Genomic DNA, 101322 nt, shown 5'->3' with positions numbered 1-101322 from the left:
ACCTCATTCTTTACGGAGACAGTGGAGGACTCAGGAGATCTTTATTCCCATGGGCATTTGTCCAAATAACAGAAATTGGTTAGAGAGACAAATATCTTTGACTTCCACCATAGCTAAACCACAGAATGCATACAGAAGATACCTTGGAAAATTACCCTACTCTTATTGAAGTTGTGTCCTGGCAATTTTTAGCCTTATTCAATAATTTTGTAAGTTAACCTGGACTGCTAGCTCAGGTAGCTGTAGCTCAGGCAGTAGAGCAGGTCCCCTACTAATCGGAAGACTGGTAGTAAACTGTAGTTCAATTCCTAGCTGATTAAATCTGCATGACAAATATCCTTGGGCGAGACACTAACCCCACATTGTTCTCTGATGTTGTATAAAGAGGTGCTCAGACAGAATACAAAAGCTCTGTCCATTTACATCCTGTAAAACAGGCAATAAAGAAGGGACTTAGTCAATACTCTATGGGTGTACATTGTTAATTGATTGAGTTGAGTGTTGCAAAAATATTTAAGGTTGGTTTGTTCTGTAAACTGATGGGTGATGTCGTTGAGGCTACATCCATATTTCATGGCATTTACAGCATAAAGTTAAAGCAATTAACAATGAGATGATCTTAGATGATCTGTTAATCTAGTTTGGATACAGCTTGGAGAGTCATGTGATAATCCATATAGGCCCCTCCCCCTAAATGTAGCCCTGTAGAAACAGAGTACCATATTTTATGTGTTTTGTTTTCATTAATGTGTGTATTACACATTTGGATATAAATTATAAGTTATTTGGTAAATTTATTTATTCTTTAAGTTCAATTTTAAAAGTTTTCAATTTCTTGGTTTACACGGCCTACCGGGGTCTGATTGGAGGGAAGGAAACTTGACCCGCCCTCTCCTAGCATGAGGACACACGGCATGGAACACCAGAGAACTAAGAAGCAAGTTCACAAAGTGAAAACAAAGCTGTTGTATCTCTGAAAGTGTTTAAAAATAAAAGCAGAAGTGGCCGAGGCGACAGCCAACACGCTTGATAAAGTTGAACTTTTTGGTAAGTGATTATCGAGTTAGAGTTTAGCTAAGCTAATGTAGCTAACTATAGTGTTGGCATGACAGCCGATGTTACAGTTAAATACATTTTTTTTCCGGTGTGTATGACAAGTTATGTGTACTTACAGCCATATAAGAAATTTGTGAAGGAAATTTAGAGGCAAACAAAAATGTGGCTCTCATTGAAATATGGTCACAGATTGTAATGCCATGACTGTATACAATAAGGGTGTTATTGTTATGCAGGCTGGATTTTTGTCTTTGGATACCTTTTGAATCTCCCTGGAGTTGGGCCCCGGATTTCCTCCTTTGCCTAGGAGGTGGTGAACCCGACCTTCCATCTACCTGAGAAGGAATCCACCTATTCCTTCTGTTCTGTTGGAGAAGTTATCCGTTGTGGTAGGACTAACATAGATCACAAACTGTTGTTGACTAATACCATTGGGTGCAGCCACAAAGAAACAACTGCTCTAAGGTTTGACTAAATACTTTACGCTATCACATTATTATTTTTTTGCATAAATCCTACTGATACCCACTTTGTAGTAGCAGTTTTTGTTTTTATTTGTTGTTTGGAATCACCATTCATTTCTACTGCGGTTTAAGGTTTACACCATATGCCACTGATGGCAATGTTTTATTTCAGCATGCAGTTAATGCCATGTTTTAAGTTATTTATTGTGCTCCGGTATTGCAAAATATAGTGAGTGTTACAATCACTGTCAAAGCCTCCAGCTATTTCCTGGTAATCACACACATTTTGGCACCTACCTCTCAAATCTAAATACTGGTCCACTATTTTGTAGCTTATCTAGACCAACTAGTGGGTCTGATTATGTTACATAAACATAAATCAAATCAAGCTGGCCATTACAGTCCGTGACAGTACAACTCATCCAACTTGCTGAATAGATCTATCCCAACTGGTGGTGGGACTATTTAAAGATATGTACTGAATGGAAATAATGAGTACAAATGCAATTAACATTCGTTCAGTAACAATACTCACCACATTCTACTGTATGTTGCGGTTATGATGAACTATATTGTAAAAGTTTTGTATAGTAAGTTATAATTTACATCCCTGGGAGTCAGAATTGTTGTGCTCTGGATAAACTTGTGTTTGCTTATTTTTAAGGCAGCAATTTATTAATACAAAATAGACCTACAAATATCTTTCTAATGAAAGCTCTCAGTGTATGTTAACTCTACCTTGACAGAACATGACTCCAAATGTTACATTCTAATCTGCTTGAGTGGAGACTCAAACATCTGTATTTCATCAGAAAAGAAGTAATCAAAGTTGACATCAAGCTGGTCCTTAAAGTTTGTTTGCAAGTGCCAGCAATCTGGCTCAACATTGGTATGAGAGTAATGAAACATTTTTATTAAGAAATTATGATATGTAGTTATCTAGAGCAGTGGAACATAGTATGCAGCTGTTGCTGGCAGACCCCACTTAAAAGTGTTATGCACGGACTGTTGCTACCATCTGGCTATTACCCGTGAATATGAGGTTATATAAAATGCAAACATTAAGGTTCAGTCATACCTCAGCAAACTACAAAACCATATTAGACACATTAAAGGCATATTCTGATTTTTGGGACACACATTGGTAGAATGGGGTCAACAAGTTTTCCAGATAATCACAGAGATAAAGCGTATGTGCAGATAAAGTCTTCTTTGCCTCGTGCTTCAAGAGAAACTTGCTGATTGACATTGGCAAAAGACAACAACAGCACCGGGCAATTCGGATGAAAGCGAGAGACACCACCTACTGTCATGTCGTACAGCAGCTCAATAGTCCACCGAGCACTGACAGTCACCACAGCTGTACATTTTACGCTACCTGAAGCCCAATAATTAGCATTGCTTTTTGAGGAAAAAAAAGCCCAAAACAAACAGAACATACACTCCAAGATTTATATAAACAACTATGCACGCACACACACACATTCAACCGCATGTGCACGTCAGGTACGCACGCTCAACACATTCAGTGGAACTCCTGCTTAACTTAATTGTTCTTTTCTGTAAATTGGAGCTATTTGTGTAGTTCGTTTTTGTATTAATTTGTGTCAGTGTTACACTTGTCAGCTTGAAGTTGACAAGAGAGCCATATTCTTGTTGTACAGTAGGAATCCAAACATGCTGGTTCTGCCTCATGCTGCTGGTGGATGACACTCAGGGAGAGATCATCTTGCTCAGTAGGCAGTTTCCTCTCAGTTGAACTAGACAGCTGTTTGTTTCTCAAAACTTGGCTATTTGACATATGTTGTATCCATGTTGTCAAAAATCACTCCACACACAAATTAGTTCCCCCAAATTGCATCTACTCTTGTAATAAGCTGTTTTTTTGGACTTTAATGACTATTTTTAACCACTAAAAGGGTATTTCTATTACTTAGATGTGTTTTATTTCAGTTAGAATTCCTTTGTACATTAAATATATTATAATATTTTAAGCTTTTAACCGGTTTAGAGTATTATATGATCTAGGGGTATTGCTGGAGGAAAAGGTTTTGTGGATTTTGTCCTAGAGGCAGACATAGCAGGACAAATCAGCAGGTCTCAGGACAAACCATCCTGTCACAAGAGATGGAGAGCCTGGCCAACTGTGTTGACTGATTGTTAGCATTAGTGGCTTTGAGTGTGATTAATATGCCTTCCTCTCACATAGCACTCTGGAAAAAGAGAGGTGTAGCTTAAAACTAAAAGTGGAGGCCACATTGCACATTTTTAAAGAAGATAATGCATAACCTGAGTGTGGCCAGCTGTATGTAGCTGGATGGATGGCTCTCAGAGTCCAGGTGCTCTTGCATTAATTCCTCCACCTTGAATCAGAGGGAGGATGTGCTGGCCTAATGAGCTTGTTGTGTGGGATGCTGTGCGTGCTGCTGAGATGCTGTTAGAACACACTGTGCTCCAGCTTAGTGAATTTGAGGCGAGCGTAATTGCTGTGTTGTGAAGGGGATCTTCTTCTTCTGCATCTGAAGCAGCCCCTTAGCACCTGCCTGTTTGCCTGGGCCTCCTGTCTGCCGCGGTCATGGCACTCCCTTCACTTCCGCACACTGGGACTTTGGCACTCACCAGTCAATTTGGCTGTAATTTGAGAAGATTAGGTCCCCGTACAGTTAAGTCAAACATTGCATCACTGCCTCTCTGTTGTGGAGCACAAAAGTTCTTGCTGTGCTCTGCCACTGTTGACAAAAGTACGCGAACACCTGGGCATGTGCACATACAGTTTCCTCAGTGGAAAGGTATGTACTATATAAGCTGGTGTACCACTTGGCTTATGTTGCATATAGATTAATATTTTTTATTTTATTGAAAAGTAGTTTATACAGTACTGATAAAAATTATTATTACAATATAAAAAATTAAACTTCAAACTTTCACAACCACAGGCTCTGACAGAGGAGCTGTAAATTAACCTGAATGGCTCTTACAAAGCCGATTCTTCTACTCGTCGTTTCCATTACCAATAAGGGTATCTAGGGGGAAGTAAAGACATGTTCTGAAAGAGAAGAAAACTTTTACATAAAACTGCAAATCCACATAACAGACAGAAAAAAACAATCTCCTCAATTACACTGTAGCACTGTGTAGCAATGGTGCACAAATAGGGTTTGCCTTAAAGAGTTATTAGAAGAAAAAATTACCTTCAACCTCATTTTCAGCCAGACTCAAGTCAGCAATATTTGGAAAAATGTGGTTTTGGAAACATGGGCTGTGGACAGATTGAACATTTCAATTGAACCCTTGGGCTAGACTCACAAAGTATTCAAAGTATTCAGTTGCTCAGTAAAAAGTAAGGAAATATCAAATCACAATAAAACTTAAGTTGATGTTGATAAAATATAGAATAAAACCAATTTATACGTGTATATGAAGAATAACTTATTGTTTATGCATTTTTGCAGATTTTTCCCACGAATAACTAAACCTTTGAATACTGAGGCTAAAATTGCCAGTGAAGCCATGTTTACAACAAGCTTTATCAGATGCCCACATTCATGTCTGCCTGTTTCTAAGTTGTTGTTTTTTCTTTTGCAGTAAGTATGACACTGCTTAGAATACTAAAGCAAAAATATACGTCAAGTCCAGTCAGTCGCTCATTGAGTTGTAGACATGACATGATAAAATGCCACCTTCAGTTTTCCATTTTTGTACATGTGTGAAGGCCATAAGAAGGCTAAGCTATTAACCACGCTGCTCATTCAACATCTGCACGAGGTTCATCTGTGCAGCAGAGAGCCGTGGCTCAGGCACTCCCTCTGTGCCCCTATGGAAAAAGAGGCCTGCCAGAATGAGGAATGATGGCTAAGGCCCTGATTATTAGGATTAATTGTCTCTTAGTCATGCAGTGGAGCAGGAATGCCAGGGTAAAAGCAAGGTGGAAATAAAGAGGGCCAGCCAGCAGTCGTCATGTTTTCTTTACAAGCACCTTTCACATAACAGTTCCTCTCAGGTACTTCACTCTATCAACACCATTTAGACTGGTGATAAGCATGAAGTCATAATAAAATACGAAATGCTTTTGAATGGAAGTTATTCTACTTATCCTCTGTGCTGAAAAACTTGTTTTAAATAAAGCATTGCCCTGGTAATAATACTGGTGCTGTGTAGCCTATGAAAACACACCTGCCAGGTTAAAGGTTTCTTACACAATCTGCTTCGTATTCATTTTGGCCCTAGAAATCTCAAGTATTGATCTTTGACATACTCACTCTCTGTTAGCTTGTTTATAGATTTTACCAGGAAAAAAAAAATAAACACATTTCATTATTTTTTTATTTTCATTTTTTGCCAAAAAAAAGTTACACAGACAGTCTGTGCCAAGCTCAAACTTCTTTCAGCATTTAAATAGTGTAGATAAAGATATTTTTAAGAAAGACTTTGGTAAAACTTTTGCGAGAACGGTCACATTATTTTCACAATACCAGACCTGACAGAGTCATAAAAGACGGATCCCTTTGTTTAGCATTCTTTTCATATTTGGCTCTTTAGCCTTACATTAAACGCCCAAATTTTTACCTGTTTTCATTTAAAACAGACAGAGCTCTGAAGTTGCTTCTCGTCCTCAAAGTGAACCAGAAAAGATTTTCGGGAAAGTTACAAATAGATGCCTTTCCACCAACAAAACATCCAAACAGCTGTCACTTCCCGGCGTATTCATTCATCATTATTAGATAATAAGTGGGGAATAGCCCCTGAAAACCCCTATTACCTTTATGTACTCTACAGAAGTGTGCCACAGATAACAGATGAGGCTGGACTTGATGTAAAATTAAATTACTTGTTTCGTATTGGGTGCAATTAATGGGCTTTAGATGCAGCGAGGCTCAGTGCGTTTAGAGATGTGTCCTATCAACTCGTCCTGGGGATTAACCTATCTACTTTGCATTGGCCCCTGACTGCATGCAAGCAATGCTAATCTGTGCACAGCTCCCTTCAATAACTTTCAAAAACTTCTGCATTAATGATGGAATATCTGTCAGCTGGATGTCATTAATTTTGTACATGATTAAGCGTGTATTTAGGACACTTGTCAAGCGGTTGTTTTGAGCTGTGGCAGGTTTGAGCGCACATATTTTTTTTCCTACAGTCTCTTAGAGCCAGAGTTCTGTTTTCATCATTTCAGATAGCAAAACAGAGACTGGTTAGTGTAATTATGAAGTCAAAAATATTAAAATATCTCTGAGTGAATCTGCATTAAATTTTCAGTGGCAATTCTCTTATTCCTTAAGATTTGCTATAATTAAGTATCACAGTTTTAACTATTACCCACTCTCTTCACAGTTTATGTTTCACCTCACAGAAATACGTCGGCTCTGCATTTTCCCACTAAGTCTGTAATTTTTTACATTTTCTTTCTTTCTTTTTTTTTGCTTTTGTATAACTACATTTGTTCTGTATGTCTTATAAAGCATTGCAGGGTGACCACTTGCTCTCCTGTGGCCTTGACTGTGGCAGCACAGCACCTGAATAAAAACCATCAGAGAAATGCCTTTGATTGTAGAATACCCTTCCAAATTTTGTATAGCCTTCGGTAAAAACACGGAACAACAATTCAGATGTACAGTACAGCACAATGGAGGCACTCAACATGAACTAATCAGTGTTTAGGGAATATATAAGTCTCTTTGACTTTCATGCAGTTGAGGGAAGAAAAAAAAAGAGTTTCCAAGTTGTTTGTCATCTAAATAAATCTTCCCTGCAGCATTTCTTCAGACTTCCAATAATAGTGACTAGTTCAAATGCCAAATTATGCTTTGCTCTGACATATTGCCCACACCATGTGGTATATGTGATTGTGTATATGTTTCTGTGTGTATGTGTGTCACACGGATTGTGTCTGTAAGAGTCTGTGTGTATGTGTGCCCGCTGTTTGTATGCATTACTGTATGTGTTAGTGGAGGTGGCTGGTGGCGGTGTACCAACTAGTCACGGACCTGGAGGATTAGATTTACCATTTCAAAGATGCCTGTGTTTCTAAAGTTTACACACATACATGTACACACACACACACACACACACACACTCATACAATCACCCACCCACACACTGCTTCCCCAGCTTGTCAACGTGCAACGTGGGCTGTGGAGGCTTGTGCGAACAGATGGGAGGAACCAGCATAAAATAAAGTTAAACTAGAACAGAATGACTATGCAAGTGGCGTGGCCGCCCTTTGTTTGCTAGGAAGGTGATCCTCAGCAGCTGGGGATGATGGAACGCATGATTAAAATTACCAGAGGGAATGATTAATATCTCCTTAAAGCACACACTTCCAGCATATCAATCATCTCATTACACTGGAAATGTTAATTGTGTGAGGGGAGGGTTGGGGCCCCTGAACCATGAAAAAGTAGCCCACCCCTCGACATGTTTACTTACACAACAGAACGGACCTAACAACTCCATGCGTTCTGTACCGTGTTTTGAGAGTTTCCACTGTTACCACTAAAGCAGGTCCCACTCAGCAGGGGACACTGTACTCAACAGTAACTGGACTCTTCACTTCCTGACAAAAAACTTTGTTTAGGAGCAATCAGGAGGTGTATGCTGGCACAGGAGTTGTTTTAGAACTCACGTGTGATGCTAAACAATACTAAATGTGCTTTTTTCCCCCTTTTTTTAGGGGAGGGAGGTTGAAATTTGCATTAAAGTTGTACACCCCTGCGCACACTCCTAATAACATTCATGGAAATAGTTGAGTGTCATGTGTTAGTGGGATACTTTGTTATATATGTCATGAAGTGTTGGGCTTTTTAACTGAACTGAGATTAATTTCCTAATATCCCAGATTTCCTGTAAGATTTTTATATTTAAACGACACAGGCTTCAGTTTTTGGGGGGCAACATGGAAACGATGAACGAGCAAGAACAGAAAGTTTTTTGTTTTGCTTTATGTTAAGCGATAAAACATCGTGAAAAAAGAAGACTAAAGCCGTGTACATTTTGAAATAAGGAGAGGAAGAGGTCCCAGTGCCTATGGTGGCCTAGATTGCCCTTGCCTTGCCTTCCTTTCCCCTGGTTGCCAGTGTGTCCTACTCTTTGCCCTCTCTGCTCCGCTGCGTTCGCTCCCGTCCCCCCTCCCACCTTTCCCTGCGTGCCTACGCTGCCTGAGCCAGCTGCTCCCACTTCATCTTCAGCAGCGTCACCAGGCGGGGTATTAATCATGTTTTTCGAGGGGGACACTCTGCTATTTATCTCTCTGACACTTCCAGCATTCAGAGGCCCATTGCTGGGCACAGCCCATTGAGTAGTAAGATTACACATTACATCGCTCCATTGCTTCTCCCTGCCCTCTCCATTGACTAGCTGTTCAACGGTGGCATCAAGCTTGCACGATCGGACATAATTTATGCCCTACATGTATAAAAACACTATCCTGTGTCTACATTTTTACCTTCTACACTTCACTTTTACATGTACATGTGGAATGGCAATCTTCCATTGATTTCCACATATAGGAAATACAGGAGTAATATTGTAAAGGAGAGCAGTACAGTAAACTAAAATTAATGTGAAACTTATTCACAGTGAGGTTACAAATCGGAGTAAATGATTGTGATTAAGCCTGTTTTCTGTCAATTGTGCAGCATTTTACTAATATTCAAATAAGAATTCTGTGTAGGATACAACAGGGTACTTACTTTCAGTCACTGATCTGGTTTTCAAAGAGAGAGCCAGAGGAATAGTTTTATCTGTGAAATGCAATTACAAATCCTGACCCTTGGCTTTTTCACTTACACTGCGTATTGAGGCACTTCGGCAAGAACTCCAGTGTAGTTCGTGCCATAGATTCAAATCGCAATCCAATCTCCGTGCTTTTGAGTAGGCAATGAGATGCGGGAATGAATGCACCACTCTTCTGGTATTTTGTTCACTTTCAGTTTGTAAAATGTACGAATCCTCGGGCTAAAGTAATCTATTACGTCTTCCTGTTGGAACTTTCAAAAACAACTGAATTAAAGTAGGGATGAAAAAAGGTGTCTTAGAGAAACAGGAAGCAGTTATGTTGGCTGATGGCCAGTCTAATGGGCTGATGGGAATGCTGAATGAATGAGTGATTCTCCAGGGATCCCCTCGGCTTTTGGTGGAGTTCTGAATTGAGAGTGTCAGCTAACTCCTCCTCTGTTGAAAATGGAGGGTAAAAGTGCATTGAAATCATGCCAAATAGTAAATCAAATATGTGTTCAAAAAGGAAGTGAACATTTTTAGAACAGTAGAGTTAAGTACACCCTCAACCCCCACTTCTGTCCTCCCTCTCTTCCTCTTTATCTCTCTGTCTTTCACTCACCATTTTCATGCACATATTGAAAGAATTTGTGTTGAAGTCTAGATAATAATAATAACTGTTGTTGCCGAGCGCAGCCCAATGCAAAGAGGAGGCAAAAGAGCTGAGGTTTGTGCTACTACAGCCTTTGATTTATGCATTCCTACACATAAGTTCAGAGGTCAGGCACAAGGTTTGAAATGGCTTGTTTGCCATTTCTTTAACCTGACTCAAATTCTTCCTTGGGGGGGGTAAAATATGATCCTAATCCTTCTGTCAGCTGAATGATATAAACTTAATTATTTCAGAGGCAGTAGAGATGTGGCCCACATTTCATAACACTAATATACTTTTAATTTAGTACATCTGACTCAAAGGCCCCGGCGTCTTCACGATCCAAAAAACTGTCAGACGATATCTATAAGCTGAAGTTATGATAACTTAGAGATAGTGGTGTGAATTTAAGGCTGCAGTCTGGTCACAACACTTTATGAAAGCTATTAATGAGATGGAAATACACTTTATGCAAAACTGAAGTGAAATCAAGTTCAGTTTTGACTTCTGCATGACTGAATAGTTTCACAGTTTTCTGACATGAAACTATTGCATTAAATATTCAATCCTATTTGAGCCTCTGTCTAGGAATCTCCATCATAAAAGAAATGTTGTGTGGTTTTGAGTTGCTGATGCAGAATACCTCTTTTGACTGAACTCATCTGGATTTAAGGTTAGCAACAAATTACCAACCACTGAGTTTAACTGAACAGATTATTGTTCTACATACATACAGATTATTTTTCTTTCACATTCTCTATAAAATCACAAAGATTTAATTTACTGGAATTTACTTGAATCCAGTATATTTGGCATATTTAAATGTAATGAAGGATAAATTGCTTTTTAATTAAAAAAAGAATTATGTTGTTCTACGTGTCCTATAAATTCAGAAGTAATCACAGGAAAATATGTTGGATAATTTAATATATGTTATGCAGTTGGATATACACTCATTGACTACTTTACACTGTTTACATGAATGCACTGAGTTGCTTCAATGCGAAAGTGATGAAGTGGCTGGTGAGTTTATATAAAAATATTTTATTACTTCAGTTATTTAAGAGATATTTGGAGTATTTGTTATTTCTTAATTGTCTTTTTATTAAAAAACAAAAACTATGTAGCGCGTAATGTTGGCCAGTATGTTAGTCCTTCTATACTTTATATAAATGAAGGAAACTGAAAAGTCATCCTAACTACAAGAAAAATCATACTCGCTTCCACACCCCAGATGTTTTATCACCAAGTCTTTTGGTGCTCAAAGTCCAAGCTTCTGCTGATAGGAGACAGGAAATGGCAGCAACCAAGCTTAATGGCTAATGTCTACCTACTCTGTCTGTAAGTGGTTCTCCACACAGCTACAAGGAGTGGGTGTTAACGTAGGGAAAAGAGGGGTGCTATTAGTTGAGGTGCGCTGTAGGGGGCAGAAACACTTAATAAAGCGTTGATAAATGACATCTAAAAGCTAAATATATCTAAAGATCAAGGGCAGGGGGAGTCCGATTTGCATTAGTCTTCTTGTTTCTGTGAGAGTGAGCATGTACATTCTTATGTCTTTGTCTGCTTCCGAGTGCCTGTGTGTGGTAAAGGCTCACCTGGTATTTCAGTTGTATCTGTCATGTATTAATATAAGGCGAGGGTTTTGAAATGTTAACCATCAGTCAGTGTGTCACTGGTTCTAAGACTGTTGGCTTCTGTATAGAGGATGACTCTCAGATGAAAGCCCTGGACTCTCCTCAGAAACCTTGGAAATGGAGCACAGTATATAGCTAGCACTGATAACAAGAATTTGGCTTCAAACAGAGGGAACATCAAATAACTCTGTATGTGTGTGTGTACGTGTGTGTGTGTGTGTGTGTGCGTGCGTGTGTTTGTGTGGCGTCTGCCAGACATGTGTTCTTGTCCGTGCAGGTGTGTGAGAAGGCTTGTAACTCTATATGTGCTGTACATTTCTGTGTTTTTATCCACAATTATGGTACACTTGAGTCTGTGTGTACACGTGTGTGCACATGTGAGTATCTGTGTGTGTGTGTGTGAGTGAGTGTGTGTGTCTGGTAGCAAAACCCTCCCATTTTAGCTCTAATGACACAGTATGTTGTGGCTAAGGCCACAAGATTTGGACATATGTTCACCTTTCTTTTGATGAACAGAAATTGAGACTAGAAGAAAGGGGACAACATTTGGACCAGAGATCCACCAAAGGGAGTAAGATGAAAAGGGAAAGACTAGATGGCTAGTGAAACCCTGTCAAGACCAGCAGAGTGGCCCATTCATCTGCTCTAATTCAGGGCATTAGTGCCTCACAGGATCAACATTGTCAAAGCTACAAACAAGAATTGTTACAGACTTCACTGCTGTAGTTTCTTTTATGTGTCTCACAGCATTCTTTTATGCAGCAAATTTCATAACAGTGTGTGATAGTAGGGTCATTGTGGTGGCATCAAAGCAAAGAACAACACAGGAAAAAAGGATCCAGCAATAGTTTAGTACACACACTTTACACTGATATTCTAATATGTGTTTTGCGACATGCTGAGAAATTGTCATGCGCACATGCTGCGGCCTTAAGAGGAACATGAGTAATAATAAAGGGTTAGCATGATTTATGACCCTATCTGCCACTGATTCCTGGAGGATTGCTGATATTCTATCTCCAAATTTTGTATTGATTCTGATCAGACTGTGTAAAGTTGTGGCATGACCTTTCTTTACAATTCCCTTGCTTGGGTCTCTCTCAGCATCTGTGTCTCCCAGCACTAAAAAGGCTCATTAAGGGTTTCGCAGGTGCCTTTATTGCTATGTCCCATCTTTGGACCTATGATTGATTGTTGGTATACAGTGAAATTGGAAATGTTCTGTGCTGTGATTGTTTTGTTAAACACCCGCACAGCACTTATTATAAGGGTCACATCACCTTGGTTTCCTCATCCAAGAATATATGAGACCAATCTACCACAGAAACAGTTTTATTTAGACATACAGGCAAGCAACAAATTAAAGGAAAACATGAGCCTTTGACCCCCTACAGGGGGGATCTGGTAGCTCTGTTATTTTATGGGGGCATTTTGCTGCCATGGTTTGGATGCACTTTTCCCCTTAAATGTAAGGATCACTGCCAAATAAATAAAACAAAAAAAGATCATATGAAATAAAATGAAAAACATGAAAGTATATAAAAGTAAAATACATAGTTGTTCCAAGAGATCTATGTTAATTTGTCACCACCTACTATCATATGTTTTATTGACCATGTCAAAAATTTCAGCACTCAGCTTTAAAAATGTATCTTTTTGTTTCAGTGAAGGCTGGTATTCAGATGTCTGTCTCTATCATAGCTTAATGTCACATAGGGCTGGGCGATATGACCCAAAATTCAAATCTCGATATTTTTTAGCTGGATGGCGATATAAGATATATATCTCGATTTTTTTTTTAAGCCATAAAGTAAGAACAAAAAGAGAGTTCTTAGTCAAAGCTGTGTCCCAGATGTCACACAGGCACTTTTATTAACATACAGCACAGATGTACATGAAAAATTACTCAAAATTAAATTATGAGCATTCATTAAATAATAATGCTCCATAAATAAAAGAAAACAAGGTTGTTTTTGTGCTAAACAAAGAGCTCACAATTGTGCAGTCAAAATGTAAACTAAAAGACGCTGAGCGTAATAACAAAGACAGACAGATTTCACAGCTGCTCTGTTCCCAAGTTTTACTGTGTGACTGATAGCCTGGAGTTTGAAATCCGCTTCATAACCACGTCTCTTACAGGTGCCATTTATGGTCCTTATCCACACACAATACGGTAATATTACGTTGATGCACAGTACGTATCACTCCGCGAAGCTCCTCGGTAGCCGTAATGCGCCGACAATCTATCAAGTGGTGCAGCTCCGTAGCTTACCAAAGTCGTACTCAAACATTTTTGACAGATTGCTGAGCGCCGTGTACCACATAAAATCAGTTCGCGGCCATCAAGCACAACCAGAATTCATACATAAGGCGCGCTATCAACTTTTGAGAGAATGAAAGGATTTTAGGGTTAGCGCTGTTAGCTCGTTAGCATGTTTAGCTCGTTAGCACGTTGACGCCGTCCAGCCCCACGCATGGGGCGATGCGCAGTAACTCGTTAACGGAGATTTGCCGTGTCCGTCTTGTCGCTGCCTGCATGTGAAGCGATGGGGGAGGAGGGGGAGTTGTCTTCAGTGAAGGCGAGGCGGAGTAACGTTGCGTAGAGACAAAAGTGGACGAAAGAGAGGCAAACTTGCGGCTCCACAACTATAATTATAATGTAACATAGACTATATCGATATAAAGGATATTGTCACATCTTATATCTCGTATAAAAATATATCGATATGTTTTAAAAACTCGATATATCGCCCAGCTCTAATGTCACATCACTTTGTAATTCAGTACACTAATTCTAATTAATCTAATCTAATCTAATCTAATTAATCTGTCATATTTTGTATTTTGCATATCCTTTTCAACAATGCCATTATCTGATTATTTGTCTTTTATAGTCAAATTTGTATCGCTGTGGTTAGACTCAGCAGCAGATCATCAGCAATATAAAATGTGTGTCAAAGCTTATAAGCATTAAGCCGGACTTCAAAACACATGAAGCTCTGTGAGCAATTTATGTTCTCTTTTCTACGGTCAGACTTTCAGACTGTTGTTTTTGATCAGATATCTATCTAAATCACAGCATTTGTTTGGCAGTAGTTAACAAGAACAAGATTTAAAAATGTAAAAATGAAACAGTCGTGTTCAAATGCAGGAAAAAAAGGTAAGCCAGTGGCTTTGGGTTTGAGCACAATGATGGAATATAAGTCTAAACCACTCCTTTACAGGATTTTGAAGTTTATAATTAATGAAATTATTAAAAATAAGTACATCTGCTGTAGTAATCAGCGTAATTGAATTGTTGTATGCTTAATGAGTTGCTTATTAGAGTTTGTGAAATAAAGTCTTTAGAATTTTGTATTTTCATATTTAGTTAGCTTACATTTACCTTAATAACACCGAAATGAGATTTAAAATATGCATTGTTATCTACTGATAGGTTCAAACTATTCCCTCTCATAAAAATGTATTGACCAAATTAAAGTGTGATGCCCCACTTGTCTCTCATTTCCTAGCAGCAAACAATTTAGTTTTATGTCACACATATTTTCAGCCTCTGCTTAACTAACATCGGCTCCTTTTTTTTTCCTTTTGAAATGTGTTGAAGAAGCATTCATTGTACGTTGCGCAGGCTGTTCATTTGAACTTCACAGTTGAAACAGAACGTATGCAAAAAGAGGAAAATCATCGATCCTTTAATGCCATCCCAAAGGGTCCACTGGGTGGGGCAAAATAAAGAAGCCCTTAAACTCTGCAATTGCCAATAATGAGCTATCATTACTCAAATTACAGCAAGCACTGATTGGATTTAAAGTAATGAAGAAAACAACACGATCAATCATCATCAAGGCCCAGTGTCGTCATGTCAGAGCTTGGGCCTTGCCGCGGTGCAGCGTACTCTACAGAGGCCAGGACGGGGCCATGTCCTTGGGGCAACCATTCATCCTCCAACATCAACATCTCAGAAGCAGCAGCACCAGAAGTATTAACTTTGATTTTCAAATACTGCCGTGACCATCGCTGAATAATAAAATCAGAGCTACATCAACCAGATGATAAGACAGATGTTTTTATCAGGAGTTAATTGCTGGTACAGTATACGATTATATTGGTGTACGCTCGTTATCCATGGAGACTGCTGGCCAGATGCTGACTTTTGTCTGTCTTTTGGCGGTCATTTCCACCAGATATGAAATTTGTGGAGAACTGAATATAATAGTTACTTTTCATAATCGCTCTGATAGCTGGCTTGTCAAGCACCCACACGCTCCATTATCATTTTAATACCCTGCATGGACTTATTCTGCCAAGGTGCTGACAGAATGGTTTCTGAGAGTAAGTCATCTTATGGAAAGGAAAATAGTTTTCCCCTGGTTCACCACAGATAGCTCAATTAAGATAAGAAGGAACAAATCTAAGTCGGAGGAATATGTAAATGGTGAAGAAAAACTGCAGGCAGCACAGGCATTATTTGTCTAATAACCATATTGCTATTATTGTTTGCAACAGTGCGAATAGTCAGCCCATTCAATACATCAAAGCACTGTAGTAAGCCTTCAGTACTGTATGCAGTTTATTGTCATTCTCTGTGTGCACTCTGTCAACTCATCTTCTCCCACTTATTTGCCATTCAACAGTTCAACCAGCCCGCCTGCCCTCAATCTCAAGCAGGAGATGCAGAAGGCACAGAGCAAAGTTTTATTGCTGATCCAATCCCTGTTTAGATTCAGCGTGCATGAAAGCTCCTAAAGTTGCCTACCATCAATAATGAGGTCTCATTTACACAAATTACTCTGAACGCTGATTAGGTATTATCTAACAGCAAGGGCCACCTCGATCAATCATCATCAGCCTGTGTAGCGTCAATGGACATCGAAAGGTTAACCCAGATCTTGGAGGCCCTGCCAGTGTCAGCAGAATCAGAGTGGGAGGCCTCTATGCTGTCGATAGAGCAGCCAGACAATTAGGTAATGATTAAAATAACGGCACCTGGGACTCAATAAGAAAATGAGCCATCCCGGCATAATTTGAGAATGATTTGTTTACCAATCCATATAGCTGTAGAAGAAAGTCACTGAAGTGCAGTGTGTTAGATGTACTAAGTTCTTTCTCTGCCACTACAAACTTTCTTAAGCAGTGGATGGACTGTTGTGACACTGTTAATAAAGGTAAAATCAGCTAAAAAAAAAAAGATGCCCGAATATTGTCTTACATGTATATGCATGTATATGCAGTTATTTGTTGCATTCCACTTTCAGAGCCTATTAGTAAAAGCCTATGGGAGACAATCATAGCCTCAGACTTGCTGGTGCTACTCTTCATCCTGACTAAGCTACCCTGAAGATGCAATGTTTTTGCAAAAAAAAGTTCTATGATGTCAAAAGGGAAAGAATGCTGCATAAGAGGAAGTGCAGAACTTTTTTGCAGAAGACATTTGAGCACATTACAATAGGACGAAGAGCCCAGGTGTCCATGATAATTAGGCTATATGGTGACCTAATTTCATCTAACTGCTTCAGTTTCAGGGTCCTGGTTATGTGCACAATAGTTCACTATCACATACCCCTGTGATGCAAGCCTATAAATGTGTTCACATTCATCCTTTTTAGTGTCACTATTAGTTAAGATGACAAATGAAATACACTAAAGCCTGAGGCAACAAATGTTTTCTATGGATGTACAGTGCATTTATGTATTATTAGAGCTTCAGTGAAAACCGTTAAAACCATTAATACTAGATGTAGCATGCTGTAGCGCATTAGATGGACAGGATTGCCTCATTTACTCTTCAATTCTTTACTCTTCAGTGCAGATGTCAGACAAGAATCCCAAAAGTTTAAATAAAGTTTGATGGGATTTAAAGGGCCCACTCACTGCTGTGAGGCTTACTCTCAAACGATCCATGAAGTGAGTATGTTAGTTGACAGTGACTCTTTTAAAGTTGTGGCTTTCAGAGAAAAATAGCGTATGTTATGATTATGATAATTACAAATTCCGCCTTGACAGAATGCATTTGTGAGATGGTAGCTAACAGTTTTAAGAAAAGCTCTCTTCCTCTCGGGCTGTGAATGCTGGAACAGAAAAATTTAAAACAGTAGTGTCACGATGAATATGCGGTTGACAGTAAGGATGGATCAACTGCTTGTGATCTAGGAATACGCATTAAAAATGTCAGTTAGACTTTCAACACTGCGAAATTTGCATTCCAAGCACCCGAGATTATTCACGCACAAAATGGCCCATATACAGACCACAGGCATAATTTCTGCTCATACGTGGGCTTCAAAGCATTACCGTATACTCACAGGCTGTGTAGACCTCGCCCGTGCACTCCTGCTGAGTAGGAAATGCAGCTACATTCAAAACTTTTGTGGCATTCTTTATCAGCTCTGTGTTGATAGCTGGTGCTCCCCTTAAGACACAAGTGAAAACAGAGTACTGTAGATACTGTAGATGCACCTGAGGGCTAATTGACTTCCGTGGCACTGGCGTTACATCTGTGGCTGATGCTTTTGATTATTGAATAGTGCACTCCTGCCATTTGCTCAAGAAACTCCGTCTTCTCACTACAAATAGAGCTGGGCAACACACGATGGACTGTCTGAATGAGCATTCACTTTTAAAGAGCGACGGCTATGTATTTATACTACACATGCATGTGTCCCTGGTATTCTTAATAGTGATCACTCCTTGTGACACAAGATGGGAAAGAACAGCTTTGTCAACTGTACCGCAGCTTTCTGATTTGAATAATGAAATTAAATCTCACATCTCTGCCTTTGTTCCATATTATTTGAATAGAATTAGTATAGGACAGAAAGCAGTGGTAATAATTTGAATGATTTAACCTCTAATTTTAGGAGTATTTGTACTGCATTTCAAAGGAACAGATGGCAAATGAGAGTAAATTTTCCAGGGAGTTGTACCTTGAATGACAAAATATTATATGGCATAGTTTGTATAGTATAGTATAGTAATATTTCCCAGACATTTTGAAATGGTTTATAAATGTCTGGAAATGAAATGTTGTGGGCATTGCTAGAAATATTGCTGTGTTTAACATTATCTGCACAAGTACTGTAGGATCTGTGATGACACAAAGCCAAAATCTAATACCGGATAACTCATCACATACTTCTTATTCAGCATCACTTGGAAGCTACCTCAAGCCAAATATTTGCTCTTTGAAAAACCTTGTTACCCAAATCAGCTGGTGGCCCTCAGTATACATCCATCCCATAAGGAGTGAGTGCCAGAGCATGCTGTGTGCATCCACTAATACAAATGAACTTTCTCAGATAGGTCCAACACTTACGGCAGTGAACAAACACTGCAGCCTCTTTATGTAATGGGTAGCAGTGGGGCACAGCAAAGAAATGATGAGACATGAAGGGCCATTGCCTCTGAATAGAGGTGAGTGCTGTCGGGCTGTTCGGATTAACACATGTCCCCCACAGCCAAGTCACATGCATTCGCTGCTCTCCACCAAACAAGCAGGGTTACAAGTGTTATTACTCTCACCTTTCAGAGGGGGTTTTGGATAGAGAGATCATTAAATTAACCGCAGGGCACTGCATTTGTGACCAGAAGTACATAAGCCACTCAAGGGTGGTGGCCTACACTCTGTGCTTTTTGAGATGCATGTATAGCTGTCCTCAGAGAGCAGGTATGACACTGAGGTGAGTGTGGGTCGGTAATGTGTTAGCCTTTTGATCATTATGGGCTTAACACAGTAGATCTTCATTATTGAGCCTATTTTTCGCTGAATTCACTTAGCTGAACATTATTTTTCCGTGACCCAGTTCAATATCTGCTGCTTCACACTGACTTGACTGGGGAGCTCTTTCCTCTTAGAGGATGGTGAAAGGTAATGAACGAGTGCCTCAAAGAATTTTTCAGCCATCAGTCTATAGCCTTTCAAAGCGGAGGTGATTGACAACATCCTATCAGTGTAAGTGTGTGGTGTATTATCATAGTTGTCCATCCTGTCTAACAGGAGAGGATGTCCCTGTCTTCAGACGATGCTTTTTATGAAGTGGTTCTGCCCGATCATTGTCAATAAATAAATCTGATAATTGTCAGTGCAGACAGCTGTTTGTGACAGCTTTGTTGTCTTGACTCACTGCATCCTGTCATTCTCACAGAGAGAAAAGTGAGTTTTATATACTCTGACTGCCATCGGGGGAGCAGAGACATTTGCACATGAATCAATTGTCAGCATCACTGTACGCTGACAACTCGGTGACAGCTCAAATATACTGAATGTTGTTGTGCACATTTTTCTAGGTGGCATCCAAAGTTTGTGCAGATATTTTTCTCAGTCATGTGATTCAAGGAATCTGGAATATCAAGGTTATATCTATCATTATGAAAACAGAAGTGCAGAAATCTTCAGAATTATGGACTCGAGCAGAACAGGAAAGTAGATGAAACATCTTCTCTTTTTTTTTCTTTTTTTTTTTAAATATCTTCTCTTTCAACAGCTACTTGAAAGTGAGCCTCTCCGATTATGATTGTGGCTCTTGTTGCTCAAGATAACTGCTTGACATTTGCTAAATCAGTCAGTGTCAGTCTTGCATACTCAATTTCCCTCCACTTGAAAGCTCTCTCCAACTTTGGCATTTTGCAATGCACTGTCACTCAAACAGAATTTGCTATGTGTATTGATAAACAAAAAGTCTGACAGCACAGCAAACAAAAACCGGCTTTTTTATTACAGAAATAACTCACAGTGGCTTCCATTAGACCTATAAACTGATAAGTGTGGTAAAGTGTAGTAAAAGTAACACTCTATATGCTTTAACATATAGCATTTTAGATCCATCTTGCAATATTGTGCCTCTGGCTGGGGTGAAATAGGCTTTAAAAGGGATCTTACTGTGAGGATGACAGTTGTGGAAATCCTTCCTGATTCAATATTTTTATCTCCTGCCTCGCAATAAGTTAGGCGATAGGAGTTCAACATCTTAGCAACACCACACAGGAAGGTGGTGGGGAATTGTACATTTTATGTGCTGTAGGGACTGAACTACTATAGTCTCTGCAAAAGGACTGATTACTTTAAAATTTAGAGCTCAGCCCATAGTAGGCATCACAACTCATGGGTTAATATGTTTAGGAAAATGAGGATGACCTCATGTCAACAGCAAGGCACTTACCCTAGTAGACCATGGCACATTGATCCAAGCTGGTGAGAGGAACACTCTCCAGCTGCACTTCATCCTGAACATTTCTTAAATGTTTTGCCAGTGTCAGTGCACTCTGAGTGCTCCCAGTGAAAAGATAATCACCGCGATCAGTGTTTTTTAAGGCTTGACCAGCCACAATAATCAGTTCACATCAACGATTGTGCACTCACTTGTGCCTAATGGCTCTTAAGTTCCCCTGCCCTGCAGCTCTTCTGCACCCTCTGAGTCACAGCTCGCAAGCTACAGGGCTGATCAATTGAAACAACTTGAACATTTAAAGGCCCGTCAATAAACAGTCCCATGTGACACAACACTACCTGTGGAAGATGTGGATTTGGCTCATGTGCCATAAACAGAACTAATTATTAGGTGCCATAGCAAACACTTTGTAATCCCATTTTGCAGTGTTTATGATGTAAAAACATCATGTTATTATAGTTTGTAGAGTTGTGAAAGAATTATAAATGAGTGATTAAATCATGTCATCTTTGCAGAAATTATGTAAGTGTTTTTTTTTAAGCTTTTTTTGTTGTTGTTGTTGTTGTTGTTGTTGTTTTTTTGGTAGAATGTGTAGTTTTACCAGTGATAAATACAACAAATAAAGTAAAAAGTGAAAATGTTTTTTTTTAATTAACCTCAGGACCCAAGACTTCCCAGCAGAGCACTGTAATGTATCTAATTGATCTGTAGCCACCTATATTATTCACCTTACCTGTCTTCTTTGTACATTCACTGTAAAGCTTCAACCATGTCCAACCATGTAAAAGTTACACATCACACGAACACTTTCCAAAAAGTAATATCATGCTATTTTTCTATACTGATGTAACCTCTTTTATAAAGGACAAAGAATCGAATGTATATGTATTATTATAATGATACCATGGTGATTTAGAGCATATTTCCATGTATATATTCTATGGTTAGAAACCCAAGAAAACAAACACTAAACAAATAGCTGAAAATCTGAAAAGTCTATAAATAACACTGCATTAGAGTTGAGGGGAAAAAAAGAAATGTTGTATTTGCATGAGGCGCGCAAGCTGTAGTCACCTCTCTGTTGTTGCAGATGAGATTGAAGTTGATGCTATAAATGGGCCGGGTAACTCCCTTAAGGGAGCCTCGGTTGACATGTGTTACTAAATCTTATGCAGTTGCCATCTGCTGCTGTGTTAACTGTTGGGAATGTTGACCTCCGCAGACACTGAAGTCATCCAAAACTCATCACATCTGGAAAAGCGGCCAGACCTTAAACTTAAAAATAAGAAATCTTGTTTTTCTTGTCTGTTAATATAAAAAAAGCCAGAAAAACACGCACACACACAGCGCCGCTCATTTGAATATTTGTAATGAAAAGCCAAAGTTATTTGGAAGAAATATTTGAAGAACTGTTGACTTAGTTCCTCAGATTGCGTAGCTAGCTATGTTTACTTTGCTGAGTGGCCCAAAGTAGAAGTGTTGGAGTGAACAAGTCCAGACAGTATAACAGACACTATGGAGTTGGATGTGGGTGGATACACTTGCCTGGAGCATAGGGTCATGACATAAACGTACCAGGCTCCCTCTCTTAAGCAGTGAGTGACAGGAAGAGGCAGCGTGTTGTTGCCTTTCACGTGGGAATCACAGCTTGCAGCAATATTGAAACAAAAAACGTCTGCAAGACTTTGTGGGAAAATTCAATTGTGAGCTTTTTGGTCCCTTAATGTTTCTCTTAAAGTAAACTGCTGCCCAAAGTTTATTAGTTCAGATAACATTTTTGTCCAAAGAAAGGAGCAGCTGTGTTTTCAGTCCTGCCCACAAGGTCACTCAATAGACATGGACTAAAAATAATTCCTTCTAAAATTTCTTGATGCAGTAATTGTTGTAGTTTCAAATGCCTCGAATGTTCTCATTCCATATGTACTTATTTATTATCAATAATACCAGTCTTTGTTTTCACCAAGATGAATGTTTAACTGCTGAAGCTGGTTTGCGGAGTTCTGAGTGCTGAGTTCTTGATTTATTCTGACTAGTGGATAGGACAGAAACGGCATTTTAGTAGTGGCATTTGCCCAAAAGGAATGCTTCAAAGTACACTCTTCTTTGCAATGTCTGACAGTGAAGGCATCAGTAGTGTCAGAGTATCTGCTTTGCTGTCTTGAACCGATGTGCAGCGCTAATCAGTTTGTGAGCATTTGGAACTTCTCCTGACTACTGAGCCATACAATCTGCACACCTCAAAGACACCTTTCCTATGGAACAGCAGGGGGCTGCTCGCTTTACAGTTTGTAAGTTCTTCACTGAGTCTTGTGTAGAAGTTTGCAGGCTTATTACTCAAGGGGGGGTCTTCACTGTTTTCCTTGCATGTCCCATGGGTGTCTTTTTCAGCTGTAATGAGGCCTCCTGGACCAGAAAGCTCTCTTTAAAACAGGGAGTAATGAGTCCTTGTTGGCAGAGAGAATGGGGATTTGCTCTACTCGGTGGAAAGGGAAGGTCACTGAGAGGAGTTTTATTTTGGGAAACTGTCTTGTTTCTGAACCAAACAAAGCTTAAAGGGAAACACTACAAAGTCTTAGTCCAGAAATTGACTATCGTGGTCTAAAAGCAATTCAACACCTGCAAAGTTCTAAGGTAGAACTGACAGCTTATGTCCCATATCCTTGCCCCCAATGGCAAGTATTATTATAGCTGGCAATATCATTTAGATATACCATTTTCATACAAAGCGTTGCATATACATACATTATAATGGATGCATTTTTACTGGCTATATTCTTAACGGAATGACTAATTAGGGAAAAATGTTGCATATTGTTAGCACTCCCATCAAACATGACATTAAAAGAAAACAAAAAATTAAGTCACGCCATATACATATCACTATTTAGTGTTATGTGTACTCGTCCATAAGGAATGTTTCTATGCTGGTGTCTCTCCAATCACTAAAAAAATCATTCACTTATTTCATAATTTTATTCTAAAGGGTAAGCCTTTAGGCTCGTACCTCCTAAAAATCAGAAAATCTGGATCTATCTATTAGACTCATTTTATGTTTGGGTAAATTACTATTAAAACATTATAAATACTCCTTGTCTCTCTGTTTAGCTCAGTATACACAAACACAATCACAGTGAAGGCTGCTGCCATGACAGTTGTCCACATGACTTTCATTGACACCTCCACAACGAGGGTGAGCCTCAGAACATCAGTGCTAAAAAGGCTGGTTTGTTGCAAAGTGCTCTGTTGAAACATATGAAGTATGGTAGGAAGAGGTGGGCAAGATACAGGGAAGACTGAAGTTTTGAGACACTTGCCAAGGAAAGTCAATTCAAGAACTTGAGAGAATTTCACAATCAGTGGACTGATGCCGGTGTCAGGGCAGTAGAAGCCACCACACATTGACATCTTCAGGAAATGGGCTAAAACTGGCACATTCCTAATGCCAAGTCCCTCCTGAATCTGAGATAAAGTCAGGAGTCTCTTACCTGGGCAAATGAGGAAAGGAACTGGACTGTTGCTCAGTGGTCCAAAGTCCAAGGTGTTTGAAGTCCAGTGTGAAGTTTCTTGAGTCTGTGAAGCCTGTCAGACTGTCATCTGTTGGCATTCATGGTGGTTAGCCTACTAAGTCCAGAGTCAACACAGCTGTCTACCACTAGATTTTAGAATTCACCTACCAGCGGTGCAAGAACTACTACCAAATGATTTACTGACAACATTACTGTGGTTCACTGGCTGGCTAACTCACCTGGCCTGAGGGATATTGTGGAGAGGCAGATGAGTTTCCTGACACCTAACCCAAAAATACAGATGAGCTGAAGGAAACAGTCAAAGCTACATTCTACATAATAACACCTCAGCAGTGCCACAATCCTACCACTTTTCAGATTTTGAACATTTCAGTGTTATAAAGACTTTTTGTGATTAATCCTAGAAAATATTATAATATTCTGAGATACCTCATTTCTGTTTTTCTTGAGCTGTAAGCCATATGCATAAAAATTAAAACAAGAAATATTTGAAACTTACATATGAATTTATTATGAAAATAATTTTTTGGGTTGCACTCAACTGGAATATGGACATTATTATTAAATAGTTCAAATAAATAAATATTCAGATTTTTCTATCGTTTTGCAGTCTTTCATTGATTTTACAGGCATGACCATGAACAGCAAATAGATCAAATATCAATTATTATATTTCTCAATAATTCACTACCGTTGCAAGAACATCCCATGTTAACGTTAACCTGAAAATGGGTTCTCGGCCTACACCGACCTACGGTAGGGAAAATTGAATGCAGCACCTGCAGACCTGGGGTGGGGTAGAGAGGCCAGCCAGCTTGCAACTGCCTCACGTCATCCTTCTGCACCAGTAATAGCAGTGGAACAGCCTGCCACCATGACACATTCACGCATAATTGGCCCTGACAAGAGGGCAAATCATCAACACAGACCTGATAAGCATTACAGCCAGATGACAGCGTACAGAAGTGTATTAGCAACAGTGTGACATATCATATTACCACCATGAATACAATAAAGGAGATACTAAAGACTATGGCAGCTTCAGTGACCATCTCTTTCTTAATTTTTCTGCTCCGCCAATATGCCTTATTTTGTGTTTCTACATTTTTTGCAGACTGCACACTGGTAGATGTGCACTTTAAACCATTTGTATTGTCACAGCAACCTTGATGTCTTAGTCTAGGACAGATTTAATAAGTAATTAAATATGAAGCTTTTCACAACTTATTATAGATGTGAGTTTGTACCGTTAAGTGTTGAGGGACACAAACAGATGGCGCATGTGGCAAATCTATATGAAAACACGAGTTCTTCGCTACCATCGCCAAGGTACAGCGAGAAAGGCTTGTGCTCAAAAAGAAATAAGTTTTTATGAGTTGTTGTGTCACTCACTCTAAATGTACTTACTTTGATTGGAGCTTTTATGACAGACTTGGGAGGCTGATTTCTGACATGCAGACAGTGGAAAATCCATTTCCCTTAATTGTTTTACCACTCGTATAAAAGGCAGTGCCATGTGTAACAGGAGCCTTCAGATACTGGGACAGGTCTTGAACCTGATAACTTGTACATGTTTTATAGCTGTTACATTATAAATTATTTCCACAGACCTGGGCCTTGAGGGATCATATTCTCTCAGCTTCAGTTACTGGTAACATCTTTTAATGATATTAACAAATTTGCAGCTCTAGTGTTTCAGTTTTATCTAGGAAATCTTAAACGGCTCCATGGTAAATACTTGGTTATGATATTATCAGGCACAGCCCATTGTGTGCTGGGTGGATCATATGGCTATTAAAAGTGGGCCAGCAGTGGTAATAACGAAGCTCATAAAGGCCTGCGTTGCTGCCTAACGGCGTGTCTGCATTTCCTGTTACAACAGTGAGATATTGGCTGGAAAAGTAGAAAAAGCGCATTCATTTTAGTGGTCACCAAAGCAGCTGCACTTAATTTTCCATGGGTTCTCATGAACCTTGTTTTTAAACTTTTATTCCATATTTGATAAAGGAATGCATTTCTGCTCAGCCACCACAGTGCCATAATTGGAGGAAATAAATGTCCACATACAATTTTACGAAATCCCTTTAGCAAATTGAATGTAGTTGCTGCTGGTTTTGTATTTTTTTTTGTATATCTTTGTAGAACAATTGCTAATAAATGGTGGTGTTATAAGTTATTTAAGTCACTAGTTTGTCTATATCAAAAAAATACCTTGCATGCCCAAAAAATGTTGACGTGATTGGACAATGGGAAATGAAAGATTGTTTTAGTCACAGAAACTATATTTAAATTTATTTGACATTACAATGTGGAAAAAAATACAAATTTAGATCATTCTTATCTGTTTTACATCTGATATAGAAGAGAATGTGCATGAAATAATAACCTGCCAGATATCATCCTAAGCCATGAAGCCTTACTCTACCTCTGTGGCCACACAAGACATGACAACTTTTAATCTCAGCATGGAACTATGCCAAAGCCCATTTTATCCCTAAGACAGGGAGAGGGATTTGCTTCCACTAATGGAGTTCAAAGATTGCAGCATGTCAGATAAGGAGTCATGGGAAGTGAGTGACAGCGCTGGATATGAAGTGAGGAAAGGTTTGAGCATAGCTATGCGAGTACCAGTGTGTTGTTTAAAAGGGTTTTTGCTCCATCACTCGTCAGCCACTGTCACTCTGCCTTTTTTTTTTCTTCTTTAGCAACAATTCTGACTTCTAACTGACAAACTGAGGAGAATGAGGAAATGTTACACCAAAGCAGCTCTGAATCAGAGTTAGAGGGGCACAGGCAGCATCAGACCAGACAGCTATTTATAGGAGATGACAGTTTGCAAATATCTCAATCTGGGGAAAGGCACTCGGGGTGACAATGAGGAGTGCCATGAAATTGGAGGAGTCAGCAGCCAGCATTTATTTCATCAGGCTTTTTCCAATGAGGTGCAATTGCCTGACAGCATGAGGTTACTGGTGGGTGTGTCATAAGGCCCTGCAAACCCATTCTGTATAGATATGTTTTTATAAGAAACATATAATCCAAAAATACAACAACAAAAAAAAGCATAAAAGCGACAGGAGCGCTAATAGGAAACTTTCACTTCAGGTTAAAATAAGTTGTTGTGGTGATGCTTTGCAGTAATGCTACTGTAAGGAGTTGCAACCAAAAAGTTGTCAATTATAATAATGCTGTACTATTTTTTTTTTTTAAACAGTTCTAGGATAACTTGTGCTTGATTGCTCTTTTAGATGCAGTTTGATGAGGGTTCATATTAATTTGGTCTTGTTATGCCCCAGTATATGCTACATGTTAACTTGGTTCAGGGACAGGAGGTTGTTGGCTTTGTGCTAAATGAATATTGTGCTCACAGTTATATTTGACATATCTGACATGGATGTTTAAGCTAGAGCAGCGGTCCCCAACCCCCGGGCCTCGGACCGGTACCGGTCCGTGAGTCGTTTGGTACCAGGCCATGAGAGTTGAGGCTCAGGTGTGAAATGTATAGTTTTCAGGGTTTTTAACAGTTTTCAGCGTTATTTTTGTTATCGTTTTTATCGTTTACTCGGTTTTCCTTGGTCTTTTCAGGTGTGTTATGAATAAATCTTCTTTTTTTCGGTACCGGTACTAGTTTTATTTTGTTGTATTTATCCGCGACACCTTAAAGGCCGGTCCATGAAAATATTGTCGGGCATAAACCGGTCCGTGGCGCAAAAAAGGTTGGGGACCACTGAGCTAGAGTCTGGCTACATGTTAAATCATATAAATATTGAGGATGATAAGTTTTGCATCTTCTGTGACTCAACAAATGTAAAGTACCTACTGTACATAATATATAAGTAATATGATAACTTTTTCAGTTTAATAGGCATTTACCTGTTGAGCAACTGACCACATTTCTGTTGAATTTGGCTATGAAGCTGCATTATGCTAATCATAAAACATCGCCTTATATGACTGCTTAGCTTCACTCACATGCAAACCTTTGAATTGCACTAATTGCACTTTACTTGGCTACTGTATACTCGACACACAACCGCCCTCAAATCCCTCTCAGCCCCCTCTGAGTGATGCAGGAATTAGTCTAGTTTTTGGATCAAAGTTGTGTCACAGCCAGTGACTTCCATGAGGCACTGGATTAGAGGAGATGCTAAACCAGTTTGCCATCAGATATGTGCAGCTGAGTATTACAGCTGTACAAACAATATTAAACAAACAGGGAAAGTATTTTCTAAAGGAAGCCAGTAATTCACCCAAAAATCAAGGGTAAGGTGGGGATGAAGCCACAAAGACTAAACTGCTTGCAACTAAAGCCCCATCCTGTGACCCAAATGATTTCCAGCATGCTTTTGTAATTTTAAACACAGCCATTTGGTGCTTTGGACTGTACTCGAGTGACTCTCCCAAAAGTAAATATGAACTAAAAGCCACGTTCGAAATGCAATCATGTTAAGTGCAGGCATATGTTGAATCGCCAGCCTATGCTATGTAAATTGTCATTTCAGTCAACTCTGACCTTTAAATGAGGCCTGGAACCAACTGATTTCATCAGCAACAGCTGCATTTTCTTCATGACTTCTAAAACGTTTGCATTCCTGGGAAGCTCAAATTTCTGTCCCCTTGCACAAACCGATGCCTTTCTTTCTACTTTTAGTCTCAACCAGTGTTATGTTAACCTGGATTTTATTGAGCATGGCAGTGTGACGCGATGCACACGCACGTTAAGACATCAGATGTCATGGTGCTGTGCGGCATTTGGGTTTCAGCTGTGATTACAAAAACTATGGGTAACCCCACAAAAGACAACTTGAGGATCTGAATGTAAGCAATAAATATGACCCATCTGCATTTATAGACTTTATTCTCTCAGGTCCGTATTCCCCAGTCCTCTTTTTTAACCCACTTATTTAAATTGGAAACAAAAAGCAAATATAATTACAGTGTAATTAGGTGCATACCATAACAACTTACCTCTACATTTGAGCAAAAAACGGAATAATTAAAAAAGAAAAATACAGGTGTCTAAGTTGGAACAATTGTATCTCCCTTTAATAATTCTGGCCTTAAGTTCTAAAATATGCTTCATTCTATAACAGAAAAGCACAATGACATCATGACAGCTGAAAATGATGAGAGAAGGCATAAATAATGGATGCGTACTAATCAAAACATGGCTTCAAGCTTTATGTGTTTTCTTTCCTGAAATCAAAAGTAAGCGTTTTAATCTATTCGTGCCAGAGATGCGGTTTAAAGCGAGGTCAAACATGTAGTCCTGTACATGTTTTCCAGACAGTGAGAGAAAAGCTAATGTAAAACATACCATTAAGGAGGGGCTGTTTGTGAGGTGATACTTTTTAATTGCTTCAGACAAATTTGTTTTGAGCCAAGCGTCAAATTCAGAACATTAAAGCAGATTTCAGCGAATGAGCACGTAAAAGGCGTGTCCTTGGGGAGCACTGCGATGTACTGGTAATGAGTGGAGGTAATGAAAGACTTCACATAGACAGATGTATCCATTTAAAATAGTAATAACTACAGTTAAGATGGCAAAGTGCAAATTGCACATAACTTTCACTAAAGCACATGTTTATTCAGACTCTGCGGGGACCTGCCATTTTTACTGTGTCCCTGGGAAGGTAAGGGAGCTCCTGATGACGCTCATTGCCCCTCAAACAAGGTCAAAACTGTGATAGAGCCAGTATGACTGAAGTGCTACTGGGTACTGTACCTCTGAGATCAGAAGAGGCTCACGGCACCACGTACAAGAAATCAACTGTTGTATAGCAAATGCTTTACTTGGTGATGAAATGCTTTTATGCATAGTAATTTAATAAAACTTCATTAATTTCCTCCGAAAAAGGATGTACGTTTCAGGTCTTATACTGATAACTTAAATGCTTCATATATTTAATTGCAGTAAAACATCATTTCTATGCAAAAAAGATTTCCATCTTGAAAAGTAAACTCTTGTCCCAAACCATAGATGGAGCATGTGTGACCTAGAAAAGATGTTTACCCATCCATATGGATGGTGTATCTTTTGAGTGACATGGCAAATGACACTTTATAGAGCGATGTCACTCATCAGGCTGCATGTACATGCTGGTTTGGAGGTTATGCTTAAACCCCTCACCTCTAGTCTGTTGTTTCAGGTACAGCCTGTTAGAGGTCAATAGACTGAAATGACAGAGCTGAACACTTATTCTTTCTGCACTGATGGAGAGCAAAGAGCAAGTTAAAGACAATACTGTTGTTCGACAGCAACCCGGTCCTTACCCGAGTAATCATTTGTGCCATTTAATTCCCCTGGCACTGTGTCACAGAGGTGCTTCCATGACAGCTATGTGGTTTTTAAGCCTTTGTTGTGGAGTCACGTGAAGTGATGGATGGTGCACTATTGAGTGAAGATCAACCTCTTCTCGTGCAGGGGAAGGTGTCTGCACTATGTGTGTTTGTGCACTCAGCAGTGCCGCCCCTGCCTTGTCTTCTCCTTGGAGGACCCGGCCATTTATCCTGATTTAGTCTGGAGTGGTAACATCAGTACTTTCCCTTTGTGTTGGACAGAGACTGATACTCAGCCTCCTAAAGCTTTAGCTTCTGCTCCAAATCTGTGGTGCAAAACTCTGAAGAATGGTGTTTGTTTAAAACTCTAAAGAGTGGAGTGGCATGTGTGTGTGTGTGGTGGGGGTGTGTGCACATGAGCGTCTTTGTGAAAACTGTTCACAGTCAGTATGCACAGAGCTCGCCTGTGCCAAAGCAGTGCTTCCCACGCAGCTAATGGCGGGGATGTGGAAATGACTGGCTGGCCATGGCGGTGGAGGCTGGGGATGTGTTAATTGAAAGTTAGGATCACTTTGTGGCCATTACAAGGAAACCTGAGACATGTTAACTCAACGGAGTTAGGCAGCACCTGCTGTCGCTAGCTAATTGTGTTGGGTTTGGTCATGTCTGTCAAGAGCGGGTTCTCATCACATTCTGCTTCCAGTTACAGCTGTATTACTGCCAGAGTTGACATTACGGAAGCAACCACAAGGGAGATGAAGCCAACCTGCAACCTCACTGCAATGGCTCGGGCTGACGGATCCTCAAAAGCCAATATAATCTCAGCCATGTTATTCTTTGTCATTTGCCAATTAATTGCTTTTTGTTCATGTTTTTTTTTTCTGTAGTGTTCATTCAGCCTAAGGTATGTGCATAGTATTGCATTTTTATGAGTCATTTTCTTCTCTAATTCCTTTTGTTAATTGACTGAGAGGGTGTCTGTTAGGATAAGAAAACAAAAATGAGCTGTGTCTTTCCAATTCATCCTCACTTACATATGCATCAGTCACAAACCAGGGTGCTGTGCAGATGACTCGCTGAGGAGGCATACTGTGCTTTTGAGGACCTGCTAGGGGCAGCAATGTATAATCTGATTTAGACTAGAGCAACCTCCTATTTATTTTTAATTGTCCCACTTTAGCATTTAAGAGCTATTGATCCCCGGAAAAGCATTAAGTGACAGAATCACTATTACTGTTAGTGCTCCCTGCTTGGGGAAGGCACATCAAAGGACATTTTAATGTCACTGACTTTCTGAGGGAATTTGAAGCCTGGTTTTGAACAGGCCAGCCTATGAACGGAAAGGACACACAATAGACAAACGCAGAAACAAATGTGAGGGCAATTTGCAGCTAATCAAAGAGTAGCCGGGAATTGATTTCTCTAGGTGAATGTTTGTAGAGCAAGGATTTTATAAAACAACAGGCTTTCGTAGATAGATGGATGGATAGTCTCTTGTTACAATGACTCCACACACAAAAATATACCCCTTTCAAGTGAAGCCTCCCCCCCTTCTTCTGCCACCATCCCCAGATGTTTTGATTAGCAGCAACTCGTATGCTGGTCAGATCTCGGGATTAATGATGGATAATTTGCCTAAGGTTGGCATAGCACACCGCCACGCTGCCAGCCTTTGGATGCCATATGGGCAGAAGCAGCTGTTTTCATTACTCTCCCTTGCCCAGATGTGTCAAACAGGATGCCGACTTCAATCCGCAGTCTTGCTGGCACTTGGTGGGGGGTGCTTTCTACTAGCTTGGCAGCTAATTACTTTAATGTAGCCGAGTACGGAGTCCCTGCATGTTTTTTAAAGGCCTTTTATAAACAGCTGAATGCCAGCTGTCACCTCTGTGCACAATGAGGGAAGATGGATAGGTAGAAGCTGAGTGTATGATGAGGTTGGCTGCGGGCACAGACCCAACCCGGACCAGGGGCAGGGCAGTCCCGCTCATGAACAATGGGAAGGTCATCCCAAATACATGCCGGTGAGCCATGTGGCCACCGCACCACAGTGATACCTCTCACTTTACTAAACTGCATTTTCAGATCTGACCTTGCCTGTGTGTCCGTGGCTCTGCATTTGCCCTCTCTCCACACACACATACACACACACACATACACACACAAAAAAGCTACAGCGTTGAATGAAATGAATGTGAATGTGGTAATCTGAGCCGCGACGGTACAGTGCCAAGTCACAGCAAAGACCACACACAGGATAAGCTGGCACAGGAGCAGAGAACGGCAAGTGAAAACAGAAAGGAGGATGCTGCCAGAATGTCAGCTGGGTCTTTACATGAGATTGCACACACCATGGAACATGTGTTCAATGTGTCCCATTTCCTGCTGAGCAGCTCTGTTTTATTGTTCAGTGATAAATCCTGAGATTTGTCACAACTGCCACATTTTTCATTGTTCGGGCTTCGGCACCACTGCTGTCTTCAAACTGTGTGCAGTGTGCTTTAAAGTGATTGACACCAGTCAGATAAAACCTTCCTTTCATTCTGATGCATTGACACATGTCAAACGACCTGAATAGTACAAATAATAGCTCTGTGCAGTCAGTCAGTTACATCGCTGCAGCAGCACAGGGCATCAATAAGTTTTCATTATGTTGAGATGCATGTCTATATTATGACTTAAACAGTGCCCAGCAGCAAGAGCTGAGTGTTGACATCATGAAAGGGTCAACGACGCCTGTCTATGGCTTTGATATTTCCATCAATAAGACTTCATGTTTCCACACCTGTATGTCCTCTCTTCTGTAATGATCAACAAGGGGTTGCCATCAGTCAATAGAGCATTATAGTTTCTTCCCAGGGCAAGAGATGATGAAAGCACTGTCTTCATCCAGCGCCTCCAGTCATCAAGGTGCTGTAACACATCCAATGACCTAATGTTTTAAATGTGTTGGGGGTTTTTTGTTTGGGTTTTTTTCCCCCTGAGAAAGGTTGAATTCAAACATTTGGAATTTGAGGCATCGCTCGTCTTATTGACAGGCCTAAGAACGTGAGTGATGTGGGGATGGTAACAGCAGCCGTGCTTCCTTGCAGCTTGATCCAACAAAGTCACAAGGGTGTTGTTTTGTTGTTGTTGTTTTTGTTAAGTATTGATCTTAATGTTGCGCTTCATGTTCGGCTTCCATTGGGGAAAAGATGAGTAAAGAGTGCATTTAGTAAATCAAAAGATCTCCTTTTGAGCAAGGGTATCAGAATCCTTTTTTCTCGTTTTCCCTTTCTTTGTATTTTGAGTGTCATTTTGTTCAAATTATTGACACCGCCTTAGGGAAGGTAACGCCGAACCTTTAAACTGTTATTATCGTGTATACAAGAGCCGCTTTAAATCCTGAGTGTAGTTCATAATTCAAAGTGGTGTTTGTTCATCGTGGCTCCTTCTACACTTTACCATGTAGTGTGCATCCCCTTCACAGCACTTTTATAGTCATACTCACTTTTGGGCCTCAGCCTCTTCTCCCATAGGAGCCTATTATCCTTCTTAACATATGCAAAAGCTTGCTGGATTGTGCATCATACTCACTTGGGGACTTGACACACTCGTATTATGAGGCTCATAGTTTGTGCGGGCTGCTCAGCATTATTGTAGGGGGTGCTTCTCATTTAGAAAGCTCTCCTCTTTCTGAGGGCTTTCACAAAGAAAGTCATTATAAGTTTTGAGCGAACATGAAGGGTCATACATCAGAGAGAGGACATTATTATATCTTGGTATGAGTTTGAGCATCCTATAAAATTCACAGTTTAATGACAAGATCGGAGACTGGATATATCTATTAATTTTTATTCATAGCTGCTGTTTATCCATTTTATCCAAGGGATGACCTTGCATTCTTTCTTTCTAGGGCTGAAAATTCTTTTTTGGGTATTTTATTCACCTACAGACCATTGCATTCTATTTCGGAGAAGCAAAATGTTGTAAATATTTTTTTTTTTAATGAGATTTGAGGACACAGAAAAACTAGCAGTTTTTCTCATCATCACATCTGTTCTAAAAACATACACTCAATAGAGATGGGGGGCACCTCAGCAACGCTTTGATTTCAGCTATGAAATTTTAATTTGAAAAAAGAAAGGAGGGAACATATTGCTTTCATTCAAATCTAACTTTGTTCCCTCAAACTGGAAGATTGGATTTTCTTAATTAAATTATCCCCCTTGTTCACATACTCAAGGGGGCCATTGGCTCAAGGCAGTGAGAAAAATGTGTCTGGGTTTTTGGATGCATGGCTGGCATAATGCTGGTTTGTGAAGAGAATGAAATGTTTTGTTCTGGTTGGACTCCTTTTTTCCATTCCATTTGGACTCCTTTTTTCTAACTGGCCGTCCCTGCTTTCTTCTGTGCTCCTCTGTGTTGTGCCAGCATCAGCCCTGAGCCTCTCACCGAGAGAACGCTTTGATGTGTCCCCACTGTGCCGCCGCCCCCCTGTGCCCTGATTGGTGGATAGCAGGCGGGGCTGGCGGGGCAATGTGGGAGTGGATGGGGGATGAAAGCGAACGGGGCAGCGAGGGGGCACCTGCACACAGAGCCTTGCCTGTGTGTCTGCTACATCTTCAACTGCTTCCCTTGACCGCAGTCTGAACTCCCGTGTCAGCGACCATCACACGGTCACTATGACCTCCCTTTCTCTCCCTCTCTCCGTCGCTCTCTCAATTTATTTCCCCTCTCTCTCGCTCCATATCCTCCTCTTTTCTTTTCCTCCCTTTTGTCCGTCTCTATATAAATGTGTTATGAGCAGAGTAGCAGATGACAGGTGAATCTTTCTGGGTGTGAAGTATTAAGCAGAATGTGAATCAAATGAAATTCCTTCTCTATTCAGACATTTATTTTACCAAAGCAGAAATAAAATCTTACCTAAGAAACCACGAGGTGTGGCTTTAATACTTCAGACTAGTCTTAATAAATGCCAGCTGGAGATTTTAATAAATGTGACAAAAATACATTAAAAAAAAAAGCTTCACTGCTAATCACTCAGTGTTAGGTGAATGAACAATGTCCAGTTACATCTGTCAACTCTAAAGCTGCTCCCTGATTCTCTGTTCTTTTGGAATTTGATTAACCATAAAACGGTGCATTATGACATTTCTATTTATGCCTATTAGAGCTGCCAGAAGGTCAAAGCAAAAGGACCCCCCCCCCCCTTTTTTTTTTTTCTTTTTTCTTTTTACTTTTATTGAGATGTCTCAGCAATAAGGGTACTGTTTCACCACAGCTGTATGCCAAGGCTGGTCAGTGAGAAACAATGAGCGTCTCTGTGCCATCACATTTCAGGCATTGCTGTATGTAAAAGAAAGGAGGTTATGGTTCATGGCTGAAACATGGTTAACGCTTATTAACGACAAAGCATGTTTACATATTGTTTTGCACGTACAGCATTATTAAAATACGATTTCATCACACAGCATGCGGGTGCTTTTATCAAGGTTGAATCTGCATTGAGAAACCGTGTTAGGTGATATAAAACTGCGCTGGTGTGTGGTTGGTTCCCCTTCAGTTCGTTCGTCTAAATGCTGCTGACATTACAACAATTAGTGCTTAGCTTTTATTAACTGTGGCGTTTTATAACCCAAGCTTTAAACTATACTCTCTTCATAACTGACTTCAGGTATGTGTCCACATGCATGGTGTAAAATGTTTTGTGTCCTGTCTTAAGGATGTAGCTGTTGATTCCTCTTCACTTGCAGGCCCAGTTGTGACCCTCTTCTCTTATGCCGCAGATGTATAGCCACGTCTGCGCTCTCAGGAAACACTATACGATTAAGATCTGTCCTCTTTTTAGAGCTGTTTGCTGTACATGGATCTTAGCTGACCCCGTGTAAATGTAGTTGTTGCAGAGGCCACCTGCTTATAAATGAGGGTCATGGTTCAGGTGCTAGAGGTCATATGAGTTGGCCCTCTCTGTGCATAAGGGCACCTTAGTGGCTGCCATCGCTTCGACCCCCAAATGCTGAACGTGCATTTGATTGTGTTAGGACCAATAACGTATGGAGCTCCAAGGGAACAGAGAGGTCACCTCTGGGCCCATTGAGATGTGAAAGGTGACAGGCACCAGGATCTAAGCCAATAGAACTCAAAGAGCATCTGTCAGATGTCCTGGACAGAAGTGTTTGCTCAGCAGATATACAGCTTTCTTTTAAAGAGACACTCTGTGGATGGAATATACTCTTTAATGCTACATAATACGTTGGAGTGTCTAAAAAAAATTATTTTCCTTTTTGTAAGGCTTTTTTTTTTTTTAAATAATAAAACAGAATCTTCTAATCAATCTCATATCGATTTTTAGCTCCTTTTTCACTCACCTAGAAGACTGAGAGAAATTCCATGGGATTGTTAAAGAAGTGTAAAATACTTTCAAGGCTGCCTATGCTTAAGAATTTCAGAGCAAAGCATCACAACGTACAGCACTTAGGCCAAATCCCAAAGGCCGTGACTGGCGCAGCATGTCCCACATTAGCTCAACCACAGCTCGCTGAAATGGACTCGCCTGAGTGGAATGAAACCCTTAAGGCACCATGCACACCACGCCAGCGGCTTTATCAGACAAAGATCAATGGACAGCAGCATTCACTCTGAGCACCCAAGCTGCAAGGACAAATACAGTAACTTGGGGGGCTGTGAGAGTCATTGATAGGCTTAGGCTGTGTGTGTGTATGTCTCACCCCCCTTTAATCAGGTTTCCCAACAGCAAACACTGGGCGTCAAGTGATGCGTTTCAGGCAGTGAGGCCTTTCAGGCAGGACAAAAGGTGGAAGAAGCTGTGGGACTCAGGGCCCAGCCCTCTCATTCGGTGAATGTCTCTCAGTTTTCCAGTGGCGCTCAAAAGGCCTTTGCCCTTCCAGCTGTAAAATTGGCAGACAGGGAGCCTCTAAAATCACCTACTACTGTGAGTTCACACAAAACTACAGCATTTACTTGGAAGGAGCTAACCAGGCTGCAGCACAGGCCAAATCAGACACTGGGGAGAGACTAAAAACAACACATTTTTGCACATTTTATGTAGAGCAGTGGTAAAAGAAAAGCGTACACATTAAGGTATGGGTTATCAGTTGTGCAACAAAATAAATGTTTTCGATTAAATATAACATATTACACCCACATTGTTATATTACTGAAAGAGTTCTTAGTTTACATCAATCTTATGACCATGTGGGAGAAAACAACTCAATATTTTATATATAAATATCTACATATCAAGCACTATCGACTGTTAATCTAAAAGAAATAGTAGTACATGCTTCTAAATGGCACTGAAAATCACACTTTTTTTATATTTTTAAGCAATTGTGTTTATGCTCTCTTTAATGGCTTATGCTCACTTTAATGCTCAAACATTGATTCTGCATGCTGATCCTCATGTTTGTCCCCCTATAAATTAGAGCGCTAAGTGAAAGAGCTGGAGGTCTGTGTTCATCATTATTGCATCACAAGCCGGTGAACTGAACAAGACGGGAGCCACAAGCCCCTCAGTAGAGAATATCATTTATTTATGAAGTGGCCCGTGACTTAAGAGGCTTGTGGATCTTATGAGGGATTTATAGTGCATAGCATCAAATGTTGATGTGCATTTAAACAAAGTAGCAGAGGTCACCATTACAGAGCTGGTTATAGTGGTTTCAGAAATCCTTCTAGGCTCTGTCTACTAGTAAGTAACACTAACTTTAAGCATAAAATCCAAACTTGAAGATGATTTTAAACTGATTGTTAAGAAGAAATTCCTTTCGATGTGCTAATGCTGAGATATTGTTCATTACCAGTTCTGATGCAAGTACAGTAATTACAGGGTCCAGATAACAACTATTTTCTGTACATAAACTAGAAATTGCCTCAAATATTATTTGGCAGTTTAACCGCTGTTAATGTCGAGTGACTTTTTTTAGCCTGTGTTGGCGACTGTGCTTCTGTCTACAGGAAACACATCACGTATGACTATGCAGACCTATTTCTTTCACATTTCAAAGAATCGTATTAGCTGAGCAACAACACTGCAAATGTTTGTTCACATTTTTGCCATTTTTTTATAAAATATTAAACACAAACATACCGAAGTAGCTTTTGAACCTGATAAGATGAAGAGAAATAACAGAAGGTGTATGCTAATTATAATCATAGGTAGTCTTTGCCAACCTTTGCAAATTTCTGCAATTGGCTAACGACGAGGTTACGACATGGGCACCAGGACACTTTGAAGGGAGGCAGTAAAGGATATGTGCAGTTGACATAGCTCCCGTCAGTCGCTGTCTGGCCATGTTGTTTACATGATTCATAGGACTTGCTGCTCATCACGGCCTGTGGCACTCTGTCAGGAAAAGAGAGAAAGGATTGTAACTTTGGCCCTATTGTTTAACAGCTCACAAAGACGGAGGACACAGAAATTATTCTGAAGAGCAGGAGGCACACGGTGGAAAATGACCTTTAACTGCACTTCCTTAGCTGAATCTCATCCAATTAGAGCACTGTATATTTTCCCTAATAGCAGCTGATGAGGCAGGGCGTATGAGTGAGCACGCCCGACCGGCGTTGCTATGCAGCGAGATGGCTGCTTAGCACCAGAGGAGCGCTAGGGAATAAGTGAGCAGAGAGCTTTAATTTGATAGGGTTAGAATCCTGCAGGCTCCAGGGTCGTGGGTCACCAGGAGCTCGTCTCACACTGAATATGAAGAAATCAGAAGTAAATTGCTTACATCTGCTGCCAGTGGCTGTGAAGGCTGTGATTGGCTCCCAGAGGTGTGCACTATCTAACACAAGCAGTGGATGGGGGCCTTGGCGCAAAGAAGGCTTGTAATTGGAGTAATTCTGCATTAATAGATGTTAAAAATCCTCCAAGCAGCTGGTTTGAAAAGCAATGCCTTCATGAAATGCTGCAGGATCAGGAGAAGCATTTCTTCTTCTTCTGTTCTTTTTTTTTTATTTTTTTTTTATTTAAATCTTCTTTTTTAAATGTCTGCACTACAGTGCAAACCCCACAGCCATCTATAAGTGCTCTGGTTCCCCAATGAAGGCTGTGGCTGACAGGGGAGCAGATAAATAAGGTAAACAAAAGTGCCATGTGAAAATTACTATCCATCAACATTGTCCACAGACTGGAATGAAAGGAAATAGCATGTAATATTACTGTCAGTGAATAATACCATATCAGGTCAAAGCTTCAAAATGCCATATTGCGTTTTCCACTTTCCATCTATGGATTCTATACCAGCAAGCGGGTTGTTTGTCTTAAGTCTGTCATGTTTGCTGCTCAGATATTTCTCAGCTATTTCCATGCTTCAGATATTTTATTATAATTTTCTCTTGTCAGTGTGACACTGTCTAGTTGTTCATGTTACTCATCACAGTCCCTACTTTGGGACTGTGTCCAACAGAAAATGGGACAGGCTGTGAATTATCACAAATGCTCTGGCAAATGACACTTCATTGGAAGGTCTTTGTCACCAATTATGTGTCTATTAAGAAACAGTCAATCAGTCAATGTGCAAATAGCTAACCCTCCAAGGGCTCAGCTATTGACAGGATGCTGTCAATAGTCCATCTGATATGATTTAGCTGTGGAAGAACTGTGTGCTCACCATAGACGCTTGACAATCCTGCTGTATGTTTGGAGGCTAACATCTACTCTTGCTCGTTTATTGACCAACAATTATTTTAATGAGCCTTTTTAATGGAAATGTATTTATTCACAGAAAGGAAGCTGAGCCGCTTGCTGTGTGCGTTTGAACCTTTTGATTACAAGGTCTTTGGTACATCAAGCATAGGTCATTTCTTTTCTTAGCAAAATAAAAGTTTCCATTTCACAGCAAGAGCTACACATTTTTGAGTTGCGTAACGCAAATGAGCCACTCTTCTCTTGTCTTGTGGCCTCCAGCATATTAAGCAGCGGCTACATCTGACTTAACCAAAACGCAAATTGGATGTCTGGCAGACTAATTTGATTTCCCAAAAACCCTGAAACTGAAACCCTGTTAGTTACCTCAAATGATGGACACTAATATTGTGTTTTCAGCATGTAACTGCAGCTCGGCATGGTGTCCCATCCCAATCAAAACAGTTGCTTCCCAAATGTTATTACATTATGTTGCCATTTTCAGATAAATGACTGTAAAACGGCTCTGCATCACCATTGATGTCCGTGCACAAACACATTAGATTTACTGGCTTACTCTGGTTTCATAGAGTCTCACTGTCTCATTTTAGTAACTTATATACTTGAGATAATGTGCTACGAAACCATTACCACGAGTGAAAAAAACCCATCTCTTAACTACATACAGTACTAGCATGGAGGTAAACATTTTTTGATCATCTAAAGCTTGAATGCAAAATCCCAGAATCCCCCTTCCCCACAACAGTCAAGCTAAGTTAATTTTCAGTGTTTCAGTGGCATCATGCTGCTCTGAAAGCTGTCGCCCGACATGCAGAAATAAGAAGAAAACAGGCATTGCTGTTTCATATGGGTGCTGCGAGATGTTGACTGCTGCTTCCAGACTCTCTTCCTGTCAAACACTGCCTGGATTGTCAGTTAGAAAATTATAAAATGAATGACAATTCTGTGGCAATACCCAGTCAGCTGGTTACAATAGTATTCACATTTAGACACAGCCTGATGGATAATCAAACATGAAGCGAAACACGGCCGCAGAGCACACGCTAATACACTCATGCCTCGCATAGTTATTCCTTGCCATACAATGCATTTGATTTGCCTCAGCTATTGCCATTAGGTAGATAAGTGCATCTTTTCAATTTCCCCCCAGGCACACTGGAGACTCTTTATGTTCAGGATAGATCAGACTGGCAGTGAGAGAGCTAAGGACCTGATAGTCCTCAACTATCCACCATAATTACCATGACAGACTCACTTAAGCATCTCCTCCATCTAGCACTGTTACCGGCACAGATCTCAGAATTCTTGTTGTGCATAATGGTCATAAACCTCCAGGAAAAAAAAGCGAGAGGTTATTGAATCTACAGCTTGGAGCTAATAAGAAAAAGTATCACAGGAACAGGTGGACTGCATATATTCCATCGGGGTGTTGTTTAAAGACTGACAGGGATCAGATTAATTAGTTACAGATTGTATAAGGAGTCAAGCATGTTGTCTTTTTTTTTTCACTTGCTGCTAGCACATAAGCAGATTTTAGAAATGTCACCAGCTGAGAAACTAACTTGAAAATAAACCCATTAGCAAAATCACCATTCTTAGGAGAATTTCAAAAAATTATCTTTGCTCATCTTTATTTTTAAATCCAATTTTCCTCATCAAGAAGAAGATTCAAATGGTGTGATTGCTTTGATTTCCCCCTCTCTCTCTCCCATGCTCCTTTTTTAGGCACATTTGAATAATAATTCCTTGTTTCTGATTCTGATTTGTGAGGAGGGCAGAATAAACAGATAATCATTAAAAGCAGAGTAGTCTTCTGCTCATAAATCAGTTGTGGGTATTCCAGCTGAGGTAGCTCAATAAGATTCCCTTAAACATTGGCCCATGGTAATGGGAATATCTGAGGGTCAATCGGGGTTAGGCAGTCTTCCTCAACAGGAAATGAGCTTTTGGTGGGCTGTGTTCCCAAGGTAATGAGCAATGTGTATGTGTTTAATCTTAGCTAATATTGTTATAATAACTGGATAAATTATTAAAAACAATCAAATGGTAACATTCTAAAGACCACCAGTAGAATTTGATTTTGTTGGGTTAATATACTGCTTTTAACGGTGCGGTGGAGCTTGGTTTTAAGGCATTTTAACTGTCTAAGTTCCTTTTTTAAGTGTGAATTTGATAAACCTTGGACTTGTTGGGATAGACGATGACACTAGCTGTAAACTACATTTTATGTGGTCAAACTGCCCCTAGCAGAAGTCCTCTTTATCTTCATGTATGCATCCTCTTTAACTCTTTGCACATAGTGCAATCATTTCGCTCCCACCAGTGAGCCAACGAATTTTGGTTCCTTTCATCTCCTGTAAAGTCATTATTGCCTCGAATCTGCAGTAGTGATGGGTGCATGAAATTCATCTCCTGATATGCAAATGGATTCATGAATGCTCCATATTGTATACCCACATGCATCTGGCATGATTGGGCAATGTGGGACAAATAGCCCTTAGCCAAGGCATTTTCCTACTCAGCAAAAGCTAATGTTAAGGTTGGACTCATGTTCACAATTACCATGATAAAGGTGAGCAGGCAGGGGAAGAATAAATTGTGGAAAGAGAAACTCCTGTGCCCTATACGAACACAATACATACTTAGTCCTGAAATCACAGAACAAATGCATCAAATAAATACTTTATTCATGTGGAGCTAATTTCACCCCTCCATTTTGATCACGTCATTCCCCCTGGAAAATTGCAATTAAGTTTGGAGAGATAAAACATGCCAACTACTCTGCATTTCAAGGCTTGATTGGCCTATCAGCTAGTCAGTATGCTGCCATGGTTTTCATCACTGTTAATTGATCCTTTCTTTAATTAATCTGGAAAGGAAAGCCCATATCTCTATCCTGTCTGATCGTCCCCTCTGTCTGTCATAACACAATAAAGGCCCTATCCTACTGCTAGTAACTCTGCCTTAGCTTCTCCCTCTGGCTCTCGGCCAAATGGACTATTTATGGTGCACCTATCTAACGACAAGCCTGCTGTATGGAGTTCAATGGCTGGGTTCATTAACAGTGCTTTACCCGGCTACGTCTAATTTGCATGCAGTGACACCTTGCTTTTAATATAGATGTGAAGGTTAGTGGTAGGCCACGCCACTTTCTCAACTACCAATAGCCTAAATGTTGTTCTTCCATCTCCTCGTACCCCCACTGTGGCTAACACAGCCACATTTTCCTTCTCATTCAATTATACTCTAATCTTTTCTTGGCATGCTTTGTTCCTTTGCTTGCGTTTGTCACATATGTTACCATGCATTATGTTAGCATAGCCAACTGTCAGATCAAATTAAAATGTAGACATTGGTTTTTTTGTTGTTGTTTTTTATTTCAGCAAAGTGTTTAATAATCACAACATTATCCTATAATTTGAAATAATACAGGTAAGATCAAATATTACTTAATTTTTTAAAATCTGTGTTTTAAAGTCATGCTACAAACTTGCCTAAGAGGTCTTTGTTTGGGGTGCATGGGTGTGATCTTCATTCAGGAGGATACCTCAAGACTTTTTGGAAAAAATGTACTTTCTTTGTCCAAAGTCTTTGCCCTCTCTTTTGTGTATTTTAACAGTTGGCCTGTGATTCTGACAGCTCTACCTGCTGTAATGGGTGCCTCTAGGAAGTGTGAAACAAGGTCTTAACACTTGGCTTTTCACTATGAATGTGTGGTTCTTTCTGTGCTCACAGTTAAAGTTACAATTGGACCATAAAGCGTTTTTCCCCAACAGACTGTAAAGAAATGGATGGGAGGCAGCTGAGAAATGAACATGTGAGTATCTGTTTCTGTCTAATTAAATCCACAGAACAGCCTCAAGCCTTCCTCTGCCAAGACTGGATTCAAACAACTTGAGGATACTGTAGCTGCCTTCTGTGGTAGCACACTGCCACCTATTGTTCGAGGGACTCCTCTCTGCCTCTGAAACCTTTGTCTGGCTCCTCTCTTGATTGCTGAAAAGACAAGTTAGGTGGTAACAGATAACTGATGATAGTGACATCAGTCATCTGCCAGCATAAAACACTCTTTTAAGATCACATATCTCTTTTGAAGGCTTCTTTATTACTATTTGTACAACACATAGACTACCTCTAATGGCACAAATCATCAGAGCAGGAGAGTAATGCAACCCCAGCTCTTATGTGTTATCATTGTGAAATGTGTTTTCTTAGTGTGGGATTCTGCAGAGGCCCATTTGTTGTTGTTGCTCTCGAGAACAAAGCAAAAGAAGAAGTGGCAGCTGGAGGAGCAATTTTTGTCCATCAAGGGCTATTGAGAGTTCAATTATTTATCTTGTGAAGTGTTCCAAGGATGTGGTCAGCTCATCAGGGTTATAATGCACGGAGTGAGAGGACATGTGCATGGAGCATAGGGAGAAGGATGTTGTTGTAGTCTGAAAAAAGTCAGCTAAAGCTTGTTTCCAGATACCAGCACTCCCACGCTCTCCGCAGCTAATGAGGAAGTCTTTAGAAATGGACATTGTTCGTATCTCCTCTGGTGAGGAGGACAAAACACTTCATGTCAAACACCTGACAAACTTAACCTGACAATAACCAGCGGGGACTGCAAAGAATTAATTCATTTGTTGTTTAATAATATTTCTTTACTGAAGTGCACAAAGTAAAACGCCATGTCAAACTATCTGGTTGCACACTGTTGAGACTCTGGAGGTCCCAGTGACATTCAAAATGAAAGAGAAATATGTTGCCCAAACAGGATTATGAGATCAAAGAGGGACTATGTTTGCGAGTTCTCCTTGCGAAAAGCAGAAGAAGATTTTAGTATTAAAAATAGAAACTATTTATATTTAAAATATCTTTATTAAGTATCACTCAGCTGCCAGTGATGGGAAGTCTTTTAATTTCTAAACTGGATCTATAGAGAGACCTCTATTTTCTTTACAGTTCCCACCAGTGTACCAAGTGTGTTATTCAAATATAAACAGTGGATATGAAATATATATGACAATTAAACCACATGTAACATTTTTCTAGTCTTATCAACCACTATATGTCATGTTTACCCGCACATTCCTGGAGGAATTTCACTATCAAAGACACACCAGTGACACACATGAGGACAGTTTTAGGGGTTTGGTATGTTCCCCGAGGATACATATGGACTGGAAGAGCTCAAGATCCAATCAGAATCTTCTGGTTAGTGGAAGACCAGCTCTAATTCTTGAACCATATTGTATGCATTACTATACAACAGGAAAATAAGCATATTTCATTGAACTGTCTTGCATAATTTTCTAGTTTTGACAAAACTTTGGCTGGACAATGAAGATAGAGCACAGCAGGAAAAAAATCCTGCTAGCAGCCCCTTACGGGCCATCTGCCTGACGCATTACTATAGGAGACAATAGTGTTTTAAAACCAGCCAACAAATATTTCCATTCACTGGAAAGCAGGGCTTTGGTCCTGCTTAACCCAAGGTAAGCAGAGTGGCAGGGGAAGTGCTGTACTGATTAGAGGAAAATTTATCATCTGCATTTTAAGCCAAGAAGCCTTGGGCCATAATTTTTCTAGCAAGGATACATAACAACTGTTAATGCAGAGCATGGCAGCAGAAAATGCATTACATACATAAACAACATGAAAGTCCCAGATGACATCATGGATTGTTTTTGGGTCCATATTCCTGCATAGCAGGTAGAAAATATGTAGTATGCACTATAGAAATATCTACAATATTTAAATACAGAACACAGCAGATCTTCAGAATATTGGGATCTTTTTTGACCATTTTTGTGAAATATCAGAGATTAAGTGGTAACTTAAAAAAAATCTGAATGTAACTTGAATACATTTGAATGAAGACAACGCAGAAGTGTGATCCAGTCAATCTCAAGCAGCTGTTAAAACTGTGCCTGAAGAGAGATCCATCACCAGTTTATTCAAAAAAATGAGCCGCTTTCAGAATTCCTGCTAATGTCCATCCATTTCTCCTAGTCAAATGGACTCTGGAGAAGTGACTGATTTTACACCGAACTCAATAATCCACAGCCTGTGCAGTGCAAGCAGTGGAGTTCCACTGTGCGCATGTTAACACCATTAAATCACCTCAAATGTCTGCATGATTCAATTTTTTTCACAGTGTCCGACAACTGAATTGAATTTCTCCAAAGTGGCTGTCCATTTCCTGCCTGTGTGACGAGTGGCTATCGTTGCCAGGGATTTCAGAACCATTCTCCCATTTGCTTAACTTCCAGATCACATTTTGAGCAAAGTGCGCAGCTACCCATTTTCCAAAAATAAAAATGAACTGGAAAAAAAAAAAGTTAAATGAGAATGAGACAAACATACAGTTTATAGAAAGTGATTTTAAATTCGGTGAGGTTTTGTTTCTTTTATTTCTAATCAACTGCATGTGGTTATGTGACAGAGATAGGGTTCTTTCTTTGTTTTTGTGCGTGTGTGTGTGTGTAAAGCTGTATCCACAAAAAAACCATATTCACTGTCTAAATTTTGGAATTGCAGCCAGATGAGGCCCTGGCCTTGTACAAGCCTGTCACTGGCACTCTATAGCACAGCGGCTCTTAGTGGCCGTGACTCCATGACCTGCTTTCCCGTTCATCATGAATAGCTGCTGGCACCTCTCTCCAGCCTGTCTACTAGATGAGGAGCAAGTTTAAAGAGATACACCATTTTTTCAGTACCATTACATTTTTGCCTTGATTATGTTATTATACTATATGCTGTGTCCACACGGTTCTGCACAGTTTGACAATGCCCTCCGGGTCAGGTATAAGAATAACAAAAAGTAGTCTCCTTCTGTGTTCCTCAAGACTGTTTGTACTACTCTCCATGCAAATGCTCAGCTGCAAGAAGCGCAGAGAAAGTTCAGAAGCATCGTTGAGCATTTATGAAGAACTGACTCAGTTTGGCGTTCTCTGTTAATGGATAAAACCTCTGAAAACAAAAGACATCGTTTATTTCCAATTGGGTTTATGAAGGCTCAAAACTTTCTCGCCAAAGATTTGAATTCTGCTATAACAGTTTTCCCTTAAAAATATTCTCATATTTTTAAGGGAAAACTGTTATAGCAGAGGATTAGACGTCTCCGTCTAATCAACTCTAAGACAAAAAACCATTTCTTTGTGAGTGCAGCTGTAGATGGGCTGAGGAAGACAATGTTCACGTGGGCTGGGGAACACTGATTCCCTCTGACAGACTGGGCCTGTTTGCTACCTGCTTAATCCCCAGCATTTTAAAACGGTGTTTGGAATAAACGGACTAAAGGGAATAGAGTACCTAAGAGCTCAAGAAATTGAGAGCTCCACAGGCTTGATTGGCAGGTCTTGTCAGCGAGTCTCTTCCAGTAAGAGGCACCTGCCTCTGCTCTAGTGGGATCCCTGCCTCCAAAGTGAAGCGCAAAGGCATTGTCTTAATTATTCCCCAACCCCACGCCCCCACACCAGCGCATCTCAACAAGAAGGAGGGAAAAAAAACACAATTAACGGTAAGCATTTAGGGGAGAGAGATTATTTACTGGGGCCCATCCAGTGGAGGCAGACGCTCAGTGGTCCTGAGAGACAAACATGTCCATCAGCCTGGGGAAGCCTTGCAATCCAATTAAAGTAGAAGTCTTTCAGGCGGTCAGTGCTAGCTGATGGTGTTCATCATCCACCGGTGACATTGCTTGAATAATTTCTCATTTTAGTCCCTTACTAGCAAAACATTTCTTTTTTGGAATAATAACTGCAAAATATTCAACAACATGAGATGTTTGTATGAAGAACAGAAGACCAACCCGCAGCAGAGAAACACAGAAATCACGCTTGCTTATTCATAAAGTGTTGTTCAAGTAGTGATCTTTGGAGCCCAACACAATGGAGTCAATAGGAAGATCATTAGCCATCTATATGGAAAAATTTATAAGTGTTAGTGGATTGAACAAGGGAATTCTTATGGAGACAACAATAGGAATGCAAGCATGTGACGGCAGGAAGATTCCTGTGTGCACTATGTGGACTTTACTACAGTCGCCCAGGCTGAGGAAAAAAAGGAAAGGAGGAAAAAAAGATTGCTGCAATTCAAAGAGCATGACTTTACTTGGAGAGGCAAACCAAATGAGAGTCTGGGCCTTGGGTCCGTGGGTCAGCTAGCAGGTGGGAATGAGGTGAACCAGAGCGGGGGGAAAAACAGGATGGCAGAGTGGGGACGTCACATCTGGGCTGAATTAGGAAAGTAATACGGCGGGCCCAGGAAAGTGTTTGAGGATCTGGCAGATCTCCTTTCCCTAAGAACAGCAGGTTAGTATGTCAGCAGGGAGTCCAGATGAGAACGATTAGAGGTGGCCTTTGAGGAGCAGGTGCCTCTTCTACCTCTGCTGCTTAGCACTGAATGCACGGTCATTAATCTTACATTGTCATAAGGCATTTAAGCAGATGATACTTTATGAGCTTGTCAAATTCCGCCTTGTATGTGGTTTGTTTTAAATGCATAATTTCTTATGCATGGACCATTATGGAGCAGCACTCGGTTACATTCAACAAGCACTGGAATTAAAGCTAGAATCTTCTGCTGCAGTGTAATGGAAGAAAGAAGAAAACAGGGCATCTTAATCATTGTAAGTGGATTACCTCACCTAACATTACATCATAGCTGATTTGGTGAACAAATTATTTGACAATATCGCAATTTAAAATCAAGTGGCTCGCAGCTTCACTACTGCATGACCAGTTGCTGCCAACTGCTGTATTAAAATGGAGATACAGCCACTGGCAAAATCCTGTAAGAAGCCAAGAGTAACAACAGTGTCTCCTTAATAGTCTCATAATTTCCCCTATGGCTCTATCATGCTCACTGTCTCACTCTGCTCCGCCACCCCGCCTTGCTTTGTATACCAGGGACAGACACATTTGAGAATTGATTCAGCGCTACATTAAGTAATCTAGTAATCATTTACAGCAATAGTTTTGGGGTTTTCTTTGAGAAACAGAAGCATATTAAACAGGCATTGGTGTCACTACGAGGAGAATGGAGCGGTTTCCGTGCAATGTGAGTGCTATCTGACTCGGACGGCCCGCGTTGGGGTTTTTGCTCTCCTTTACGACCTCAAGCTGTACAGTGAAGTGGAAGAGCGTCTTTTTCATGGTACAATTTCCACCCCATTTCTTTGCATTTCATTGTTATCCCTATCTCCAAAACAATTCAGTCATGCGGCTCTATGCAAAAGAGCAAAGCATGCATCTGCTCACAGAACAAGTGGAAAGAGAGCAGCTGTGGACACAGACCGCAGCATGAGAACTACAGTGTAGCTGTGTTTGTCAACATGAAAGGCTCGAGACCAAAAAAAAACCCCCAACCTGTTTTACAGTTTTACATCAGCAGAGAAACATTTTGTTATTCGTTTTATGATTGTGGGCATTTTTGGTACATTCAGGCTCGCTTGAGCATTGAGATGGTGATGTAAGTAGTGATGCTGGGGAGCCGGATTAGCAGGTTGTCATACTTTGCCGTTTTTGTTAGTTTTTGTTTAAAAGGGATTTCAAAACGCGGCTTTCTGTAGTGCTCATGAAACCTGAAGTGCTTTAATAGGAGTTCTGTGGTCTGTAGCTGTGAGCGATCTGAAACATGGACAAAGACGGGGAGATGGAAGAGAAATCTAAGCCAGAGGCAGTCTAGTTTGAACAGCTATACAAGACTTGCCTCAAGTGCACCGGGCAGATTTTGGGGTGTAAAAGAATGAAAGCGGTAATTCTCACCTGGCGCTGGTTTTTGTTATAGAAACAAAAAGGTTGCTTTTTTTTTCTTTGCAGAAAATTTAAGAAAGTTTTTGTTATTCTACTGGAAGCACTTGTTAGCAAAATCGAACAATAACAATGAACAATTATGAATGAACAGTACTTTCAACTGTAATTGAAATTGTGTAATGCCCTTCAAAATGACAATTCCAGTTGTTGTTGTTCAGGACATTTTTAAAGGAAGAAAAACAAATTTTTGAAAACCACTTTTTCATCCGCTTCAACTAGTGCCTGAGTGAAGTGCTATCTTCTCCCCTCGCATAGGTTTCAGATGGAGGTGTGGGTGGTTTCAGTAATGATTTACAAATAATAAGTGGTGGAATGAACAAATCAATAAATCAGTAGATCTCTGGATATTTGTGAGGCAACCTTATTTTTTATATTTATCTGGGTCTTTTATTTGTTTTCAGCTCTCCAAGGCAGGAGCAGGAATCCCAAATTATCCAGGGGGTTAGGGGGCGCAGTGCCCCTGAGCCCCGAGCCCCATAGCAGAGGTAACGTATTCAATGGCCTGGGGCGAGTGGAGGAGAGGAGCGGCCCTGCTGCATACTGATGGCAGGGAGAGAAGCCAGTAATTGGAGCTGCAGAGGAGAGGGGAGAGGGGGGCAAGCACTGGGAGATGATGGCTTTGTTTTCTCTCTTCCTGTCTGTGCTGCTCAAACTCCTCCTCCCAGGCCTCGCTCTCCCTCACACTCACTAAGTAGAGATATGGAGAAATTGAATAGAGATACTTGCTAATTGGTCTCTTGCTGCTTGCTTAAAGGACCATAGACATTCTTTTTCATTTGCCTATTGAAACTAATAAACTACATCTGTCCGTGTGTGTCTCTGTGTGTGCGCCTGCGTATGTGCGTGCGTGTGTGCAGTTATTCAAGGATTACATGAAGCGCTGTGTTGTTCTAACAGGGAGGAAAAGAGGAAAATGTGAGGCATTGCTAATACAGTAGATTTAAAAATGGTTGTTATTGTTATTAAGACTGAAAGGAGAAGCCGTGCTCACCAAAATGAAAAAGAAATCTCAGACTAACCTATTTGTAATACCCTATCAAAGCTTGACGAGTTCATTTACTGCTTTATTTCACTCCACTGCCGTAGAACATATGCACTGCGTTCATGAAAGCCAATTTAAACCCTGTGCTGCCTGATATGATGTAAATTGGTAAATACTATCCTAATCAGAGCACATCACAGTTAATTAAGAAAATTACTTTGACAAACGGTTTGAGACTGGTGTAGGAGCTCAAGCCAATCAGGCTCATTCCTTATGGTGGTGCTCCCTCATGTGGGTAGGGAACGGTGAGAGTGCTGTTACATACATTGTCGAACATCGCTATCAAATCGGCCAGGAGAGAAGCGGATGCTTTTGGCGAAGTAAGTCCCACAGCACCGTCTGTTGACATTGTGAAGTGGTATGATATATGCAGGCAAATTAACTAAAAAAGAAATAATAATTTTTAAAAAATGGAGAAGAAGTTTGTTGTGGCGACATGTTCGAGTCAGCCCTGCTGGCCAGTTGGCCCTTAAACAGGTTGAAGTCCACAGGTCACAAGAAGGACACAAGCAAAGTGAAGCTCTCATTTCCTGTCAAAAGCAGCGCAGACAGATTCTTTCCAAGGCATCAGTCGCAGGCTAATTGGGCCCCGGTGGGTGACACTGCAGCATCATAAATAAAACAAACACAGTTGTGGTGTTTCTGCCACTGGACTCTTTAAACCTTCATCACAGAATAAGCGGTTCTGATGAAACACCCAGCCTAATTACTCTGGTACAGAGCTGTTATCTTTTCTGCCTCGTGTAATTGATCCTCTTTTTTTTTTTTTTTTTTCCTGAATGCATTTATGTTTTTAATCAGAAATGAGAGCATGCATTGCCTGAGAGCTTGAAGACCTTGTAGGAGCCGATAATTAGCTGCTGTGGTTAATGGGCCTAACTGCTTGTGTGCTACATGACTCTACGGTGTCATAATGTGGCAGAGCTCAGAGGAGACAGTGCTCAGGGGTGATGCACGTGTGATTAGTCTCCTCACTTCACCAAAGCCCTTTTCACACCTTCACTTTGCAGTCAGAACCACGAACCTCTGGTGTAGAAAATTACATATCTTTAACTGCACTCACTAATCAAATGTGCTCTCTGTGAACCTCTGACTGATCCATGACCAGTGTTGGGTTTTAATAGTTTTTTTTTGTTCTCTGAAAAAAGGACTAAAATACTGAAACACACAAGTCTTGTACTTTCAAAGTGTTACGACTCAGCACGGCAGAATGTAATGTGCTCCCTTTAATATGTGTGTTGCGTTCATGTGTTTGTATAGCAGCATGTGTGCTAATTTAGATAAATATACAGCTTGCCCTGGGCCATGAATTAGAAAGCAGGCTAATATTGATATACTTTGAATCTCTTGCTTCTTTTAAATTCACAATGAATCAAAATACATCAGCTGCCCACCTGGCATATTGTGTGTTCTTCATTCTGCTCGGTGTCCTGATGATTTCACTTTGTTATTCAGCCAGTGGCTCCTTCCTTGGGACCATATATTCATATTCATTCTGAACCTATAGAATGTGTCAAATAGAGGTGTCCTAATTGTGTCCTTGATGAAAGGCTATTAATATTGAACATTTTCACATTCACCCGTGTGCCAGTGCTGAGGAAATGTGTTTTCCCCCCTGTTTTTTTTTTCTTTCTCCAAGACAAAAAAGCAGATCTGTTCATATCTCTAATGATACCTGATTCCCCAGGGGTTAGCGGCGAGACTAGCGGTGGCTTGAGCAGATTCATCAAACAAAATATGGTGCTCTTTCCTCAGGAGGCTGAGAGTCACATTGCGTTATATCACTGTTAATTAGAATGAAATATGCAGTTCAATTATTCTTTGTATTGTTTCCTGACGCGCGGGCTTGTGCTAACTATAGAGCACTGATGTAACACCAAATGTTAGAAAGCTTAACACTTATTTCCGCTCATTTTTTTTCTTTTAACAAAACTGCAGTGCTGCTTTTTTTTTTTCTCACACACACACTTCCATTCCATTTTTCAGCATAACAAAGTGACCCCATAACTATTCCAAACAGTGACTGTAAAACCAAAGCGTTTATTGTGTGAAAATTCTTGTAGCTCTTCTAAGCAGTGCTGTCATGATACTGGCAGCAACTGGCCTGATCGGCTGGGTAGCCGGGTGGCTCACTTGACATTGTTTTTTGAAGCAGGCACTGGCTGTCCTGTGACCAGTGTCAGTATAGCACAACCTCTGATCCAGGAACAGCAACTGTCAGGCCCGCACCTGTACGGCACTGAGACCTTGTGTCCCCCTCCACGTCCACAACGCAAGGTTGTGCTTAGACATGCTTTGCATCTCATCGGCACTCATTGGCCCAAGCAATGCTCTCGAGACTGCCCATGATCCCAGCTGTTGTCTTCATTTTAATGCACTCTGAATAATATTAAAGTAGAATCAGTTGAATTTATTAATGCAGCTCGCCCCTTGGAGAGATGCTTTTAAAGGCCAATGATTTAATTTCAGCTCTTAAAGGCCATCTTCAGTTCTTGATGCTATAAAGAATTATGGCTTTTGCCATCTCTTAACACCAGCGTGTACTGTGGGCCACAAAATGAATTATTAGTAAACTGGAGCTAGTGCAAACAGCTGCTATTAGCGACCATTTTTCTCTCTGTTGTTATCTCACTTACATTGCCGCCCGTATTCCCAGAGACGACATCAGTCCTGGTTACTATAATTTATGTCTTTCATCAGGAGAGACTAAAGAAATGTGCCAGCTAGTTAAGGCGCAATCTGGAGGAAAACAGCTCAAGGTGGCTACAGCATCATTTTAAAAACTCCCAATGCAGTCTCATGTAGACGTGTTAATATACACTGGGCTAAACAGTCGCTAACTGTATTAACATCAGTATGTTCTGCGTTGTGTTTGACAACTGAGCTGATGCACAACAGGTCATGTTTCATTTGGTGCATTGGTGTGTTCTGTTTAGAGGCAAATCGTAACCTCTGCCGTAATAATTTAGGCCATTTGGGAATTGCAGAGCAGCCAGTGATCTCCAGTGATGACCTGCTTCTCCGGTGGTACAAAGAGACCAAATAACACATACACAAGCGCCTTAACACATGTAAGTCAACGGATAGCGGTGCTTTTGTTGGTTTTTCCTCCCGTGCGCATTATGTCTGTCAGAGGGGAGGTCAGAGAACCTTAACAGCATTGTAACAGTAACAATTACTAAGGATTTGTTGAGAACACTGGCTTATTTAAACGAGTTTTGTGTTCTGTTTTGTTTTTTTCCTCTATGCATCTCCTTGTAAAGCAACACAGAACTGCGACAAAGGGTGCAGTGTTCGCTCTCCCTCTCTGCACTTGGTAGTTTGACGCCCGCTCCAGGGCTGAACATCAGAAGAGCGGCTGCTGAAAAAACAGGTTGTATGGGTCCTTGCACACAGCCTGCCTGTGGTGCTGCCTGAAGGACTGCCATGGAAACAAGGAGTGTGACAGGCTCTGGGGGGATCCGCCACAGCTGCAGGCACTTCCTTTTTGACAGCCTGATGAAGACATCACTGCCACACCATGCACAACAACAACTACTACTGGAGAAAGAATATGATCAGACAATGTTAACTGCTGTGTGGCTGAAATGTTCATTAGCAGGCTTGTAAAACATCCAGGGATTTTCCCCACCGCATTCAGGGACCATATTGCACAGTGACTTCCTCTGCAAATATCTGCAACTGTCCCAGGAGAAAATATACTGATAAATAATTCCTTAAATATGATTACAACACTTTGAAGAGGGGCTTAGGTGTGTTTGTGTGTGCGTGCCATATGTGCATATAAGTAGAGAGCATGAGTGCGCACCGGTGCATGCAAAGTAGAATCAACAATTGTTGAATCCCTGTCAGACTGTTCGGTATGATCCACTGAATATGAATGATACGGGGTACATCCAAGTCCACAACCTCAGTGCCACAGATTCAAAGATTTGACAGCTTGGAGGCAGGCAACCATAGTCCCTTAGGACCTCTCGTAACTGGAAGAATTTATCTTTATAATAATATATATGTCAAATGACACATCATTTCAACTAAGTGCTATTAACCAAAGCGATGACTTTAGATAAACTGTGGTTTTTTTTGGCCCCGTATATGTCACATTCTTATTTTCACTTGTTCTGTCAGATATTTAGATGAAATCCGGTTGTTTGCTGTAATGTCTCTTAAAAGTACCCTGGGAGTGTCGCTTAATTGGTTTCACCTCTTGGGGACGTTTCATCGGGTTTTGCATTGGATCTGCTTGTAACCCCCCCTTACACACCTCCCCGCGATGCCCTCCTCTCAGCACAGCCAAAACCAGCTCCCCCCCCCCCCCCCCCCCCCCCCCCCCCCCCCTCCAAGCCCCAGTGGAGCCAAGAATGTAGGAGGGTTTCAGCCAGTGTGTGGGATTTAGCTCGTCAGAAGCTCAGGGTCACCTCCACACCCTCTCACTTTGAAATGGACCCCTGGTGGCAGCTCCTGGGAGAGCCCAGTGATGTCTCTATCAGCCTGTCAAAAGAGATAGCCCGGGGCTCCACCAGGTCCCCCTGAGCCAATCAAACTCTTCACAAAGCACAGATGGATGCTCTTTCACCAGCGTGCTACTCCTGAGGAGGAGGAGGGGTGGGTGGGAGGGAGGGAGGGGACCCGGCCGTGATGCTCAGTCCCCCAATTGGTTGGAACAAACTTCCATTGCTGGAGTCCACTCCTCAGTTCAGCTCAACTTCAATTATAACTATATATTGTATTGTATATTGTGAAAGAGAGTATCTGCCATTTATCTAGTGGGCAAAGAAGGAAATACTACTATTTCTAGTTTTAATTTCCTCTTATATACTCTCATATATTCTACAGGATGCAATTATTTTGAAGAACAGTTCTTTAGTCACTTTGTGAAACATTTATGTGAGCAACATAAATAAGAAGAAATACTGTTTTGCACAATCAAAAATGATCAAAGATGCCAATCGATCATTTTGCGTATTTAAAATTAATATGCGCGGGAACACTGAGAGATGATACGCTATATCCCTTGACTTTGAAAAACTGTTGCGGGAATACAGATGGAAAAACAGAGTACGTGTGTGTGTGTGTGTGTGTGTATATGTGTGTGTACGTGTGCAACCATTAGATAGGCCAGGTGATTTTAGTGGAAATATAAAGCACTAAGTGCCGGGGATGGAGAGAGTACTCTCTGTGAGATGAGCTCTTTCTCTCTCATCTGGACCCTGTTATTGTGAGAAGGCAACAAAGCAATACATTAGGAAGCACACTGGAGCCACACAGCTTTGATGTGAGCTTGGTAACCAAGGCGCAGCAGTGGCCGGTGTGTGAGCGCCGTTTCAATGGCTGTGTTGTGTAATCAGATGTGTTTACTGTGTATTCAAGTAAAGAAGTGGTGTAATCCATGCTCACAAGAGTGCAGTTATTGAAAAAAAAACAAGAACTCAAACTGATCAAGATTCTTTATTCAGGATTCTTGCAGATTCTCCATTTGATGATGCAGACACGATGCTAGGAGGTAAAACTTGCACGTGAATTTAACAGGAAACACAAAAACTTTACTTAAGCCAAGCAAGTTGGAAATAATACATTTCATGACTATATTTGTTTCTGAGATAAAATTAGGAGTGCTTGTAGGATTACGTTAAATAAAGCAAATCTATACCACAAAAAAGATAAATTCAGTACTCTGTCCTTAATATTTTAAATATAAACAAAAAATATTATTTCACCACAGTTATTTAAAATATATGTGACCTTTAGTTAAATGAACATATAAAGAAAAAAAGAACATTGCAGTGGTTTGTTAAGTTTGTATTTTCTTTTCTTTAAGGCAAATTTCTCAGTTTTACCAAAGTCGAAAAAAAGCCCCAGATGCTTTTCATTCCTTTCTAAATTATATCCAAAGATGAAGGCTGAGCCTCGCAATGCTCTTTTTTCTTTACCTCCAAGCTTGTGATTGACAGCGCCATGTGCTGCCCTCCTAGCGGCTGCAGTTCACAGCCCCTGTCAGGGGGGTGGCAAACACACAAGCCAGAGAGCGGCTAGCTGCCCCTCAGCAGCAGGGAGCAGAGTTAGGGTGGTATGATGGGGTGCACGGGGTCAGGGGCTCTGCTGGCACTGGAGCATTGTTGTCAGGTGGATTGCATCATGCCACATTTAGAAAGAGACCAGCCTTTCATCCAGCGTGTCCGCGGAGCTTACTTTTTCTTCCGCGCCTGGTTCTGGCTGGTGGGCGCTCTCAGCACACTGTACTGCACCTGTAAAAACAAACAGGAGTTTGGTCAGAGGCAGGTAATCCGAGCTCAGTGGAGCGCACGGTAATGGCTCCCCTGAGGAGAGCTGGTGCAGGGGAAAGCGAGGCAGGCTCGCCTGTAATGAATCATTTTTTAAACACAGGAGCAGAGGGGATTAATCACAGGGAGGAAGGATTTGAAGAGTCAAGGGTTCTGTACCAGTGAACGCCCCCCTCATTCTGCACCACAATCACAATATTAGAAACAGACATCAACTGCTGAGATGACCTGCCAGCCAGGCCAGTGAGGGAGTTGCGAGCTGCATAATCACTCAGTGTAAGTTATGTCCCCTAAAGAAAACTTTGTAAGTGTTTAGTGTTGTTTAAGCTGAGCGCTACCAACACAAGTTGATGTATAAGTTTCTTTATGACTTTGCAAACCTCTGAGTGACTTTAATTTCTCCGGGCTAAAACTGGACCTGAAATGTGATATTTGAACTTAAGACCTTGTTCTTTCTCCTGGCTACATATGTAGTGTTAAACTCAAGGAACTCAACTCATGTTACACACTTTCTCATCCATAAATTCCCGCATGTGCTTGCGAAATATGAATCGGGTTTATTCGGACGCTAATTTTTGTCTTTTTTAAAATTACCACCAAAATTCCCATCATATGCCAAAGAGGGCCGATCATAGGGTAAGCTGAAAAGACAAGTTGGAATTTGAAAACTTGCTTTGAAGCTTGCTCGCTGAGCTCAAACAATACGGTGAATCTGTTGAATAAAGGTAAGAACTCTATGCTAATTAGCTGCTCTCCATTATTAGAATGGGAGATGGAATGTGGGAACAAAGTGACTGCCTCCTGCATCAGAACATGAAACTGTCCTCAGAACTGACAGATGCTTCTTATTTCAAGACAGACACTGTGTTGTCAGAAGTCCCCGTTTGAGGCGGACTTTGTAGATGTGCACAAGCACTAATTGCCAAGTCACATTTGCAAGAAAGACAGGAGTCAATTTTCCTCCTTTGTGGTCTTCTGTGTCCACACCTATCTGAGGATTGAAGTTCTAAGTCAACAAAAAAAACAATATGTGGTTTATTGTTTTTGGGTCTCCTGTGTATATGATGTTAAGGTTATTTTTCACAGCGCATAATGGAACGTACTTATGATTAATCTTAAGAGTGTTTTGTTTCCTTTTTTTATGACTGAGGCTATTTTCAAGATGTAGTTCCTCTTTTAATCCAGGCTAAAAAAAAAAAAACAGGGAAAAAAAAAGTATTGTTTCTATGGGATTTGAAAATGAGTCAATTTCAAAGCTCAAATAGTGTATCCCAATGGGGGGAAAAGACATACAAAGGATTCTGAATCAAAATGTATTCACCACCTTGTTTTGCCAACTCAGTCAGCCAAATCTCAAACAACACAGGCTCCCTCCAACATCACAGAGAAGTCAGCAATGGCTTGCTGCAGAAGGACATCAAGGGTGCAGCTGAGAAACAGACTAGGGTGAGAGTGCCTTGCCAGATCCAGACTGTCAGGATTTCTCGCTCTATTCTGTCTGGTGAGTTACCTGCGAGATAAAGGCATTGTGTGGCACTTCATTTCCTGGCTAAGCAAAATCCTCAGTCAGAGAGCGCCGAGCACCCAGCGCCACTTATAACACCCTGACAGCTCCTCTCAGCTCTGTGATGTAAATGCAAATGACATATCAGCCATGGCTAATATGTAATCACATATGGCACCCAGCAAGTCGACTGGGGCTCGCAACTACATTAATTGACTCTACCACCCTGAAGTGACTGGGGCCACATCAGAGTTTCTCTGCTGACACAACAGCCAGACACGTCAGGAGCCCTCTCTGTCGGCATGCAGCCAATCACTGGCTTTTATGTCACAGCGCTTCAATCAGCCGTGCAAAATTGCTAATAACGGACAAGGCCTCTGCAATATGGCTGAGGAGAGATCTGAGCATCTCCTTATTCGGGCAATGCAGCAGCTACACGGAGTTGCACTGTGGAATAATTGGGGCAGGCCCGCTTTAAAGGCGAGTGTCCATTAATAATCAAACAAAGCCAGAGGATATATCTCTGCAACACTTGGGAATTCTGGTACAGCAAATAATGCGGACATCTTCAGGGAATTCTCTCCATATCTGTATGTAAAATTGGACCTTACCTTTTGAACATCTGAAGGCACCCTCTTGAGGAAATCCAGTATTTCATTACTGTCAATACTATATGGGTTGCGCAGCTTCTTGGTAAATTTGTTAATGCCTGTGAAAACAGGAATGCATTATTAAATAAAGCCGTCGTACAGGACACAAGTTTCTATAGTTTTATATAGTTTTGTACTGTAAATAACACCTATAATAAAAAAACAGTTGTGCAACTCTATCAGTGCAGAATTCCCCCACCTTGTTTAAGTAATAGCTGAAAAAGAACATGTGCAAGAAGGGTGTCGCTGTTGCAGTAAACAGTGTGTTAAGTGGATGAGTTGTACATAAGGAACATTATTCAAATATGATCTTACCCTTTATTAACAAAGTTTATTTGTAATTATTAGAAGGACTCCTGACCACATTCGCAGTGTGTGCTGCATCCAGTTTATCAAATCACCAGTAGAGCAGGTGGTGTACAACGATTTTGAATCAGCAGTAGACGCAAATCACTTTTCAGAACCTCAGTGCCAAATGGTCTCCCCTTTGACATCCTAGGATGTTATAGTAGAACTCTCAAAAACAAATGCTAAACATCTTCCCGACTGAACCCTGTAGATTCTTCCACAAAGGGTAATAATGGTCTCTGGATTATACCAGGAGACGCAACTTCCAAACAGCAGTATTACCCTTCGACATATAAATTACTATTTACTATTTGCTCAGTGTGCAAGTTTGAAGACTGTAATGGTGTCACATACGCACACATCAGAACAGGATATCCAGGAAGTAAAGTTTAAAAAAAGCAGGAAGTTTAAAGGAGATAGCGTCAAAATTCTATGGGAAGAAAAGTTTTTTCACAGATCTAGGCACGTCTGACATTTAATGGGTGTAAAATTGTGCATTAACTAATCAATGACAAGTGTTTATCAGTCACTCAAACAGTATTTATTAACCATTCATTAATCGGTTATAACGTTTTTGAACATGCATGCATCAGGTTGTTGTAAAATCACAATAAAGATGATTCAAAGATCAGTTATTAACCCATTGGCATTAGTAATTTTATAAACAAGTGAAAGATTATGTAACAACTTTAGCTTTAGCTTACTAAAGCATCTGAATCTCATTTAAGAATAAAATATTTAATTACCCACAAATGTACTATTCATTAATAGTAGTTACAAAGTGTTAGCAGTTACTTTAATTTGAACTATAGGTACTCGGTTATAACAACTTTTTTCCACTTTTGTTTGCTTCAATATGATCTTTTTGTGCACATCTATATTTACTTTACAAATAGTTCCATACCACAGAGGGAAAAAAAATCTCTTGGGTCTTGTAATGGGACCATTATATTCACAGCTCAGTACTGCTTGTACCTCAGCATGCAGACAAAGAACCTAAGGACTTAAATATGTGCAAGAAACTTGAAAGGCTTGCCTTGCAACCACAGAGATGGGGGTTAACTGGGAAGGCAGAGGAGTGTCTCAGACTGTGTGTTTTTTGTTTGATATGGTGGTTTTTTGGTATTGATTGTGTTGAAGGCAGTGTGGAAGTACAGTGGTTGTGGGCTTACAGCTGGAGGAGGAGAGCCTGTTAAGGGCAGCATATCTCCCTGACCACTGAGATGACGGTCTATTCTCTATGACTACAGCAGATAATGAGAGGCTAGACCAGGAGCCTACAGACTGCCCAAGGACATCATGTATTATATACAGCTTGCTACTCTACCTCTGCTTTGTTTTCACACAAACCCTCGGTCATACCTCTGCTGGGCTCTGCTACATCAGCCCACACTGGGCAGAGCAAACCTCTGCAGCTGTCTGATCTCTGTGCATTTGCAGAGGTGTTGAGATGGCATAGTTCTTAAATTAGTGTACTTCATTAAATCATGGATTAACAGTTAGGAAGACTAAAAGAAGTTGTGTTTTGCAAAGATGATATAGGTATATATTTCTTTCTATAATATTTGTAGAGATATTTTTGGTTTTATATATATGTATAAGTGGATCAAATAACAAAAGGTATTAAGTATCTTTTGTGAATTAAACATGCTTGCGATTTTTCTCCACATGTGGTACTTACCCCATATCAGTACAATGTATCGCAGTGGGATCAAATACAATAGCGCTGCTGCCACAAACAGCACCAAGCAGGCCAAGCACGACAAGAATGGGACAGACCAGTTGAATATGCTGTAAAAAGAATAACATGTCCAGTTAAGTTTTATATATACACTACAACAATAAAATGTTAGTAATTTAAATGTATTATGTATAATAAAATCCAGATATTTGGCAGGTAATTATGAAATAGTCATATTACTTCTTAACTCGCTCCCCGATGTTTGCAATCTCCTCCAAAACGTTCTGGACAGCCAGCACTACTTCCTGCACCATATATATCTTATCAATCAAACCCTTTTTTCCGGGTTCCTAAAGTGAAACAAAAAAAATGCACAGACACTGATGAGGTACACTGTATGTCAATTGTTGGGCAGAGTAGACAAAGACCAGTTTATCTCTGCTGTGCTATTATGTGTGATTTATCTATTGAATGGCCCGTAATGAGCAAACACTGTACATCTTCAGACTATGCTTTTGAAGATGAGACAGACTCGGCCATCCACATAACAGCTTCAGAGCACTGAGAGATTTCAGCTTTTGTCCGTCACACACAATGGAGCTGTTGCACAAGTGCAGCACAATCAAGACTCTCCGGTAGATGAAAAGTACAGAAAATGGCCATCTGCAATCAGACAGACTAGACGACCTAGACAAGAAGTGCAGGGGCCTCACAACTTAGGAGCGATTTTATTCCAGGAACCTGCACAGGACGAGTCTGAACACGTTTTGCTTCCTAGCCTATCCTAACATTCTCAAAAAAACAACAAAAAACACACACACACACACACACACACACACACACACACACACACACACACACACACACACACACACACACACACACACACTTCAACCTGCTTAGAACACCACGCACGAATATTATCACAACCATCACGACGCAAAGCGCGCTATTTGCTTTTATGCATTGAGATAATAAACAAGGTGGAAAAGCAATAAGTCAGAACGAGAGCGGATTGGGCTGTTTGTCTTGAAATGAAGCAAACGTGATTGCATCAAACTTGGAAATAATGGCAACTGTGAAGCCTTCCAGGGCAGAGAAGTAGACTAGAGATAACACGAGTAACACAAGCTAAAGAGGGCTGAGGAGCCTCACATCAAAAGGAGGAAATAATGACAGGAATGATGACAGAGAGAAGTGTGGGAGAGGGAGAGTGAGAAGGGGGATGAGAGTGTTGGGGGTGGGGGTGGTTGGCTTGCTCTAATGGACCCTAACAGGAGGCTTGAGGATGTCTATATGTTTGTGTTACAAGTCAGCTGAAGCAACAGCCAGTGTCCATTGACAGGGCGCAGACAGAGTGCCTTTATCAGAGCTTCATGAGGCAGCCCCTGGGAACACGCTGTCTGCCAGCACAGAGAGACTCCCCACTGCTGGGCCCACTCTCCTCCACGAAAGGCGCAGGAAGAGAGCAATTCCCACACTAGCGGAGCCTCCCCCACTGGGCTCCGATCTGGACAGACACTGAAGGCCTAGCACTGTCCAAAAAAGGAAAAACTATCACAAATATGCTTTCTGTGAGATTAACATCTCACGGTCTCATTATGAGGAAAGACGACTATCTGTGTGCACGCTTCGTTTTTGCTCTCCCCCCTCACTGCACCGGGAAACAGAGGAAACCATCCTGAGTGTCTTTTACTCCACATCAGGTGTTAGTTGAGCTGACTGGGGACGCTTTCAAGTTTATTTTGAAGGCGCGGAACATCTTCAGAGTTTGCTAAAAGCCATTACGAACCGTGTTGGTAAGCTCCTGCAGGACTTAGACAGCCACACATCAAATGATAGCTCATTTGATATGGAGCCTCGTCAGTTAGGCATTCCTTTCCTTATTTCCATTTAAACTTGTTTAAGCAGCCCAATTACATGACTTGGAATTCAAATATATTACAGTATGAGATACGAAGCATTATTTATCTACAACGGATACGCACGCAAGGTAAATCTAGGCCCCAAAAGAAAAAAGAAAAAGAGAGAAAACCATATTGGCTTTCATTTCTAAAAGAAAAAGCAGACAAATAGATGTGCTCTGAAGTATGCATCAAGAGGCAGAGCTCTCGTGATTATCATTATTCATCTGCTTTAAGATTCCTGAAATCCTCCATCTCCTTAGCGACCAAAACTGAAGTCCTTCCTACATTAATCATGTGATGATATTCTTTGTTCATTTCTCTTTTAAGCATGTACTTGAGCGCGAAGAAAACAAATAAATAAAAGATCTCCCTCTTAAATGGGAAAGGATGGCTGAACTGGGAATGGACTAAACGAGGCCTAAATGTCTACTGATTAGAAAACCTGTGTGAAATCATAGTCTCATTTCAGATAAAATTGTAAAAGCTTCCTTTTAAGGTGCCGTAATGGAGAACCAATTTGATCTCCCACACAAAGGTAAACATGCTCTCACAGACATGTGGAGCTATCAAAAGCTGGGGGGGGAGAAGCTCATTTAGCATCATTTTAATTAGAATAAACGGTGCCAAATTTGAATTCTCAGACTGAATCTTTTTTTTTTCTTTTTTTTTCCTGACATGGATACAAAATCTCTCTAAACAAAAAACACCTGCGTTCCTGAAACAAGCTAACAAACAATTTGCTGAGATAGGGCTTTAATGTAATGTTGGGTCCACATGCAGCACGACGTGCACATCACAGATCACGACATGGGCAGTCTGTCTGGCTGGCGTGCTCAAGGAGACCCAGCGGTGAATGTGGACTATCGGGTGAGTGATGGAGTAACCCCGCAGCCCAGTCTAGCACCCCCACAACCACCTCCTCACCCCCCCACCAACTCCCCTGGGCTGGGTTCTGCGAGCAAGTCAACCTCAGACTTGGACGCGGGGGTGTACAGGCTGTTTCCTCTTCCCTGTTCGTTTCTGTTGGAGATCTATGGACTTGTTTTGCCTCTCTGTTTCTTTATGTTATGATTAAATATTGTCTATGTGCTCCATTGATACCTAAGGCCAAAGGGAAGTCACTTTGGCCACACATAATTTGTAAGCCCTCTCCTTCCCTGAGGACAGATTTGTTCACAGGCAGGGAATCTGTTCTGTATTATCCTGCTGTAATGCTGCCTTGCCTTTCGTCTCTCTTTAACGTCATGCCTTCACATTCTTGCCACTCTGACTGAGGTTTACATATTTCCTTCCTCAAGGGGGAAAAAAGAGGGGGAGATAAAAACATATTTGAGTGGTAATCATAACCTTCTCAGAGGGAAAAGAGACTGTGGGGAAAAAGTGAGGCTTTGAAGTCATCAAATTTAACACTGATCACTCTTTAACCCCAAATATTTTTAAAGAAGACTTTGATAGGGTGTGTAAAGCTACACTGCTTGATCTAACTGCATGATATCGCATTCAAGTGACAGCAAGACCATAACAAGACTTTCAAATAAGCCACTTTAAATTAAAGCTGACAGCTTAAAACAAACATGGGTGACTGCTTAATTAGTAAATGAAAGGAGATATTTCATTTCCTCTGAGTGTGAAAGGGCTTAGAAGGCTCATGGAAAAACCTTTCAAAAAGCTTTAAGAGGTGAAGACTGAGTTTGCAAACACATGGTGTATATATAGAGAATCATAAACCAAAGCAGTTTGTGGGAGAAAAAAAGAGACATTTCTCGCTTATGTGTTGAAGTTTCAAGGTGAAACCAATAATGATTTTTCTGACCTCGTAATGTAATGATGATTTGGTCAATTCAGTTCCCAGTTCAATGTGGATAAAATGCCGGATTCTCTCAGCGTTGCCGCTGTTTGTTTAAGCCTCGGTTTGCCTGTTAGTAGCTGTGATAGGAAGTGTGGGTTTTCCACTTTGTATGTGCAGACATATCACACGAGTTTCATCTGTGAATTAGCCCGTCCTTTCAGACAGGATTTGCAGGATGTGCCTGTGTTTTTAAACAAAGCTGGCTTTTTTTTTGTAGCCCCTGGTTATCACAGCAGAATATATTGAGCACATTATGGATATGAATCCTGGGCCTAGACACGCAGCACAGGGGTCATTGCTTGGAGGCTTTGCGTTAGTTCCACACTTCATTGCCATAAAGCAATAATACACATCCCTGTTAACTTTTTTCCCTTCTGTACTAAAAAAACAGCGGGTTGAGTATAATTGAATAATATCTGCTGTGGGAAGTATAATTTTCAGGCTACTTAAAGATTTCCTGTTGTTCTGTTTTTCAAGCGATGTCATTATTGTGTGGATGCTTTAAGCATCCACACTATTGAGTTCCTGTTTCTCTTTATTCTTTATTATTATTATTATTATTATTCTAGTTGCTTCCGTACACTTTTCGCCGTTTAACTACTTCCACAATTTTCAGCCGATTTTCACCGTTCAAATTTTAAACTATTCTGCTATTTTTGCTCTTTCCTGCTACGATTTTTGCTATTTTTAACTATTATACTTTTTAAAATATTAAGCTTTTTTCCTTTAATTTGTCCCATTGAAATGAATGGGAAACTTATGCAATTCTGCTAAATTTTGCTTGTTTTTGAAACTTAACTACTTCCTCATATTTTCACCTAGAACAACCATTCAAATTTTAAAATGTTCACAAATTATTGGGCTATTCAGGTATGATTCAGCTTTTTCAAATCTTTTACTGTTTTACTTTTATGCCTCTTAAAGTTTTGAGTTGCAAAATTGTGATTTTTCACAAAATACATGCGTTGTTATGGTTGCTATGCTCTTGGCTTCCAGTGTGCCACTGAAGGTTTTGCAATTTTCACTTCATGTCCGAACAACTTCTTGCTACTTGCTCAATTTTCACTCAACTTCCACAAATTATACATCAAAACGTAGGTATTTTTGCTGGCTTTCAGAAAATGTCACTATCATTGTTGTGGGATTTATAGAATTTTTGCAAATCTCCTCAGACCAACACAAGGTCTCAAAACTCTCCATATAAAGTCAATGGAGAGCTTGTTCAAAATCATCGCTGGATTTCTGTAATGAGAGGCATATTCGAATCGTCATATCTCCTTAACGAAGCGACTTTTAGACATGAGGCTTGTCCCCGAATATCTTCAGACACCCCTGACGCTCACAATTCAAGAATTTCTTTCTCACCTATTACCGTTCTGAAATGAGTTGGACTTGTTTGAGGGTAGGAAATTCGTCCTTCGCTCAGATTTCTTCAGATTTCAAACTGTGGAAATGAACCACTTTTTTCTCTCGTCATAACTTTTTTTTGGATTTCCACAGAGACCTGAAAATTTCCATGACTGTTCACCAAAGCCTGCTGTCTCTTACGGTGAAAGAATGATATCGATACTCCAAATAGATTTCGAGTTACAAAGCGTTGTTTGAGGGCAAGTCAAGGCAGTTTTTGCTTCGCTCTACTCAGTTATGGTGCATTAGAAGTCAAATATCTTTAATAATTCATATTTTAATGATAAATTGTAAACACTGGAAGATTCCCCCATCTCTTCTGAACAAAACGGTGTAAGAATGACCGCTCTAGCCCGTACGGTTTAGAAATTATGGTCATTTGTTTGAGGGGAGTCCTCACTATGAGAAATAGGCTGCAATAATCCTGTGCCTCTCTCTGCTGCGTGTGTAAAAAGATGCACCTGTTTTGGCGGGAAAAAGTACACAGGCTCTCTGATTGGTGGATTCAAATTCAGCAGCTCCCAGGCTGACCTAGAAACTTACTTCTCTCTCCCTGTGCATTTTTTTGCTGATTTTTTCATTTAACAAGTATATTTGAGGGACCCTCAGCATGTTCAGCATTTTTTCAGCTGTCCATTTTGCTTTTCCAATTTTTCTGTTTAACTTATTACTATTGTGCTAAATCATACTGTTTCTGCTATTTTACAAGATTTGTGCTTAATATAGTATTTCTGCTTTTAATAGGATTTGTGCTTAATATAGTATTTCTGCTTTTTATACTATTTGTGCTTAATATAGTATTTCTGCTTTTTATAGAATTTGTGCTTAATATAGTATTTCTGCTTTTTATAGGATTTGTGCTTAATATAGTATTTCTGCTTTTTATAGAATTTGTGCTTAATATAGTATTTCTGCTTTTTATAGGATTTGTGCTTAATATAGTATTTCTGCTAAATTATAGTATTTCTGCTTTTTATAGTATTTGTGCTAAAACATAGTATTTCTACTAAATGTAGTATTTATGCTTAATCATAGTATTTCTATATATTTCTGCCAGGTCCCCAGGCAGCCAATCCTCTGTGAGGACTGAGACATTCAAATTTTCAAATCAGGGCCTGCACGGCTTCCCAGCCAATCATATATGTGTCCTGAGGCATTCAAATTTGCATATTGGGGCCTTCATGGCTTCTAAGCCAGCCAATCATATCTGAGGGCTGAGGAATTCAAATCCACAAATCAGGGCCTGCACGGCTTCCCAGCCAGCCAATCATGTATGTGGGCTCCAGGTATTCAAATTTGCATATTGGGGAATTCGTGGCTTCTAAGTCAACAAGTCATCCATGTCATATATCTCTAAAAATTCATATTTTAATGATAAATTGTCAACACTTGAAGATTCCCCCATCTCTTCTGAACAAAACGGTGTAAGAATGACCGCTCTAGCCCCTATGGTTAGGAAATTATGGTCATTTGTTTGAGGGGAATCCTCACTATGTGAAATAAACTGAAAGAAGCAGGTCTATGTCTCTGTGCTGCGTGTGTAAAAAGATGCACCTGTTTTGGCGGGAAAACGTAAACAGCCTCTCTGATTGGTGGATTCAAATTCAGCAGCTCCCAGGCTGACCTAGAAACTTAGTCCTCTCTCCCTGTGTGTGTGTGTGTGTGTGTGTGTGTGTGTGTGTGTGTGTGTGTGTGTGTGTGTGTGTGTGTGTGTTTAGTGGGAGAGAGAGGACCCTGCCCTTATTTGACAGCATGTCATTGTAGGATTTAAATTGAACATAGTTAGACTGGTTGACTGGATTAGAGCCTGTGTTTGTGTGTCCCTCTGTGCATTTGTGTTTCAATAAGTTATTACTATTCTGCTAAATCATAGTATTTCTGGTACTTTTCGGTACTTGTGCTAAATACAGTATTTCTGCTAAATCATACTATTTCTGCTTTTCATAGGATTTATGCCTAATATAGTATTTCTGCTAAATTATAGTATTTCTGCTTTTTATAGGATTTGTGCCTAACATAGTATTTCTGCTAAATTATAGTATTTCTGCTTTTTATAGGATTTGTGCCTAACATAGTATTTCTGCTAAATTATAGTATTTCTGCTTTTTATACTATTTGTTCTAAATTATAGTATTTCTGCTTTTTATAGGATTTGTGCTTAATATAGTATTTCTGCTAAATTATAGTTTTTCTTCTTTTTATAATATTTGTGCTAAAACATAGTATTTCTACTAAATGTAGTATTTATGCTTAATAATAGTATTTCTATATATTTCTGCCAGGTCCCCAGGCAGCCAATCCTCTGTGAGGACTGAGACATTCAAATTTTCAAATCAGGGCCTGCACAGTTTCCCAGCCAATCAAATAAGTGTCCTGAGGCATTCAAATTTGCATATTGGGGCCTTCGTGGCTTCTAAGCCAGCCAATCATATCTGAGGGCTGAGGAATTCAAATCCACAAATCAGGGCCTGCACAGCTTCCCAGCCAGCCAATCACATATGTGGTCTCAGGCATTCAAATTTGCATATTGGGGAATTCGTGGCTTCTAAGTCAACAAGTCATCCATGTCATATATCTCTAAAAATTCATATTTTAATATTAAATTGTCAACACTTGAAGATTCCCCCATCTCTTCTGAACAAAACGGTGTAAGAATGACCGTTCTAGCCCCTACGGTTAGGAAATTACGGTCATTTGTTTGAGGGGAGTCGTCACTATGAGAAATAGACTGCAAAAATCCTGTGTCTCTCTGTGCTGCTGCGTGTGTAAACAGATGCACCTGTTTTGGTGGGGAAAAGTGCACAGCCTCTCTGATTGGTGGATTCAAATTCACCAGCTCCCAGGCTGACCTAGAAACTTACTTCTCTCTCCCTGTGTGTGTGTGTGTGTGTGTGTGTGTGTGTGTGTGTGAGACAGAGAGAGAGAGAGAGAGAGAGAGAGAGAGAAAGGCTTTTAATGGGATGATCTCATTCTAAGATTTAAATTCAATATATTTAGACTGGTTGACTGAATTGGATCTTGTGTGTGGGTCTCTCTGTGCATGTGTGTTTCCTCATGTGTACATATTTGTGATTGTGTGGCTGTAATAAATTTTTTTGCAGATTTTTGTCATTTAACAAGTATATTTGAGGGACCCTCAGCATGTTCAGCATTTTTTCAGCTGTCCATTTTGCTTTTCCAATTTTTCTGTTTAACTTATTACTATTGTGCTAAATCATACTATTTCTGCTATTTTATAAGATTTGTGCTTAATATACTATTTCTGCTTTTATAGGATTTGTGCTTAATATAGTATTTCTGCTAAATGTAGTATTTATGCTTAATCATACTATTTCTGCTTTTCATAGTATTTGTGCTTAATATAGTATTTCTGCTAAATTTAGTATTTCTGATTAATTATAGTTTTTCTACTAAATCATAGTACAGTATTTCTGCTTTTTATGGGATTTGTGCTAAAACAAAGTATTTCTACTAAATGTAGTATTTGTGCTTAATCATACCATTTCTGCTTTTTATAGGATTTGTGCTTAATATAGTATTTCTGCTAAATTATAGTATTTCTGCCAAATTATAATATTTGTGCTAAAACATAGTCTCAATTTAAAATTACAATATTCATAGTTCATCACAGTGTCTCTGGTAAATCACAATATTTCTGCTCTGTTGTACTATTTTTCTAAATCATAGTGTTTCTGTAATGTTTAAGTATTTTTGGCTAAATATATTCTTTCTGTTATCTTATACTATTTCTCCTAAATTCTTGTATTTTTGAGAAGTTATCATGTTTCTGGTAAGTTACAAGATTTCTGCTAAATTCTGCTATGCTATTGTATTTCTGCCAAGTATTATGTTTCCTCTAAGATATTGCAGTTCTGCTAAGTTATTCCATTTTAGCAAACTTCTTTTGCTTCTGCAAAGTTTTTACAATTTCTGCAACTTTTCAGCTTTTTCAGCTAGTTTTTGCATACAGCTTCAGCTTTAAGCATCCACACTGCATTTTCGCAGGAAATGCAAATTTTTCTAGTTATTTATGATTTCTCACAAAGGAAAAGTGAAGATAAGTGATAACCTTTTGGGGTGTGGTATGTGTTTGTTACTGTATCCCGTTCTAAAAGATCATACTCAGTGTAACTTCTCCCTTTAGAAAAGGATGACATAAGAAAATCTACTTATTTTGTCCCCAAAAGCGGACTCGAAATCTACCTAATGATGCGGTTTGGATTTGTAGAGTGCTGCAGAAACTCTGTGCAATGCATTCAGGATTGATACTGAGTGCCCAGAGGAAGAGAACAAAGAGCTTTGTGCTACAACTGTTTCACAGACTTTGAATGCATGAAAATATGGAAAAGAGCTTCAGAGAGCTGTCATTGTGACTATGCTAAAATACTGACTAGGACCCGTGTGGCTTTTTTATTTTGTCTGAATATTTCCTGAGAAGAAATTTGCAAAAGAATCACAGCTATTTGGTTGAATCGGGTTTGTCTCTGCCACAAGCATGCACGCATCGCCATGTTTGATTTAACCTTAGTTATTCAGAAAAAAATATTTAAAGGATTTTTGCTCAAGCCGTTGTGTAAAATCACAGTGAAATGTTAAAACAGCATGCGCTAAAATATGTATTTACATTCATAGTGAAACTGAGAGGAAATAGCATTCTAGCAGAACAAGTTATCCCTTAAAATGCAAGAAGGAGACAACATAAAATACCTTCTCGTCTTCCTCCTCGTCGTCACCTATGGTCATGTTCACCTAAGAGAAAATAAAGGGTAGAGGGTGAGTTCCAACGAATGGGACATGTGGGCACTGGAGCATTTTTAACAAACACCTAGTAATGAAATTTTCTTTGAGTACATTCACCCCTATTGGGAGAGGCTTGTTTCCATAGAGACTGCATCACAGGGGTGACCTCACACAAAAGCAGAGGTGAAAAAGGGCCTTCCTCACAAGAGCACTGTCACACCAAAGCAATCTCTTTTCTTCACAACATAAGCACACAGAAAAACAGAAAAGGAAAGAAAAAACACATTTAATTTGGATGTTGTTGCCTAGATCACTTTATATCAAGTCATCCCTGACCCCTCTGTGGTGCGCGCTGTGGCATTGCCTGGGCACAGAGTTGTGTCATTGCCGGCCAGAGGGTCACATGGGGGTGACAGAGGCTCCACACTGGATATGAGGTTGATCCTGGGCTTTAACATTGCCCATGGATGGCATCTTGAGCCAGCAGCCATAAACACAATGACTGGGACAGAGATTTCGCTTTGGGGAGGGTGCGTGAGGAGGCCAGGCCCCTGGCTGGCCAGTGAGAAGGCTTACAACACAGTGAAATTGGGGGGCAGTCAGAAGTGTGAACAGCATTAACCTTCACAAGCATGTGTAGGGCGAGAATAATTTCCATAAGACTAGATAGAGAAAAGATAACACTGTTGAAAGACCTACAGTCTTCCACCTACAGATGTGGACAAACAATATCAGCAGTCTGTAAGCTGCATCGCATATTCATAGTCACTTCATTTGAGTGGCTTTTTGCTGCTTGAGGTTTTGTATTTGGAGACAACATAGAAACTAATGTTACTAGCTATGAGCTGCATACAGTGGAAAGCTGCCACAACTGACTGTAGTGTTGGGGAAGATATTTTTTGGGGAGTGGCTCAAAAAGTAATGATTTATGTTGCTGTATTTATGCCCCATGTGCACCAAAGGAAATTAATTCCTTCCACCGCTGGGTTAAAGGGACAAATCCCCCCTAAAAAAATTTACATATACACAAATTTACACATTTATCTCAGCTGTAGTCCTCCTTTATTCACAAATATTATTTCAGTGATAGTCTGCCTTCTTCTGAGTAGAATGAAACCAGATGGCACTTATCTCGAGTCTCTCAAAGCACCAAAAAATAAAATAAAGAACTATGCAGCAATGTCTCTTTCCGCACACCAGGACCTGGTCATTCAAAGAATCCAAAAACATTGTTCTTAGCTTAATGTGGAAACTGTTTTCGCTTTTACCAAACTATACAAACCAACCGTATCACTCACATGAGAAAGTCCGTCTACCCCTGGCGATTTGCTTGTGCTGGTGACAGCACAGCAGGATGTAAACACAGTGTCCCCTCCCATTCCGATGTAATTTTAGCTGCTTGACTCTTTTGGTTGGCAGATGTAGATCGTAGAAAGAAAATAGCTACTGTTTTAAAATCTGCTCACAACAAGGTTTGTGAATCTTCACTCAAAAAAAAAAAGCTGATTTAATTCAATGTAAATTTTGAAATGTAATTTTGCCACATAAGCACAAAGAATCATTTTTGGAATGTTTTTGAGTAACCAGGTCACATTTTGTTCTTCTGCTTTGAGGATCTTGTGCCAAAAAGAAGGCAGCTTACAGGAGATAGCTCCAAAACAGGGCAATTCGCTCCAAAACAGGGCAATTCACACCAAAACAATCTACATGGATGAAGCACAGTGGAGGGCAGAGAGAAAAAATGTGATTGACTTTGAGATGAACTATCAATTTAACTTGTTACAAACTGTTGCACTGTAAAACCATGCATTTGAAGAAAATACTGAAGTTACGAGTCCTCATCGCTTACCAGGTCTTGGTTGTAGCTGGCCCTTCCTGTTGAGAGCTGGAAGTAGTTCCAGCCTATGAGGAGAAGCAGGAAGAGGGGAAGCATGAAGAGTTCCCAGTGCCACACTGTCAAGAGGAAGATCTGAGGAGAGAGAACATGACAGTATAAAGCAAAGCACACAGCACACACCACTGTACCCTCACCCAGCTTTCAAATCTCAGCAAACCTTTTCACAGAACAAAATATATAATGGTTTTAATCACGTCCTAAATTTCTTGATGACAGCTACAGTACTAAGCTCGTAAGATTTACAGCCAGTGGCAACAGATTTTACCCCTGGCAGTTTGAAAGTAAAAGACATTCAACTTTTAATATCATGAAATCCTATTTGCAGTATACACACAAATAGCACTGTGCTGGCAGAGTGCCTTACTGCTGAACAGAAAGTCTGACATGGATAGGCATGATATGCTGCCTTTTAACATCCACATCAAATCCTCTTAGATTCAGAGACAGGAACGCTTTCTGACGAAGCACATATGGCAACTAGAAAAGCATTTGCAACATTTACCCCCTCCGTGGCAATGATACTGAGAAAAGCCAAGACCCCTGGTAGAAATAAGATGGATCACACTGAATGAGTAATCCCTCATAATTCTGTAAAGGAGTGGTGCTAAGCACGTTGCAGCACACCCACTGCATTTCACAGCAGAGCACTAATTGGACGGCTGTATTTAAACCCATTTAGTGACAGCCTAATGAGTCTGCCTCCAACTGAAATGATCGGGAATGTTTGAGGAGGATCACACCAGCAGGTTGACATGGATGAAATCAAAAAAACTTTTAAATGTCCCCCACACGCTATATTAGATGTCCTAAAATGTAATAAAATGCGAATACGTGCCAGTGCACCCAACATGGCCCACTTTTATTTACCACAATTCATCTTGCGTGCTGAAATTTTGCGTATACCTTTTCTGTAATTAATGCTTCCTTTGCAAAAGTTACATTAGCTTTCACGTCCATTTCAAACGTAGTGTAACTACTATGTTGAACCCACACGACGGTCACAGTGTGCAGTCTAGGCTCAAAGAGCTGGAGGCTGCTTAGAGTATGAACAATATGTTCGAGTTAAGCTCGAGACAGGATGTGAAGCACTGAGGCCTTCAGGCCCCAATAGCAGGCCTGTAAACAGCAGACTGCTCCTGTCACAGCAACCATGCGGAGTCTGTGCATGTTGCTCTGGGGGGCAGTCTACCTATTGCCACACCAGGCCTAGGTTCAAACAGCCACCAGGGAAACGTGTACCGTGACTAATGCCGACAACACTGTGGCCCAAGAGCCCTGGGCTTCGCTACTGTACTGCTTATTATCCCCTCTATGCAACCTGGGTGGGAGGGGTGAGTGGGCCAAAGTGCCATGCAGAAAGCAGTAAGATCACCAAGATGCAAAAAATGAACAATATAAGCAATGTGTTATTGTTACAGCTCATTTGAATTACGTACACAAAAACAAACTAGAGCTGGTAAATGATTTTAAAAAAAGGTAAACAATGAATATGCATGATGTGCAGATATAGCTGCGCTACATCTCCTCTCGGTTATGAATAACTTACGTCATGTGTTGTCACCTGAGTTCCCATGAGGCAATCTAAAGAAATGCTCCCCTCACCCCAGAGGAATTCTGCTGGCTGGTGGACAGGTAGCTTGTCATATTCCCAGTATTTTCATTAAAAAAAAAAAGAAAAGAGAAAAAAGGGGGGAAGGGAGGGTGTGCCTGGAAACTGACACAAGCCCAGCAGGAATGTTGAACCTCCTTGCCCTCCCTGCAAAAGCTTCTACATTAACCACTAAAGTCTAATTGCTTGGTCTCTGTCTTCCTGTGCAAGTCAACAGAGGGAGCCAATTCATTTCCGCCCAGGGAGCCAGCAGAGAGAATCTGTCACAGGTATTCATAATCGCCCACTAATGCAAATTTCTTCTCACAGCGTTCTGGCTCAGTGGACAAGATAAAAGCCTACAGAAATACAATGCCTTGTGTCTAAACTGAGTGCTTAAATGAGGGTATAAACCAAAACTGTCAGAAATATCTTCTCAATTCCTCCCTCATGGTATGTCAACCCATGTGTTCAGGATTTACATGCTTTTTTAACACTAATAAAAACGACGGAGAGAAACAGCTGGGAGAGGCGCTCAGATTCCTTCACTCAGGTGTGCACACTGAGACTTGGCCGTCAGATATTCCGCAGTAATGAGAGGAGGCAGGGCTATTCCTTCCCCCTGTCTCCGCACATTCTACAGAGTTTCTGTGAAATGGAGACGGAGCTAATTCCCCACTTAAGTGGTTTATGTTTTATTAGCAAGCAGCTGAGTGATTAAAGGACATATTGGACAAAGTGCAGCCTTTCAAAAGTAAGTGTAAATTTGTAGGAAAATAATCTCGTTTTTAATTGCGTTCAGCTCCATTTCCGAGCCCAGCCGCATATTTTAATCGTCTTTTTGTCAGCATGACATTGCTAATATGTTGCACAAATACTTAAACGGTGATTTATTTCACCAAAAAGGACACAAAGCAGCAAATGAAAGCCAGAGTAGTAATAATTAATGATATACCTGGGCATTGCGGTTTACCCACAGCAAAATTGGATAACGAGCGACTTGTAATTGAACAAGTGTTGGTATGTATGTCTGGAAGGAGTGTCTCTAATGCAGGAAACCTCCCTTGACAAACACCATTTAGCTGAAAAATGTCTGTATGATTATGCACATGGTGCCTAGGGAGAAAAAAAAGAATGAATTAATAAAACTATTAGCACACGGTGGAGTAGATGACGGAGATGCACTCTCCTTAGCCACCTGTAAGCGCTTGGAGAAGGGGGCAACCCTGGGCAGAGCAATTCTGCCAGGAGGGTTAAGAACAGCCTGACAGATTTGTTTTATAGTGCCATTAATATGATTCCACTAAATGCATTCTGCGCCTTCTCATGCAGATCCCCTGGCCAGCAGAATCCAGCACCTAATAATAAAGCACTCAGCGATTAAAAGTGTGAATAAAATAACTTAAAGCTGAGCAAGCACGGGTAGCTTCCACCACCCACACTCTCCCTGGAGAGGGAGAAGGGACTGTAGCAAGAACAAAGGGACAAAGACACCTTCTATATAAGTTTCTATCACTGTAAATTGATTAACAGGGGGTGGCCCGATCTACCAACCTAAACCATTGACTGGCAGACACACCGCCAGACTACCAGGCTGCCAAATGCTCTGTTCATGCAGACAGACTATAAATATAGGCCTGATATCAGTATAAGATAAATAAAACTGTTGATAATCCAAATAAGTGTAATGTCACAGCACCAGGGCCTTCACAAAATCCTTATTGTTTCTGTTTAAAAAAATAAAAAATAAATAAAAGCTGCTTTTCCCCCCTCCCCTCAGTGTGGTACATTTCAAAAATACCCTTATTTTTAAACTATGCACCAAGCAAAAACACAAAAGATTTAATCTTGGCTCTATCTTCACTATTTCTCTTCAGTTGCACTCCACTTGGAAAGCTAAACAAAGCGAGAAGAGCGCCAGCCAGCATTATGAGGGTCAGTCATGGGGGCTGTGGACGGATGCCAGATTACGTGAACATACAGTGAAAGAGTTTAAGACGGACTATAGGCTGCAGGGTTTGTGTCTGAATGTGTGTGGTAGTCTCTATGTGTGTGTGTGTGTGTGTGTGTGTGTGTGTGTGTGTGTGTGTGGCAGAGAGACACCAAAAAGGACATAATTGATATATGTGATTAATGGCAAAATATGAACGCTACAAATAGTAAAATCATAAAATTAAGTCATGAAAAAAAATCTTAGGAACTTTTACAAAACCTTGAATAATTTTTATTGTGACTAAAATTTTCCTCTTATGGGTGAAATCAAGGGCAGTAAAATGAATCTGAAAGACCTCAATTACAATACAAAAAACCCCAAACAAACAAAAATAAAAATAATGAATCAAAGGCATAAGTAGCAACTCGGCTCATGCGAGTCCTGTTTTTTTGTTTTCAGCTGAGCTGAAACAGAGTCTGGATGAGAGGGCTTATGTGGGGGACAGGCGCGGCAGGCTTTAAAGTAGCTGTAAATGCAGAGCAATGAGACATGTAATTTGTGTTGAGCTCGGGCCAGTGTGGGGACAGGCTTTCAGGGGGTGTCGGAGGCAGAGGAAGCACAGATAAGATTTCTCTTCAGGGCAGGTAGAGTGTGTGGGCAGCCATAGTGCTCTGAGCTAACGCTGAATAAATATTTCACATACCCTCAGCTCAAGTCTTATCGACTGAGGGGAGGGAAAGAGAGAGACAGTGAGCGTAAAAGGGGCTACCTTTGAAACAGGGAGCGATACGGTGGGGAAAAAAATCATGTTCCTCTTAAGCAGAGTGAAATCATTTGTGGGAGTTGCAAAGTGTGACACAATTAGGAACAAAATTTTTAAATAAGTATATACTAACATTATTTTACATACCTAAAGAAACAAAACTGACTGTTTTTTTTTTTTTATATTATTTAAAATTAATATTCATTTTTCTTCAGGATAGGGTATAAATAGTACAAAGGTACCAATTTTAATTATAAATGTCCAAGTAAATAAAAACAATTACATTTCTTAGGAAAGCTCAAAACCTAAATATAGTGTTATACAGCGCAACTGACATCAAATCTGTGTGCAGTACTTTTTCAAAGTCAGACCCAAATGATTAGCATTGAATGATAAGCCTGTAAGTCTGCCTGCGCGGTACAATGCAATAGTGATAGCTCTTCATCAAAGCACTTATGAAGAGCAGCTGTGCAATGCGAGGCATTAGCATTTGCACACGGGGACATTTCTGGCCGTTGTCTCCCTGCCTGTCTGACACATGCCAGGGCCAGAGTAGCGCCAGTACAGGCTGGAGCGGGGCAGTCAGCGGGGGCCCCGTGGTGCCTGTCAGTAGTGGCTACGCTGACCCCGCACTCCGGCACTGGCCACTAGTGTTTAATCCGTGTCGGGAGCGTTAACACTGAGCGACCTCCCGGGTGACAGATCTGCCATGCAACCCTTCTCCCCTGAGGAGGTGTGTGTGTGTGTGTGTGTGTGGTGGGGGGGGGTTGGGTGGCAGTGGCACCGACTCTTTCTCCCTGTCAGCTCAGCTCACGTCGGGGCCAAGACCAGCCCCGAAACAGCCACACACAGGGGTGGACAGGTCGCTACCTCAGCTGCACAGGGAGAGGTGTCCTCTGTGAGTGGGAAGGTGGTGATGATACGGCGCAGACAATGGGGTCAAATGCAGAGCATACTTCAACTAGGCTGAAAACATGCATAATATAAAACAACAAAGCGCAACAGATGCACTGACAAAATCTTGCCTTCTCATAATACCGTAACTACTTAGTAAAACTTTCAAGTGAATTCATGCTGTTTTCTAACTGTAATGATCGGCAGTGGTTTCAGTTAATTCACGAGCGCCGGCAACTTTGAATGTCCTAAAACATAAAACATTCGCAGCCCTAATGACGTGAACGTTAGCACAGAAAGCTTATTAATCCCACTAATAACGTGACATGTTCCAAGGTTACACACTGAATTCAGCTATTTGAGGGCAGATAAATAATAATAGCGTGTTAAATCAGGAGGCACTGCTGAGCAGTTTGCAAGTAGTCACAGACTATCATTTAATAATTAATAGATCTCGGGCTAAAACACCATGAACACACACCGCCATCGCTGCCATCATTTTTTTTCTCCCTTCTAGACACATTCCCACTGCACAGCCTGTGAGAACTCCCACAGCCACAGAGATGGAGAGTGTAACCCTCATGAGACTGAAAAAAACCACTCCTTTAAGGCCTCCAACTTTTTCAAACAGAGAGAAAACAGATGTAAAGCAGAAACAAGGAGACGATTCACAGGCGCACGCGGACCTCTTGCTTTTCTCACAAAAAGCCCAGGCACGCCGCAATGCAGTAAACCACAAAAGAGCACATCCAAGACTCACAGAGCATCTCATATTCAGGGACGGTGTTAACAAGAACAATTATGACAACTCTGATTGTGGCCTTCATCTTGGCCAGGCTGGTGTTCTGGTTAATGGCTCTGACTGCTGTTGCTCTACACAGGTGGTCTCCTGAGACCTCTGGAGCCAGATCTGACCCCGTCCTGCCCTCATCTGGGACGACAATGATTCTATCAGCCCACAAAAAAAAAAAAAAAAAAAAAAAAGAGCGCCCGCTGCAGCTGCCAAGTGTGTTTACAGCTGCACCGCATCAAACATTCATCAAATGCCATCTTTACAGTGTGTGATGTGAGGCAATCAGCATTTCACAGGCCGTCAAATGATGTCTAAAGCAGTTGTTACCTGGCAATGTCGAAAAGAAAATGGTTCAAATACTCACGAAAGGTTTACAGGTTTCTTTCTAGTTAGTCCTGACAGATGAGGTACCTCATATGTTAAAATATTAATTCTACTTAAATACTTAAAACGGTCTAATGACAGCAAAGCTCAAAATAAGCTTTCAAGTGTAAATGATCCCCCTCCTTTTTTTACCTTTCAACCATTTCATCTAAATCAAAATTGTTCTCAACTTTAAACTCCAGATTAATTTGGCTTGTTAATACGCGCTCATTTCTTTCTTTCTTTTTCATCTTTTTCTTCTTTTTTTTTCCTGGAAGAAACTTGTGTCTTTTGGTTTAATGCACAGAATGGAAGATTTCACTCCAAGTTGTTCCCACGAATGGCTCCTGTTGGGAAAAAGTTAGTGATCTGATCTCTCCAGCGCCTCCGCTGATGTTTCTAGCAGTGCTGTAGCTCCATCTACAGGTGGTATCCTTGCGTGCAGCAAAGAACTCTGGGTGACCCCTCTGCAGTCGCTGCTGATGTATAGCACATTCATCTCGCTCAGTCTTAGTGAAAAGCACATCTAAAGGCAGTTATTTTATGAAGATTTTAGCTGTCAAATTTCCCTCTCTCTCAGAGAAAGGAACATGCTGTTGTCAAACTCTTTAAAAGCCCAGATCCTCAGCTCATTACTGTAGCATAAACAAGAAGAAGGGAGGAAAAAAAATCCAAATTTCATGTTTGTATTTCCACTTACTGATGAAAATGTTTATGAGGATTTGCCAAAACTTTGTTTAAATGCACGACAAAGATTTTTCTCCCCTTTTTCTTGTTTTTCTTTTTCCTTTCTTAAATTGCATTACCTAATTAGAGAGACTATTTTAAAACTGCAACCCACTGGTGGAAAACTGAAGGTAACTTCAAAAAGTATGGACTCTGCTGATGAGTTTGCACAGTCAAAACAAGCGACCGCCCCGTGTTCACAAACTGTAACAACACTGCAAGTCTTTCCATTCCTTACGGAGTCTCCTCTCCCACAAAAACACTCGTTAGTCGCCCAGCCAAATAAGTCAATGTGCAGCTTTCTGATTGCTACCCACGGGGGAAATCAAATTGAGATATATATATATATATATATATATATATATATATATATATACACACAACTTGCTTATTCAGTCTTTGGAACCAGTTCACTGATCTCTGCAAAATTTGAGTACCTTGCACACCCTAAACCAACAACCTCTTCATAATCCAGTTATAAAATCTACATAAACAGGGTAGCAGCGTAGACTACGTGCTGTGTAGAGGTCAGAAAATTGGCCTGTGGGACTGAGTGATATAATAGCTAAGTATTCCTGGTAAAGCACTACGTGAGCATCCCGCAGTCCCAGTAAAAACCACAGCTGTGGTAATGCATTACAGGATGTATATAGTGTAAAAGGGTAGGACTGGTCTGCCTGCATGATAAATAATGTATTGTAATGTATATTATAGCTAGACCCACCGCTGCAGTGTTTCCAACTGCTATACCCTGAGAAGCCCTGCGCTGCCTGCCACTGTGGAAAAGAGCAGACACTAGTGGTATAATTATGCACATCTGAGAGGCAAGCAGAGGCCATCTGTCAATGTCTGAATCAGTTACCTTATTACCACTGCCTAAAGATATAAAGATAGGAGTGGGAGCTGCTTTCATTAAAGCACATGGTGGCATGCTGCTTTAGACAGCTCCAAACAGTAACTTAATTGGAAACGATGACTTGGAGGAGGAGAAGTGACTGTACGGTGAGCGCCCTTGGAGTGGGCAGGGGCACGAGACGAGGATGGTGGCATGGCACCAGGCTTGTAATGACAGTCAGTCAGGACCTTGCTGTTGGCCTCGTTGACAGTGAGGCGGTAGCAGAAGGAGTTTTTTTTCCTGTTGCAGTATTTACAGTATTGTGATTTGCATGTTTCATTGTGCCTGTTGAAACTATAATAAATCACTGAAAAGGGGGGGGGGGAAAGAGCTTTTCACTCGCTGTACTCTCAGTCTGCTGATTAGTGGGTGATGAATAACAATGGCAGTTTCGCTCTCTTTGGGCAACTCTCGCCGTCGACCTTCGACACTTAGACTATTTGAAGCGCACCTCTTCACGGGCACAGGCGTACTCTGACTGGTGTGTTACTGTCTGCTTTTTGCACGCTGGTATCAGTGTCTGAAAACGTGCCAGTTGTTTCAAATAAAAGGATAAGAATTGCAAGAATTATCATTTTCACCGACAGCGAACAGATTATACACAGCTGACGACGGGGTGGGGGGGCTACACTGCCGTAACAATGACAGTCACCATGAGAAAAGTGAGCGCGAGCCTCTTTCCTCAATTTTAAAATCTGCTGAACTCTTAAACAGCAGGTGGAGTAGAAGTGGAAATGAAAGATTAGAGTGTACCACCTCGCACTCCCATTGCCTGCGGAGGATCTAATTATAGGTGGAAGAAGATGGCCCCATCCCGCTGACCTGTCACCTGTCAGCCTGCCTATCCTCCTGCTCTCCTGCCCGTATCCATGCCTGCCCGTCTGCCTCCAAGTCTCTCGCTATCTCGCCCGCACTCTCGCTGAACTGTCTTCCTCTTTCTGTGCTCCAACTTTCTTTCCCAGATAGTAGCCTGCCTCCCACTCTCCTTATACAATTGGCTGCATTGTTCTCTGCCTTCCTGTCTGTGTGTCCGCTGTCTGCCTGTCTATGTGCCGTGCTGTTCTAAAGGCTGTGATACACTGAGCCTGGCCATTGCCTGCGGGGATTTGCACCTCAGGATCAGTGAGAAGGGCTTATAGAATACACCAGGTATGAATTGCATGTCATCCTGAGACAGAGCAGACAGAAGAAAGGCGGTGAAAGGAGAGTTCTTCACACACCCTGTCTGTGACCGCTTCCTCACCCTGACACAGCGCTGGCAGGGCTTTCATGGTAAGTGTGCACTCTTAATCATGACATTACATGTGCTGTACTGCAGGGGATTCACTGGGTGCTTTAAGATTATTTAAGCTTAGGACCTAAGATCACATACCCTCATTAAAAACAGCTAAACAGAGACATTTAAACAAGGTTCAAATCTCAGAGGCAGACTGTCACTACTCTACCCAAGGAAGCTGAGACTGTGATCCTCCTTACACCATCCCCTGGGTTAGGAGGCTTTGCTAAGAAGTCAGATGTACAAACGCCCAAACCCCACACCTTCAAATACACTCTAATGTCATCAGAAGTGAAGGAAAGCCAAGTGGGGTTTGATTTAAAGGATAAATCACATCCATCACATTGCACATGGGATAAAAACAGAAGGCAGCCATTGTTTTTCATGGGAAAAAGTCCAGCAGGGAGAGAAAATGGCTAAACCAAAGAATCTCTTCAACATCTAATTCACATAAAATGAAAGAGTTAAAACTGGGCTGCAGTGAAATGGGACAAAACTTGTTCGCCCCTAGGCTTAAAGAGAGTTCATTAACATGAGGCAATGACTTACCAGAAAGGCTATTAGACTCCGTTGCGTGCTCTCCCACTGAAAACAGCTTTTAATGTACTGTAACGTGGACAGAACTGCTGTGCTGATTTTGCGGACCCGATATATACTCTGGGCAAGAACCTAATGGGAAATAATTGGAAGAAAACACCAGTTAGTATCATTTTGATACTGGACAAAATGTTTATGACTTTGCAATGAGCTTGGATCGGCTTTACAATCCCTTATTTGCCACGTTGAAGCCAAACCCAATAAAACTAATTAGGTTGAGTAGAACAATCTGAACTACGACCTATGTGTAGATTTTTAGTGGCCACTTTTTTAGGACATTGTGAGGGGGAGACTTTATTGTAAGCTTTTAGTTTCTTTTGCAAAATCTTGCAAAAACCAATCGAAATCACCTTTTTGTTGAACTTGATGGTTTCCTCTGTTAATTTTGCCTCCTTGGGCTGGAAGGATTTGACACTAGCTCCCACCTGAGGCAAACAAAGAAAACAAACGAATGCTTCCGTTCGTTAAGACTTTTCACAACATATAATACAGGCTATTATCAACATTAACAATTTTTGACCAAGTTGATTTGATCTTTACTTTGTTGTAGATAACCTCCAGCACCAGAGTGATGCTTCCTTTAGACGCACTTCCCAGTTTTTCTTTCTTCAGTAACAGAGTTATCTCCTGGCCATTCTTAACCTTTGGGAAATTCAAAATACATACGTACATATAAAAGTGATTTGCTACTTTTTTTAAACAGATATTTATAAACTCAGCAGACTTACAGTAAGTAAAGGAATGGCCACCGTCCCCAAAAAGTTTGGGGCTTTGTCTCCATTTTCATCAAAGACTGTCAACTCGACCACATCGGTGATGTCCTTAATCGGGCTGCGAATGAGTAATTCAAATGTGATCAATATTAAATTATATATCCCAAAAATTTGCTACAGATTTGCTTTTTTCCCTACTTGTATTACTTACAATGTAAAGGATTTTTTCCACTCTGGATTTACATTCTTATAGACTGTGTGAGTTTGAAGTTTAGAGTTCCCCAGCTCTATAACGCACAGGGCGTTGCTTTTTCCTGCAAAACAGCAACAATGTGATGTATCCACAATTTCATTGCACATGTTCAATGGCAATAAAGGGCTATTCTATTCTTATCTAAGAAATGAATCTGAAAATTAAAAAAAGATGATCTGGAGTAGCTGAATACCATTAATGTCTGTAGCAGGGAGATCATTTGCCCTGATTACGCCAACCTGAAGGATGCCAATATCTCTCATGCAGTTGTGCGAGTTTTTTAAGCTCTGGAAAGATGAAATTGAAAAATGTTAAACAAAGAAGGCATAATTATTCAGTGTGATACTGCTATACATATATTACATCATATATTCATCTTAAGCAATCCCATCTACATCCCAAACTTGAACTCATTACTGAACCGGTTGGTGTTATGTGCATGACTACTATTGTCCTGTTTTTCTTTTTAACATTATACAGGTACAAAAGGAAAAACGTACAAATTTCTCCACCACTTCGTCTTTCTCATCAGGTTTTGACAAGGTAGCATTTTCGATGTCAGAGATGGAGACCCCCCAGACGGATCTCAGGGTGATCAGAAACACCACTCTGCCTTTTCCTGGGTTCAGCATATAGGAGTAGAGTTGCTTCTCATTAACCGTAAGTGTCGACACGTCAACCTCAAGCCTGGCGCACAAAAAAGGAGATTCGCTCAATTGAAACAATTTGTAAGGAGTGTGAGTTCCTCGGGTGAGCGAGTGTGTGGGCAAATGTAACTTTACGAACCAGGGAATACTCACATCCCCCATGATTCTTCACTCTTCCTCCCTCTCTTTGAGCACATCTCCACCTGTAGAGGTTCCTGGTTATCTTCAAACTGATTGAAGTCAAACTGCTCTCTCCACTGGGGATTTGGCTGAATGCAAAGGTTCTAAGGGCAGAAAAGATGCGGCTTCAGCACATACAGTAACACAGAAACACACACACATACACGAGCGCGCACAAACACTTTGACGCAATGTCAGGTTTAATGCATTATCAGACTGAGCAGCTCCTGCATGACGGCTGGATTAAGTCTTCACTCAGTCCTACCAGAAAGAGGCAGGAGAGGAGAAAGAGAGGTATGTTGCGCGTATGTGTATCTATTTGTGTGTGCTTGTATGTGTACACCTCAGTAGCCACTGTGGGATTGTAAACACTGACAGCTTCCAATTAGAATCAGCTTTGTTCAACAAACAAACAAGCAGAGAGGAAAGCAGAGAGGTTTACAAAGAAATGACACGACAACATGAGACAAGTGCACCATGGAATCATCAGGGGGGAGGCCAACAAGTACAGGTAGATGAACAGGGCATGCTGGGTATGCAAATGAAGGCAATGAAGCCCGGCACTCGAAGCACAGTTAGAAGTGAGTGGCAGCCTTGCCCAGTCTAATGAGCTGCCTCTGCCATGGCCCAGTGAGCCAAGGTGGAGGTGAGTCAGTGGCAGGTGCCTGCTGGGAGAGAAAAGCGGGGAAGTAAGAGAGTGGGCCTAGGAAGAAAGTTAAAGTCTAAAGAGCAGACATTAAAAAGACAGAGGAGCACGAGTAAAGCGAGTGTAGGAGAATTGCAAAAAGAGAGCGACTTTTAATGAGACCAGTCCAACCTTGCTCTTGTACTTCTGATCACCGAGGCGAAAGCGGACGTAAATGTCACCCTGGCCACACTGCGGCATGTCCTGTCCCTCCACCAAGGTGATACAGAGCACCCCGGTCCACATCTGGTTCCTCAGCTGATTCTTCTGTGTTTCAGCCGAGCGCTGAGCCGGCGTGGCCTGGTTCTGCTGCGGGGCAAAGATGCACACAGATAGTTAGATCTTTTTCTCTTTTCTTTTTTTTTTCCTCAACGCAACATGCGCGCAAGCTTTGTGAGATCGCTTCCCTTTTACCTGCTCCCGCCTCAGCCTGGCATCTCATCATGTTCACAGAGTGCACAAAAGTAGGACAAAGGTTTACATTATACAGTGCATCTCTGTTGGTGCACATTAGCACATCTCTACTGACAGGCGAGCCACACCATGGCGGCTCCTGGAACGAGAGGAAGAGAGGGACGTCAGCGAGCAGCCAGATGTCCCTGGCTGTGACAGTCCCACTCATCACTGGCTCCCAGACTGAGTGTGGGGAGGCAGGACACTTGGCATACTGCACCAGAGACAGCAGGCAGCAGTGAGTAATGATGCAAACCACACAGCTCTCTCTCTCTCTCATCAGCAAATTATGCATACATGCAGCATGTATAGCCAGCATCAGAGTTTTACTGCATGTTAGCAAATGTATCCACTTTGAATTCAGCCAGCAAAGTAACGAGTGTTTTTCTGCTCAGGTGAAGATATCAAACTGACCAGGGTACTGTGCTTTCAATAAGCCTTCAAGAGCAGCAAATAATCCACTTCTCCCGCCGTGTGTCACAGAGCAAGTGTGAGAGAGAACGAGAGACCTTGATATGTTTCCATGTTAGAGTTCCCGTGAGGCTGTGCGGTGATAGGCCAGGGCTGTAAAAACAAACAGCACAGAGGTTGTGTAGGGCTGACTGTAATTAAAGCGAAGGAGCGTAATCTGCTCTCGCTTCTTTGATTGCCCGGCTCCTTCGGCTGCCCCGGCGACGGCGCTTCAAACAGCCCCACTGCAACTCCCCTGCCACTCCGGCCCCTCCTCAATAGCTACGGGGTCGCAACCCACATTGCCACCCAATCCGGAGGGGATCAAAGCACATCTCGGGGACCTGAATTAACATGGAATACCACAGGCACAGCCCTATAAATATCAGGCCCTTCAAAAGAAGAGGAACAGAGGGAGTGGAGGAGCGATATAAAACAGGCCTCAGCCAAGTCATCCCAAGTGTTTATCTTGGACACATTTCTATCTCAGCGGCCAATAAAACAATTCCACTTAACTGTAAGTGGCCCCTAAAGAGAATCTATTCCTGGTCTTAAAAGGGCTGTGCGATTGCTTCCATATGGTGGGACAGCATGGGGACAAGCATGATGAGCTCAGACCCAGGTCCATTTGGCTGGTGTCTCAGCACTGTCCATCCACAGCTGTGATATTACATCCTAACATCTGGGTTATTGCCCGCTATGCCTGGGAATTATCAGCCTTGCCGATCTTAGTCATCCCACACTGGCAACATGCCTCCAACAGCCAAGCCCCCCCCCGCTCCCCTTCCCTTCCGCTTCTCCCATACGCCCCCTCCTGTTTGAAACACTGTCACACAGCAGACTTTTACTCAGGCACTTGCAATTCCCTGTCTCTGTCGTGGTAACACAGAGGGAGAAAACGATGTTCTGACGGAGGGGGAGTAGAGCTGCAAGAGCCGGGTATTCAGCACTTCCAGGATAGGTGTTAAACGCAATAAGATATTGTACGTTTGTCAAAATAAAAAACATGAAATGGCGGGGGGGGGGTAAAAATGGCATTGTTACATTGTTAAATTAGCACCGTGATTTAGGCAGGAGAACAGCGCGCAGAGTCCCGCCACACATTTCTGTCTCCCTTTGAGTATATTTAACCATCTGTAGTGGATAACCTACAATGTGTATGAAAATGGCATTCATTCCTTTGTCATCTAATTTCAAATTGAGACTGCCTACTGGACCATCAAGAGACTGAACAGTGGCAGATGTAGTGACAGCATAGGTGTGAAAATAAACCCAATCGCTGCAGTGTGAGTCCCAAACAGCAACCCTCCTATTTCACTCTGAATCTAATTACTGCTTCAATATATTGAAAACCACTTGAGAAGAGACGGAACTTTGTTTACCACAAAACCAAATACTGCTCTATAATGCTCATCAAAAGGCTCTTTCATGACAGCATATTCAGCGAATACTATTACTTTGATTTTGATCAGAATGTAATATTGTACCATACTTTCTTTACACAAAATGATTCCACTGACTGAATATAGTATGCATTGCTAAAAAGGTTAACTATAAAGCAGAAAGGAAATAGGCTGTGCTGATAACAAGGTTACACACAAAAGCCTGAGTCCTGAACATATGCCTCGTTCTTTGTTGCACCATTGTGTAGTGAGCTACTGCCCCCTAGTGAGTTAGATTAGCCTAACCATAAGCGCTAATGAGGAAATTAAAAAAATATCATGGCATTAAAAGCAAATGTGAAGATTTAAAAAACCCATACCTTATTTCTTTTGGGTCCAAATCTCTATAAAATTGAGAAGAATTGCAATGAATGAGTGCATAATAGCAGGTAAGAATATAGATTTTCATCACACAAACACTTGTAATGTCTGAAATATTCCTACCGGGCCTTTTTTGATGGTGGCGTCTCTGAACATCAGGCAGACATCAACAATAATGACTCCCATGTCATCTTCTTTGCTTTTTGGATCTTCGAGACGCAACTCCATTTCATTGGTTCTGTGAGGAGACAGGAAGGGTATGAAGATTAAAAATGAGAAGACCCCTTGTGCATAAACTAATCTCTAAAATGTAAAAGTATTACTCACTTTTGCAGTTCAAGATCTCTCAGGGAAATAAAGCTGGAACCCATGAAATCATCAGAGGTCCGATTTTTATCATAGACCTGCAACATTATTAGAGGTATGGCATGTATTAAATTAAACATCTCTTGGCCTTGCATTCAGACTGAAATTGTCCGGTCTGGCACAAGACCGGTGTCCCTTGCAAAATGCAATCATATATAAGCAGCGCCTACCCGAACTTCTATGTTATATTCTCTGTCTCGGAGAGGGTGGGAGAAGGACTCGTTCCAGCGAGGGTTCAGGTCTTTATAAACCACTTTGCTTTTATAGAACTGTTTTCCTTCAATTTTGAACTTCACATAAGGATCACTGGTACCTAAATGAAACACAATAAAGGGCAAATCAGCAAGAGAGTGTCGTGCGACACAAGTGGAGGAGCGATCTTATGTGTTAAATTATCAATCATCAAGCTGGTTCCATGACAGCATATAGAGGAAGTGGAAATACTAAATGGAAACTAAACGATGTTAGCAGCTTGTCGCTCTATTAGTGTACACTGTGCATGAAAACGCACATTCGTATACACTCCCTCCTCCCCCCCACATGCTCGTCGTGTGAGAGAGTGAAATATGTATGGAGGAGGTGCACCCCACACATGGCAAAAACAGAAGAATGTAGCTGTTTAATTGTCACAGGGTAGAAACACTCGCCAGCATGAGGCTACCAGAAACCAAAATCTAGAAGCAACCAGTGTTAATCCTCCAAGCTTGTTAAGAAAGTCTGTCTGTGAGTGGGGTGGGGGTAAGGGACTTCTTTGTTTCTGCAATTGCATGCAGATTGGCCAAAAAAATGAAAGCCAGCCCCATGCCTTCATTTGTATAGGGGAATAAAGGGGTGCTTGAGAGAGCCTGCAGGGAGGCTTGAATCACATGACAAAGGCCCTGTGGGGATGGGCTGTCAGGCCTGTCAGCTCCCCACTCCAAATGAACATCTCGCAAAGGCAGGCAGGACCCACAGCAGCTCCACCCTGCCAGCCTGTGACAGGGAAACCTCCAGGCAGCTTGACAGGAGGAGAATGTGGCAGCTAGCAAGGAGAAAAGCTCTGGCATGACTGAGAATGGTGACGATGGAAATTAATAGGGGGGAAAAAAGGGGAGAACAAAAACCAAGGAATGGGAGAGGGGAGGGGCTGGTTATGTGGGTCCTTTTAGAATATGTAATGACAATGTATGCCATTGGTGAGCTCTTGGCACTGTGTTGACTGTTGGGCAAACAGTGGAGAGATAGGGGGCGTGTGGGGATTGCATCATCACTGTGCCATCTTGTCAGGGGAAGTGAGGTCTCAACTAGCTTAGAAGTATGGCTGGGAGAGCCTTGTACCACAAAGCAGCACCATTTCAAGTACCACCACCATATATAGCTGTTAGGTGATGGGAGGCACAGCAAGGTTTATAATTGGTTAGAAGGAAACTGATGATATTAACATAGCTTTAAAATATTGACCTTCTACGAGGCCAATTTGAACACATTTGTTCTAACCTTAAAATAAAAGCCAGAATGTTGCTTTCATTTTGGATTCTTGATCAGCCTTCACAGTTTTCTCATATGTTGTAATTCAACCTATGACCACGTGAGGGTGTAGCTTTCCCAGAGTAAATGCCGACCTAGGCCTCAGGGGAAAGAAAACTTTTTTGCCTCTCACAGATCAATGCCAGATATGGGGGGAAACAGTCATTTAAGCACACAAAGATTTGAGACCACCTTTCAAAATATCTAACTGATTTTACACACGGTGACTCGTAACGTAACCAAAGCACGGCTCTGCCACTTTAGGAAGTAAACATCAAACTATCAAACCAAAAGACATCTCCAAAGTAATTACAGTGGTAGACAGCTTTGACTTTAGGAGGTAAGGGATGACTTTTCCACTTTAAAAATCTACAGGCAAACAGTCGTCACAATACCAGTAGTGTCTCATCGTATCGTCAGCCTCTTGTCATACTCGTTTGACTGCATACTTTTCTAATGTTTTGTTTTTTCTTTGTCCGTGCATAACTTCACATGAGATGTCTCACCTGCAAATAGGAGCTTTAACTGAACTGACCTGAACTGAAGGATATCTCACCTTACATTCCTGTCACAGTAACAATAAGACTGACAAGACCAATATGGACTTCACGTGCCTGTAAAACTTTATCAGATTGTCCCTAGGAGCCAACAAATAAAGAAATGCATTGTTTTACTGTATACAGGACATGTGATCTATCTATGATCTAACGTTTTGATAGATACGGATCCAACCAAGACTGTTTTAAAAAATTGCTGTTATAAGAACAGGATTTGATGTTAGTTTATTCAAATTTCTAAGATCTAGATGAGATCTTTTAATTTTACAGGTTGTTAAAGGTCGAGAGCTTATTTTATGGATCACCTGTAGGTTTTTGGCGTACCTGAGCGCTTGTCTCTGATGACCAGGTTTTTTCCTCGTTTCAGGTTGATTTTCAAGAGATACCTCTGGAATGGGGCAGGTACTCGATCCTCACACCCCCCTGTAACATCCTGCGGAGAATCACTGATATTTGTATGCATTTACCACACCAGATGATTAGCTTAATAAAATGAAGACAACTCAGTGGATACTCACTGAAGCATTTTCGTCAAAGAAGTCAGCTGATTCACTGGCAAGCTGTGTAAAAAAAATAGATTTTTAAAAATGTTGTGACACTTTATAAAACATAAAACTGCGCAATCATTTGAGTCGAGGACAGCCAAGCCATCTAGGTTTGTGTAGCATTCCAAGGGAATCATAATAGCGTTACTATTATTTATTTAGTCAGTTGTTTGCATTATTACAAAAAAGGTGTCTATTAATGTCTTGCTAATGACAACCTATTGCATTTGGGTGAAAAAGTCAGTAGATGCTTTGTAGACGTAGCATCTGAAGAGAAAGTGAATTCTGCTTGACCTCTTTTGTGCTTTTTCTTTTTTGGCTTGTTTGCACATTGTGTGACTAACTGGTAGCACAGGTTTTTATCTTTCTTTTTTGAGGTTTGTTTTCATTTTTTTTATTTTAATCTAAGAGACATCTAAACAAAAGCGGATGCTTCTCTCCACACAGGGACTTTAACTTGAACACCAACCAGCTTTTGATGCTTCATCAGTTGAGTGATTTGCCTAAAAGCTCAAGAGATCAAATGTAATAAAACCAAAGGTCTGGGCTCAGGTTTAGAAAAGGTTTCATTCATGACTGCATACTAGAGGATACAGTAACTACAACATTTGGCTTCATTTGCAAAAGCGAGTGGAAAAACAAAGCCACACTATTTGAAAGCTAAATGAAAGCATGGAAAGGTTCAAGTAAATGTGTCCAGTGATCCTGGCAGTTTTTGTGCTGTTACTTCATGTTACATTTACCGCAACTATTTTCTTAAGCAACTTCTCGTGACAGTTGAGGTTCACTTTGATGAGATAACCTGTATTTATTTATTCATATATATATATATATATATATATATATATATATATATATATATATATATATATATATATATATATATATATATATTGGAAGGATAGATACGGAAGGACAGGCCCCTGCACGGTATGTACCACCGGCAGATAGAGGAGGTGGCTGATATCCAGAAATCCTACCAGTGGCTGGACAAAGCTGGACTGAAAGACAGCACAGAGGCACTAATCATGGCAGCACAAGAACAAGCTCTGAGCACAAGATCCATAGAGGCTGGGGTCTATCACACCAGGCAAGACCCCAGGTGCAGGCTGTGTAAAGATGCCCCAGAGACAATCCAGCACATAACAGCAGGGTGCAAGATGCTAGCAGGCAAGGCATACATGGAACGCCATAACCAAGTGGCCGGCATAGTGTACAGGAACATCTGTGCCGAGTATAACCTGGAAGTCCCGAGGTCAAAATGGGAGATGCCCCCAAGGGTGGTGGAGAATGACCGAGCTAAGATCCTGTGGGACTTCCAGATACAGACGGACAAAATGGTGGTGGCTAACCAACCGGACATAGTGGTGGTAGACAAACAGAAGAAGACGGCCGTAGTGATCGATGTAGCGGTTCCGAATGACAGCAATATCAGGAAGAAGGAACACGAGAAGCTGGAGAAATACCAAGGGCTCAGAGAAGAGCTCGAGAGGATGTGGAGGGTGAAGGTAACGGTGGTCCCCGTGGTAATCGGAGCACTAGGTGCGGTGACTCCCAAGCTAGGCGAGTGGCTCCAGCAGATCCCGGGAACAACATCGGAGATCTCTGTCCAGAAGAGCGCAGTCCTGGGAACAGCTAAGATACTGCGCAGGACCCTCAAGCTCCCAGGCCTCTGGTAGAGGACCCGAGCTTGAAGGATAAACCGCCCGCATGGGCGTGCTGGGTGTTTTTTTTTTTTATATATATCAATCAGTTGGAATTGATGTCAGTTGTCACAGTAAACGGAAATCACTAGGATCCACTGACTATACATGTGCCGAAATATATAATAATAAAAATAATACTGACCTCTTCCTCATCCTCCTCATCTGCCGGGGTTTCATTGAGGAGATTCTCATCTATGAACTCGTTTATCGGCAGGGGAGAAGAGGGTTCTCTGTCTTGTTCTTCCACATCTCTCACCCAAGGCATGTTGGCTTTCTCTTCACTGGGAGTGCCACATGCTGAGTTCAGAGAGTTGCCATCTCCACTTTCCAAAGGTCTGCCCATAGAGTCCAACATCAGCTTATCTATACGAGCATTTTGTCTTTTTGTTGGTGGAGTCCCTTTTTCAGATGATGTCTTTTTCGGCTCAACTGATGAGTTCTGTTTTTCTCTATAAGGGTTTATTTGCTCTCCCATTGATTGTGCTCTAAACAGCGCTGCAGCAGCAAGACTTTCTCTAGACCCCTTTTCTGAGACTTCTTCACTTCTCTCTGGAAGGTCTGGTCTTGGTATGGGATCTTGTCCACTGTTAGACATTTTCTTTCCTGTAGGAGCTGGTTCAAAAGGGAATTTTGATAAGGCCCCTTTGCCTTTTTTGTCTATTTTAGCATATAACTCATCTACAACTGGGTTCGTTTTGTTCTCTAAACCAAAATCATCCATTTCTTCATAAATGCCCAGGGTCCCCGGGGGTGTGCTTAATCTATTCAGAGCTGGATTTGAGTGATCAGGCTGAAGAAATCTGGTTCTGATTTCTGGGATTGGATCACTTAGTTTGTCTGCAAACTCTGAACTTGCAATAGAATCAGTATCACTCAGACCAGGAGAGATGCCAAAAGCAGCAGAAGACAGCGAAGCATCCTCGGTAGATGCTTCACCTGGCACCATTGTTAGGTCAGGTACAGAGATACTTCGTCGATTGGCCAGATTCCTACCCTGCTTGGCCAGTGGCTTCTTGGCGGGCTTCTTTAAGATGGGAAACTTGGGTTTCAGACGGAATCTCTCCGCTAAATTCTTTTTCTTGTTCTCCATCTTGAGGGCTACCCTTTAGATTAAAATAATCAACAACAGTGAGTTAATTTGCTGTGCATTTTTAGAGGTCTAATGCACATAATTTACATAGAAGCTTCATGGAGATCAGCTGATGTGAACATACTGGAGACAGTCAGTGAAAAAGATCGACTTGGGCAACGAGTTAAAAGGAAAAGGCTGAAACTTTAACCCCTGCAATGTTTCTGTTATGCTGTAAGAATATTTTGCTGACATGAAAAGTTGCAGTGTAACAATGCCCCCCATACCTAAGGCATGGGGGGTAGCTAACGCTTTAATCAGCATGAACATTTTGGAAATTATATGCCATGGGCTTCACAGGAACCAGATCCCAACTCTGCTGAACAGCTCTAGGACATTTTAGTGTCCAACATCCAACTCTACCACTATAATTAGAACAGCGAATTATATTTTGGGGGAAGGATTTTCATCTCACCAGTAGGTTTAAAAAAAAAAAAAAAAAAAACTGGTAGAATTAGTGTCAAGACACACTGAAGGTAATGTGGCAGACTGTGCAGCCCAGCCCCTTACTCATCTTCCTAATGTGATTTATATTTCCTGTGTGACGTTTAAGCTTGAGTCAAATTTTATAAAGAAGAAATTGAATTTATATGGAGGTTTGTGACATATCAAGGAGGTAGGTAGTAGGTTGGCAGCATTATGGCTAAGATTTTATCAACATACACAAACCACATTGGGACGAATGTTTAGTGTGATTTAATGTGCCACTTTTCTGCCTTTCACCTTGATTCAACACAAAAAAACATATTACAACAAAAAAAATCTTACCAATAATGCTGACATAAAAAAATTAACAAATCTGTATTTTAAAAAAATAGCTGGATATACAGCAACCTGAATGACACTCAGTCTAATTTAGAAAAGGAAGACACTGGAACATACCTGTTCAGTTGAGCTTTGTTGTCAAACCTACAAACTGATTTAGTTCCCACCCAGAGTAGATGAAATCATTCCAACAGACAAGTTAGCTATCCCAACTATGGTCAACGAGCCGAAGTATTTAAGGCAACAGATCACGTAGGATCCCAGACAAGTGATTGGTGGAGGAGCAGCAGCAGGTGAAACTAGCCGTACCAGTCAAACAAGGCGAGTTTCAATGACTATGTGAATGCCTTTCAACTGTTCAGTCCTACCCAAGTTGTCTGTGATAGATGGAGCAACACAAAGTACAGTTTGACTCCACTTATGTGGGCTAAGAAAAAAAAATCTGACAAGAATTATGGAGTAAATTAAGACAACGTAGCGAGAGAGTAAACCAACACGGCAGCGTTGAAACTATGAAACAGTTGCTCACAGCACAGCAGCCTGTTATGCCAGCTTGCTCTGTGTTGATTTGTATATTTGACAGTTTATTTGCATTTGTGAGGCAATTTGTCTGTTTTACGACTTGCATTCTCTCATATGGGTTCCATTATAGCCCCAAGTATTTGAAAATATACTTAATACCTTAATCTAGCCTAATTATACAATACAACTGTCTTTCCTATGTGTCCAAAACAGTCCCAAAAATGCTGCTGATGGATTCTGCAACATGACAGGCATATGAAATGTCAGGGAGGATCTGGCACTCGGTAGCTGCCTCACCATACTCAACTCCATTACTTTCGTACACCCCCATATTTGTTTACAGTAGAACGTGGTTTAGCCTAAGCTAGTTAAAAAGGAGCATTTGTGTTTGCAAAGTATAAACTATAGCTTTCTGTCTACAGATAGAAGCTAATGCAACAGACACACTGGTTTTCCCCCTCTCTCTCTCTCTCTCTCTCTCTCTCTCTCTCTCTCTCTCTCTCTATCTTTGTCTGAGCCTAACAGTTGAGACTATATGACAACAGATGTGTTTGAGTCTGGACTGTCTTGTTCAATATTTGCTGATGTCTTTAGGAGATCAGGCCCACATGAAAGACCCTCTACTTGGCTTCCACTTGAAAGGCAGGGTTGGGCATCAGAACAGGGCAAGCCCCTATGGCAGGTGGCCTGTCGCCCTCTTTCTCGCTCAACTCAAACAACCCAAAACCCTGCTTGGTTACTCTACCCATGCACAGTGGACATCTTCCAGCCTAAATCACAGCTGGTCTCAGGAAGGAGAGCCAAGAACATGCACTTGGGGACAAATCTACTGAGTTATGCACATGCAAGCCTACAAACTGAATACAGTCATTAAAGAGTGAGCCTGTGGACTGAGTGGCCTAAAACATCCGTGATGTATGTTTGATAAATGTAGTTTTAACTTTTTCTTCGTATTTAAGAGTATCAATATTATATTGATATAAAGTAAAGTAAAATTACAGTAGATGTATTGGCAATAACTGACCTAGCTGCTAGTGGTAGGCTAACAATCTGATTCTTAGCTGGATTACAATTGGCCCAGAGTTACTTCGATTACGAGATATGCTCAAAATGTGCACAACACCATTAACCTCCTGAGACCTGAACTCTTCCATGGCATGCATTTTTCATTTCTCTGTGATATTTGGGCTGATTGGGACCTGATGAATGTAAAAACAAAGATTTACCAGATTTTTTTTTTAACCTGATTTTTGTTTCTAAGACAAATGAGAACCACATATGAGGATATTTGTTTAAAATTTCTCAAAAAGAGCCCGCACGGCAATCTTGCTCAGCTAGATACCAGGGAGGCCACAACTTATAGAGCCGTTTTTCACTAAAGCAGCAGAGCAGCCAGACACAATGATGATCACTGGCTGGCTTGAAAAATGAGGAACTCCATCATCTAAAAATAATTATATAACTGTGGCTATTTTCAAAAGCTGTTGTCCCAAAGACAGTGAATATGTGGCAGAAAGTACAGATGTTTTAAACATGAGATTGCAGAGTCGAGTTAATGAATGAAATGAGGCCTGTTTGGCTGCAAATAAAGTGGTTGCACCTTTGCATTATTACAACTGACAGTTGATGGAGGAAAAAGGGCAAGAAGATTTGGCCATATTCCTGCGCAAGATTTCCTGAACACGGTGTGCCAAATTTCAAGAATGCGCCCAAAAAATGTAAATCTTACCTGATCCTGGGCATTCCCCTTTTAAGTTCAGCTTCTTGGGCATTTGCAGACAATGTTATGCTCACCTATCGGATTGCTCCCTGAACACCGAGCGCTTGCACTGTGTGCACATTGCTCTTCCGCTTTAACAGTAACGTCTTTTTCTGACTGACTAAATTTTGCGTGAAGGATCACCTGGATGGATCGTGGATGATCCCTGGGTCTCCAGCTATGATCTAGCAGTTTTCAGTTGATTTCAATTTATCCATCCATTTTCTCAAACGCTTATCTAATTCCAGGGAGCGGTGGGCAGGCCGCGAGTCTATCACACGAATATCCGCGCTTACATCACAACACCAGTTCCCAAAAAGTCGCCAGAAGAAGCTTTTAAGCGCTGTTAAGTCAGAATAAAACAGAACTTTGCTCAGACCTTATTATGTCCTAGCTGAAGGTGCAAAATAATATTTATTTCAGGTTCACCTGTGTTGTTCATTAGTAAAATCCTCATCATAAAACTGAAATTGTCAGTTAATTTTTATTTTTATTGCTAAGTTACTGGTCTTCTTATAATGAGGATATACATGCATGCTCTTCATTTTTAAATTAAAAAACGCATTACAAAAAACACGAAAACAATGTTGAGATTCACAAACTCATTCGTTTTTACTTCACATTGGAATAAACTACATTTTTGTTTGTTTATTTATTTATTTTTTAATGAATGTCTTTGACTAATTAAATATGATAGCACCTTAACCAAGTTTCAAACATGGAGAAAAATGGAGTCCAGGAATAAAGTGCCAAAAACTGTAGTTCCTCTAGGTGCCACTTGTGGCTCTTTCCACAAGGGATTTAACCTGGTACAAAAAAGGAAAAGAGATGGAGTCTAGTTTATCCCTTCATAACAACTCTGAATGAGTACATTTTGCATAAATGAGTTAAGGGTGTGGCCATATTGAATGGCAGGTGGCCTTCTAGTCTCATTAGGCCTCACCTCCGCTATGAAGTGAGTGTTTTAATGCATGCTGTTCTAATCTTGCGCAGCATTTTTAAAGGACTAGCTGAGTAATGTTTTGAGTTGCCGTGTGGTGCAGACAATCCTTTGCTTCAGATTTGATGATTGTGTCTCTGTTGAACCCACACAGTTTATTAATGAAACTTGTTAACCAGTCTAGATAGCTTAGCTGATAAATGACCCCTCCAACACTAACACTAAGGATTAGTCCAAAAGGTGTTGATGCTGTCCAATGTTTATGGTGTCTGTGACCACTGTTTGACCATGTATTCAACAATTAATTTAACAAGTATGCATTTTTCAGACTCATTCCCCTGATAACTGACAACCTGATTCAGTTTTCCATTCTACCTTAATGATTTTATGGAAATGAATATTTAAATGTGTGACATATAACAGTATAATGCCTCAGATTTTCTACAGTGGTTAGATTGTAGAGTCTATGACCCACACCCCAAATGCACACACATCCCACCTTCCCCACTCAAACTTTAACTACACCCATGTTTACATGCGCTTAAGGAAGTGCAGGATTTTGTTGTTTCCCTCTCAGGTAATCTCAGCATCTGATTAGAGATTACACTGTAATCACAGTTCTGTACATAAATGGATGATGAGACCCTGCCTACACAAGATGTGAAAAAGCAGAGTTTTCTAGAGAAAGTCGACTTTAATTCAGAGAGAAAATTTTGGCCAGCACATTTAAAATAAACCAGCGGACAAAAGTCGGTTCTATACTTCGAGCAGTAATTGCTCAGCCTAACATCTATGATTCTGAACTATACTCTGATGGATATTTGATGCACTGAACTGTTCCCACTGCTTCAAGATTCAAGATCCTTTTATTTGTCACGTACATAGTTATACAAGTATAACATGCAGTGAAATGTGACCCAACCTTTCCCAACCATCAGACTCCAGCTGCCTGTTTAAGAAATCAAGGAATCACACGGAGAATGTGTGCAAAAACCTCAAGATTCAAAGTGTAAAATAAAATCATAATCTGTCTTTCGCTGATACAGGTTGTAACAATTACCTGCATGTTTTTTTTTCTTACCTTAATAATGGTACCTTAGTCAATACCTGGGCAATAAAATGCTAATGTTAGAACTGTGCAGCTGGGCAGTGTTAACAAACTAATATGTAACACTGAGTGAACAGTTTGATAGTTTGCCATGGGGAAATGACCTTTCAGGATTTTTTACTTGTTTGACAATGCCTCTCTGTAAGTAATCCTTTACACACACACACACACACACACACACACACACACACACACACACACACACACACACACACACACACACACACACACAAACTGCATTCAAAGTGATGAAAGTAAAAGTAAAGAAATAGTTCTTACCAGGGTTTGAGCTTAAGATTTAAACATTGTCAGTGGCCAAATGGGTTAAAACTGTAACTATTTAATCTGTTGTAGGAGAGGTAATTATTTTCAAGCCTGTGCTGACCTGTGGCTCAGGAGGTAGAGCAGGTCATCCGCTAATCGAGGGGATTAGAAGATGACCTTCCAATTTGAGATTGGAGATACTGAGGCCTGTGTTGCTCCTGATGTGTTCATCCAAACTAATGTGTGCGAATGTTAGCTAGAAATCACTTAGATGTTAAAAAAAAAGTGTAGAAAATGAATGAGTGAATGGGGCATGTTGTTTAAGGTGCTCAAGTAGTAAAGTGCAATAGAAGAATCGGTTTGTTTACAATTTGGTAAGTAACTAGCAAGTGCAGGTGGCAGATGAAAATATAGTAAAAATATACAGAGTTGTCCTCTAAATGGACCCACCCACTAATAAACACTTTGACTTGCCATGACTAGAAAGGAATAGGTGTATTAAAGATGTCTGCATTCCATTTATGGGAGGCCCTGCTATTACGTATGTTGCTGCAGGGTCACGGTTTACTAGGACATTGATTGGAACTGAGTCATGAGTCATTAATGTCATCAGCTCCACCTGTGATTTTCCTGCTGTCAGGAATGAAAGTCTATTGCAAAAACACTGTGTAGTCCTGTGAAAAACAAAACTCTTACTGCTTCCATGGGATTTAAGAAGGTAGGTTTCAGCTGCTAAGTGAGAACCAACAACCTTTACAAAAGCAGAGGGTTTGGTTTTCTGTCTGAAGCATCCAGGTATGTTAACACAGTAACATGGTCTTCTCCGGAATGGTCTTCCCAGCAAATCCTCTCCAAAGTAAGACCATACAATGTTCAGAGAAATTAAAAAAACCAAAACAAAACTGAGAACTATGCCTCAGACTCTACAGGCCTCAGTCCATGGCAGAAATTAGAAAAAGACTGAACAAATACGCGTTGGTTTGGAAGCATAGCTTAGCATAGCATCCAAACATAACACAAAACTTTGTACACGATTTCCTTTGAACAGATAAGACCAAAGTAGAGCAGTTTTGCCATGATGCACAGAGCCATGGAATCCAAACACAGCATATCAGCATAAACCTTGCATCATGGTGGTGGAGGTGTGATGATTATCTTTTAGCTATGGGACCTGGGCACCTTGTAGTCATTGAGTTGACCATGAACTCCTCTGATAAAGTTTAACTACAACTGAAACTATAGAGCGACGATTACATACACACCAGCAAATCTATAACAGAATAACTAAAAAGAAGAAGAAGAAGAATCAAGGTGTTGCAATAGTCCAGTCAAAGTCTAAACCTCAATTTGATTGAAATGTTTAAGAGACGTGTGCATAAATGAATGACTGCAAACCTTAATCAACTGAAACTGAAATGTTGTAATGAAAAGTGGGAAAAATTCCTCCACAACAATGTGAGAGACTGATAAAGTCACAAAGGAAGTAATTACTTCGACTTTTTGTTGCAAAAGCTGTTGAATCATGGGGTGTGTTTAGTATTCTACTGAAATTCTGTAGAACTTTCCTTTTTTCAAAAAGCCTCAAAAGGTAAGGAACAACACTAAAAATATCGAACTTATAACAATAATTCACTTTCCAAATAATGTCTCAATATATAAAAATATGACAACTTTAACTTTGACTTTTGGTGTGATCAGTGATTCAGTCCCCAAATGGTTTTTTGTTGTTTTTTTTCCCCTTCTCATTGTCATGTTAAAGCCTATACTTGTGTTGTTTTGTTTTTTTACATTTTATTTTTCCCTTACTTTTTGGTGTGTCCATTTAACCTCATATTCATATATTGATGGCTCATAACGTCTGTCATCTCCCATCTTCCACATACACATTTGTATAGTAGACATAAAATTAATATAGAGCCCACTAATAAGAAGC

General features: G+C 40.8%; 1 protein-coding gene and 1 long non-coding RNA gene across 2 annotated transcripts; one reads left to right on the top strand and one right to left on the bottom strand.

The window, feature by feature from the left end:
• Nucleotides 1–745: 745 nt before the first annotated feature.
• On the top strand, nt 746–50597 carry LOC147324641 (uncharacterized). Its single transcript, XR_015130542.1, has 3 exons — nt 746–1047; nt 1293–1521; nt 50346–50597. It is a non-coding gene; the product is annotated as an uncharacterized LOC147324641 (long non-coding RNA).
• A 5829-nt stretch (nt 50598–56426) lies between these two features.
• On the bottom strand, nt 56427–95137 carry mctp2a (multiple C2 domains, transmembrane 2a). The gene is made up of 23 exons (XM_086298588.1): nt 94914–95137; nt 93045–94005; nt 91170–91211; nt 90976–91084; nt 88759–88901; nt 88550–88626; nt 88346–88460; nt 88222–88245; nt 85689–85865; nt 84845–84975; nt 84545–84731; nt 84238–84331; nt 84003–84105; nt 83807–83909; nt 83619–83720; nt 83429–83503; nt 83031–83150; nt 73203–73322; nt 71321–71362; nt 61691–61800; nt 61451–61560; nt 59383–59480; nt 56427–57231 (listed from the first exon to the last, which is right to left on the bottom strand). The coding sequence occupies exons 2-23, from the start codon at nt 93990–93992 to the stop codon at nt 57172–57174; spliced, it is 3090 nt and encodes a 1029-aa protein (XP_086154714.1). The 5' UTR covers nt 93993–94005; nt 94914–95137; the 3' UTR covers nt 56427–57171.
• Between the last annotated feature and the right edge of the window lie 6185 nt (nt 95138–101322).

This window comes from Aulonocara sp. 'chitande type north' Nkhata Bay, linkage group LG7, assembly GCF_057382095.1.
Source record: "Aulonocara sp. 'chitande type north' Nkhata Bay isolate Kocher_YH1m ecotype deep benthic linkage group LG7, A_spYH_male_GT1.1, whole genome shotgun sequence".
In the NCBI taxonomy this organism is placed as follows: Eukaryota; Metazoa; Chordata; class Actinopteri; order Cichliformes; family Cichlidae; genus Aulonocara; species Aulonocara sp. 'chitande type north' Nkhata Bay.
Note: the sequence above shows the minus strand (reverse complement) of the source record. Positions and strands in the feature narration are given on the sequence as shown.

Coding starts and splice junctions, on each gene's coding strand:
- mctp2a (XM_086298588.1), bottom strand. CDS start 93,992: ATGGAGAACAAGAAAAAGAATTTAGCGGAGAGATTCCGTCTGAAACCC. Junction 88,461..88,549: donor AGAGATCTTGAACTGCAAAA/GTGAGTAATACT, acceptor GTCTCCTCACAG/AACCAATGAAATGGAGTTGC. Junction 88,246..88,345: donor CCACCATCAAAAAAGGCCCG/GTAGGAATATTT, acceptor TCAATTTTATAG/AGATTTGGACCCAAAAGAAA.